General features: G+C 42.8%; 1 protein-coding gene and 1 pseudogene across 3 annotated transcripts; one reads left to right on the top strand and one right to left on the bottom strand.

The window, feature by feature from the left end:
* Positions 1–54337: 54337 nt before the first annotated feature.
* KANK1 (KN motif and ankyrin repeat domains 1) lies at positions 54338–105208 on the top strand. 3 transcript variants are annotated; one of them, XM_068973749.1, is made up of 11 exons: positions 54338–54356; positions 75563–78235; positions 89583–89774; positions 90428–90536; positions 91710–91952; positions 93335–93422; positions 97745–97964; positions 100542–100684; positions 101301–101501; positions 103538–103636; positions 104204–105208. In XM_068973749.1, the coding sequence occupies exons 2-11, from the start codon at positions 76000–76002 to the stop codon at positions 104264–104266; spliced, it is 3594 nt and encodes a 1197-aa protein (XP_068829850.1). In that variant the 5' UTR covers positions 54338–54356; positions 75563–75999; the 3' UTR covers positions 104267–105208. The 3 variants fall into 3 exon arrangements, with proteins under 3 accessions (XP_068829850.1, XP_068829851.1, XP_068829852.1); XM_068973750.1 differs by lacking the exon at positions 54338–54356 and adding an exon at positions 73520–73535; XM_068973751.1 differs by lacking the exons at positions 54338–54356; positions 91710–91952 and having other exon boundaries at positions 75867–78235; positions 89583–89720.
* Positions 105209–109430: 4222 nt separating this feature from the next.
* Positions 109431–109809, bottom strand: LOC138080715 (small ubiquitin-related modifier 2 pseudogene; annotated as a pseudogene).
* Positions 109810–144179: the final 34370 nt, after the last annotated feature.

The following is a 144179-nucleotide window of genomic DNA, read 5'->3' as shown; positions in this document are numbered from 1 at the left end:
TGTCAAAAAGAAAACATATTTATGGAATGGAATATCTCATGGAAAGAGGGTGTGGGCAGAGTGGAGGAAGGAATGAATCCTGGGTGTTGTCAGTCAACAGTATTTATGGAACCACCCTCCGGACACCACACTTACGGTGGGCAGTTACCAAAGAATACATATGGCCCATCTGCCCCCGTTATCTACCCTGCACACTAGACTTCCTCCTGAAGATTATTTCTGCTAATACTACTGTGGTTAGCTTACTTTGGATAAAGAACAGTATTTCCAAGAATAAATTAGACAGTTCTGGATCTAGATTCCGTGTGGTGTAGCACTGAGGCATTCACTGAGAAAAGGTTGAGTATTCTCACTTCCAGATCACTTTTTTTCTTTTTGGCCATGCCACACAGCTTGCAGCATTTTAGTTCTCCCAACCAGGGTTATAACCCTGGCCAAAGGCAGTGAAAGCTCCGTGTCCTAACTACTGGACTGCCAGGGAATTCCAACAGGTCCACATTTTTAATGCAGGAAAATGATATTGTCTCCTTGTCAAAATATTTATCAGGACATGATTTCTTTATAAGCAAAGACTTCAGTTTTAAAGAAAACATGTTCACTTTTAGATACCTAATTCACTTCTTCACGTCCATAAAATAATTTTTTGAATGATTATGAATAAGGAAGCTTGCTCAATGGAAAAAAGAAGTCTTCAACCACAAGACTCAAATTTGTCATCTGGGAAGAGAAGCTTTGATTCAGTAGGAAAGCCTTGTACACACTGGGTGGGGAGACTGCCTTTTCTCTTCTGGCTCCTACCGTCTCATGTCTGTCCTGAGGCAGAACTGGCTCCACCCTATTATTCCAAGTACAATCTCCTCCTTCTAGTAGTTTGAACAAACTTACCTGCAGCCTTAAAGTAGAGAATAAAGTTGTTGGAGGAAAGAAGCAGGGAATTAATGTTGTTTATTTGGGTAACTTGTAAATTAAGAAAATGTTTTTAAATGTGGACTTAACATTTTCTGAACTTACATTTACTATCTATTGGTGAGAATCCATAGCACCCTTAGGAGAAAAAAACTATAAGCCATAACTAAGTGCAAGCCACTCTTTTTAAAGAAGCACATGCTCAGGTCATTTGAAAGTCCCCTGTAGGGCCAAATCTTCAGTTCTTTCTTCGTAGTCCATACTTGTCTTAAAGGAGTAGGGGAGGTTGAGAGGCTTGGGATAGGATTCATCTCATGCCTCAGAAATTGTTTATATAAATGTAATTTTTCAAGCCATACAGTACTTAGAGGCATCTCAATGTTTAGTCTTTTTTATCTGGTTGAGTGGAAGATAGGACAGGAGAAAACAGGTAAAATAAAACTAAATCAGTAGTGAGCTGTTATCCTAACAACTTTTAACTCAGGACAGATGCTAGGCATAATTTACCCTTTGCATAGCATCAGATTTGGGTGGGCCCAGTTAGGGCTTCCCTGGTGGCTCAGACAATAAAAAATCCGCCTGCAATGCTGGAGACCCAGGTTCAATCCCTGGGTCAGGAAGATCTACCACTCAAGTATCCTCGCCTGGAGAATTCCATGGACAGAGGAGCGTGATGGGCTATAGTCCATGGGGTCACAAAGAGTTGGACTCAACCCAGCAATTGAACATACAAGTTGCCTTAAACTTTGAAAAACTGTATTTACAAAAAGAAGAGCTGGCATTAAGTCAGAATAGCTAAATATGCCATTCTTTTATAATCAGATGAACTGCTATGTAATCATAATAGCTTTCCAGCATTCAGCTAGGGACAGAATGGATAAAGATATTTAATGATCCACAAGGAATCTTGCCTTCAAATTGTTAGGTACATACAGTTTACAAAACATAGATTTTCTCAAGTTAGCATTACTGTAGTTTTCAGAGGGTTTATATATAATATATTCCCATATTAAAAGTTTTTAATTGAAATTTTAGTTCTTTGCTATAATTTAAAAATACTTTAAAATCTAGATTTTCCTCAGGTGGGAGTATTTCTCCAGGTATATTTAGCTGGCTTAAATTCTTCTGTTAACATTCTCAGTTGCCTGGTTCAGGTCTGGGCAAGCCACAAGACTTTGTTCAGCCGCTGGTATCTTCTGAAATGCTCTTACTCTGTGTTACTCAGTGTCATTAACCACATTCCATTCTTTTTCCACCCTTTCTTGGAATAGGACACTAACTCTTTAACAGTCCATCATCTAAAACCAGATTTTGTGGGTCACCTTAAGCAATAGGTAATAATGTGCAAGAAAAAGAAAAGTTGGGATAGAGTAGAATCAGCAATAAAAAGTAGCATTTCTTTATTTTCAGTGACTACAGTCCTGTTAACAGTTTTTATCTTGACCTAAATATAAGGCACCAGTTTGCTAACTGAATTGATCATATTCTAGATTGAAAAGTAGTAATCATTTATGAGTTGACTCTTGGGTCAAAATCTCTAATTTGATCTTCTCCTATCTGGCTTATCTAAACTTTTATTTAAGGGCTAAACTGCTGAAATAATTTCAGAATACTCAATACCAGAAATCTAAGATGTTTAATTGTCTCTGGTTTTCAAGCTCCTTGGTTGAAATCCATTTTCACCCTTTGAGGAAAGTCATGTATTATAGCTAAGAATTGTACTTTTAGATTTCATCTGATAAAAAGAGTAACTGAACAGTTGATGGGTATCAGATAAAATTAGCAGGGTAAATGGTTAATAAGTGCTATCAAGGATAAGTTAATTTTGAACTCTTTGTATTAGCTCTGCCAGAATTTGATCATTATACATGAGCTTTATGAAGCATTACTGACCTTATTGAACATGTGTATGGAAAGCCCCCACATGCACTCAAGTCAGGTTTGAGTTTCATACTGACTTAGCAGTATGGAGATTCTCAAGGCATCATGTCAAAAAAGGAGTCTGAATCCACACAGGGTTTTATAACATCCCGTGGCCCTAAGGAGGGAAAAAAAGTAGACTTAGAGGCCTTAGACATGAATCATCTAGCACTGGTGAATCTACTCTGTTTCTAAATCTTCAAGGAGCACAGATTCTGGCAATTAGAGTTGAAGAGTCTGAAACTTCATGATCACCCACTTCCTCCTTTCCCATGACTAATAGACATTCATTCTTTCCAGCTTCTGTTGACATTTTCTTTCTGTTTCTCTCATGAAGATCATGAGCTGCCCTCTCCTCTAAGCAGAGCAAGCACAGCTCAGAACCTGCTTGCCAGCCCTGCCTCCTCTCTCATTTGCTCTCACTGTTCCGCATGCACATAACTCATGTGGCATCTTACATTGACTCTCATGTGTGGACTATGCCCTTACCAGTGAAGGGGATACAGTTTGGACACTCTGCCAGAGGCTTTGGCTTGTCTTGAGGACCTCTGGTGTTGCTTAAGCCCCTTGGAAAAAGAGATATTGAAAGAGAGAATGAGAATATAAGAACAAATCCCCAAAACTGCCTTAGGAAGCCCATGACAAGAATAAATGAAAGGCTATCTTGGATGAAACAGGCAGATTATAGCTATAAACTTACCTGTTGGATTCATTGACTTTTTGATCATTCCAAAGCTCCTAAAGCTAATATTGGAGCTGCTTAACCATTTGAAGAGAAAGCCTACAAGAGAAGTTCAGAAAGATTTTTGGAAGAGGTTTTCTAGGTGTACTTGTCTTTTGTCAGTCATGAGTAGGTTTTCTGAATCCTCTCAGCATGCAACAGGAATTTGCACAATTCTGTACCCAGTAAAAATTAGTCTTACTATTGATTGTTCCCTCTCACCAGAATAGAAAGATGATTTGTTAATATCTTACCTCTTTAGTTCTGAGGAAGACGGAGATTACCATATTGGGTTAGGTTAGTGGGTCTAAACCCTGGCTATACACCATCAAAATCCTCAGTGAGTTGGATTTTTTAAATACACTCGCCCAGGCCTCACCCCCAACCCATGAAATCACCTGTGGAGTCTAGAAGCTCACACACATCCTGGTGGAAGATGCACGAGGGTGGACATCCAATTACCACATGGTGTTATAAATACTCTAGGAGGCCCAGGCTCTGCTTCTGTGCAAGCCACTTTCATTCGCTGAACATCCCCTGGGTACTTGGTGCTGTATATATGATTTCACATTTTTTTAATTTTAATTTTAATTTTTACTTTATTTTACTTTACAATACTGTATTGGTTTTGCCATACATTGACATGAATCCACCACGGGTGTACATGAGTTCCCAAACATGAACCCCCCTCCTACCTCCCACATCATTGTACACAATGTGCTTTTTTCAAAAAATTGATCCTATTCCAGATTGAAAAGTAGTAGTCATTTGATTTATCAGAGTTGACTCTTAGGTCAAATTCTTTAATTTATTTTCTTCCATCTGGCTTATCTAAACTTTAAGGGCTAAAGTGCTGAAATAATTTCAGAATACTTCTAAAATATGTTTTTGTTTTTACTTTCAAGTTGCTTTTGTGTTTATCTTATTTGATTTTCAAAATAATTCCAGGAAGTAGAAAGACAACCACATTGCCACCAACACTTAAGGACAAGATATAGAGGGAAGGTGCTTGTTCCAGTAAAGTGAAGCCAAATCAGATATTCTGACCAGGCTTTCTGGTGCCTAAACTGACTGGAGCTGTTGTCACCACCAGGCAGCTTTGCATCTTTCTGGCACATTCACTTACCTGCCTACCACCCTAGAGGCACTAATTGAAACCCATACCTTAACTGCCCAGATTAAACTGCTTTACTGTGTTATTGTCACTCCTGTGTGTATGGTGGGGTGGGGTGTGTGTGTGTGTGTGTTTGTGTGTGTGTCCTTCTTGCAGATAAGGAAACCATAGTGAGGTTAAACTATCTGACAAGGTCCCACGCCAACTAGTGGCAGAGTTGACACTTAAAACTCAGGACTCCCAGCCTCAAAGCTTGCATCCATTTGACAGTTTATCAGTCCCCCTAGAGTTCTGCATGGTTACTGAGGCTCTGTCTCTCACACATTTGAGCAAACCTAGCATGAATCCATGTACCCGTGGATCCTGCCAGCACTTTTTTTTTAACTGTCATGAGATTCTTAATTTGTCTAAAATCCATTTCCTCCATTTTTACTATTCAAAAATCTGTATTTAAAAAAATAAAACTGTTGGCTTGGTAAAAAACAATACATGTTCATTTCTAACAAATGTCATCAATATAGAAAAACAGAGAAAGATAAAAATAATTCTAGAATTCCACTGAATTGTTGAATGGTTATTTTTGGACAATAAGAGCAGTAAAAATCTCTTCTACCACTCATTCTCATGGTACAAATATACAAGGCTGTATAAAATTTTACACTTTGAAGTGTTGTGTAGATTGAAGTACTAATTTTCTCAACAGTCCCTCAAGGTTTAAAAGAAAAAGAGTGTTTCTTTATAAGAGGTAAGTGGTTTGCCCAAGTGCAGATGTTTAGTTACTCATAGATTCTTATTGACGGAGTTCAGACTATATAATGAGGGTTTTGGACTTAATTATGCACTGCTCTGCATCCTTGGTAGCCTGTACATAAGCTGTTTATTAAGAAAGGAAGAGAGAATGCAAACTTTGCATGATATTCAGAGAAATATTGAATCAGGATTTTCAAAAGTGAAATTTACTCAGTTTTTTTCTTTTAATATGAAGTTTATTTTTCACTAAAATTGTTTTCAACCCTTCGTTAAGCTTATTCCGCACAGTTTGCTGTGACCACTTTTGTTGCTGTGCTGTGTCTTGGCACTTTACAAGGGAGGGAAAGAAGGGGATAAAGGTGTAGTCTGACTTGAACCAGTAGAGCAGTTCCTGGAACCTGATAAAATTTATTTGGAATTGATGACTTGTGTTTTCAACCTCTGTAAAAGACTTCCCTTGGAGCAAAAAGAAGACTGTCATCTGTGAACCTCTTCACTCATGGTCCCTAAGGCTGTGATGGGGCACTGCTCTAGGTGTGGTGAAAGATGGCTGTGAGGGTGAATAAGGCATGGGTCTTGTCCTGGAAGAAGCTTAAAATCCAATGGGAGCAAGTGATAAATGTGTAAATGATTACTTAAATTTCAAATGAATTTAGTATGCACCTGGAGAGCTGCAGAGAAGCATCCTAAAATTTGCGCTAAACAAAAGCATTTTTATCTCCTTTAAAATGCAACTTAAAACTTCCTCAATAAACCACCAAAAAGACTCTGCCTCTAAGTACAAGAGGCATACATCCAGTCTTTAATTTAAAATTGAAATCTTGACATGGACTTGCTTATGCCCTTGAGCAGCCTAATGTAAATGTCAGAAAAATCCGCATTTATAAGATGCTCTGGGGTCTGAAAGGTGCTGCCAAGGTTATACAGCAGTTAAGGTTGTTAATGTCCAGAGAAGACCCCACAAGCCCACAGGGCCCTTCTTCAGTAGCAGATTCCTACAGATTAGCAAGAAGAACCAGATTTCCTCAAAGAGGAAAGAGACTGCTCCTATCGTGTGAAAGATTTGTTAAGACATATTTTTAGTACATTTTCCTAAGTTCTTATCAAGTAGGGCCCCCAGATAAGAACTGTTCAGTATTTAGCTGTAAGCCAAAGGTTGAGAATAGGAAACATTTAAAACTTTAAGAACTTGAGTCCAACAAAAATGTTGGCTAGCAGTCTGACCTAGGTAAAATAAAGCTTATATCCAGGTTTCCCAGAAAAATTGTTTATTTCTGGGAAAGTTCCAGGCCTCCATGTTTTTGTCTTTTCTCTTTTTATCCACAGGAAACGTGTGCTGAATCTTCTGATAATTATCCATTGTCAAAAGGTCTATATTTCTATACCCTTGCTTCTGTACAGAAAGTCTAGAAAAGACCAGAACTCAAAATTGTTTAATCACTTTTTAAAAATTTTGAATAGGTCTTTGCCTTTCCCTGCTTTGTTAACTGAATAACCACCAAAGAAATATCCTGAGAGATACTCAGACAACTGTTCAGAATAAAATCAATGAAAAGTTTCAAGCCTTTTTTGCCAAACATGGACTCATACTTTAAAATGATCAGTCTCCTGAGTGGGTTGGCCTGGGGAACATACTGTATACTTGAAGACTTTGAGAACTTGGCGCTCTTTCTAGACTGCTCCTCTCTCTGATCACTCAGGTCGTTTCCCAGTTTCAGCCCACTCTCCATTGTTCCAAATTATAATTTTCATCCTGAACCCACCCTTAAATTACTTCAAAAATTTCCCTGCATTCTATTCAACTTTTGGAACCTTCCCTTTAATTTCTTGTATTCTCTGTGTGTACACCAGTGTTTCCCAGTATCTTTTCTTCCCAGCTTACCCTTTCTACTATTCTCTCTAGCCACCAATTTTGTCTTTGTTCATTCCTGTTTATTTGGTTTGTTCTCTCCTTAGCACTCTTCCTTTACTCCTGGCCAAAGAGTAGAGTGAGCAAGAGATTTCTTAATTAACAACATCTGAAATCACGAAGTGTGAGAGACAGATTGTGCCATAGAGCACCCTGTCTTACTCCTCATTTGATGGCCAAGCTCAGAGGCATGTGATAGATGAGGACAGAGCCTGGATAAACCCAAGTCTCCCTTCCCTCCTGTTCTCCCTTACCACAGCATCTGCTTAGAATACCCACGTCCACTCAGGTTGGAAATGGAGGCCCTCATCTTTCACCTCAAGTTTCTTATCCAGCCTAGTACTTTCTTTCCCCTCCCATTTCAAGCATGTGCCTTGGCAAGGACCTCCTTTCCCTATTGATCTCTGTTAAGAAGCTTGACTGGCAAGTGCCACAAGACATTGGTCTCTTCTGTCAAAGATACTCTTTAGTGATGCTGAGGGTCTTTTTGCCAGTAATGGAACAACCCCCACCCCCACCCCCTTACTGAAGCTGCCTATCTTCTATCCATCTGAGTCCATTGTAATGTTGCCTCCTGGAATCTGCCTTCAGTCTGTTGGTCTTATCCCTGCACTTCATCCCTGCTAATATTTTGATTTTGTTGTGATGTAACTTTCAGGGAGACCAAGGGTGGATGTGTAGGATCTGTGTACTTATTTAAGCATAAATACATCGTGTTCTAGATTGAGGCAGGGGTCAGGTGTTTTGTCTTTTCTCCCCTTTCTGTTTTCAGCAGTGGTGGTACCTCAGAAATTTAGGGCAGAGTAAGGTTTGGGCCAAAATTAGTAGTATTTATTTGTTTAGTTAATAAGGATTTATTAAGTGCCTGACCTATACATAGCCGTCTGCTAAATGAAGATTATATTAATAAAGTAGAAATCACAAGGTCTGACTAAACGAGCATTCAAAATATTTATATCAAGAATCATAAGCATAATTTTTATTGTCACAGTGTTTTTTAATAGTACGTGAAATACTTATAAAATGCAGTTGCTTGTTCCATTTCCTCAGTAATTTTATAGAAAGTATTTTCTGCATTTTATTGCTAAGGAAGTAAAGCTGGGAGAGATTCTGTCCCAGCTCTGAAAACCAGAGAAACAAGTGGATAGAGGCTTAGCCCCATGCCCAGCCCACTTGTCCAGACCTATTTCTGGCTTCAGAAATCTGGGTGTCCTGCCTGTCTCCTGTTGCTTTCATTCTCTGCACTAGGCTATCTATTGGATAACTGGCTTTTTGGTTTCTGTCTTGCCCTCTTCCTGGGTTTCATTATTCTCCACTCCAGACTCCAAATAATGCCTGGGATGGGCCTCACAGTAGGTGAGCATTTCTGTATTTCTGTTCCTTGGTGTACCTAGTTTTATGCATTAATATATGAGATTGGGATGCATCTTATAATTGCCAATGAAATTCATGTCTTTCTGAGAGTTTGCGTCTGCCAGTCACTGGGCACTGCCAAACAGACCAGGCATGAGAGTCTCTGCCTGAGGGTGTTCAGACCAAACTGGTGGTGGGAATTCAGGATGTAAGCCTATCCACATATGGGCTTGTGGTTCAAATCCTTGGGAAGGTCCCCCTTCCCTCTATGCAGTTCCAGGTTCTTATTGCCATCTCTTTCTGTGTGGCAGGCTTACTTCTCTGTGGCTTTTTGGTGCTCCAGCTTTATGCAGGACTCCTGTGTCTGTTCAATTCCCCACTTAAGTGCTTTTGATTTCTCAGTGGTACATAAAATACTGTCCATTTTGTGATGGTGGCATCTCAGATTTAATGAAATATAGCCTTATGCGGTGAGAGCAACTCTGGGTGACTGTTGGTGTTGCCTTGCTTAGCATCTTTTTTACTTCAGAGGAATTAGTGGGTGTTCCTTGCTTCTCATCCCCCAGGTAAGGCTTGCTCACCTGCTCAGACAAAACCCTGAATGTATGACCATTCACTCTCCCTTCCCCCAGCCTTCCTGGCAGCTGCCTAACTTGGTTGCACACATGCAACAGAAATACAATGTTAATAAATATTTCTACATGTAATAGAGAAACAAGCTGTAAAAATAGTCCTTTGCCATCTGCTCAGATGAGTTGCTAGGAAAAGCAATGACATTTTATGATTCAGTAACTTAACTATCCTTGTGGTTCCTGTAAGGCACATCATAGACAAACATGTCATAAATATCCAGACACATGTCTTCAGAGAAAATGCATTGGTCTATGAAGCAAATATAAATAACAAATACTGAATCTTCTTTCTCTCAGTGAAGGTCCAGAACAACACTACTGAATTCTCACTAGGGAAACAGTGTTTCAGAGTTGCAGTTTATAGTCCAAATGTGAGAGAACTGGGCTCAGGGACTCCCAAGGCTTATACTGGGGGAGATAAAAGTGCAGTAAACAGCAGAAAATAATAGTAGTTTATTTACTTCATACCCTTTATATGTCAGGCCCTGTACTAGGCACTTTGCATATATTAGCTCATCTCTTGTGGAACACGAGTGCTCATTTTAAGAATAAAGGGGATAATGATAGGAATAAAGGTAATTAATCGAAAGCAGAGATGAGTTTACTGTGGAATGTCAACAAAGGGAAATGAGAGAGGCTACAGAAAACTTAGTCAAGACCTGATTGTTGTCTTAACAAAAAGGCAGGGTCACACTCCCCGCTAAGTCACTTCAGTTGTGTCCAACTCTGTGCGACGCCATAGATGGCAGCCCACCAGGCTTCGCCATCCCTGCGGTTCTCCAGGCAAGAACACTGGAGCGGATTGCCATTTCCTTCTCCAATGCATGAAAGTGAAAAGTGAAAGTGAAGTCGCTCAGTTGTGTCTGACTCTTCGCGACTGCATGGACTGCAGCCTACCAGGCTCCTCCATCCGTGGGATTTTCCAGGCAAGAGTACTGGAGTGGGGTGCCATTGCACACCCCCTAGAGCAATGGAAATAAAAGCAAAAATAAACAAATGGGACCTAACGAAACTTAAAAGCTTTTGCACAAGAAGGAAACTATAAGCAAGGTGAAAAGATAGCCTTCAGAATGGGAGAAAATAATAGCAAACGAAGCAACTGACAAGGAATTAATCTCAAAAATATACAAGCAGCTCATGCAGCTCTATACCAAAAAAATAAACGACCCAATCAAAAAATGGGCCAAAGAACTAAACAGACATTTCTCCAAAGAAGACATACAGATGGCTAACAAACACATGAAAAGATGCTCAATATCACTCATTATCAGAGAAATGCAAATCAAAACCATGATGAGGTACCATCTCACACCGGTCAGAATGACTGCTATCCAAAAGTCTACAAGCAATAAGTGCTGGAGAGGGTGTGGAGAAAAGGGAACCCTCTTACACTGTTGGTAGGAATGCAAACTAGTACAGCCACTGTGGAGAGCAGTGTGGAGATTCCTTAAAAAACTGGAAATAGAACTGCCATACAACCCAGCAATCCCACTGCTGGGCATACACACCGAGGAAACCAGAATAGAAAGAGACATGTGCACCCCAGTGTTCATTGCAGCACTGTTTACAATAACTAGAACATGGAAGCAACCTAGATGTCCATCAGCAGACAAATGGATAAGAAAGCTGTGGTACATATACACAATGGAATACCACTCAGCTATTAAAAAGAACACATTTAAATCAGTTCTAATGAGGTGGATGAAACTGGAGCCTATTATACAGAGCGAAGTAAGTCAGAAAGAAAAACACCAATACAGTATACTAACACATATATATGGAATTTAGAAAGATTGTAACGATGACCCTAGATGCAAGACAGCAAAAGAGACACAAATACAAAGAACAGACTTTTGGACTCTGTGGGAGAAGGTGAGGGTGGAATGATTTCAGAGAATAGCATTAAAACATGTATATTACCATATGTGAAATAGATCACCAGTCCAGGTTTGATGCATGAGACAGGATGCTCAGGGCCAGTGCACTTTGATGACCCTGAGGGATGGGATAGGGAGGGAGGTGGGAGGGGGGTTCAGGATGGGGAACACATGTACACCCATGGCTGATTCATGTCAATGAATGGCAAAAACCACTACAATATTGTAAAGAAATTAGCCTCCAATTAAAATAAATAAATAAATTTTGAGGAAAAAAAAAGGCAGGGTCAGCATATGACTGGTTGATGGGAACAGCTGCATTGGTACAAGCAGTTCTAGGAGGATCTGTATCTGCTGTTGCTGTTTCTGTTCAGTGTTGGCATGCTTGTATCCCACCCACCCACAGATATTTTCTTACTCCTTTGCTTTTGAGACAGAAGACTTGAATTCACAAGTTGAGTTAAAAACTGGTTAAATATACAGGACAATTTGTGCCGGGCAAAAAGAATTACCTGTGAAAGTTATGCTGTTCATACTTCAGGATGGAACAACTACTAAGACTCTGTCTCCTTGCTCTCATGTTCCTCCTCCACTCACCAGGTGATTTTCCTCATGTCAGCCAGAGTAGCAGTTCCTGAAACCAACCCAAACCTGTGGCTTTGGAGCTCACATGACTTTCAGTGACTCCCACTGCTTTCAAAATAAAATCCAAACTCCTTAGCTTGGCATCAGTTCAGTTGCTCAGTCATGTCTGACTCTTTTCGACCCCATGGACTGCAGCACACCAGACCTCCCTGTCCATCACAAACTCCCAGAGTTTACCCAAACTCATGTCCATTGAGTCGGTGATGCCATCCAACGATCTCATCCTCTGTTGTTCCATTCTCCTCCTGTCTACAATCTTTCCCAGCATCAGGGTCTTTTCAAATGAGTCAGCTCTTTGCATCAGGTGGCCAAAGTATTGGAGTTTCTGCTTCAATATCAGTCCTTCCATTGAACACCCAGGACTGATATCCTTTAGGATGGACTGGTTGGGCCTCCTTGCAGTCCAAGGGACTTTCAAGGGTCTTCTCCAACACCATAGTTCAAAAGCATCAGTTCTTTGGCGCTCAGCTTTCTTTATCGTCCAACTCTCACATCCATACATGACTACTGGAAAAACCATAGCCTTGATGAGAGGGACCTTTGTTGGCAAAGTAACGTCTCTGCTTTTGAATATGCTATCTAGGTTGATCATAACGTTCCCTCCAAGGAGTAAGTGTCTTTTAATTTTATGGCTGCAATTACCATCTGTAGTGATTTTGGACCCCAAAAAGATAAAGTTAGCCACTGTTTCTACTGTTTCTCCACCTATTTGCCACGAAGTGATGGGACCAGATGCCATGATCTTTGTTTTCTGAATGTTGAGCTTTAAGCCAACTTTTTCGACCTCCTCTTTCACTTTCATCACGAGGCCCTTTAGTTCCTCTTCACTTTCTGCCATAAGGGTGGTGTCATCTGCATATCTGAGGTTATTGATATTTCTCCCAGCAGTCTTGATTCCAGCTTGTGCTTCATCCAGCCCAGAGTTTCTCATGATGTACTCTGCATATAAGTTAAATAAGCAGGCTGACAATATACAGCCTTGACGTACTCCTTTTCCTATTTGAAACCAGTCTGTTGTTCCATGTCCAGTTCTAACTGTTGCTTCCTGACCTGCATATAGGTTTCTCAAGAGGCAGGTCAGGTGGTCTGGTATTCCCATCTCTTTCAGAATTTTCCATAGTTTATTGTGATTCTTACAGCTTAGCATACAAAGCCCTTAGTCATTTCCGGCTCTCGCATATTTCTTTGTGACCCCTTGAACTATACAGTCCTTAGAATTCTCCAGGGAAGAATACTGGAGTGGGTAGCCTTTCCCTTCTCCAGAGGATCTTCCCAACCCAGGGATCAAACCCAGGTCTCTCGCATTACAGGCCGATTCCTAACCAGCTGAGCCAGATTGGAAGCCCTGCATATTTACTTTCCCACAACTCCCTCATACACACCCCTTTGGAATCTTCCTGTCTTTGCATCTGCTGTATGTCGTCTTTGAAGACTACACATCCTCCCCTTCAGGGCCAACAACTTACTTATCTTTAAAATTCCTTTCAAGAGTAATGTCCTCTGATAACCCTTCCCCACATTACAGTTTGGGTAATCTGCCATTCCTTTGTGTTTCTGTACATCTCAGCTCATGTTAATAGGATCAGTATTTAACATACAGTTAAATTACAGTATGTTGTAATAACTTCCTTCCGTTACTCTGTGTTCTGTGAATTCAAGGGCAGTATCATTTATCCCTGCCTCCCTAGGACCAGCACCTTCAGTTCAGTTCAGTCGCTCAGTCGTGTCCGACTCTTTGCGACCCCATGAATCGCAGCACGCCAGGCCTCCCTGTCCATCACCAACTCCTGGAGTTTACTCAAACTCACGTCCATCGAGTTGATGATAACATCCAGCCATCTCATCCTCTGTTGTCCCCTTCTCCTCCTGCCCCTAATCTCTCCCAGCGTCAGGCTCTTTTCTAATGAGTCAGTTCTTCGAATGAGGTGGCCAAAGTATTGGAGTTTCAGCTTTAGCATCAGTCCTTCCAATGAACACCCAGGACTGATATCCTTTAGAATGGACTGGTTGAACCTCCTTGCAGTCCAAGGGACTCTCAAGAGTCTTCTCAAACACCACAGTTCAAACGCATCAATTCTTCGGCGCTCAGCTTTCTTCACAGTCCAACTCTCACATCCATACGTGACCACTGGAGAAAACATAGCCTTGACTAGATGGACCTTAGTCAGCAAAGTAATGTCTCTGCTTTTTAATATGCTGTCTAGGTTGATCATAACTTTCCTTCCAAGGAGTAAGGGTCTTTTAATTTCATGGCTGCAATCACCATCTGCAGTGATTTTGGAGCCAAAAAAAATAAAGTCTGACACTGTTTCCACTGTTTCCCCATCTATCTGCCATGAAGTGATGGGACCAGGTGCCATGATCTTCGTTTTCTGAATGTTGAGCTTTAAGCCAACTTTTTCACTCTCCTCTTTCACTTTCATTAAAAGGCTTTTTAGTTCCTCTTCACTTTCTGCCATAAGGGTGGTATCATCTGCATATCTGAGGTTATTGATATTTCTCCCGGCAGTCTTGATTCCAGCTTGTGCTTCATCTAGCCCAGTGTTTCTCATGATGTACTCTGCATAGAAGTTAAATAAGCAAGGTGACAATATACAGCCTTGACATACTCCTTTTCCTATTTGGAACCAGTCTGTTGTTTCATGTCCAGTTCTAACTGTTGCTTCCTGACCTGCATATAGGTTTCTCAAGAGGCAGGTCAGGTGGTCTGGTATTCCCATCTCTTTCAGAATTTTCCCGTTTATTGTGATCCACACATTCAAAGGCTTTGGCATAGTCAATAAAGCAGAAATAGATGTTTTTCTGGAACTCTCTTGCTTTAGAGAAGATAATTACTAGGAGAAGATAATTACTTATTATATGTACTGTAACTGTGCAGATGGAGGTTTCATGCAAAATAAATCAGTTTTATCATTTTTGTTTTTTAATAACTTCTACTTTCAAATGCAAGTGTAGCAACCTTCAGGGCACAAAGCACAGCCTTCCTTTCAAATGGGACTTTTCATAATTCTGTATCTACACATTGACTGTCTGTGTGAAGAGACTGGGGGACATTTCCTTTCTTATAAGCTACATCAAGGGTTTAACTTAGAATTGATTACCACAGGGAAGTTTTCTCAGTGCCTCACTAAAAAATATAATGAAAGTAAGTATTTTAGCAAAGCAAATATGACGAGAGAAAACAGACTTTTCTCTCCACATATTATGAGTTTCTGTACCATTTTGTAACCAATCTTGACCTTTTTTACACACTCACTTTTTCTGTCCCATAAGAAAAGAAATGAAAGATTTATGGGTATTAATAAAATAATAATACTTGTTATACTTTTTCCTGCCATTCAGATTAGTACCAACAGTGCCACTCCTAATTAATAAATTCTCTTTGCCTATCTTGCAAAATCCATATTGCTGAACCTGGTCTGGGGACCCCCAGATGTTCATTCTAGCTCATTTTTCTAGTGCTCATGTTGGAAGATGTTTTAGGTGTGAGTAACAACCCAAGAAAACCCCAAATCAGATTGGCTTATACAATAAGAAAATTTTATCTTTTTCATGACTTAAGTCCAGAGAGCAGCTTCTGAGGTTGATTTAGTAGCCCAGTGATATCAGAAGCCCAGGCTGTTAATGTCATTTCACTCTGTTATTCACCGTCTGCTGGTTTATCCTCTGCTTGGTGGCAGAATGGCTGCAGAAGTGCTGAGCACCACATCCAGACCAGCACTGTGTATATCCTTTAGGATTGAGGAAACTTTTCTCAGAAGTTTCCTACAGAATGTCTCCTTAAATCCCTCTGACCAGAATTGAGTCACATGTCCTTTCCCAAACCAGTCACTGCCAAGGGGAATGATGCTGCTGTGGTAACCAACCTAGGGAGAACAGATGGGGAGAACAGTCATCAGGACTACAGGCCTCTCTTTCTATCCATCCCCTAGGCATCCCCTTCTCCCGGGTCCTCTGCTCCATGGAACTTTCCTTGACTACTCTCTGTTCTGATCATTTGGCACCTTTGTGAAGAAGGTCACATCTCTGACGAGATTCTGAGGTCCTTGGACATGTCTGCTCTTCTCTTTGTTCCCTAGTGTACTTTTCAGAGAACCAGAGATCCTGAATGTATTTGTGCAAACCCTTTCCCCAAAATATGAAGACCAGTATAACCCACAGAAGGAAATGTTGTTACATCTTATTCGTAATAAGCCCCTTTGAGACCCGTGTTAGTTCATTCAATCGTGCCCAACTCTTTGCGACCACATGAACAGCAGCCCACCAGGCTCCTCTGTCCATGGGATTCTCCAGGCAAGGATACTGGCGTGGTTTGCCATTTCCTTTTCCAGGGGATCTTCCCCCCCCCCCAGGGATTGAACCTGGGTTTCCTGCACTACAGGCAGGTTCTTTACTGACTGAGCTACCAGGGAAGCCCTGGGAGAATACTCATTCCTTCTATTATTAGAAAGTAAGAATTCCATGTTAGTCAAACAATAAAAAGTAAAAATAGCATTCACAATTTATTAATATTCTCTGTTCATCCATTCATTCACATTCCTTTTTAGCCCTTTTGTAAGGAATCATAAATTCAGTTTCTGCATGGTGTGTGCTCACTCACTCAGTCACGTTTGACTGTTTGCGACCCCATGGACTGTAGCCTCCTAGGCTCCTCTGTCCATGGGATTTCCCAGGCAAGAATACTGAAGTAGGTTACCATTTCCTTCTCCAGGATATCTTCCTGACCCAGGAATCAAACTTGTGTCTTCTGCGTCTCCTGCATTGGCAGCCAGATTCTTTACCACTCAACCACCTATGCATGGTACATAGAGGCTTAGTTATTAGTTTGACCGTTTTTTTAATGCTCTCAGACAGTGATTCTGTCTTCACTGTCTTGGGTTGGCCAAAAAGTTAATTGTGGTTTTCCATACCATCTTATGGAAAAACCCAAATGAACATTTTGGCCAACCCAATACATCAGAATTATTGGAGGAGCTTTTTTAGAATATGCATATTCAAGTGTCATATTTAAGTGTCAGTTGGTCTGGAATAGAGCCCAGTCTGTTTTCATCAAATGAGATTTAGGAGTTTCCCAGGAGATAGTGAGGAATTGCTCTTAGATAGCCATACACCAAATCGTTGGTGATTATTATCAGAATAATTTCAGACTTCTCAGTGTTCTTGTACCAGATAGTTGCCTTGTCTTGTTTCTCATTATTTGCACATCTAACCATGCAAGCTAGGTGCTTATTTCTGTTTGTTTAGTATCCACCTTCCCTCTTCCCTTTCCTCACCTGGATCATAAGCATCTCATTTCCCTTCTGTTCCACATCATTCTGGGCAATAATGAAGAAGTGGAGCTCAGTTGTTTTCTATCAAGAGAGTAGTTTTTCTCAGATCCTGAGCATTGCTTGTCAGCTTCATATTCTGTAAGCCCTTATGGAATGTCCACTGTTTTATATCTTAGCTTATATAGCAGCAGTCACTGTTGGGGAAACTGAAATTGAAGATCCAGGGGTTGTTATCAAAAATAATTATTAAGATATGAGTAGAGCAGCCATTGAGGGGCAAATTAACTTAGCTACATGGTCTCCATCATTAGTGGTGGACTAAGACATTGCTCATCCAAGAAGTGTACTGTTGTCGTTCTTTTTCACTGACACTGTAATTATCTGAGGCTTTTCATCAACTTCTAAAACATCTAAATACTTTCGTGCTGTATCATAGACTCTTGCAGTTCCAGGGATTCTTTTGGCAGACCAGTGCCATGAAGAAAGATAGGTCTCATCTCACTGCCTGGAACCCTGACCTGTCCAACATGACACGAAATGTAGACAAACAACACCTGTGGCTGATTGCGAACAGGATTTGACTGAATGAATGGGAAAGGAGGGGCAGTGAGTTCACGCATATAGGCTCCCTGCTCCTGCTGTTTTTCTTACCTGTGGAGTTATAAAGCTTTCTTGGCTGAAATCACTTGTTCCATGTTAACCACCTCTGTTCACTCTTCAACTTCCCTGGTGGTTTAGCCGGTAAAGCCTCTGCCTACAATGTGGGAGACCCAGGTTCGATCCTTGGGTTAGGAAGATCCTCTGGAGAAGGAAATGGCAACCCACTCCAGTACTCTTGCCTGGAAAATCCCATAGACAGAGCAGCTTTCTTCTCCTATACCTTCCTAAGGTTTTGCCTTCTGGGCCACCATCTCACATTTCCAGAAGGGAACTATAGCTTGTCAGGGATGTAACTATAGCTGCTGTGTCAGGGATGCTCTGATTTTGCTCAGGATAAGCATAGTGATAGAATCTCAGATAAATGGTTCCTCACCATTGGTGCTCAAATTCCTTTGTTGGCACCAGCTCTGTGAAGTGTCCCAATGTGTATTGTCAACGTGAGGCAGAGTATTTGGCAAAGAATGTTTTGGTTCTCTGCTCCCAAATTCTGGGCAAACAAAAGTTGTCCATCCTTTCAGGAGAGCCTAGCTTTGTTGCTTTAAACTTGGTGAGTTTGATTTCTGCCATTGAAGCACTTGGTTCCCTACAGTTTTCTTCCATAGATTCCTTTGATCCTTGAATCATTTGAGTGTTGAAATTTCCTTCTGATTCCTCCACAGGATGGTTCTTCTTCCTGCCAGTCAATTTGACTGTGCCACTGCTGGGGCCAGAGAGCAAAGAGACATAACAAGGTCAAGAACTTAGGACCTGTTTACTCTTTGTAACCTACGGCAGTACAAATGGATTTAACTACATTTATTTTTGTGTACTTGAATACATTCACCTAAACAAGGTTGATGACTTAAAAGCATCATAAAACGCATAGTACATAAAAAACCATATCTCCGTGTAAGTCCTACATTCCTAAAGGAGTCCCATGTGTGTGCTCAGTTGCTAAGTCGTGTCCTACTCTTTGTGACCCCATGGACTGTAGTCCACCAGGCTCAGCCATAAAAACACTCTAAAAGATGTACTTTTCCCGCAGAGATCTGGTGCTAAACAGGTTGTTTCACCAGGCTTCATCAGGTGTTTCCAAGCTGTCCTTTTACTTTGTCTAGGATTATATTCCACTATATTTTACTTGAATATGTGTCTCCATTTTCATTTTCTCTCATTCTTGTCATTTGCAGTAAGTTTCTAAGAGCCCGTCTTCTTTCCATCTGCTGATCTTGGATGATATTTCCAAGCAGTGCCATTCCCTGCTGCCTTCCTGTGTGTGTGTATGTATGAGCGCACACACGCCTGCCTGCCTGTCTCAGGCTCTAGGTAAAGTCTTCATTGTACATAGGTTTATTTTAGAATAATTCCACACCTGAGTTAGGGAACCCCAAATCTCACATCCCAAATCGTATGCTTTGTAAAGTATTAGACTCTTGACTATTCAGCTTTGTCCTAACTGCTCAGGCAGATGAAATCTGTTTGAATGGAAAACCTTTTTAGAACACACATCAACATTTTTAAATGTCTGCCTAGGTTTCAGTGAAATTTTGAAAGAGAGTGCTCCATTTTATTGTCAGTTTTTAAATAGAGGTAGGCAAGAGCCATGTTGTTAGCCCAAATCAAATTTTCATTTACCATCAGTGGTACTCCAAACCTGAAAAACATTTTCCCTATGTGGGGGAAAGATCTGCAATGGTGAGAAATTCATCTGTAAGAAATGTGATTTCCCTATGAAAGTGATAATTAATGCAGTTAGATGTGTGCAGTATGGTTAGAGGTAGTCTGGGCTTGTGTATATTTACTCTATCTTTATCAGATAAACAAGTGAAAGTCCTTTACCTAACTGTTGTTTCCTGCACTAAAATCCACCTTATCACATGTTTGCTTTGGTTATTGGATGTAAAGAAGAGCATCCATCTTGATAATCCTCTCTTTTTGTTAGTATTCTTTCTGCCTTTTCCAAACAGGGATTGTTCTGTGAAACAGCTAATAAGATCATCACCACCACTATCATAAACACATAAACAAAGCAATGGACAGGGTGTTCTGAGCATTGGAATTCCAAAGAATTTTAAAGCAAATGGCTTTGCACCTAAGGAACTTGGAAGGAGACATCCTCATGCCACTCTATTTGTGCTTTCCAAAAGTAGTGGGAGAGAACAGCCTACTCTGAGGGTAACATGTGAAGACTCATTACTTTATCCTCTCAAACCTTAAAAGACAAACATTATTTTTACAGTAACACTTCTGAATTGACTTAAATTTCAGCAAACTGAAAATTGGAGAGTGGAATTTAGTGGCAGGTCTGGTTTTTGAACAGGTGTTTGATTTTTGCTAATCTTGGCAGTGCTTTTGTAAATTTCCTACCCCAAATTCCTGTCTCATGGGCACACTCAGCCACAAGAACTGAGGGATGGTTTGTGGCTCCGTGAGTGACTACCTGATAGAATTCGCCATCTTTGAGAGGGAGAAAAATTCAAGCTAGACAAGAATTTATGTGACAGATAATTCTCGTTTGAAATGTAATTGAATTTATAAAGGCAAATTAATTCCTTTCTGTGTCATTCACAGTAAATAGGTACTTGTCACCTTTTTTTCCCTCTTCCATCTATTTAGCTTCTACTATCGATGGAAGAAATTAGTACTTCCTTGTAGCATTTTGAGTTTTATTTCTGTGCCTTTCCTTGCAGCCTTTGCCTCTCCTAACCCAGTGCTGGAGTGATGATGAGGGTAAGTATCCCTAGTGTTGTAGAAGATTTTTTAATGCAGGTTTGTGTGTGCTGTGCTCAGTAGCTGACTTGTGTCCAACTCTTTGCAACCCCATGGACCAAAGCCCACCAGACTCCTCTGTCCATGGGATTTCCCAGGCAAGAATACTGGAGTGGGTTTCCATTTCATCCTCCAGGGAATCTTCCAAACCCAAGGATCGAACTCATGTCTCCTGCATCTCCTGCATTGGCAGGCAGGTTCTTTACGTATTACTGAGCCGCCTGGGAGAACCTAATGTATATTTCCAACTGAGTAAATTTATCATTTTTTTCTTCTACTTTATAGCTCCATGTTTAATATGTTATGAACCTTTTCATAAACAAAATGAAAAGAGAGCAAAACCTATTTGGAAACATAGAAAAAGAGCAAAGTAATGGTCATTTTAAAGTGTCTGGTAAGATCACAATTTGGAAAGATCATATACTTTAAACGGCTTCCCTTGTGGCTCAGCTGGTAAAGAAACTGCCTGCAATGCGGGAGACCTGAGTTCGATCCCTGGGTTGGGAAGATCCCCTGGAGAAGGGAAAGGCTGCCCACTTCAGTATTCTGGCCTGGAGAATTCCATGGACTGTATAGTCCATGGGGTCGCAAAGAGTTTGACATGACTGAGCGACTTCCACTGTCACTATACTTTAAAACAAAAGTTTTGAACTTTGGACCTGTTGAGGGTAGGGAGACAGCCCTCCGTCTCCTTTTGAAATCTCATTTAGATGGGTGTGTCTCTGTGTGTACGTATGTGCATCTTCTGGTTAAAAAGTCCATAACTTTCACAGCCTTTTCAAAACTACTACCTTAAAATAGCTATTACCTTGTTTTAAGATCTGCTCTTCATCATTTTAAAAACAACTCTCAACATTAGTTAACTCTTTAAATGCTTCTTTTGCAGCATAAGATCCTTTCTGCAATACATTTTTTTGTTTATTGTTCATGCAAAATTCTGTTTCAGATTCTAGGAGGTTTCTCCCATAAGAATCTGGTTTAATAGCAAAGGATTCTTAACATAAATGAACTAGGTTTAGCTTTGATTTGTCTTGTATTTGGGAAAATGTGTGTTTTAGTGCAGTCGTCGATGTGTTATTACATAAAAAACGCGTCATTCTTTACCAGGATCGGTTCTTCTCCACTCAGTGTCTGTGGTAAGGCTGGTCTTTTTAACCTCTGTAACAGAAGGAGCGTGAATCCTGACCTAACAGACTGAGTTATGTATTGTCTTCTGGGAAAGCAGTTAAACAAAGCACAGATTTTTGAATTGATGTGTACTCACTGTGCTTTCAAGTTAAGATGGTACGTACCCGTTTTTTTTATGTATGTACTGCTGTTTTCAGAGAAGTATTACCATTGACCTGGGTAAAAAGGACTGCTCTGAAATTTTTAGGAGTTTAAGAATTAGGCCTAAAGTTAATAATCAGTGAAATAAGAGAGGTCACATTTTTAAGAAATGAAATCTCTAATGTTTAAAAACTAATAATATATACATTGGTTTATGCAACTTAAACAAGAGCAAGCATTATTTTGTGATTTGATCACAAATTAATTTTTGGCCTTAATGATCTGGCTTGGCCACAAAATTAAACATTTTCTTCCAACAAGCATTTGTTATTGTTTACTGTGTGCTTAGTACTAGTCTAGACTACATGCAGGATAACAAGAGAACCAAAAGCATGATGGTAGACTCCTGGAGCTAACTGTTCAGAGCAGAACAGCATCTAATACTGTCATTGCTTGTCTTTCTAAGTTTGTTTCGGGTACCTAACTAGACAGTTATACACACCTTTGGAAAATACAAGTATCCCCAGGCATTATTTTAAAAATATTTCAGTAAAAATATAGGTTGTGCTTCTTCACCAGAGAATATTCTATTCTGGAGAACTGAGCATTCCCAGTGGCTCAGAATTTGTCCCTCAAATTATATCTTCTCTGTCCCTCTCTCACTTGAACCATTTTGGTTTAAAAATTTTATGAAATTGATTATATCCTTATAGACATGTTTAAAAATAATGCACAATTCTGTTCATATGACATTCTGGAAAAGCCGAAACTATAGGAACTGGAAAGCAGATCAGTTGTTGCCAGAGGACAGGGGTGAAGAAGGGATTAACTACAGAGGGGCATAGAGGAATTAGTCCGGGTCATAGAACTAACCTGTATCTTGATTGCGATGGGGATTAAGCGACCACATGTTTGTCCAAACTTGCAAAGCTGTATACTGAAACTTTAGAGTGAATTTTACTGAATGTGAATTATATCTTTAATTTTTTTAAAGAGAAAAACATAGCCAAAGAACTTAGAGCATTTCTTACAGAGTTACAGAACAAAATTTAAGGTTCTTACAGAAAGTTAGGTCTATGCTTATAAGATTATTGTCCCCAGGAAACATACAGCTTATAGGGATGTTTGTGCCAACATTTCAACTTTTTAAACATTATTTTAAAATCTCTTCTCTTGCTGTAGGAATTTGCCTTTGAGTTACTACGGCTTTCTCAAGCAATCCCCATGACTTTATAATCTGACCAGGGTTACTAGGGAATTGGTCAGTTGCTAAGTCGTGTCTGACTCTCTATTATGCCATAGACTGCAGCACACCAGGCTCCTCTGTCCTCCACTGTTTTCCACAGTTTGCTCAAATTCATGTCCATTGAGTCGGTGATGCTATCTGTCCATCTCATCCTCTGTTGCCCTCTTTTCCTTTTGCCTTCCATCTTTCCTAGCATCAGGGTCTTTTCCAGTGAGTTGGCTCTTCACATCAGGTAGCCAAAATATTGGAGCTTCAGCTTCAGCAACAATCCTTCTATGAATATTCAGGGTTAATTTCCAATAGGATTGACTGGTTTGATCTCCTTGCAGTCCAAGAGACACTCAAGAGTCTTCTCTAGCACCACAATTCGAGAGCGTCAGTTCTTCGGCACTCCACCTTCTTCATAGTCCAACTCTCACATCCATACATGAATACTGGAAAAACAATAGCTTTGACTGTACAGACCTTCTACTGGGGATATGGTACCCAAAAAACCAAATTTAATATTTAGAACATATGAAAGAAGAGTAAATTGGCCATGGGTTTGGGATTTCTGTATAAGCTAAGTTCATAGATATTATTTTACTTATAGTTTATTTATTTGGTTATTTTCTGTTCTCATTAGTTTTCCAGTTTTCTAGAGTGGCTAGACAGGTAAGCTCTGAGTAGATATCTCATTACATACTGATATTTTATGATATTTCTTGGTATTATAAGTATGCTATATTGTACTTTTATTATATTATTGAAATATGATAAACAGTTAAAGAAGCTGAAATTTAAGAACTATCACTTCATACCTTTTTCTTCTCTGCCTTTCCATGAAACTTACTCTATTATAATTATCTACCTTTAGCACTGACCAGATCTCAAACTAATGAAAGTTACAGAAAAAAAAGTGTAGTGTTTTAGTTTCTATAATCTTTCTCCATTAAATGTGTATTTAATCCTCACTCTTTTTTTAAGGTTTCCCAAGTGGCTCAGGGGCTTCCCAGGAAGGTCAGACGGTCAAGAATCTGCCTGCCACTGCAGGAGACCCAGGTTCAGTCCCTGGGTGGGGAAGATCCCCTGGAGGAGGGAATGACAACCCAGTCCAGTATTCTTGCCTGGAGAATTCCATGGACAGAGAAACCTGGAAGGCTACAGTCCCTGGGGTCACATAGAGTCAGACACGACTTTCAGGTGGCTCAGTGGTAATGAACCCTCCTGCCAGTGTAGGAGATGCAGGTTTGATCTCTGGGTCAGAAGATTCCCTGGAGAAGGAAATGGTAACCCACTCCAGTAGTCTTGCCTGGAAAATCAGAGGAACCTGGAGGTCTTACAGTCCGTGGAGTAGCAAAGAGTTGGACGTGACTGAGCGTACACACATGCATGCACTTAAAAAAAAAATTCCAATTTGTTTTAAGGGAGTGGATTTGAGGAAAAAACTCAATATAGTTGTGTGCACCCATGGTATCAAATGAGGAAAAACACTGAAAGTAAAGTGTTAGAAGGAAAAGTTCTTGCCAGGGTCTCGTTTGTTCCAAGTTACTTTTTCCTTGTTGACTTAAAAGAACAAATAGTGAAGGCGCTGAAGGACCTCACTTCTTTTGGCCCATACTTACATACAGCAGAGACATGAACCAGCTCCAATCCAAGACCTGCAGTGGGTAGTTCGGGGAAAGTGTTGTCCATAGAGCTGATATTGAAGTCCAAGGAAATCAGGTGGAGAACTAAAGGATCTAGTTGCTCTAGTACATTTCAGCCTTCTGGATTTAAAGAATCTGCCTGCAGTGCAGGGGACCCTAGTTCAATTCCTGGGTCAGGAAGATCCACTAAAGAAGGGATATTCTACCCACTCCAGTATTCTTGGGCTTTCCTGGTGGCTCAGCTGGTAAGGAATCCACCTGCAATGTGGGACACCTGTCAGTCCCTGGGTTGGGAAGATCCTCTGGAGAAGGGAAAGGCTACCCACTTCAGTATTCTGGCCTGGAGAATTCCATGGACTGTATAGTCCATGGGGTCACAAAGAGTTGGACACAACTGAACAACTTTTGCTTTCACCAAGCTCGTCTACTACCTGTTAGAGATCACCATTTCTACATATTCGTTCTCCTTTAAGATGTATTAGCTACTTAGTAAATTCTTTGTTCCTTTCATCTTTATTTACATCCCCATATTCTTTAAAAAATTCTGTATATGTACTAGATTTGCCTTCTCTGGGTCATAAAGTGAGATCATAGATGCAGGAATAAATATGGACCAATTCCTTTTCTTATGGAATGTATTCATTCATTCAAAAAAGGAGTTTCAATTAATTAAAAATAGTTTTGAATACCAGCTGTCCTAGGCTTTGAATGCCAGATACTCAGAAAACGAGGGTAACATAATCATTGCACTTGCACAGTAAGTCATGCATGCAGCTCACTTCTCAGAGCTTTAGTTTTCTTATCTGTTACAGGAGAAGGTATCTCACAAAGCTATTTGAAAGCTTAGCTAAGATATCGCATGTGAAAGCATTGTAAAATTGTCAAGTGTGGACGTGTTTATTGTCATGTTTGGTTTAAAAATAGAAGCTGGGAGAATTTTAATACTGAAACCGATTAGATAACCCACTTATGAGACTCTGGGTAAAGTGAGAGAAACAATGCATGTCAAATGTGATTCATTCCCAGGACAGTGTCTTGAGATTGTATTGTTAGGAGCCTTGCAGTCTAGAAATGATTTCATTGGCATTTATGCGAAGTGTTATTGGAAATACCATAGCTTCTTTTGACACCACACATTACTATCAGCCTTTGTTAGCACTCATAGTGCATTTTTACTATATCTTACTAATAAGGATGTGTTGAATGAACCCCATCGCAGTGAGAAATATATAAGATGCCATTTTGTAGTCAGTTTCTAGAGTGTCTTTATAGCAGTCTCCCAGCTATTTATTGTTTTTCCCTTCCCTCCCCCTTTTTGTTTCTGTTAGTTCTTTACAGGTAGGAATATTATATGTTCCAGTTTTACAGAGACAGCCCTAGGTTATGCCTGTTGTCCTAGCATCCCATCTCTTTATCATTTTAGCATTCTTAAAAATGTTCCAATCTAGACCATATGTTATATGGCCACCTTGGCTCAAGGCATAAGAGAAAATGAGGAAGGCACCAGAAATTAGTGGAATTGTAAAGATCTGTGGCAACTGATCTCAGAGTGTCGACTTGGTCCAGTAATATCATGAAATGTAATTTAGAGATTTAAGTCACTGTATTGTGTCTGATTATCAGTTCATATCACAGCAGGGTTCTAGTGAGCTGTTAAGACTAGAGCGTGTGTTTGTTCACCCAGACTCAGAACAGCAGCTTTGGCACTAGAAAGGTTCTCACTCAGGTATGGCTTGTTGGAGCTTGAAGGCTGACATTCCTTCTAAAGGCCCCTCAAGGTTTTTACTTCAGTGTGAACATATGCATTAAGATGGTATTGATCCAGTTTTTGACCATTATTCACCCACGGCAGCCAACCAGTGGGGTTGTAAAACATGTCTATCGTCCCTTCCCCACCTGTATGGCTCTCGTGTTGTGATTAAAGATTCAGCTTAGAGGGATGGGCCCATGTTGCAGCCTCTCTGCCACAGCCTCCTCCCCTTTTAGAGTGAGAAAGTTGGAATGAAAGGTCCAACATAGAGAACTCTACAAAGAGAAAGGTGCCACTTTGTGTGTCTATTTGCAATCCCTATTATAATGGAATGATACTCCTTGTCTCTTCCTGCCAGCATTAATACGAATTTTTGAATAAAGGTCAAAGGAAGGGCTTCTTTGGTAGTGGTAAAGAATCCACCTGCCAATGCAAGAGACACAGGTTCAATCCCTGATCCGGGAAGAACCCGTATGCCACAGAGCAACGAAACCCATGTGCTACAACTATTGAGCTTGTGCTCTAGAGTCTGGGAGCCATAACTACTGAGCCACACGCCGCAACTGCTGAAGTCCATGTGCCCTCGAGCCCGTGCTCCGCAACAAGAGAAACCACCACAGTGAGAAGCCCACACACCACAACTAGAGAGTAGCCCCCGCTTGCCCTAACTAGAAAAAAAGCCTGTGCAGCAACAAAGATCCAGCACAGCCAAAAATAAAGAAAGAAACACTTTTTTTTTTAAAGTCAAGAGGAGATAGACAGCAGGACCTACTCTGTGTGTGTGTGTGTGTGTGTGTGTGTGTGTGTGTGTATATATAGCACAGGGAACTATATTCAATATCTTGTGCTAACTTGTAATGGAAAAGAATCTGAAAAAGTACACCTAAAGCTAACACAACCTTGTAAATCAACTATACTTCAATTAAAAAAAAATAGATCAAGAGGATACTTTACTGTTTTAGTATATGCAATCCCAGGATCATCAAAAGCATGGCAGTTTGATCAAGTTCACTGCAAATTTGCTAGTTTAAAAGCAAATGCAAAGCAAATAAAAAATACAAATAGTAAACACCTTTGAAACTTTAAAAAAATAGTAACTACCTTTGAAACCTTAAAAAATAGTAACTACCTTTGAAACCTTAAAAAAACAAAAAAGGCACAACTCTGCCATTCTCTGTTGACAGCAGTATTGGACTTTGGGGTTGGGCTCTGTGTTCATGAGGCCTGAAGAAATGTGTATGATTTAAGACTTTTAAAGTGAACGTGGAAATTCAAAAAATAAAGAAAAATCAATGGAATGGATCCTTTTACCACTACATCATTTCCCTTTGTAGAGAGGCAAAAGTGGTACAAAGATCTCCCTTGAAACAGTGCTTCTGGCTTTAATGTGGGACTCTTGTTGAAATGCAGATTCTGGGCAGTAGGTCTGGGCCGAGGGCCTGAGATTCTGCGTTGTGGTGTTGGTGCTGCAGGACCCTGGGCCACTGCTTGTCTAGTGAATTGTTGGGAAATGAGTGCTCAGATGGGTTCTGACTCTGGAGGTCACTCTTGCACCACAGTGACGCGGAGCCGCTCCACTGTCAGGAGGTGCGGTGTTTTAGTGGGAGGTTAGAGCAACAGCACCCCACTCCCGTACTCTTGCCTGGAAAATCCCATGGATGGAGGAGCCTGTTGGGCTGCATTCCGTGGGGTCGCTATGAGTCGGACACGACTGAGCGACTTCACTTTGACTTTTCACTTTCATGCACTGGAGAAGGAAATGGCAACCCACTCCAGTGTTCTTGCCTGGAGAATCCCAGGGACGGGGGAGCCTGGTGGGCTGCCGTCTCTGGGGTTGCACAGAGTCGGACACGACTGAGGCGACTTAGCAGTAGCAGTAAAGCAAGAGGAGCTGTTTGGACACTTAGGGCTTAAATACTGTTCCCTCTCTCCTTAAAAAAAAACCTTAAGGTATCCCCTACAGAGGCCCAATGTTCCTGCTAATGAGAAGAATAAAGAAATATATATTCCATGGGCTTGGAATTGCAGGAACTGGCTCCTGTTAAGGGTTATGAGGAAAGGAGTGAGGAGCAAAAGATTAAGAAAATAAATAGAAAATTAGAGGAAATTCAGAAAAGGAAAGTTCCATCCCCTCCTGCCTCTTTCATAGGTAAAAGCTGTGATGTGCCTTCCTCTCCTCACTTCTCTAAATAAAGACACAGACCTCTACTGCCTAGTTTGTTTGACTATATTCTGGCTGTTTAACTTCTGTTATTTTACAAAATGTCCTTCATTTACAAAAGAAGGATTTAGGTGGGTTTTTCAGAGCCCTTTCAGTTGTAAAGCATAGCAACTAAGAGTTTTACAATCATACAACACTATATATAATATATACATGTGTCTTTAACACTGTGGTTTTTAAGTTCACCCCCAAAATAAATGTTGTTAGTACATATAAGTTTTGTATTTCCCCCCATATTCCTCATTATCTTTCTTCTAAAAAGTCTACTTTTGTTTCATAACTTCAGAAGTTTTTTTATGTTAACCTATAATTGGTTGTATAAATTTCTGCTCCATAATGGTAATTTAAGGAATCTGGTCTCACTGTTCCAGCAATAGCTAGAACTTCCGTTGCTTTACCAGCATTCTGTCTTAATCATCTGCCTGTTCTGGGGATGTGTGTGCATTAGATACCTCTTCTGAGGGGGTGAAGGAGTAGTTATTCCAGAAGGTACTTTGAGTCTAGCCGTAACTGTGTTCTCTCAACATCATGACCCCTTCAGTCTTAGGACAGAAGTCTGGAATTTATTCTCATCTCTGTTCTGACTGATTGGTTACATACCAAGCCCCATATCATGTAGTAGTCAGGCATTTCTCATCCTCAGACTTCTGAATGAAGGAATTCATTTTTTCTATAAATTTACCCTCAGAGACAGTGTTGAGTTTTATAAAATATAAATCACTCTGAGCCAAGGATGAAGAATGAATGTAGAATTCCATATTGAGCAACTAAAATTGCTGTATTAAATACAAACTTAGTGAAAACACATTAATTGTGTACAGAGAGATTTTAAATACATTGACTTGAGGGTGTGTTGCTGTACTGAAAACAATAAACTTAGGTCAGCATGGAGTCTAGTTTCATTGACCCTCCCACAAAGTTTTGGTGAGAGTTTTAATTGGCGCCTTTCTGCGGGGCAGCCTGACATTATCCATCAGAATGTGCAGGCTCATTCTTTTGTTCTCAACAAATCCGCTTCTTGGAATTGATTCACAGCAAATTATTGAATAAGTACACAAAGCTGTATGTAAAAATATGTTCCTTAAAGAGTTTATAATATGAAAAAATTAGGATCTGAATACTCAAAAATAAATGTCAAATAAAATATAGCATAAATATGAAAGAGGATGCTATGCAGGTATCAAAAGAAGAGATATATTAATAGGTGTGTGTGTGTGTATGTAAGTTACTCAGTCATGTTTGACACTGCGACCCTATACAGTCCATGAAATTCTCTGGGCCAAAATACTGGAGTGGGTAGCTGTTCCCTTCTCCAGGATATTAATCCTGGAGCCAGACATTCTGGAAGGTGAAATCAAGTGGGCCTTAGGAAGCATCACTACAAACAAAGCTAGTGGAGGTGATGAATTCCAGTTGAGCTATTTCAAATCCTGAAAGATAATGCTGTGAAAGTGCTGCATTCAATATGCCAGCAAATTTGGAAAACTCAGCAGTGGCCACAGGATTGGAAAAGGTCAGTTTCATTCCAATCCCAAAGAAAGGCAGTGCCAAAGAATGCTCAAACTATTGCACAATTGCACTCATCTCACACACTAGAAAAGTAATGCTCAAAATTCTCCAAGCCAGGCTTCAGCAACACGTGAACCGTGAACTTCCAGATGTTCATGCTGGATTTCGAAAAGGCAGAGGAACCAGAGATCAAATTGCAAACGTCCGCTGGATCGTTGAAAAAACAAGGGAGTTCCAGAAAAACATCTATTTCTGCTTTATTGACTGTGCCAATGCCTTTGATTGTGTGGATCACAATAAACTGTGGAAAATTCTTCAAGAGATGGAAATACCAGACCACCTGACCTCCCTCTTGAGAAACCTGTATGCAGGTCAGGAAGCAACAGTTAGAACTGGACATGGAACAACAGACTGGTTCCCAATAGGAAAAGGAATATGTCAAGGCTGTATATTGTCACCCTGCTTATTTAACTTCTATGCAGAGTACATCATGAGAAGTGCTGGGCTGGAGGAAGCACAAGCTGGAATCAAGACTGCTGGGAGAAATATCAATAACCTCAGATACACAGATGACACCACCCTTATGGCAGAAAGTGAAGAAGAACTAAAGAGCTTCTTGATGAAAGTGAAGAGGAAAGTGAAAAAGTTGCGTAAAGCTCAACATTCAGAAAATGAAGATCATGGCGTCTGGTCCCATTACTTCATGGCAAATAGATGGGGAAACAGTGTCAGACTTTATTTTTTTTGGCTCCAAAATCACTGCAGATGGTGACTGCAGCCATGAAATTAAAAGACCCTTACTCCTTGGGAGAAAAGTTATGATCAACCTAGACAGCATTTTAAAAAGCAGAGACATTACTTTGCCAACAAAGGTCCATCTAGTCAAAGCTATGGTTTTCCCAGTAGTCATGTATGGATGTGAGAGTTGGACTATAAAGAAAGCTGAGCGCTGAAGAATTGATGTTTTTAAACTGTGATGTTGGAGAAGACTCTTGAGAGTCCCTTGGACTGCAAGGAGATCCAACCAGTCAATCCTTAAGGAAATTTGTCCTGAATATTCATTTGAAGGACTGATGTTGAAGCTGAAACTCCAATACTTTGACCACCTGATGCAAAGAGCTGACTCATTGGAAAAGACCCCAATGCTGGGAAAGATTGAAGACGGGAGGAGAAGGGGACAACAGAGGCTGAGATGGTTGGATGGCATCACTGACTCAATGGACATGAGTTTGAGTAAACTCCGGGAGTTGGTTATGAACAAGGAGGCCTGGAGTGCTGCAGTCCATGGGATTGCAAAGAGTTGGACACGACTGAGTGACTGAACTGAACCTGTAAAAGATGGCAATAATGTTAAAAGAAATGAAATAACATATTTGGAGAAAAATACCTAAGTACACCCATGTGTATGTGAGCACAGAGAAGAACTGGGAAGCTATATAGCAAAATGTTGATAGTAATGAAATTACAGCTGATTTTCCCCTTTTTCTCTTAAACTTTTATTGTTGGAAATTTAGTACTATTACATTGAGGAGGGGAAAGATAACTTAATTTGAAAGTTGCAGAAAAAAGCAACCACTCTGGGACTGAATTGGAGGAGAAATGAGAGCCCTGCTGTTGCAGCAACCCTTTGATGTTGATTGGCAGGAGTTCTTTGGCCATTACTGTGCCAGGAGGAACTTGGCAGGCCATGGGGGCCTGTGAGACAAGATCCCTGTCCTGCTGACCTATGCACAAGGTCCCCTACAGCCTTACCCTGTCTGGCAATATCAGGCCTGGGGAGCCTCACGCGCCCCCTTGGGGCCAGGATTTAGAAGAACAGAATTACTGAAAGTCTGTCAGGTCTGGAAGTGTCTGTAGGGCTGTCCAAGTCCAGCTATGAAGAACTGGAGGTCTAGAGTGTATAAGTAACTGTCTCATAGCCCGGAGGTATTTCCAGGCCAAGTCGAGATGAAGACACAGTTCCCAGGCTGTCTTGGGCTGCTATTTTGCTTACACCCAAATTCTGCTGTTGTGGATGAGTCCCCAGTTCTCACAAGCAGCTTTAAAGGCCAGAGGAAAAGAGGTTTCCAGGTAAGGGGATCAGTTTTCTCTTGTAACTTAGGACATTAACTTGTTTGACCTTTTGTCCAGATCTGTGTCCTGTGAAATATATGGAAATTCAGGGCTTCCTGACTTTCCTTGGGTCCCAGCCTCTTTGGAATGCCTCATAAAGCCTCAGAACCTCTCTCCTGAGCAATGTAGGTTTGCTGGAAACCACAAAACTTTGCATTTGGTTTACGGGTTTCAGAAGCCCTCTGAGACTTGTCGCTTTGTTGTCAATGTTATCTTGTGTTCCCTACGTTTTCAAGTAAGCTCTCTTTCATTTGAACACAGTAAGACTATGAACTGGTTTTCATACCTTTGTGTTAAACATGTTTCTTTTTAAAAAAAAATTATTTATTTATTTTAATTGGAGACTAATTACTTTACAGTATTGTGGTGGTTTTTGCCGCACATTGACATGAATCAGCCATGGGTGTACATCCTGAACCGCCCTCCCCCCTCCCTCCCCATCCCATCCGTCTGGGTTGTTCAGTGCACCAGCTTTGAGTGCCCTGTTTCATGTATCAAACTTGGACTGATGATCTGTTTCACATATGGTAATATACATGTTTCACACTCTTCTCTCAAATCATCCCACCCTCGCCTTCTCCCACAGTGTCCAAAAGTCTGTTCCTTATATCTGTGTCTGTTTTGCTGTCTCGCATATCAGGTCATCGTTACGATCTGTCTAAATTCCATATATATGCGTTAAACATGGTTCTTGATAGAACAACAGTCTGGAAAGAGAGAAAGAAAGGACAGGAACTGGGAAGATCTGGCCACCTCACCACATTAGCCACTTGTTTTGTTTCCATTACTGTTGGATTGTCTTTCCAATAAAAGTGAAATTTTATGATATGTTTAAAATCTCCTACCACACTAGCATAACTGCTTTCATTCTGGCGGTGCACTCTGCTCTGTTCCTCACTAGGTGAATAATTTATGATGACAACCAAAGACTGTCTTCAGTGCGTTCTTTCATGCTATTCTTTGGAAGAGGACAGTCCCTTCCATGAGAAAGACACAGGCAGGGCCCAAAATGAGGCTAGAACTTCTCACCAAAACCTACATGTCTGAAAAAGAGCAGGCAGCTTCCACTTACAATTCTTAATAGAGTTTCGAAAATAGCCTGGTGCCATGATTTTCACATCAGCTGGAGGAGTTGTGAACATGCTGACCACTGGACCCACCTGAAGACTTTCTGACTTGGTGGTCTGGCGTGGGCCCAAGGATATGCATTTCTTGTTCCCAGGTGATGCTGGCATGGCTGGTCTAGGGTCACACTTTGAGAAACAGTGACCTAGGGAGTAGGAGTCTATAAGGCAGTGTGTTTTCCAATCTTTTCTGATAACAAGAATCACTTGGATGTGTGTGAAGGATATACATTTCAACTCCATTCCAAACTCACTGAAGCAGAACTCTGGGGAGTGTTGGGATGCTGCATTTTCAGACTTGGGGAACTACTATTGCTATCAGGTAAACACCCTGCAGATCACTAGGGGACAGTAGAATTTACCTACCATTCAGCCACGGTTCCCCCGTCCATTGCATGTTTGACCCTATGATCCTCTCAGCCCCTAGACATGTATCTGTCTGTCTTCATTCTCATTTTAAAGTGATTTTTATGCCATCTTTATAAAACATTTTTATTTCAGGTGCTCAATAAATTGTATAAAAGAGACACTAGAACAGCTGCCTTCTGAGAACTCTGAGGTTTTATTGAGTTCTCTTTCTGTAAAGACAGTTACAGTCTTGGTACATGCACGTGTATGTGTGACTGTGAGTAAAGCAGGGGGCTGGAAGGAGGGTAGGAACAAAGAAATGTGCATTTCTGTGAAGTTCCCTGGTAATACAGCTGGTCTAGGGCCACACTTTGAGAACCACTGAAATAGACCAGTGACTCAAACATAGCACGTTGGCATCGCCTAAGGGAGCCTTAAAAAATACTTCTGCCTGGGCCCCAACTGCACAGAGTACTTCATGAATAATTATTACCATATAATGTAATACCATATCACCACATAATTACCAGTCATGTACTTGGACCTCGATAGTAATTCCAGTGACCAGCCAAGGCTGTAAACCACCCGGGGGGTCCCTTGGAATACAAGGTAACCTGTTCAGAAGCATGAGGCCTGATGGGGAAAATAGGGCTAAGCTAGTGCGTCTCCCACCGCAGTGTGTGTACGAATCACCTGTGCTGCATCTTAGGATGCCAGTTCTGATTCAGTGTGTCTTCAGTGGGATCCAAGGTTCTACTCTTTTTAAGAAGTCACACAGATATTGCTGCTCTTGACCTGGGTACCACACTTTGAGGAGCAAGAGGCTTAGAAAATATTGACCAACACATGTAAATGTCCATCAACACACACGTCGTTTTTTTAAAATAGTGTAGAACAAATAAAAACACAGTTGCCAGACATTTTAAATTAAAAATAAAGCTATTGTGTCATTAATGAACTTTTCTCTTCCCTTGACAACTAGAAATTTTTGTTTTTGTTTCTAATACTAATGTTTGTGAATTAACTTTGCTTTAGTGTGATAGACATATACTATCGGGTCTTTTATCCCCCCAAGTCTGGATCTCACCATTCCCTGTCTTTCTGAATTTGGGATCTCGCTTACTACCTCATTGTCTCAGACTCTGCCCAATTGGTGTTATCACCCAGAAGCCTAAGTGTTCAGTAATGCCCCAAGGCCCTCATTTCAGAAGCTCATGGCATTTGGCTCCAAAGTGCTGCCAAATTGCACACTTCATGAGCCAGACTTCTTGGTACATGGCTTCAGTTTATGTTTCTGGCTTGAGCCCAACCTTTCTGCCCTAGGTGAGGGGTGAAGCCTTTTCTCTGGCAGGTTCCATGCTCTGGTACTTTTCCCAGTGTGGTGGAGTTGAGATATTGCTATCAGAGTCTTTTAGAAGGGGGACTGGAGATGCTTAAGAAGGAAGAGGCAGGACCTTAGGTGAGGAGAAAGGGTTTTAAGTCTTTGTCGTGGAGTCGGCTTCCCTTGGCCTGTTGCATTTCCCAGCTGAATGTGGCAGAAGTGTTAGGCGATTGATGGCATCTGAATTGGCACTAAAAGGAGCATCTAGGGCTTCTCCCCACTTGAAATTGGTGGGAATAACCCCAGGAGTCCACAGTTCCCATGCTGACAAGAGGACAAAGATCTTCCTCCTGGGTGTGACCTGAGACCGGTCAGGCTGTCACCACACTGCTGTTACCCAGAGCATCTCTCAGTAGAATGGGACACCAGCAGGAAACAGGGGTTCTCAGCCATTTCCCAGTTTTAAATGAAATCTCCATGGCAGATGCCATCACCCCCACCCTGCATAAACTAGAATTTGCCCTCAAGCATGGGTAGATGAACATCAGCTAGATTTTTGCACAGTCATGAAAGCAGTCTGCTTGTCCCAGCTGGAAAGCCTGAGACAATAAAATAGCAGAGAATGTTCTGAATCTATATTAAAAAGATAAAAGCATAAATGAGCTTTATTTCAGCTGAAGGAAAGCAGTATTCCAGCCTTACTGGAATAGCTTGAATGGCCTGTTTAGAGACTTGAACTTGACTGTGAATGAGGTACAGTAGATGCTACTGCTGTCTTTTTACATCTCTGGATTCAGTTTCTGGTTCCAGCTTTTCCCATAACCATTTTCAGTTGAAGTGCATATGCTGTATTGAGAACACAGTTTAACTTTTGGGGAACTTTTGTCAGGCAGCAAATTATAAAGTACCTTCTGATCTAGGCACTTGACCTCTTTTAAGTTTCCCTTAAATAAGCTTGTTATCTTCTGGGGAAAATACAAGACTATCTGGGAAGTGTCTGTGTAGCATGGCTGAACCTTTCTGCTCTAAAGATTAGAAAATAAAATTTTTTTTGAAAATTAAAATCAAAGGACTGGTCTGAATAAACTGTTCCTGGAAGGTCCAGATCCAGTGTCCTTTCCCCATAATATTATAACTGAAGGAGCCCTGACCTACCTGTCATTAAAGATAATAAAATGCCCAAGCGAACTACTTAAAAATAAGATCATTTATATTATGTTACTAATTGGCTTTAAAGTCCTCATTGACTTAAGGTCCACCCTGGAGCTGATGATTCAGGAGGTCTGGAGTGGCCTGAGACTTTGCATTTCTAAGTAGGTCCCAGAAGGTCATGCTTTGCTGCTGGTCTGGGAACCACACTTGGAGACCTACTCTTTGGAAGATAAGAATCTTAAGAATGCATTGTGATCCCCTTTTATTTAGTCCAGGTACCCTTGAACTTGTTATTAACAATATTGATCAATTTAAAAGTAATTACAGAGACTATCACATAAGAATCCAGAAGGAATTAAAGGGAAAATGTCCACTACAGCAATAAATAAAGAGCTGCACATTTTAAATAATTTAAATAGGAAATGAAGGAAAAGCCTTTCAAACTTTACCAAACTAATTCTCATATCTGTAACTGGTTTGATTCTTTAATATCTGAATAAGCAAAAGCACTGATACTTTAACTCATAATCTACCACCAGGAGAGATGCTTCCTAAGTAAGAGCAAGGCTTCACTAATATAGACTATTTATAACATCAAGGTTTAGGATTCTGCTATGGTCTGTTTTCCCTAAACCCATTAGAGGTGAACCAATGCAGTCAATAAATACCATTTCACATGCCTGTCCTGAGTCATAACATTACTTCCCTCTAAAGTAAAAAATGTGAAGGTGGTAAACTTTTAACAAACTTTAATAATTCTAATTTTCATTTGTCTACTCTTCTCCAGACTGTCTTTTACTCTTTTTTTTTTTTTTCTTTGCAGAGAAGTACCTGGTTTCAGCCTAGGTTATGAGCTGATAAACTTCCATCACAGAAAATTTCCTGGAAAAAAAATTTGCCAGTATTACTTCTAAGTGTGTGATTCCCAGCAACCCAGCTGGAGCAGAGCCATGCAGGGCTCTGAGGCATCTGCAGGCTCCAAGATGGTTTTAACTCCTTCATTGGAGGCATTTCCTTATGCTTACCCTTGGAAAGATGCTGATGTACTTTCGTCATGTAGAATGGATGTGGATGGAAAAGAGTCTGTGAGAGAGCTGAATATATCCACTTTTGTACCTAAAGAGGCAAATCTTAGCATGTTCAGTTCAGTTCAGTTCAGTTCAGTCGCTCAGTCGTATCCGACTCTTTGCAGCCCTATGAACCATAGCACACCAGGCCTCCCTGTCCATCACCAACTCCCGGAGTCCACCCAAACTCATGTCCATTGAGTCAGTGATGCCCTCCAACCATCTCATCCTCTGTTGTCCCCTTCTCCTCCTACCCTCAATCTTTCCCAGCATCAGGGTCTTTTCAAACAAGTCAGCTTTCGCATCAGGTGGCCAAAATAGTGGAGTTTCAGCTTCAACATCAGTCCTTCCAATGAACACCCAGGACCGATTTCCCTTAGGATGGACTGGTTTGATCTCCTTGCAGTCCAAGGGACTCTCAAGAGTTCTCCAATACCACAGTTCAAAAGCATCAATTCTTTGGCGCTCAGCCCTCTTTATAGTCCAACTCTCATATTGATACATGACTACTGGAAAAACCATAGCCTTGACTAGACAGACCTTTGTTGATAAAGTAATGTCCCTGCTTTTTAATATCCTGTCTAGGTTGGTCATAACTTTTCCTCCAAGGAGTAAGTGTCTTTTAATTTCATGGCTGCAATCACCACCTGCAGAGATTTGGAAGCCCAAAAAGATAAAGTCGGACACTGTTTCCACTGTTTCCCCATCTATTTGCCACGAAGTGACAGGACCAGATGCCATGATTAGTTTTCTGAATGTTGAGCTTTAAGCCAACTTTTTCACCCTCCTCTTTCACTCTCATCAAGAGGCTCTTTAGTTCTTCTTCACTTTCTGCCATAAGGGTGGTGTCATCTGCATGTCTGAGGTTATTGATATTTCTCCCAGCAGTCTTGATTCCAGCTTGTGCTTCTTCCAGCCCAGCATTTCTCATGATGTACTCTGCATATAAGTTAAGTAAGCAGGGTGACAATATACAGCCTTGACATATTCCTTTTCCTATTGGGAACCAGTCTGTTGTTCCATGTCCAGTTCTAACTGTTGCTTCCTGACCTGCATACAAGTTTCTCAAGAGGGAGGTCAGATGGTCTGGTATTCCCATCTCTTTCCGAATTTTCCACAGTTTATTGTGATCCCCACAGTCAAAGGCTTTGGCATAGTCAATAAAGCAGAAATAGATGTTTTTCTGGAACTCTCTTGCTTTTTCAATGATCCAGCGGATGTTGGCAATTTGATCTCTGGTTCCTCTGCCTTTTCGAAACCTAGCTTGAACATCTGGAAGTTCACAGTTCACATGTTGCTGAAGCCTGGCTTGGAGAATTTTGAGCATTACTTTTCTAGTGTGTGAGATGAGTACAATTGTGCGGCAGTTTGAGCATTCTTTGGCATTGCCTTTCTTTGGGATTGAAATGAAAACTGACCTTTTTCAGTCCTGTGGCCACTGCTGAGTTTACCAAATTTGCTGGCATATTGAGTGCAGCACTTCCACAGCGTCCTCTTTTAAGATTTGAAATAGCTCAGCTGGAATTCCATCGCCTTCACTAGCTTTGTTCATAGTGATGCTTTCTAAGGCCTGCTTGACTTCACATTCCAGGATATCTGTCTCTAGGTGAGTGATCACACCATCGTGATTATCTGGGTCGTGAAGATCTTTTTTGTATAGTTCTTCTGTGTATTCTTGCCACCTCTTCTTAATATCTTCTGCTTCTGTTAGGTCCATACCATTTCTGTCCTTTATTGAGTCCATCTCCGCATGATATAGTCCTTTGGTATCTCTAATTTTCTTGAAGATATCTCTAGTCTTTCCCATTCTATTGTTTTCCTCTATTTCTTTGCATTGATCGCTGAAGAAGGCTTTCTTATCTCTTCTTGCTATTCTTTGGAACTCTGCATTTCTCCTTTGTTTTCACTTCTCCTCTTTTCATAGCTATTTGTAAGGCCTCCTCTAACAGCCATTTTGCTTTTTTCCAATCCTTATTCTTGGGGATGGTCTTGATTCCTATCTCCTGCACAATGTCATGAACCTTCATCCATAGTTCATCAGGCACTCTATCAGATCTTGTCCCTTAAATCTATTTCTCACTTCCACTGTATAGTCAGAAGGCATTTGATTTAAGTCATACCTGAATGATCTAGTAGTTTTCCCCACTTTCTTCAGTTTCAGTCTGAATTTGGCAATGAGGAGTTCATGATCTGAGCCACAGTCAGCTCCTGGTCTTGTTTTTGCTGACTGTATAGAATTTCTCCATCTTTGGTTGCAAAGAATATAATCAATCTGATTTCGGTGTTGACCATCTGGTGAGTCTTCTCTTGTGTTGTTGGAAGAGGGTGTTTGCTATGACCAGTGCATTTTCTTGGCAAAACTCTACTAGCCTTTGCCCTGCTTCATTCTGTACCCCATGGCCAATTTTGCCTGTTACTCCAGGTGTTTCTTGAGTTCTTACTTTTGCATTCCAGTCCCCAATAATGAAAAGGACATTTTTGGGGAGTGTTAGTTCTAAAAGATCTTGTAGGTCTTCATAGAATCGTTCAACTTCAGCTTCTTCAGCATTATTGATCGGGGCATAGACTTGGATTACCGTGGTATTGAATGGTTTGCCTTGGAAACAAACACAGATCATTCTGTCGTTTTTGGGATTGTAGCCAAGTACTGCATGTCGGACTCTTTTGTTGACTATAATGGCTACTCCCTTTCTTCTGAGGGATTTCTGCCCACAGTAGTAGATAAAATGGTTTTCTGAGTTAAGTTCCTTCATTCCAGTCCATCTTAGTTCGTTGATTCCTAGAATGTCGACGTTCACTCTTGCCATCTCTTGTTTGACCACTTCCAATTTGCCTTGATTCATGAACCTAACATTCCAGGTTCCTATGCAATATTGCTCTTTACAGCATCAGACCCTGCTTCCATCACCAGTCACATCCACAACTGGGTGTTGTTTTTGCTTTGGCTCCGTTCGTTCATTCTTTCTGAAGTTATTTCTCCACTGATCTCCAGTAACATATTGGGCACCTACTGACCTGGGGAGTTCATCTTTCAGTGTCCTGTCTTTTTGCCTTTTCATACTGTTCATGGGGTTCTCAAGGCAAGAATACTGAAGTGGTTTGCCATTCTCTTCTCCAGTGGACCACATTCTGTCAGGCCTTTCCACCATGACCCATCCTCTTGGGTGGCCCCACATGACATGGCTTAATTTCATTGAGTTAGACAAGGCTGTGGTCCGTGTAATCAGATTGGCTAGTTGTCTGTGATTGTGGTTTCAGTCTGTCTGCCCTCTGATGCCCTCTCTCAGCGCTTACCATCTTACTTGGGTTTCTCTTACATTGGACGTGGGGTATCTCTTCATGGCTGCTCCAGCAAAGCGCAGCTGCTGCTCCTTACCTTGGACATGTGGTATCTCCTCATGGCCGCCATCCCTGACCTTGGACGTGGGGTAGCTCCTGTCCCGTGCAGCCGCCGTTCCTGTGCCGCACAGCCACCAACATAAGATAGTTTATCTTATGTGTCTGAAATGAAAACAAAATAGTGACTGGTTCAGATTCTAGGATGGTGTAGGTCTTTAAAAGCATGTTGAGGTAATTAAAATATGCATATAGTCAATATATTGAAGAGTCTCAGGTGGTAACAATGACAACATTAGGATTGTCAGATAGTAAATTGTCATTTTTTGGCATGTTTTGTCTTTTCCAAATTTTAAGTCAAATTCTTTATATTGCTTTGTAACTTTATAAATTATAAAAATTATGTTATAAAAGACATTCTAGAACTTGCACATCAAAATGGTTATTTCCCATTTCATAATTGTCATTTTGAGCAGCAAGTTTCTTATTCCAGTTATACTTCCCTTATCCTATCCATTTTTTGAAAACTCCTACAGTTCCATTGAGAATCTCCCACCTGTTTTCAGTGGTGGAAAATTTCTTAAGCACTGAATTTTTTGAAAGAGTCAAATGGCATTTACGGCAAAGTCTGATGAATCAGTATTAATAATCAAGATTGGTATCTTGTGGAGTCTGGAAGAGATTATGACCAATAAGTGCTAAAATATACCCTGTGTGTCATGGTATATTGAGTATACCATGGTATATTGAGGAGGTACCTTCTCAAGCTCTTCAACATTTAATCTGAAAGAATGAAGTTTGAAATGTAATTGCTTTAAAACCAATATTACATAAAATTCTGAAACACAACTTTCTACCTAAAAGGGATTAAAACAAAGCATGCTTGCAGTAAGCATATACATCCCTTAGGTAACTCCTTGAAAGGGACTTTACTCTATGCATGTGAGTTCTTACGGCAGTCATGCTCTTACTCTAAAGTCACTAATCACAAAGCACGGCATATGAGCTGTAGGTGAGTTCCTTAGCTCTGAAATGTAGCTCTTTCATTTACCAGCTATGTGACCTCAACAAATTCTAAACCTCAGGTTCCTATCTGTAAAATGTAGAGAGAGGATGTTGGTACTTCATAGGATTGTTGTAAGGTTTAATTAATGTAATAACTGTTAAGTTCTTTAAAAGTGCTTTAAAGATAACATTATTTCACCAATTTCAAGATGTACATTTTAACACTTCTCAAATGAGGATATATCTTACCATTGATGTAATTTTTCGGAGCATTTTATTAGCATTTAATTAGCACCTTTTTTTTTTAACCAATGGCAATTAATGGTACACTTAAGAGTAGATGACATTTTAGATTTCAGTACCTGATGTAAGCACTTGATCAGCGCTGGTGGTCATCAGCATTGTCATCAGTGTTGTCACCATCACCACCATAATCTTGGTTGTAACCAGGGCATTGGCATTTGATTGGTTGGCAGTACTGGCTTAGAGTGCACATCAAGTTTCAATTTTGCTTATTTTGTTTTCATTGATGTTGTTATAAAACATCAAGTGAGCTCTTTTTCATATCTGTTTCATATTAAACTAATGTATCTATGAGGTTGATTCATGCGTCTACATTATTTTCGGCACCATACTTGGGAAGCTGATATTCAAAGCAAATCAGTCTCTTTAAATAAACAGGCAAGAAGGCAAATTATTTTCTTTGTGGATGTATTTTTCTAAATCCCTTCAAAGAAGTGCTTTTTCTTAGCCAGCAAAACCAAGCCACTGTTGTACTAGTTAAGATTTACTGGTTTGCAGTCTTCTCTGACAGAGAAAAGAAGCAGTTTATTGATCTGTAACAGAGAGTGGATCACAGCCAAACCTTTCATGGTTTATACAATGCACTGACATAGGAATCTGCATATCATTAAGAAGACCGAGTCCTCACAATTTGAAGCCACCTGTCAGGCATGAACAATAACTGGGAAAGATCAATAACACAATATAAAACTTGTTTCTGCACAGACACTGCCAGGATCCACACCCAGTGACAGGAATGTCTTGTTATTTTACCAGTGATATGCCTGTGGTTCCTAATTTGAGGCTTCTTCCTCATTTTGATTTTATTGTTCAGTTTGGGGGAGGGTGGGAGAGACCAATTTGGATCTGAGATAAAGATCTTCTGCCAGGTGAAAGATGTTCAAGAACATGAGAGGACCTTGGACCAAAGTTCATGAAGCTTGACTCAGAAGATTCTGGGCACATATCCATCCAAATACCTTGACACATACTTCATTCACCCATAACAAAGCAGCATGTTTCTTCTTGCCTTCAGCTTTCCCTCAAGAGTTTAAATGGTGGTATTTATAAGCCATTATGAAGGAAGAATACACACACGCACACACACACACAATACACACACACACACAGTACACACACACACGGCTCGACTGAGACCAGTAAACAGTTTTTGCTATTGGTTTTTAAAAGTATAATATACTTGAATAATTCCAGAAGCTGGGCTTCTTCCTTTTGCCCCCTCATCACCCCACTCCTCCTTCAGTTCTCCCAGTCCCCACCTTATTTTATTAACAAAGCTACATTTGTCAGACATAATGCTCACTCTTCTCCCTAAAGCCTGCCTTTTGATTTGCCTAGCTCCAACTCTCCATGTTCAGTGCCACGGACCTGAACCAGGACCTGTTTTCAACAGAATGTCAGGTGATGACCACATAGTCAGAGAGATTAGAGCTGTCCTGTCCTCTTGATGAGCTGCCAGGTAGAAACTGGGGACCAGCAGGGAGCTAGGAGGCCGCCCAGTGGAAGAGTGAGAATTGAGTCTCTGCAGGCAAGCTGAGCAGTATTCAACTGTAGCTGGAAAAGCCACACAAGGGAGCATGCCTGTCAGAAGCAGCCTGTAGAAGGTCCCTCAGAGTGCACTGAGCTGCTTTCACAGTAGTCAGCTTTGAACCATAGTGCAGACCCATTCAGACAGTGAAGAAAAGCTAAGCAGTAAGGAATTCTCACCCTATGTGATCAAAGGGGTTAGCCAAGTCCCCTTTCCTTCTTTTTGTTTACTTATATTTCTGACCTCTTATAATCTCCATGACCGTGGCTTGATAGTTTCCTTTTGCATAGCATTTTAAAATGCTTTTTTCTTTCTCCAGTTCATTTTAAAACAAAGAAAACCAAGTTGACAGGAAGTATCTAATATTTCTTTTATAAATAATTACTATTACAAAAGTAATGAAGGAGCTGAAATCATGGATAATTGCATCACTGAAGGGCAACCACAATGAATGTTTTGGTGTATTTATTTCTAATTGTTTCAAATAGATGTATAAATATGTACATATGTATTTTTGCAAAATAGGTTATGACAGAATAGTTTTTTTAATCAACATATTTTGAGTATTATTAAAAGCTCTTCAGTTCAGTTCAGTTCAGTCGCTCAGTCATGTCCGACTCTTTGCGACCCCATGAATCACAGCATGCCAGGCCTCCCTGTCCATCACCATCTCCCAGAGTTCACTCAGACTCACATCCATCGAGTCCATGATGCCAACCAGCCGTCTCATCCTCTGTCATCCCCTTCTCCTCCTGCCCCCAATCCCTCCCAGCATCAGAGTCTTTTCCAATGAGTCAACTCTTCGCATGAGGTGGCCAAAGTACTGGAACTTCAGCTTTAGCATCATTCCTTCCAAAGAAATCCCAGGATTGATCTCCTTCAGAATGGACTGGTTGGATCTCCTTGCAGTCCAAGAGACTCTCAAGAGTCTTCTCCAACACCGCAATTCTAACGCATCAATTCTTCGGCGCTCAGCCTTCTTCACAGTCCAACTCTCATGTCCATACATGACCACAGGAAAAACCATAGCCTTGACTAGACGGAGCTTTGTTGGCAAAGTAATGTCTCTGCTTTTGAATATACTATCTAGGTTGGTCATGACTTTTCTTCCAAGGAGTAAGCGTCTTTTAATTTCATGGCTGCAGTCACCATCTGTAGTGATTTTGGAGCCCCAAAAAATAAAGTCTGACACTGTTTCCACTGTTTCCCCATCTATTTCCCATGGAGTGATGGGACCGGATGCCATGATCTTCGTTTTCTGAATGTTGAGCTTTAAGCCAACTTTTTCACTCTCCTCTTTCACTTTCATCAAGAGGCTTTTTAGCTCCTTTTCACTTTCTGCCAAAGCTCTTAAATGACATCAATAGCTGCATTAGGATACAGGATATATGGATATGTTATTATTTTAGAATTCTCCTGTTTGGGAGAGCTTATGTAGGTTTCTCAGTTTTCACTTTATCTCTAAGCTTGGAATTTGTTAAGCTCAATTTCTTCAGATTTTGTTGGTCTAGAGTGAGAATTTGGGCACAATGGAAGAAATGGAATATTCTTGTCTGTACCTTCGTTGCTTTCCTTACCAATATTTTTCAAAAGGCATTTTGCAGAAGCAAAGGTTGGAGCAATGGGCTTTTTTTGTTTTAAAATTTGTGATTGTAATGTCTTGTAGTAATCTCAGTTAACTTTAAAGTAGAAAATCAATATAAAATAAGAAATATGTTGCCTAACATAAGCCCTGATGTTTCAAAACTGCATGTCATGCTAGGTCATCTGAAGTTTATCCAACAGGACAGAGCAGTTTTGTTTTTTTTTTTTAAGACGAAGACTGCCTGGATCAGATTCATGTTTTAAAAGACTGGATCAGTGAAAAATGAGATCTTACAAGAGAATTCACATGAAATTAACCTTTTTTAAAAATGTAAACATTTGGTGCAACAACTGCTTTGAAATTGCAATTGAGAAAATGAAACTATTGAACTAATATTTGGAAAGGAAGATTAGTTTAAAAACCATTTGTGAAAAGATACGTATATATATTTGAAGGATACCTTCCTCGAAAAGTCACATTTCTGGAGAACGTATTTTATCTCCCATAGAAGTATTGTGTTTAGAGACCTGCTTTCAGTCCCTGTCCATGGGTGTATCTGTGGGTGCGTCACTCTAAATATCCAGTGGCCAGATACAGGGCAGTCACCACCTTGCTCCACAGGCTGTCTCTCCCGCTTTTCTGATTTGCTCTGTCCATTAGCAGTCATCTTTGTAAACAGAAGGCTAAGATTTAGTGTTTATACATATTTTTAAATGACCCATTTTGATGGGGCTCTCCTTATTGTTTCAGGTTGAATGCATTTGGGAACTTGATGCATAAAATTTGCATGAGTCCTCACTCCTTTCTGGATCTGTCACTGGATTCAAGCCAGCATGGCTCACACCACAAAGGTGAACGGCTGTGCCTCAGGTAACTTCATGTTCTGGAGTGTGTGTGTATACGTGTCTGTGCATTAGTGTGTGTCTTTGCTCAGACTAAGTTGCTTCTTTTTAAATAATGGATAAATCATAAGTTGCCTAGATAACTAGAATTTCAAAGCAGTTTCTGTCCATTAAAGTTTTTGATGTTGTCTAATCTCTTGCAGAATCTGCTTTTATCTTTAGAGTTTTTATGTACAAAAATCAGATAAATTATTATCTAAGGCAACTTTATTGGAGTGTTGAAAGATAAATGTAAAATCCTGAATGCTCAGGCAAGAATAATGTATACTTCTCTTGCACTTCTTTATGAGGGATCAAACAATGAGAGAGGAGCTGAGTCTGAATGCTTAAAACCAATCCTTAGTATCCACTCCCAGAGAAGGCAATGGCAACCCACTCCAGTACTTTTGCCTGGAAAATCCCATGGATGGAGGAGCCTGGTAGGCTGCAATCTACGGGGTCGCTAAGAGTCAGACATGACTGAGCAACTTCCCTTTCACTTTTCACTTTCATGCATTGGAGAAGGAAATGGCAACCCACTCCAGTGTTCTTGCCTGGAGAATCCCAAGGATGGCAGAGCCTGGTAGGCTGCTGTCTATGGGGTCGCACAGAGTCAGACACGACTGAAGTGACTTAGCAGCAGCAGCAGTATCCGTTCCCAAGCAGCTTTTGTTTGATTTTGCCCAACAGTGAGGGAGTGGGATAAGAGAAGGGTATATTCATTCTTTAACTTATCCGGAAAGAAATATACAGTAAGCTACAGATAATATGAATTGTAAAGATTTGTATTCTGATTCTTACTTGATTATATTAGAAGCCTATATATTTTGCATATCCACAATTTGTATTGTTTATATAAGATTTTGGAGAAATTTGTAGGACAAACACTGAGAAAAGTATATGAGACTGTATATGGCAGGAGACGACAACCTCGCCAAAGTGGTACTCAAGTGCTCATTCTTCTTTTAAGTTGTCTGCCAAATAGCGGAACGTTGAGAGCAGTAATTGTATATGTGGGAATTCTTGTGGAGCACTTGAGTCCAAGGTCCTCGCACTGCTGTCTCTGTGCACTGGTAATGGAGAGAATGTAGGGTTGGAGTCAGGAGACCCACCTCCTACATTAACCATGAATTATGGGGCAGGACTATTTCTCCATGTGTAAAACATCAGTAAGTATGTCAGCCTGCAGGGTTAGAACCAATGAGAGCATCAGAAACATGCCTCCAAGTGTTGTGTAAGCTGTAAAACATCAGGAGGAGAAGGAAGAGTCCTCTGAAATGGGCCACTCACCCGCTATGAGACTTTCTGTGTCAGCAATCCCAGCTACAAGCATCCCCTCTAACAAGATGCTACAGCTTGCCCCAGATCAAACCCAATTACTTGTTAATTATGGAACAACTGATCTTAATCCATTCATTCTTCTTCCTGTCCTTTCTGCTGCCCGACTTCTCAGGACTTTTATAGATTCTGCTCAGGATTGCTGTCAATAATGTGAATGACAGTACCTAACATTTAATGAACTCTTAGTGTTACCATGGTACCCAAGATGCTTTGCCTACATTATTTTGCTTAATCATCACTGCAGTCCTGTGAGAGTATGTGTTGTCATCACTGCCACCACCACCACTGCTACCCCTGTATCCTGGCACAGAGAAGCTCAGTAACTTACCTAAGTGAAGAAAGAAAAGTCAGGATTATTCTTTTTTCTCTAGTCAAATATTTGATAAGGGCAGAAATTGAAACACTGTGAAGTTTCTTGAGAGTTTTGAGTGGGTTTCAATACCCCCCTGATGCTATCATCTCCTTTCCCTCTCCTGCCCCTAATTCTTTTCACACAATCAGAGGAAGGGGGCTTGAAGTTGTTCTTCAAAACCCTCTGGTATCTCTGGCAGAATTCTGTATTCAGGGGTTTAGTTACTTACCCCAAGTGACCCTAATTCCGTTTCCAACTTGATTTGTCTTGGAGTATCACTTTTCCTTTGTTCTTAAAGTTGGATGATACAGTTATAACCTTCCTTCCTCACTTGGTAGCCTGCCTAACAGGTCTAAGGACTGAGTGTGAAAGCAAAGAAAAAATCTGATTTGTGACTTCTGGGGTGTCAGGGTATGACTTGTTATTGCAGACAGGTGCCTGGAACAGAAGGCTGGTGACTGATCTTTCCCATGAGAAAAAACTACATTATTTGGATAGTTTAGTAGAAGTGTTAAGTGTGAAGTAAATATATGTTTTATTCATTTTCAAAAATAAAGTATAATATTAAATATGCTTTCTTAAACTATACTTCCCCTAGATGTGTTATGCCCCAAGAGGTCTCCCTTCCTACCCCCTCCCCCTGAAAAATCACTGCTTTGGGCTCCTCAGAACATGAGCAGAAATCCCATGTGACGATGGAGTCAGAACACTGGCAAAAGAAACACTTTCCATGGTCTGAGGAATATAGCAGATGCAAAAGAAGACAACTGAGAAAAGCACAACCTGGTTACACTGTGCCCGGGTGCAAGACACACCTGAAGACTGATCATCCCATGTTCACGTCCCTGTCTAGAGTTTAAATTGGATAAGGGACCATTCACAAGTCATTTTACACTCTCATTCCCCACTGAGTCCTTCAGTTAGATTGGGTAAAAAGTATTGATTTTTTTAAAATTAAAGTAGGCTTCCCTAGTGACTCAGATGGCAAAGAATCTGCCTGCACTGCAGGAGACCCAGGTTTGATTCCTGGGTTGAGAAGATCCCCTGGAGAAGGGAGTGGCAACCCACTCCAGTATTCTTGCCTGGGAAATCCCACGGACAGAGGAGCCTGGTGGGCTAAGGTCCATGGGGTTGCACAGAGTCAGACATGACCGAGCAACTAACACATAGTTTATTTACAATGTTAATTTCTGGTACAGCAAAGTGATTCAGTTATACCTATATGTATGTTCTTTTTTTATATTCTTTTCCATTATGATTTATCATAGGATGTTAACTATAATTCCCTGTGCTATACAGCAGGACCTTGTCTATCTAGTCTATATATAATAGTTTGCATCTACTTGTGCCAAACTCCTACTCCGTCCCCCAACCCCCTCCCCCTTATAAGAGTGGTTAATTAATACTATAACTTGTAAAATATATTACTGTAAATTTCACACACAAAAAAATATGTAAAGGTTATATAACAGGCACTCATGTGCATACCATCTAAGCCTAAGAAATAAACTTTACCAGTACATGGCATGTATTGAGCACTTAAAATGTGCCAGACATTGTTCTGGGCCCTGGGGATAGAGCAGGGAACAAAATATGCAGAAACCCCTGCCTTTAGGAATCTTACATTCTAGTGGAAGTTGAAGTCTCCTTGCGAATAGGGTATCCAGATAAAAGAGAGTCATTCTTACACTATTAAAGAACCCTTTGTTTATCTGAAATTCGGATTTAACTGGGTGTCCTCTTATATGCTAAACCTGGCAAACTTACTTGTAAAACCCTTCCAGATTTCATCTTCCTTCTTACTGCCCACCCCCTCATTATCAATTGTTTGTCATAATTTTATGTCATTTTCACCACATCCTGCATCCTACTTCTATTGATTGATCCAGTTTGGTTTTCATTAATTTAGAGTATTTTATTATGGTATTACTAAGAGTACACTAATGTCATTTGTTAATGTAATGAGGTATGAACATCATAAATTGCTCATGACTTCCTGTTCTCTTTCTTTATAGCCAAGTAAGAAGTAAATGGGAGTCATTGATTAGAAAAATTGGTGTATTCTGCAGAATTTAGGGATAGGGACAGTCTGCTTTTTACCAAGTTTTCCCATCGTGTTGTAAACAGTGTACTGATTGATGCCTCTCTAAACACTAATTAATGTTGTGAAACTTTAATTAGAGTTTAGAGTCTCTTTAGAAGCCAAATAACAAGTGGCTTATTTGTCAGATAAAGATAATAATACTTGTCCTACCTTCTTTACAGGATTGTTATGAAGGAAAAATAAAACAATAACCGTCAAAACACTTTTTAAGATGTAAAGTGCTGGTCAGAAGTCAGGATCAATCACCATCCTCCTTGTCCTGCTATCTCTGTCATGATCTAATAAACACCTGCTCAGGTGCCGTGTGCCAGGCTCTGTCAGATGCTGGGATGTTGGGGAAAGCACTGAATTATTGTCTTGTGTCTGACAGTTAAATGAAATAGGTATATGAGCCTTAGTGAATGCTTGCCATCACCATTTGTATTTTTTCTAATACTTGCCTTTGCTAGTCTATTACAGTTTCTCTCCTCTTGCTATTCTCTTTCACAGCCTAAACATATGTATATTTTCCCAGGCAGATACATATTTACTCATTCAATATACTTACTGAACTGCATTAACCATTTGGTTGTCATTTTAAATTAAATAACTTTCATAAAAATATTTAATTTAAAATGTTTAAATAACTTTCATAAAATCTTGTTACCTCGTCAGTTATTTGGCTCCAAGTTTTGTTTCCATGCTGATGTTAAATGAGGTACAAAGGCCACAGATAAGAGCTGGTCAATCAGAGAGAGTCTAAGTCTCGTGGCAGAGAAGGTAGACGGCTGTGGTGCAGTGCAGCCTACTCTCCGTTGTGTAAATATTTTTTCTGGGCAGGAGCATTTCTCAAACAGAACTCTGAGCCCACTGCGATGAACCTGACAGCAGGGATATGAATGCTGTTTGTCAAGAACAAGACTGATTTGCACTGACTGGTCTGGCTGGAGGGGCCCTGGTGTTTTCTGAGACCGTCTGTAAAGAATTTCGCAGAGCATGGCAGAGGTGGTGTGTTTGTGGTGGTGAGTCAGACCTGACCTCTGTGTTTTTATTATACCAAAGACAGAGGGTAAGCTGAAGAGAAACTGGGGCTGCTTTAATTTGTGGGTACCCTTCTTGACCTTCCTGGGTCTCCTGATGCAATCTGCAAGAGGATTAAATGCATTTTCCCTTAAGTGATATGTTCAGTGGTTATCAGAAGAGCTGAAAGGGTAACAGAATTGCCCAACATAAAAACATATGTAAGAGCTAGCCAGGATTTTGATCTCTTCTGTTGAATCTCCCTTTTATGTTCAGATGGCAAAACATGACTTGCCCCCATGGCTAACCCAGAAATTGAAAGTGGAGAGTCATTTTTCTTTGTTTGAGGTATTCTGTTGACATTAAAAATCAGAAGTGTAGTATCTATGAAGATCTAATTGAACAGATCAATGGGAAAGTATATATTTCAGAAAACAACATAAAACCCAAAAGTAGAATGATTATAAATAACATGTCTCTCCTGACAGGGGTCATTTTTTTTCCTTAGTGTGATTGTTCTTTAGAGCCAAATGAACAAGCGTATCCTAATACTATATCTATATAAATTTTATTTGTATATTTAGTACCTCATGCAGTTTCACCCTTTATTTGATGTGTTTAATAACTTGATTTAATTAGATTATCATTTCCACTTCAAATGAAACTGTTAGTTGTTAGTTAACTGAAGGCTAATTCCACACTGAATTTCTAAGTGAAATAATTTATTTTCTTATAGTGATGACGTTTGGGAAGATAGTTATTTTTTTTAAGTAAGAAGTATTTACATTTGAAGTGTTAAAATCCCAAGACCACCTACAAACAGGGACCCTGGGCTTTAGAGTCTTGCTTGTCTGGTTAATCAGAACCCCAGAATTCATCCAGCCCCAAAGAGGCTCTGAAGAGTCCCTCCCTTGTCAGGGCTTGCCTGTTTTATAAACTTTCAAGGCTTTGGTCTTAAGCTATAGCCAGCTTTACCTTATAAGATTTTTGCTTCAAACCGTGAGCGAGTCATAATGGGTTAAGCATCAGATTTCAGACAGGCAATTAGCTCTCCAGTTAAGCCAAGGAAGGATGACTTATCTCGCAGCAAGTACCAGCCTACTTGGGTGTAAGAAGAATAGAATTCAGACTCCTGCTAGTCGTAGGTCTTGAGGAAAGGTACCCTTCTGTTGTTGATTTCTGCCCAGGTGCTCCGTGGGTGCCAGCAAGAAAGAAAGAAACACAAAATCCCAACAGGGAGTTTTCGCTATGTTAAGCACTTGAGCTCTTGCTATCTTTTGGAGATTGCATAGGGAGGCACAGGATTACAACAGCCCTTCTACGGGGATTTGAATATTCTGTGCCCTGCTCATCTGCCAGCTTCCTATCGTGAGTATCGGCATTCGTTTCTGATTATACACTTCCCCTCTTTCTGGAAGAACTTTGGGTGGGCTAGTTGAGCCCATCAGCTTCCTTCTTCCTGTGTCCGGGATAATTCTTGTTCATCTCCTTTGTGTAATTTCTGAGAAAGGTTTGAATGCACTTGGAGGAAAATGAGTGACTAAAGCTCACTTTCTGCTTTGGGGACGTTTTCTATAAAAGGCTGTTTAATTTTATCTGGCATGAAAAATAATTAGTGGTGTTCTCACATTCCCAGAAATAATGCATTCTTGCTCTTTTCTGGCAGTGTATTTTAAAATGGCATTGAGTGGTCTTCTCTAATAAAAACCTCAAAGAAGACCCAACCGGGAAATGAGCCTTGATAAGATTCATTCAAACAGTTGTACAAATTCTAAGTCCAAAAAAAGTGATGATTCTGTTTTTCCTCTCTTGGCTGCCCTGTTAGATATTTTTGGAGTGTGCTATAACTGATTTACTCATTTCCATATGCTTTAGGAAAAGTATGTTCATGTTTTAGAGGATAAGCCTGGTTCTGCTTTTGGGTTGCAGTTCTTTATTAAGGTTGAAAACAAGAGCAGTGTTTGAAATATGCAGCCCATTTGTATATATAGCATCAGTGATCTCATCTGGCCATTCTATATGGACGTGTGATCTCACAGCTTAAAAATAAGTATGTAGCTGTTTTGAGGATCTTTTAAAATAGAGACCAGATTTCTAATCTAGTAGTTCTTGGAGCAAGCCATGGCTGAAAATGAAGATTAAATAATATTCTATAATATTAGAAGGCTTTTCTAACCAACAGAATGAAAAGCAGAACTATAGACATGAGGAAGAACTGGGCCAAGAAATAAATTGTTAGATTCATGAGATTTGTTCTTATTCGGAATGTTAAATCTTTGTACTCTTACACTGTCTTGTTTGTGACAAGCCAGATTTGAGTAGTTCGTGACATTTCTATCAGCTGGATAAGAGGTTGTGGACATGACTACATTTCATCATATAAACCTTTATTTAGAGGAGCTGATGCTAGAGTAATGTTTTATGAAAGCAGTTTTATTATTTATAGCTCTTTTTATTAGTCACGAGTCCTAAATTTATTTTAGTTCCTTTTTTGTGGTTTTATCTGATTGGAACAGTTCTCTCTCCAAGGGATCCAGTGCATTTTGGACATGATCTCTGTTAGATAGACTCAAGTGCTAGTCATGGGATTTTCTGAATTTGGTCTCACAATATTTGGTTTAGTTGATAAGTTCCATCAACTTTGCAAATAACTTTGTGAAAACATTGATTCAGCTTGTACTGCCAAAATTTCTGAGTACCCTTTTTCTTGCATCAACATGTTAGCTAAAGGCATTTCAAGTGTTCTATACAGCAGGCACATTTAAGAGTCTTCTGAAAGAAAAGGGGAGAATATTCCTAGATTAGAAATATAAGTGAGTGACAGAGGGGATATTTCTAATAATTCATAAGCCCGGCTGCTTAATATCTTTAAAGCCTTAGTCACACACAGCAGTTCTTACATTCTTCTAACTAAAACATAAAAAAGTTCACTCTCCCTCTGCTCTCTGCCCTCCTCATCAGTGTCTTCCTTATCACCAAGAAACTTTCCTTTTCCCTAGCATTTCAGACTAATTGACCAGGATGCTTCATTCAAATCAGGACCACCCCCTGGAAATGTTTTTTGAGGCGGCCCATTTGGTATGTTCCCTCCCACTGTGAAACAAAGACTGATTTGTCTTCCCATGACCCGGAGGAGCAGGTTGAAGTACCTACTGGCTTCATGCAGCGTGTCCCCTAGCCAGTACTCCGCCTCTTCAGGTGGTGAGTCAGCTGGATGATACACTGATTTTTATAGCATGGCAGGGTGGAGACCTGGAAGTCCATAGGCCAGTCAGGGAGGAGGGAATGGTTCGCATGTCAAACCATTCCAACAGTGCAACTTACAGGAAAAGATTGCAAAATTCTGAAGCCCTGTGCCACCAGATTTTTCCATTAGCACCACACTTTACACAGCTTTCAGCTCTGTCGCAGAGACAGCTGTTTGGCAGTGTGAGGGGAAACGGTCGTATTCCATCATTAGCTCTGTGGTCGGTTACCTGTCTTCCTGTCCTGTAAGGAATCCCAGTAGTTGTGAGTATCGCCTTCTACATGCTGATGTAACGAGCTGCGGATTCTCTGAAGGTGGTGCTCAGACATTATTTGGGCACTAGAAAACAGCCTCTGGAACTTACACCACCCCAGGATACTGATTTTAAATTAAGAAATCCAAGACAGAAAAGTTTCCAGAAAGGTAAAGGGGGCTTAGATCTGGGGGCTTTTCCTCTAGGGTATTATCCTTTGGTTTTCTGTCCTCTATACACTTTGATGATGAAAAGGGAGGCTTTCCAAATTATGGTCAATTGAAATGAACATGGTATGGTTTGGGAATTACCGGAAAGAATGATACAAAGCTCAGTAGAAATAATTCAGTTCAGTCAGTTCATTCATTCAATAGCTCACTTTTATATGACTATACAGAAGTATACTTGGCAGAGGGTAGCTGTTTCCCTTCTTTGTGTAAGGACCAACACTGAGGTTCTGTGAAAGTTGGTCTGTCTTTTGCCTTATTCTCACTGCTTTGTGATTTTGTTTTATTAAGGATAGCTGGCAAGATTAAGGATCTTTGAGCTTTCTGATACTTTTGTTATTTTTTCTGTCTCTCCAAACATTTTAGCTTTCAGTAACTTTAATCTCTGTTTTCTGCTCTGCACTCAGAGCCTTTGTGTTTGGCCTTATTTTGACAAATCATAGTCTGTTTCTGTTTCTTCAGTTATGATGCCTACAGAAATCACAGTTGGCCTTCCCAGGCCTCCCTGACTCCAGGTAGTAAGAGAATAGCTCCGTCCAGAGTCATGTGAAACAAGCAGAGGCTTCTCCACCATTCCAGCTGCTACCTACCCTGTTCCCCTCTTAGTGGCGTTGCCCAAAGCACTATTCTCTTGACCTGGCTGTCTTTCTCATATTTGTTCATATGAACCCTTCTTATGCTTTAAGTCTGCTTTCTGTCTCACCTCTTCCAACAAGTGTCCTCAGATATTAATGTGAATTCACCCCTTCCTCTTCTTTATTTCTGGAGAGCTTTGTATGCTGTTAGATAGTCACCATCACTCTCTTTTATGTAAGAGTTGTGGTTTTGTCTCACTAATCTGTACCTTTGAGGTCTTAAGAGGCAGGATTCACTTCATCTTCATCTTGGTATGATAGTATGCCCATCATGGCTTGCATTATACCCAAAATAGCCAGTGTTCAACCAACAAAGGTTTATAGCCCACCTCCTTGGTGCTGCCTTAACACTGGGCAGCTAATAGAGTAAGATACAGGCACAGTACCTGCATAGGAATCTGTGAGGTGAAGTTGAGCCCTGCCAATTGCCATTCTTAAATTGTCATATGGTGGGCAGTCTTCTCCCAGCCTGTTCACCTGGGTAGTTCCCTGTCATGAACAGGTGGCTTTCACTCTGTCACACATATTCACTTGCATTCTTCCTCCCCATACCTCACATCTAAGTGGAAGTTAATAGTATCTTCATTTTCTTCATCATGTCCCCCACTGCTGCTGCTGCTGCTAAGTCGCTTCAGTCATGTCTGACTCTGTACAACCCCATAGACAACAGCCCACCAGGCTCCGCCGTCCCTGGGATTCTCCAGGCAAGAACACTGGAGTGGGTTGCCATTTCCTTCTCCAATGCATGAAAGTGAAAACTGAAAGTGAAGTCACTGAGTCGTGTCCGATTCTCAGCAACCCCATGGACTGCAGCCCACTAGGCTCCTCCGTCCATGGGATTTTCCAGGCAAGAGTACTGGAGTGGGGTCCCATTGCCTTCTCCTAAGGTAGGCTTAACATGGTATTGTCTGTTAAATGCCTTGGGTTCAGGTACGATGTGGTCATCCAGAGAGGAATATTGTCAGAGGCTGTTTGGGAAGCTTTTTCTAGCTCCCTTGACCTCTCTGTTTCTTTCTCTGTTACCAATCCAACCAGAGTGAGGAGGGGCTCCAGTCAATTCCTTTTGCTTATTAGCTACTCCGGTTTGGTGGATTGGTTGAAGTTGGATGAGAACCTGAGCTGGTAACCTCTAAGGTGGGAGTATGCCCATTGGTCTACCTTCCTTCTCACCCGCGGTTTTTTGAAAAAGTCTCTACAGATCTATCACCTCTTTTAGATGGAAGGAAATAAACTGTCCTTGCTGCTTCATCATTTTACAGCCTTTATAGTCTCTGTGGTAATTTCATTTAAAGTTTTAAATCTTTCAGTTTCAAGCCCCAGTTCATTTTGTCATTTGGCTTTTTTAAATGTTGATTTCAAACCTTGGAAGAAAATATATTGTGAGAAAGTCTCTAGTTTAAATTTGATGAAATTAATAATCATGAGGCAACCCAGACCATAAAGAAAGCCTAACGTGTAGAAATTCAGTGTGACTCCAGATTTAAGCCTTAAATGTGTTTGGAGAAATGCACTTTGTTAGGTCAAGTTTAACAAAGACAAGATCCTTTTTTGGTCTTTTAGATTAGGCCCATCATACATAGCGTCCTCTTCCTAATTTACTTTCCCAATTGGAATCACACACCTCCACTGGGGCACACCCTTTTCATGTTGATTGTGGCCTCTCCTTGGAAAATCTCCCTGATAATAAGTTTTAAATGCAGATCCTTCTAATCCAGGCAGCTAAAGGAGGAGTCCTCTTCCAACACCCAACGCTGTCCACACCTATGATGAGAAAGAGCTGTAAGTCCTTGCTAGACCTGTCTTAGCCTTGTAATCCCCTTCAGGTCCTGTCAGCCCCCTGAGGCTAAGATGGAGGTGGGTGGAGAAGGAGCCTTGGTGATGAGGAAAGGAACTGCATACACTTTCTCAGTCATGGCAGTTCTCTTAGACACCCTGGTTTCAGTGTCGCATCCCTTCACCAGTCTGGCAGGAAAGGATTACACAGTATAATAAGGTATTTGAGTTCTTTAGGGGCTGAGGGGAAGTCTCAAATATAGCATAAATAATGCAGGCCCTCCATGAGCGTGATAGCAGAGCACCTTGCTATCAACCTGTCTCTTTTTAGGATGAAGACTTATAGGTCTTTTTGCACAATAAGATTACCTGTGAGAGAAATGGCAGTAGAGATCCTAGGCTCTTGTTTTGGTTGTTGTCTTTGTATTCAGTTTGTTTCAACAAGGACTCTAGCAATTTTAAATAAGAGGGGGAAAACAGTTGGCCAGCTGAAAAATGGTAAAAGGAAAGGGACAGAAACAGGGTGAGATTGGATCCCAAATGGATATGGTGAAGTCCTTGCTGGGTGTTAAACTGAAGCTTGGGAGTACGTTCTATTTGACCAACCCGAGGTCTTGTTTTAATCTGAATTAATGGCCAAGATTTTTCCATTAAATAATTTCATATAAAAATGCCAGTTTCTTCAACTCTTGAAACGTCTTTCTGGATCACGAGTGTATACTTCCACAGGGCCATAGTCAACTGGAGAGGACATGTGCCTTCTAGTCTCTCCCGTGGAGAAGACAATGGCACCCCACTCCAGTACTCTTGCCTGGAAAATCCCATGGACGGAGGAGCCTGGTAGGCTGCAGTCCATGGGGTCGCTAGGAGTCAGACATGACTGAGCGACTTCCCTTTCACTTTTCACTTTCATGCATTGGAGAAGGAAATGGCAACCCACTCCAGTGTTCTTGCCTGGAGAATCCCAGGGATGGGGGAGCCTGGTGGGCTGCCATCTATGGGGTCGCACAGAGTCGGACACGACTGAAGTGACTTAGCAGCAGTCTCTCCCAAACCCCTCCAAACTCCTTCCTTTCCATTGTTAACCTGGACACTAAAGGTATTTGAACTTGTAATCTGACCCTTGAGGCTACTCGAATTACTTAAGGGGCTGCCCCCATTTTGGCTGTCAGCTTCCTTTAAGCCAAGATGAAGAACACACTTAAGAGCTGCAAAGTTCACAGCTGAGGTTCTCATCCCTGGCCCTGGCATAGACTCCTCTGTGAAGCTTCTAAACTGCTAATGCCCCTGGCTGGCCCCACCCTGGGGATTCTCATTCATCGGGGTGGAGATGGGGGACAACTCAGCATTTTTGGAAACAGCCCCAGGTGTTTTGACTGTGCAGCAGCGTGGGGAACTTGAGGCATGGGCGGGGGGGGGGTGTCCGCTCTGATAGCTTCCAGCCTTGGCACTCCCCCTTGATTGGCAGAGCTGTGAAATGAGGGCATGGGCTCAGAGTCCTTGACATTATCATACAGTTCTTTAAAAGGAAACAAACACTTCAAGTGTGGCTCCTCTGGAAGGAATCACATTGAGCAAATGGGCCCTGGGCACCTGCAGTGCCAGGGCCACAACACTGGTTGAATGAAGAAGACAGGGGCTCCCATAATTTTGTAGGGATGTCAGATGTGTGCACGAATCATATAGAGGAGAAAGCGCACTTCACTGAAAGCCTGGATGGAAGAGGTGACCCCACATTAGGATAAGGGTCAGCTTCCAACAGAACTGATACTTTATTTAGCTGGTCTTTGCAAACTGGGAGAATTTTTGTCTGCAGAAATTGAGAGGGGGGTGGTAACACACCAGAAAAGGAAGGAACAAGCAGAAGTGTAGAAGTAGCATGTTCTTTCTCTTCCCCACCCCTTGGAAATGCCAGCTCCCTCCCCGCCACACACTATTCTTTGCCCTCTCAGGGCCATAGGGAAGAGTGCATCACTGTCCAGTACTGTGTCATATTAATGTATCAGTGGAGCAGCAGCATGGATAACATAAGCTTCATCACAGGGTTGTCTTGAAGATGAGATGAGTTCATACATGTACCAAGCCCTTGGAACAGTGTTGTCCAAAATAATTGTGCACAGTGGACAGTGAGGAAGGATGGGTGTAAGGAGGGCTTTATGAAACTGATGATTCACGCGCATTTGTGCTTTGTCTTTGAGGCTGGAAGGGTATTAAGAAGTTGGTAACAAGGAGAAAAGGAACACACTAGGGGAGGAAGATGAATTCAGGCTGTGTCAGGAAATACGCACCTTAAGTTGTCCAAAATGTAATCCACTGTTACTTAGTAGTTCATCTAGCTTTGGTTTTATCTCTAGACTAGGGGTCAGGCTCTCTGGGGAGAAGAGTCTTGATGCAGTTAGCCTATTACATAAGCATCAGAAGTACTATGGGTACAGATATGCTTGGCTACTACCCTGCACCACCATCCGGGGAGAAGGACCATTGGGACACTGCCCGCCAGCATGGTGTCACAGAAACCTTTGTCTGCAGCCCGTTTCCCTTCTCCCAGGGAGTCCCTTTTGCTGGCTACTGCCCACCTATCAGAGGAAAAGCCCTGAGTACCTCTTCATCCTTCCAGATCACATTCGGTGGCTTCTTTTGTATATAAATTAAGGGAGAGTAGAGACAGACAGGTGTGTCTTTCTCCCGACAGTGGGAACCTTTGTGACTGACACTTTTCAGGCAGAAGGAGCTCCTATTTTTAGTTCTCCCATCCCAACCTGTGTCATCCTTGATAAAATGAAAGTGAAGTTGCTCAGTCATCTCTGACTCTTGCGACTCCATGGACTATATAGCCCACCAGGCTCCTCCATCCATGGAATTTTCTAGGCAAGAGTACTGGACTAGGTTGCCATTTCCTTCTCCAGGGGACCTTCCCGACCCAGGGGTCGAACCCGGGTCTGCCACATTGTGGGCAGATGCTTTACCATCTAAGCCACCACCCAAATTGTCCTTGATAAAGGACTAGACATTGAAGCACACAGACAAAATAATTATATTCAACTGCTTTCTAGAATAAGCTCTGTTCTTACCAGAACACAATATTTATAAAACAAAAATTTAGCCGAATTTTTTCCTTCCAGGAAAGGAATACTGCATTCAGATGCTTTTGTCTTCCTCAGTTTAATTCTTAAGAACAAGTCTTTTGATATAAATACTTAGTTTGGAATATAATAATGTAACTAAATAATAACAAAATTTTCTTAGAAGCACAGAGGAGAAAATTTCTCTTCTAAATGACAAAACAAGCCTAAGGAAATTTTAGGATGATGAATGTTTTCTAAAACTGAATTGTGGGGATGGGTAAATAACTGTATACATTTACTAAAACTCATCAAAAACTGTACCCTTAAAATGGGTGAATTTTATGGTATGTTAATACCTCAATAAATTATAAAGTCCAGAAACAAGGGGGAAATTAACTAAATGTAGGTGTTGTTGGATAAAATAATTTGGAATTTTTTTGATCCTTTATTTCAAAGTATCTGGCACTTGAAACTTTGTTCTTTATCAGTTTGTTATTTCTCTTTGAATCAGTTTATTTGGTATAAGACAAGCCCAGATGAGTCCCACATCATCTTAAAAAGTTTGATCTTTGTAGTTTCACATAGGAAAATGTCTGCTTTAAAAAGTGTCACTTTTAAAGCACTCAGTACCAGGTAGGGCAGAGGCTGGAGTAAGGCATTAAGTGGAGTGCTGTAAGATGTGTGCCAGCACTAAGGTGAACCAGTTAGACATTGCAGATCCAGGGGATTCTTATAAAACTGCCTCTCTCCTCATAGCTGTCCTCTATTTTGAATTTTTTAAAATGGGCCCTTTAGAGTCATCCTTAATCTTTGTTAATCTCCATTTTACTGTTTAGAACTGGCTTTGCTTGTTTGCCCTGTAGATAGAGTTCAGTCAATCTTATTCCACTAGGATCAGTCACATTTACCCAGTGTACTTAGGCACACAGGTGAAGAACAGATTTAAAAGGACTTTTTCCCTCTCTTTTTTTAGGTGATGAATTTAAACCATTAGAGGGACAGATGATTCTTACTAGATTTTTAAAACAGAAACAAAACATCACTTAAAAACATTATCCCCCTAAAACAGAATGCACTTGTTTGGGAACTAATTCTGTGTCTTTGAAAGTCATATGATCCAGTTGGGATAAAATTTTTAAGGAACTATGAAGAAAAAAAAAAAAAAGGTTTGGGTCTGTGGTTTACAAATGGGAGTGTTTTTAGCCTTCAAATTGCATGTTGCATTAAATAAGAATGAACCAAGAAAAGGAATCACTCGCCTCCAGCTGATCCTGGGTTCGGCATAGCACTGAATCATTTCCTTCAAAGACCAGCCCTGCGCCCTGGCTCAGGTTATGACTGGGAGCTTTTCTCAGCCCTGGACGGTTTAGAGAAGGAGGGACCAAGTCAGCAGGAAGAATGAGGAAACATTCGCTGCCTTTCTCTCTGTGGTCTTCAAGAGTTAGCAGATATTACAGCTGCATTTCTGGGGCAGCATTTCATGTGTCTGAGGAACACGAGCATAGTTTGTTTGAAAAACTGGAAGGAGCCTGGGAGAGACCTGTCTTCACCTCTGTGTTGCTGAGATCCTTGTAGCGGTTCTGTTCGTCAGTAGTTTTTGCTGTCTCACTGACGCCGAGAGTCCTGGAATTGAACCCCATGGCCAGCAGGCTGTTAGTTAGTCAGGAAATTCCAAATGGGTATAAATAAATGCTCTGCAGCAGCTCCTGGGCTCTTTGCCTGCTAACGTGTGCAGGCCCTATAACGCTGAGGGAAGTGGGCCCGAGACTTGGCTTCCTGCTGGCTGAAAATCACAGTTATTTTGTTTCTGGGTGGGTAAGTAAGAAAACCCCAAAAAAAGAAAAACAGAGGAGAGTGTGACGTGTGGGTGGGGGTTGGTGAAATATAAACTCAAGCTCTGTATGTTATGAAAAATATTTGCTTTTCTTACAGACTGGAAAGAATAACTCAGTCCTGGATTTTTGGTTCAGTGACAGTTTCAGCTTTAGCCATGGCTCTAACATAAAGATGTCATTGTCATGGGAATGAGGGGTTGCATGTATATATATGCTAAGGTTTGAGTTCTTGGCTTGCTTAACTCCCAGAGTTTCCTTTCTTGTTGGTAACTCCATTTTTGGTCATTTGTTTTCAGCTGTTTTTCTAATGAGCTGCTCAGTGTGCCTTGAAGTTGGTTTCTTTTTCTTATGTAAACATGGTAAAACAAAATAAGGGCTGGGATTCATACAATTACTTTAGCCTCTCCCACGTCGCCAAAAGGCATAATGTTTTGTTAGAAGAGCCTTTCTGTCCCAAAGTTCCCTAGCTTTGGGAACCTAGTGCTGGTTCTCTGCTTTTCACAGAATTACCCTCTGAACTGGCACATTTCCTATGTACGCTTAGAGCAGTGTGTTATTTTTGAAGAAAGTTTGGAAAACAGCATTTAGTCCCCAAGCTAGTTCCCTTCTGTGCATGCACGATAAATTTAGGCTCCAGTTCAGCAGTTAAGTCTTCAAATCAGACGGTAGACATTAGAAGACAGCACTGCTGAGGCTGTGAAAACAAGCCCTGAAGAGCCCAGGCCTCTCAACTATCAGGAGACAGATTTGGGGTAGAGTTGCTGCATCTTCTGGTTGGCACTGAGCACTGGAGAAGAGGGCCATTCTGTGACCCTCACAGCCTCTGTGATGTCACACACCTCCTTGCTACAGTGTGTCCTCCATTCTCAGGAACTGTGACCCTTTCCATTTTCTTTCCTCTCACTGCTCAGCAAAAGGAAGCTGCCTTTGGGGATTGTTAGGTTGTGTTAGCTGTTACCATGCAGCTGGAAAGTGCGGCAAGTGGAGGGGGCAGAGAGCAAGGCCCCTGGCTCCGTCTGCCTGAGTTCATCTGGCCTGACAGCTGCTTCAATTAATTCCTTTCTTCACTTGATCACTTAGCAGGTGACGTTATGGAACTTTGTGTGAAGTATAGTGAGAGGGTCGTGGTCTGGAAGCAACCTTTGGAAATCACTGAGTTCCACCAGCATTCTCATTTTATACATACAGACCTTGTTGCTGCGTGTGTGATTCCAGACCCTTGCTGCCCATTGCTGGTCTGTGAATTCAGAAGTATTTATAGCTCCTGTACTTGTTTTATGAAAAAATTACACCATCCCCCCAATCTGGACAACTGCACGGAAGTGCACTCAGTGGTTCTGCAGTGCACATCTGTGCATAGTGTGTTAAAAAATGTTCTGCTCTTACAACCTAATTAGAGATAGAATAGGGTAGTTCATAAAGATCAGTGCTTACCTTTGTCCTTTTATTGTGTTGTTGTTGTTGTTCAGTTGTGTCCAGCTCTTTGCCACCCCATGGACTGCAGCACGCTAGGCTTCCCTGTCCTTCACCATCTCCCTGAGCTTGCTCCAACCCGTGTTCATTGAGTCAGCGATGCCATCCAACCATCTTGTCTTCTGCTGTCCCCTTCTCCTCCTGCTTTCATTCTTTCCCAGCACTAGGGTCTTTTCCAGTGAGTCGGCTCTTCTCATCAGGTGGCCAAAGTATTGGAGCTTCAGCATCAGTCCTTCCAATGAATATTCAGGATTGATTTTCTTTAGGGTTAACTGGTTTGATATTGTAAGAAGAAAATATTTCCTCTTGGTTATAATATATTTCTAAAGGTTGGAGAAGTCTGTCTGCTTTTGCTTTTGTTTTATATTACCTCCTCCCTATGTATAATTGATACTGGAGTAGGGCTGTCTCTATACCTAACCAGCATCCACACTCCACTCACCCTGAGCCCTAGTGTGCACACACAGACACATACACCTCCACTGCAGGGCCCAGCCAGCATCTCCTTCAGCCAGAAGAAACCAGGTAGACCTCAAGATTTTCACAGACTCATTTATTTGATTTTGAAAAATATCACAGACACCTCAAACCCTAGCTCCATGGGCAGGGAGAAAAAAAGCAGGGTGGAAGAAGAGTTCTGGACTAGTATGCCAGGAGTGTATGCTTCACCAAACAATGGAAGGTGATCCAATAATAGTAAATAATAATAGCAGACCACAGACCTAGCTCTGAGTGCTCCACAATAACACTGTGAAGCAGGTCTATTATTTTCCCAGTTATACAGTTGGAGTAGAATCTAACTTGCCAACAGAAAGTAGCAGCGCCATGATTCAAACCCAGGCACTCTGATCCCAGAGTATCTGATTTTAATCACTACAGCTCTTCCTCTCAGACTTAACTAAATGGTACCTGCCTAGGCATGAGGCTTTTCATTTCAACAAATACTGAGCATGCTATGTGCCAAGCACTGTGCTAGGCCTTGAGGGATAGAAAAATAAGTATTAATTGGTTTCTGTCCCCCAGCACACCTGCAATCTGGTGGGGTAAGACAGGCACGCGCCTGGTCCTCATAGCACAGGTCAGTGTGTTAACAAAGTGTTCCAGGAGGATGGAGGGGAGAAGGTGACCATTTCTTCCCAGGACAGAGCAATTAGGAATAAGAGAAGACTCTACAAATGATGGGAAATTTGGGGTTGGGCCCCAGTTGTGATCAGTGGAAGAGGCTGGGGAAGGGCATGCTCGGAAGAGGGAACAGAGTGGACGAAGGCAGAGAGGCTTGAAAGTGCCTTGGTATGTTGAGGTTCTGGGAGGAAGAGGGGTTGGGGACTGGGAAGTGCTAGATTGGGCCAAATTGTTGAAGACTTTTAATGCGACAGAAATGAACTTCAAAACTTTATTTTCTGTAATGGGGCTCCTGGCAACCAATCTGCAAGATTAATATTTGAGCAGTCTCTGCAAGTTTCCAGGGATACCTCAAACAAATGTAAAATTCCTCAAAGAATATGTAATATAGGAGCGTGGAGACATTAGTCTTGATAAAAAGCAGACTGCTCTATTTGCATATGAGCAGCAGAAGAGTGTTGGCTGTGCTCCCCGGTGACTGGCTGACTGCTCTCGCGTGCCCCAGCGACACTGGAGGCACAAGTAGAGGAAGTTATCATCCCCTACATTTATGTCATTTATTTTCAAATAATTTCAACTCAGAAAATTCACTAAAGAACTCTCTTGCCTCCTTCACCTACATTCAGATTCTCCAGTGGTTACTATCTTGCCACATTTGCTTCGTCTCTTTCTGTGTGTATACATGTACTTGTGTGTGTGGGTATATATATAAAAACACGCTCTTGTCACATCTCTTTAATCTCCTTCAATCTGAAATAGCTCTTAGCCTTTCTTTGATGACCTTGACAGTTTTAAAAGGAGAGACCTGGGAATTGCCCGGCAGTTCAGTGGTTAGGACTACGTGCTTCCACTACCAGAGTCCTGATTTCAGTCCCCAGTTGGGGAACTAAGATCCTGCAAGCTGTGTGGCATGGCCTAAAGAAGGATAGAGAGAGACCTGTCCTTTTGTGGGATGTCTTTCAGGTAAATCAGTTGACATGTCCAGATTTAGGCCATACCTTCCAAGCAGAAACCCAGGAGGACTGATCTGTGCTTTCTCAGAGCAGGGCCTCAGGGACTTGTGATTGTAGCCTTTATCACCTAGTCCACGTGGTTCTTGATCAGCTTTCTACTGCACAGTATCACCATTTTCTCCCTAGTGACTGAAAGCTGTTTTGTGTGAGGCATCCTGAGGCCAAAATTCCTGTTCTTCAGTAAGAAGTCTCTACACACTAGATTCAGCATCCGTTGATGATTCCTGCTTGAGTCACCTACTGTTACAATGGTTGCTAAATGGTGATTTACTGTTTTTATAAGTCTTTATTTATTGAACTATAAGTTGGAACTCTGTTATATCTTTCTTATAGCATTATGGACTCATAGATACCTGAATTATTCAGTGGACTGTCATCTGCTACTATCACTAATCCTGTTATTTTGATGCCCAAACTATCCCAGGTTTGGACAGTGGAACCCAAAAGTGAGTTTGGGAGCTAACTAGACCCCTGACACTCTTTTTAAATAGCTAATCTGATGTGTGCTAACAACTGAGATAAATAAGGGGTAGGTAGAACCTGCTGTCTGAGTTCAAACAATAGGGGTCCCCTGCAGCAAGATCCTTGTCAGGCAGGCAGAGAGACCACTCAAGTGGTTTGAGGCCAGCTGATCTGAAATGAATTCAGCTTGTCAGAGACCTTGTGGTGGGTAGAAGTCTTGAATTTTCAGGATGTATTGCTTACGTTCTCCCAGACCGCATTCTCGGTCTTTAGCCTTCCCTTGGGTAACTCAGCCCCTGATCAGCGTGGGCAGAGAATCAGGGGCTGAAGCTGGAAGCACTGCAGGTCAGCACTAGCGTGCCGCCCATCTGTCCCTCTCTCCTCTACTTGGACACTTGCGGACCCAGGACACTTGCTGGCTGCCAGGGTCAGCCAGCTTTGCTTCACAGACATCTTTGGCCCCTGCTGTGCCCATTCTAGTTTCAAATATGGAGCAAGTTTGTGCTCTGCATCTCAACAAGCTCAATCAGGGCCTGCCTTCCCTAAAATGTCCTCTCTTCCTTCTTCCTGCCCTCACTCATGGCACCCCTGTCCCTCCCAGATTAGACTTATTGTACTTAAATCACCTTCTGAAAAGGAAATCCCATCATTTTCCTCTACAGTGAGTCATCCATTGGTTTAAAGAAAATATTTTCTTTCTTATTAGCAGAATGAGGTCAAGGATAGAGCCCCAGAGGATGAACACAAAAACCCAATCCCTGTCTGCAGCTCTGCCCAGAGGAGCTGAGATACGTCAGGCCTTCTCAGTTTCCTCCTGAATAGCTTAGGGGGAAGATGTGGGCCACAGACTGCCCCCAAATGCAGACAAGCTTTTAAGTTCTCGTTGTTTTAACACTAAGGCTAACACTTATTACCTAGTTCAGTAACTAAAACTCACACAATGCAAAGGAATTTGTGATACCACAAGAAAAATTCATAGGGACTTGAACAGTCTGTGGAAACTTAATAAAGATTGCTGAAGAGAATTTTAATACATACTCCAGCATCTAGCCAGAGCAGTCTTGCTAAGATACAAATCTCACCGCTTCGCTCCTGTGTTCAGTAGCTCCCTGACGCACTTGAGAACTACAAACCTGACTCGCAGGGGCCTGGGTGACGGGGGCTTGGTCCCCTCTCTGCCTCACTTCATGTTTTCCTTATCATGCAAAGCTCTTCTCAGTTCCTAAAAATGGCAGGTTTCATATACGCTGTTTTCTCCTCCTAGAATTTCTCCCATCTTGGTCTCCCTGCCAAATATCCTCCAACCCCCACAAACACACACACACTTAGCCCAGTGGACCCCTCAAATACAGCACCCTGGCAGAATGCTCTCTATTCCCAGCCCAGGTGGGGGTTCCTGCTCTGTCCTCACATACCTCCTGGATTTTAGTCTCACAGCACTTATCACAGTTGTTAGTTTTTTATGCATCCTTTGTTTCCTAGAGTTCACAAGTTCTATCCAGGTAGGCTCTCTGTCCCTGTTGATTTACTCCTAGCAGTGTTTGCTGCATGGTAGGTTCTTAATAAATACTTACTGAGTGAAAGAATAAACCCATCTTTCAGCCTGACAGTTGCAGCCTCCCTAGGTCAACATTCCGTCTCTGGGGTGTGGGGACAGGTAGACCTGGAATGTGGGACGAGGATGAAAAGGAGCGGTGACGGGAGACAGTGGAATGTGTGTGGGGACAGGTTACCAACGCAGAGATAAGAACAGCTGTGAGAGGAGATCTGAAGATTTAGGGGAAGAAGCCACAAGCAGTAATGAAGAGTTCCAGATATAAGAAACAACAGCACATTATAACTTAGTCATATAAACAAACCAAGCCTGTAAAACTGAGTTATGTTGAGCTGTTATTTCCCATGAACTTCTGGCAGCCACTTTTGCTTTCCTTCATGTTGTCATTTTATTTGAATAAAGCATATTTGGGTAGCCGTTTAAAGCAGCTGCAACCCAAAAAGAAGTCTAGGTGAAATCAAGTAGGTAATATAAACTTCACAGAACAGGAATTCAGGCTTTATAGAACCAGCCCTGACTTCTAATAGGTGCTTATCATTTGAATGAATGATTGGATGGATAAGGGAAAAAAGCAGATAGAAAAACAATTCTTTGGTAATTGGAAGAGCAAAAGAAAAATCTCATTTGCCATACACTCTTGGAAAGAAACAGAAGGAACCCTTACATTGTTATGCTTTTCATTGTGTATTCTCTAACAGATAGGGTTTCCGGTAGATTTTGGTGTGAGAAGCTCCTTGGGTCTCAGTCTTAATTCGAACAGTGTCATCAGAACTTTCCTGTTAAACCTGTCTAGAAGGACCTGTTCCACATCACTGTCTTCTCCGTCCCCTGCTCCGTGCCAGGGAGAGTTGATTTGCTAACTCAATTACTTTCATACTCTGAGTAATTAACTCCATGAGAACTTCTCTCTCATCAAGTTCATCTCAGAGTTGATCCTACTGCTTTTCTTCCCTGCCTCTCAGCCTCAGCTGATGTTGAATCTTTTTGACTGCTTTAAACAGCAGGATGCTTGCACTCTGCTGCTTTTAAGTATGGGAATCTGTGTTTAATTATGTGCTTCTTGGGGACTGACTCAGCTCTTTAAGCAAAAATCTTCACGCTTCATGTGAGAGGGGACAATACAGTAATAGGAATTAGCAGAGTTCCTCAGTTTCAATAGTCAGGTAGAGTATCTGCCGAAGAAAACCATAAAAGAGTGTTGGCACATGGGTGCAGTTATTTCTCATGGCACCACTAGTCAGTAATTGGGCCTGGAGTATGCAGTGGTGAAACCAGGACAAAGAAGTCTTTGTATCCTAATTAATAGATAGAGTAATAATATCAAAGTTTTGCCCATTTAAAAGTCCACCAGGACATATTATTTCGTAAACCTCCAGTGCTTTTTACTCAGAGTGAAGAATGGCTCACTGTGGTAGGGTGTATAGAAAAGTATTTACTGGTTTCTGGCTCAAAATTGGCATTTTTATTACCCTGTCACTTAAGCATGATGCTGTGGTCCTGCTGAAAAATGGAAGACTTGAAGAACACAGCTTATATAGTCAGATTTTCAGTTGCTATATGTGAATGTTTTGCTCACTGTCTTTAGTACAGGCACTGTCAGCCTCAACACCACAGTCTGCCCTCAGTATCCTCAGGAGATTGATTCCAGGACCCTCAGCAACAGCAAAACCACTGGTGCTCCAGTCCCTTATATAAAATGACATAGCACAGTCGACAGTCTCTATCTATAGGTTTCGTATCCACAAATTCAGAGGGCTGTACTGACCTTTTGGACCAGATAATTCTTTGTAGAGGAAGGTAGGACTGTCCTGAGCGTCGTAGGATGTTAGCAGCATCCTGGCCTCTACCCACTAGATGCCAGCAGCACCCCTTCTTCTAGTTGTGACAACCAAAATTGTCTCTAGAGTTTGCCAAATATCTCCGGCGGGGGGGCGGGGGCAAAATCACCCCCGGTTAAGAAACACCACTAGCAGGTTAGTACTCCCAGACTAGTTTCTGACCTTCTAGTCTTCTACCTCCCTGGCCACTGCGTTACTTTTTATGTCTTCCCAAACCAAATATTATTTGGACATTAAGTTTAGCTTCTTTGAAAAGTTGAAACCATATAACACTTCATGAATCTAAACGATGACTTTTGAAATAGCCATATCTCCATTTCACTTTGTTAATGCAGAAAAATTGCAAGGAACATTTCGAATTGTTCTTGAGTCTGTGCACTAGCTCTGTCACAGAGCACTAGTTTTATAGCTGGTGAATATATAAATAAAGAGTAGAATTACCATCAGTTTGTTGTTCTCAGCTTTTCTCTGAATACTTGGGGATCTGGTCTGGACTTAGGAAGCTGTCTCCAGTTGGCGCTGTCACATTTGGTGTTCGATTTCCCCAGTTTGCAAACTGTACAAACTGGGTTCGGAGATAGAAGATGGAAGAGGGACTCTGACTTTTGGTGTCTAGGAGGAGGTCAACCCTGAAAAGCCACATAGAGGACTATTATAAGCCCATCCACTTAGGCTGACACACAAATGTACATTTTGGTGGTTCTGCCTCTTCACTTTGCTTCTGCCTTGCCTTTTATTTCTTTTTCCACACACTCCCCTGAGCACCCTCCCCCTGGCCCCCACACTGGACTGTGAGCATTGTGAGAACGGGGGCCCTGTCTCCTTTGTTCACTCTGTGTCCCCCAGCTCCTACAACAGTACTTAGAAGATAGTAATAAGAGGAAAGGGCAGGAAAGGGGGAGGGAGAGAGAGAGGTGTTACTAAAATTGTCTTTTGAGAATCAGAGAAGGAAATGCCAACCCACTCCAGTGTTCTTGCCTGGAGAATCCCAGGGACGGGGGAGCCTGGTGGGCTGCTGTCTATGGTCGCACAGAGTCGGACACGACTGAAGCGACTTAGCAGCAGCAGCAGCATTAACTATACATATAAGGTAAACATATATGTGTCATTTTTTTTATTTGGTCCTCACATCACATTTGGGTGCTATCACATTTTAACTGGTCCCCTGGAATTTAATCTCTTTCCCTACCTCGGTCTAATCCACACACAGCTGTGAAGACACTCCTTGTTGATCGTTTCAGTCCCTAGCACATGGCCTGGTGTGCGATCTCTCAGTGATGAGATTCCCCTGCTCCAGGACCCAGTGCAGTATCCCCTTCTGTACTAGGTCACCCCCCTTCTAGCCTCCTCTTTCCTTGTACTATTAGGCTCTTCCCTGGCTCATCAGCCCCGCTTTCTATTTTACTCTGTCATCACTTACCTTGTCTTCAGAACTCATCTCCTGGTTAACTCCAGTATTGATCATTTTTTTGTATATCATCAGATTGTTCTTATTGATAATATACTTTTGTAACTGACCTAACTTAGTGTTATGTTTCAGGTGTTTGGCATTTATCTCACATCTAGACTGTACCTCCTTTTATTTCTTATAAATCCTTCCTCCTACTCTTTCCACTGAATAGGACCATTTTCTGCACCTAATTAAGCTTTCAATAAATGCTGTATAATGAAGGTAGAGGTGGTGCCAGGAACAGTCTCTACCTCTGGATTTCCAGACATTCAGAAAATTCTTGTAAACACCAGGGACACCCCTCTGATTCCAGACTGTTTAACTGGAAGCTGTTACTTTCCGGATTCCAGTTGCAGATAACAGCCAGTGGTTTCTGGCTTCATATAAGCTCTGTTAGTCCAAAAGGGCTTTTTAGGCAGTTAGCAGTCTCCTTAATAACCCATTTAGAGACTTTTTTTTCACATTGTTTTTACACTTCCTTAATTATTCTTGAATTTATCAATTTTTTTTGTGATGAAAATGTTTTAATGTAAGATCTTGCCAGTTTATTATTAAACATTTTTCTTTTCAAGATCTGGTCCTAATTTTCTTTCTTATTTTTTTTTTTCTTTTTGTGAGGGGGAGAAGACAACACTGGTCAAAGAGTACTATATCCATTAGAGTTCAATTTAGCTCTCAGTAACAGGAACTCCAAGCAAACAATAGCTAAACAAAATTAAATATAAATTCACATAAATGTGTAGAGGGAGGTAAGTTTTCCAGGAGTAGTATAGTGCTCTGATCCACAAAACTCTTATAGACACAGGTTCCTTCAAGCACCTTGTTCCTCCATCCCTCAGTGTGATCTCAAGTCCAGAATAGCAGCTACTGTTCCAGTCATTACATCTGCATTCCAGACAGCAGGACAGAAGAAGAAACAAAGAGAAATACATCTTCCTTTTTAGATGTCAAAGAAATAGTCCTGTGTCTCGTAAGGAAGGCGTCTGGGGATTGTAGCATGACGTATCTGCTTATGGACATACTAACAGCGAAAGAAGCTGGGGAAATACTGTGTTTATATTTCCCCAATTAAACAGGGGGAGTCCAGTTCATGTGGAAGGGTGAGGTAGCACATACTGAGGAACATTTAGTTATCTTTGCTATGACTGCCCCATACATTCCTCTGCCATATGAGCTATCTTGGAGTTTATTTCAAGACATTCCAATGTATTATTTCAATATTCAAAACAGTGACTTGTAATCATATTTTTAAAAGATGAATACCTATATACTGCAAAAAAATTTTTTAAACCATGAAAAAAACATTAAAATCATCCATGATTCCAGAACCTAAAGATAAATACTGAAACAGCATCATATAAGAAATGTCCTTAACACTAATATAGAACAAGCAACTTCAGACTACAGAGTATTTAAATGTTTTTCAGAGATCTTAGTTATACTGTATATTCAGTTATTACTTCAATAAACATTATAAAACATCTTTATTCATAGCATCTTGTTAATTCATGTGTGGTTGGAAGGGAGAGAAAGGAAGGAGCTTTTAAAAATTAAATTTGTTGCTCTCAGTCCAGTACAGAGAGACAAGACAAACACATGAAAAAGTTGGGAAATCAGGGCACTGTAAGTGACCTGTTTGTGTCAATGTATGTAAAGGTAGATTGGAAAGCAGAAAGTAAAAGAATCATGACACTAGGTATCTTTACTTAAGAGTAGAATAATTTGTACTGTGAAGAATTGTTTGGAAAAATGACACCTTGAGAAATACATCTTCCTTTTTAGTTGCTAGAGAATGAAATTTGGATTACAAGTCCTCAGGAGAATCTGAATCGAACACTATTAGGAAATAATCAAGCTCAACACGGTTAAATTCTAACCTCCCTTGGTTCCTAGATTTAGAAGTCCAAAGTTCATCTGGGGATAATTCAGCGTGACCTGTACCTTTCCTGAACTTCAGAAATAATTAAAGATAAGTCGGTTGAATTTCTCTGGAAAGTGTGACATGTTTTGTTTTCTAAACCTTGACGTTAATGCATTTTAAAAGTTTTGAAGAGTAATAAACTAAAATTAACCTTTCCTAAGGAAAACACTCAAGTGGGAAAATTAGCTATGTTAAGACACACAGAAAAACAAGAGCTATACCAAAATACTAAAAATTGCCACTAGGTGGTGAGATATGAGTGACTTTTTCTTTAAATGGTTTGTGGATAACATTTTTTAAAATTCCTTTTCCTGTTTTTTAAAATTGAAGTATTGTTGCTTTACAATATTATACTAGTTACTGTACTTATATATGTGTGTACAGCATAGTTTTGTTTTTTTTTTTTAAGCGAGGTGGTTTTTTAAAAGTGTTTTCAAAAGAAACGTTCAGTCGTGGCAAAGGCTCAGTGGAGATCACTGTTGAAGGATAACTCTGGTGTGCAGAGCCCGGCGCTGGGAACCCGTGCGTGCGGGGGCGGTGCTGAGACCCCGCCGTGAACAGTGGGGCCCTTTGTGCCCCGACTTGTTCAGGTGGCCCAGAGCCGAGGCCGCTAGTTGCTACAGCAGAACACACACTCTTTCACGAGGAAGGGACCGGTGCGACAGAGACAGAGTCTCTCTGTGGAGACGTTTAAACTGCCGGCTTTATTTTGACTCTTGGCAGAACTGGCAAGAGGAACACAGGTTCTCGAAAGCTCCGGGCTTCCTGCTTGCATTGCGAACGCGGGACAGAGCCGCTTAGTGTGCGGGGGTGGGGTCGCCGGGCCGCCGAGAGCTCATTGGTGCGGCCCCGGCCTATGGCCTGTGAGCCCGGCCCGCCGCCGAGTCTCCCGGTGTCCACCCTCCTTCTCTGAAGGGTGGAGGGCCTGGGCCCGCGAGCTGGAGAGCGGCAGGCCAGTCGGCGAGCGCAGCGGGCGCCCGGTAGGTGTGCGAGCGGCGGGCGGGGGCGCGGCAGGGGCTCCCCACGGGGCTCAGCCCCCGGCCGCGGCTGGGCGGCAGCAGGGAGCGCTGGCCTCAAGGGTCTGGGCCAGCCCAGTTTAGAATCTACCTGTCCCAAGCCTGCAGTTTTTCTTTGCTTATGGAGTTTCAGACAGCACTGGAAACAGGTCTGGCTGCATACTTTGAGTGAGCATGTTGTCCTTGTAGAGTTAAAAAGGAAAGAAAGAAGACACGTTCTATAAGCTGGAGCACAAATTTTCCGGTGCCTCGCTCCTTGTCAGCGTACCCTTCCTTAGGTCAGAAAATGTTTGCTGCTGAGCACCTCTTTCCAACAGAATTCTTATCCACGTGCCTTAGAATTGAAATCTTATTCAGAAATTTTAACAGCTAGAATAAGTTAATGGCATTTTAAATGACGATACAAAGGGTACTTTTTATTCCTGTCTCTGGCAGTTTTCTTTTTTGTACTTTTCTTTCCAACATTTTAGAGGGAAGCGGGCAGATGTAGGCAAAAGGTTTGTTCAGAGCATTCACACTGTGGGGTATCACATTCGGCACTGCTGAGTGTGGAAAGCACCTACCAGCAATCCGAATTGCTGCAAGTACCTGGGCCTTGACAGCAGGTAGGTGGGCTTTTATGCCCAGGATAGGAGTAGCCATAGGGCTTCCCTCCTGGCTCAGAAGGTAAAGAAGCTGCCTGTGATGCAGGGGATCAGGCTTGGATCCCTGGGTCAGGAAGATCCCCTGGAGAAGGGAGTAGCTACCCACTCCAGTATTCTGGCCTAGAGAATTCCATGGACAAAGGAGCTTGGTGGGCTACAGTCCATGGGGTCACAAACAGTCGGACAGCACTGAGCAGCTGACACTAGAGGTAGGGGTACTGATGGCTTGCATTTTAAGTCACTACTTTGGGATTCTTCCCATAACACTCAGATGCAGATCTTGTTATCATGACTCTAGGAAAACACATTGCTTAATCCTACAATGTAAACAAAAACAACTTTGGTTTTCAGTTTGAAATGCATAACTCAGGTCAGCAGCAAGATCTATGCCTTGAAAATTTCATATTTCCTTTTCTAACCATTTGGTTTAGCCAGAAGTGGCGTTTATCGAATGCCATATGATCCAGTGTTTGGAGTATAAGTTTGTCCTTATTTCATTCTCCCTTTGCATCTATTTGGATCCATCACAAATACAAAACAAGGTATTCTTGAAATAGTGGATGTTTTGTCCAGAAGAAGTCAAAGAGGGAAAAAAAACAAAAAACAAAAAACTTCTCCTCCTCTGTTGGGATAGAGTTTGTTTTGTTTCTAAATAGGAAACCACAAAATAGAGTTGAAGTCTATCCACAAACTGTTCTTGCCCCCTTGCTGCTGGAGTTAGTCACTCAGTGTCCCATGTGCCCCAGCGTTCTCTGCAAGGAAGGTGTCTAGGCAAATTGTGATCTTGTAGGGGTGGTCAGGCACTGTGGTACCTCAGCCACTGTTTAGAAAGACTGTAGTTTCCAAAAGAGCAGTAGGTGGGTAAATTCATGTCCAGGCTTCCTGGCTCTCCACTGATGTGTTCTGTTATTTTAAGACTTCTCACTTTCTCTTCCTCAGAGTACACTTTATAAAATAGCCGTCTTAGTGACTGCTATACTTCAAGGGACTGTAGACAGAAAATGAAATTATCTACTTGAAAATGCTTTCAAGTCTTCAGTGATTCTTTAAAAAACTCAAGTACTTGGTAAGGACTTACTATGTGCCTGGCTCTTAAAAATCATTTTCTCATTACATTCTTTTAACAGCCTTATGATTTAAATACTTGTATTTCCATTTTTACTCAGGTGAACTGAAGTTCTGAGAGGTTTGTTAACACCCATTTGTTAAGCTGTAGATTCAGGATTAGAACATAGATTTGTAAACTCTTAAATCATATTTGATTACCATGCTACAACATACACAAATACTAGTTTTTATCACTGTGTGTTAATGACATTATAATAATCTCCCCTCTCTTTCTCTTAGGAAAAGCAGATGATATTCTGAATGGAGAACAAGACAGGGAACAAAAAGATCCTTATTTTGTGGAGACCCCCTATGGTTACCAACTAGACTTAGATTTCCTCAAATACGTGGATGACATACAGAAAGGAAACACCATCAAGAAAGTGAACATCCAGAAGAAGAGGAAGCCATCTGGGCCATGCCCAGACTCCAGGGCTGCACCTGGCCAGCACGGCGTGTGGACTTCCACTGAATCCCTCTCATCCTCCAACAGTGATGACAACAGGCAGTGCCCCAGATTCCTCCTAGCCCGAAGCCAAGTTACATCAACCCCAATCTCAAAGCCACCTGCCCCTCTGGAGACCTCTCCCACTTTTCTTACCATCCCAGAAAGCCAACAGCTGCCACCACCATCACCACAACTCCCAAAGCACAGCCTTCATGTCACCAAGACACTGATGGAGACCCGGAGAAGACTCGAGCAGGAGAGAGTCACCATGCAGGTGGCACCTGGTGAGTTCCGAAGGCCCAGGCTGGCCAGTTTTGGAGGCATGGGCTCCACCAGCTCCCTTTCCTCCTTTCTGGGTTCTGGAAACCACAATCCCACCATGCCCCAACTTCAGAATGGATACCAAGGCAATGGGGATTATGGTGGCTATGCCCCACCTGCTGCCACCACCTCCTCCATGGGGAGCTCCATCCGTCACAGCCCCCTGAGCTCAGGGATCTCTACTCCAGTGACCAACGTGAGCCCCATGCACTTGCAGCACATCCGTGAGCAGATGGCCATTGCCCTGAAGCGCCTGAAGGAGCTAGAAGAGCAGGTGCGAACCATCCCTGTGCTCCAGGTAAAGATCTCTGTCCTGCAAGAGGAGAAAAGACAGCTGGCTTCACAGCTGAAAAACCAAAGAGCGGCATCCCAGAACGATGTCTGTGGTGTGAGAAAGCGGTCCTACAGTGCTGGGAATGCATCCCAGCTGGAACAGCTGTCCAGGACCCGGAGGAGTGGTGGGGAATTATACATTGACTATGAGGAGGAAGAAATGGAGAGCGTGGAGCAGAGCACCCAGAGGATAAAGGAATTCCGGCAGCTCACAGCAGACATGCAGGCCCTGGAGCAGAAGATCCAGGACAGCAGCTATGAGGCCTCCTCAGAGCTCAGGGAGAATGGGGAGTGTCAGCCTCAAGAGTTCCGGTCTGTGGCTGTGGGTGCCGATGAGGACATGAACGACATTGTCGTGTACCGCAGGGGCGCCAGGCCCTGTAAGGATGCTGCTGTAGGCGTGGTCACTGAGACGAGGAATTCTGGGGTCAGTGTGACAGAAGCCATGCTTGGAGTGACTACTGAAGCTGACAAAGAAATTGAGCTGCAGCAGCAGACCATAGAAGCCTTGAAGGATAAGATCTATCGCCTGGAAGTACAGCTTAAAGAAACCACCCATGACCGGGAGATGACTAAACTCAAGCAAGAGCTGCAAGCTGCTGGCTCGAGGAAGAAAGTTGATAAAGCCGTGATGGCCCAGCCGCTTGTTTTCAGCAAGATGGTGGAGGTGGTGGTACCCACCAGAGACCAAATGGCTGGCAGTCACGTGGATGTGGTTGACACATGTGTGGGGACATGCGTGCAGACAAGTAGTGTAGGCATCTCCTGCCAGCCCGATCATGAGAATAAAGAGGTGGGGCCTGAGCTGCCCATGAATTGGTGGATTGTTAAGGAAAGGGTGGAAATGCATGACAGATGTATTGGCCGGTCGGTGGAAATGTGTGACAAGAGCGTAGGTATGGACATCAGTGTCTGTGAAACGGGCAGCAACACGGAGGAGTCCGTGAGTGACCTGGCACTCCTCAGGACCAACTTGAATCTCAAAGAGGTGCGCTCCATCGGCTGTGGAGATTGCTCTGTTGATGTGACCGTCTGCTCTCCAAAGGAGTGCACCTCCCGAAGCGTGAACACAGAGGCTGTCAGCCAGGTGGAAGCTGCCATCATGGCAGTGCCTCGGACTGTGAGCCAGCACACCAGCACAGTTCTAGAACAGGTGAGCCAGTTCACCAACACTGAGGTGGCCGCTCTCACAGAATCCTGTACCAACACTTCCCTTAGCACTGTGGACAAGCAGACCAGCACCCGCACTGTGGAGATGCGGACAGTAGCCGTGGGAGAAGGCCGGGTCAAGGATGTCAGCTCCACCAAGATGCGGTCCATCGGAGTGGGGACGGTGCTCTCTGGCAACGCTGGGTTTGACAGGCCATCAGCTGTGAAGACCAAAGAGTCAGGCGTGGGGCAGATCAGTATTAACGACAACTATCTGGTTGGCCTCAAAATGAGGACCATAGCATGTGGTCCTCCCCAGCTGACGGTGGGGCCGACAGGCAGCCGGAGGAGTGTAGGTGTTGGGGACGAGCCTGTAGGAGAGTTCGTGGAGAGCCCCCAGCCCCAGGCACCGTCTGGAATGGAGACAGGCTTGGATCACTACATTGAGCGTGTCCAGAAGCTGCTGGCGGAACAGCAGGCGCTGCTGGCTGAGAACTACAGTGAACTGGCAGAAGCTTTTGGGGAACCTCACTCACAGATTGGCTCCCTCAACTCCCAGCTCATCAGCACCTTGTCATCAATCAACTCTGTCATGAAGTCTGCAAGCCTTGAAGAGCTCAGGCACCCTGACTTCCTGAAAACCAGCTTGGGTAAGGTCACAGGTAGGTGGCACTTCTGAAGGACGTAGGAGTGAGGGAGGGTGGGGACAGTGGAAATCAAGGAGGGATTTTTTTTTTTTAACTGCTGGAGCCAATTTTTTGAACCATGGAGAAAACTTTAAAGTGGTAATAGGTAGAATGAAAATCAAGAATCTAAACCCATAAACAGCTCTGCTGATTCTCATTATCTGGTAGTTTCATTCCCCTGGCTGAGGACTAAGACTAGAAGAAGAATAGCAAAGTAGTATTGCCTGGCTTAGGGGCTGTCTTCTGAGGCTGCCAGTTTGATAGATGTCTTTTAGTTATTTACTTGCTGATTTTACACAGGGCAGCCTGAAAAAAAAGTCTTGCTCTGTTTTCAACCGCAATTACCTGTATACGATCAATAAAAAAAATACTGGTATGAAGTGTTTTTAACTAAAACTTCTGGGGGAGAGAGACTCTATCAATTCATGCAAATTCATTAATTCAGCAAATAATGATTAAATTCCTGCTCTAAGTGTAGATGTGGGGTCCTGTTCTCTTAGTGCTTACATTATTCCAGTTGGGACACAGGCAATAAAAATATACTTAAATATGTTGGGAAGTGATACATGTTATGAAGGAAATAACTCCACTTAGAGAAACAGTGAGCGATGGTGGAGAGGTAGGGACTGCTGGAGATAGAATGGTCCAGGAAGGCCTCTCTGACAGGGAGCCAGAACTCTGAGAGAAGGGAGGCCTTTCCAACACTGTTTCTTTTGTTAGAGGATTACATTTTTTGTCTTTCTCATATTTTCCCTTGTTCATTGGGATTCCTGTTCACCCTTGCTTTTCTTTAAATTGAAGTTTATAATGAAGAAATTACCCTGGAAGATTCAGTGATGTATGCTGTGTCCCTGTGAGCCGCACTAAAATGAACTGTCTTGTCACTTGCATATGGGTCTCATTGTGCATGTTATCATCCTACCACTGAGTTCCATTCCTGGCTCTTCACCTCTCCTGAACCAATGTGACTTAGGGAAGGAAAGTCATCCTTCTTTATACTTCATTGTGAAATGGTCATTCGAAGGGCATCCATCCCATAAGATTGTCAGTGTGTTCATCACTGGCTTACAGCGAGCACAGGGACCTTTGTTGTCCTTGGGGTGGTGCTGCTAGCGTGCCAGTCTGGTTTCTTTTGTTGACATGCTAAACAGTAGTGTGAGGTTTGCAGAGTTACTAAAACACACTCTCTGCTCTAGCCAAGTGCTACACACAAAATGAATTAAAATGCTTTAAATGATTGGTATGGTGTGCATTAAATTTAATTTTATGTGAAAACATGCAGCAGAGACTTAAATATAAGTTAACAAAAATTTCAAATTCTTTGTTTCCTTCTAGAACCAAAAAGGCAATGGTTAACATAGACTGAAATAGATTATTTTTTTTCACGGTTTTTTCAAAATAGATTATTTTTGTATCTTCTGAGGTTTCACCCGAAAACCTGAATTAATGTTCGTTTTTTAGTAACCGTGCTGTGAAACAGATAGCTTATTGTGGAAGGAAAAATGAACATGACAGTGACAGCTGATGTATAGCGGATTTTTGCCTTTTGGAGTCGAGTCTAATGAATATATAGGGAGTCATTTTAGCTAGAGTAAAGGGATTAAAATGATGTGTGAACTAAAGCAAGGTCTTAAGTAACTAATAATATGTCTGTTTCCACTACTTTTTAAAAATCATGATGTCAGATGTTGAAGTCAAAAATGAGACTCTTAAACCTCCAGACACAGATGGCACAGTGCATCATCCATTCTGAGAGCGTTTTCCTGCCAGGCTTCCTCCCTCCTCCCCAAACCAGGGTTTCTATTTCACATTCTTGCCAGAAATATTCAGCTGTATTGTTGGTGTAATCCGCCCAATACCCGGAGCATCAAGACTCGGGTGGAGGTTTTGTCTGGCTGTGTTGCAGTGTTTTTTGGTCTATTTCCAGTCACCCTGACATTCCAGACATCACTGTTTAGATCTGACCCTGCACATGAACACCTACTTAATCAGCTAAAATGCAGGAAACCTACAACATTCATGACCAAAACATAAATATTTTTTATAGCACTTATTTGATCATAGTGGCAGCTCCCTCTTGGAGCATGCAAGAACAACTTTAAAGTATTCCTGTAATTCCCATCACATTTGTATTTTGCTTTAAAGTTCTAATGAAGGAATTTGGTTGGGAACTTAACCTAGAGAAGTAAAATTTTATTATCTAGTGTGTGTTGTATGGGGTGACAATGAAAGCGGCTTGATGTAGTAGAGATCTCAACATCTACAGGCTGTGAAGAGTGAAAGTGTGTCAAATATACTCCAGCTTATTGTGCACCCTGAACACTAGAGAATATTGCTCATGTGCAATCTAGAATACATTTCTGTATATAAATGATCACTTATGGAAACCTAGTATTTTAGTTTAAAGAATTTACATTTGGGCTCCAAAGCCAGGTGTTCTGGGTTCGAATTCCTTCTCAGCACTAGGACAGGTTGTCTTTCTTCCCTCACAGGGTTGAAATGAATCTTTAGTGAATCAGTATGAATGAAGCGTTTGGAATAGTCTGCAGCACAAAGTATAAATGCTGGCTGTCCTTGCTGTTAACTGTTTTCCATACTTACAAAAATGGAAAGGTAGGTCTAGAACAAACTGCCAAACAAACATGCTATGAATAGTCTTTTGTGTTTAATGCAGATTTTTGTCTTCATAATTTTGCCTAGCTATTGCCTTCCCCTGCCCCCCATTATTACACCTCTCCAGGTAACACTTTTATCAAGATTACTACAACAATGAGAAAACACAAAAAGAGTAGAATAAATTTTCAAGTCAGATTCTTCTGTAATCTGTGTCAAAGCTTAAAATGAAGCCCCAAATTAAACCAGGCGTATATTAGTACCAAGCCCAGAGAATCTTCTTCAGTTTTCCAAGGGTTGAAGATTGGAAGGTATCACTTTTTAATATGCAAAATAGCATTATTTTAACAGCATGATGATAATGCCTCACATTCCTGTTCAGTTTCTTGAAGTTGTAACTGGAGTATGTGCTTATAACAAGTTAACAGTTCAGAAGAACACAAAATACTGAGAGCCTCCCTCATGCTGTCATGGGGTAACCGCTTGTGTTTGGTATGTTCAGGGGTGCAATTCTGTATTTCAGAGACATCATTTTTTTATATTTGAATCATATATGGGCTATGTATTTTTCACATGAAACATCACAGACATTTTTTCAGAATTTGAGAGATAATGTCACAGTTTTGATGCATCTGAATTTGATGGTAATCAAAGATCTATAAAGTACTTTTAATGTATTTAATATTTTCTTTCATGGAATTAAAAGGTTAAGAGGAAATAATTTCTAAGAAACCTCAGGAAAAACATGGTTATTCTTTCTGTGAATTAACTGGATTGTTTTGGTTTGAGAAGTGGATTACTTTTTTTCTTTTTTTTTTTAACCTCCGGAGAGAATATTCTAGACAAATGACTTGCAGTTACAAATATTCTAAAAATATGTGACTGTCTCTGAGCAAATAACAAACAGAACTATCTATAACTGTGGAACGTAACTGCCTGCCACATGATTTATAGAAAATTCATCTCTCATACTCAAATAAAAGAACTGCTTTTTAAATCAGCTTCCATATTTGCACTCTTAGTTATCTTGGGTTTGCTAAAGAAAAAAATTTATGAACTTGAAGTCATTCCCATAACTGTGAAAGCAATTTTGTAGACAGAGATCTGAGCCAAAGCAAAAACAGGGAAAATAAGGTCATTACAAAATATCATTTCTAGTTAGTTTCCTTAATTCAAATCATACACCATTTACACAGTTTGCTTTTAGTAATACCATAAGAGCATTGAATAATCCAAACCAAATGTTTCTGGAACATTGTGTGTGAGAGCATGATGTAAAAGTCTTCTGACCCAGAGGTCAGAGAGCTGATGTCTGGTACTGGTTGCCCAAGAACTTGCAGTCACGCCTGGGCTGAGCGGTATTGGGCTGCCGTGTCCTCCTATGTCATGAGAGGGTAGGTTTAGATTTTTCTTGCATGGGGCCCTTTCAGCAGGATTATTGTATAAAATTAGCTCTTCACGAGGCTGCCCATCAGATTCATCTGAGGAACATTTTTTCCCCAAATTCGTGATTTTCTGCTGCCACCCACTGCTACCACTCAATAAGGCACACTCAGGTCCTATTTCTGGGAAATATTGTGGAATAAACAGCCTTAAAGTGAGTGCTATTTATCTGGGCTCCATGGCTTCATGAAATGGTTTTGTGTTTGGAATTTTTGTAAAGAAAGTGCATAATTTTTATCAGACTCTGAAAAGGGATAGCTGACCGTCCCCACCCCGACCCCCCCAACGCCCAGACTGAAATTACAGATCTAGGACGTCTGTTACTGACCTTGGGAAAAACACTTAGGCCTTGAGAAAAATCTTTTATAAAGATTTAAAATCTGTCCACCCTCTTTGTGAGCCCTTCAGTTGACTCTTGTTTGAAGATAGTTTCTTAAAAGAGAAACTGATGCTTTATCATTTTAGATGAGTATTAGTGAAATAAGTATATGCACTCTGGGAAAAGATACAAGTTTACTTTGACACTTCTACTCTGAATGAATCTGTGAAGTATGTAGTTCATTTCTGGCTAAAGCATAGAGATAGATGGTTTTTAAGAACAGAAGTGGCATTAAGTTCCTGGATGTCCATTCATAAATGATGAAGGGAATTGTTGGTAATGGTTGATGGTTACAATCACTGGTTCTTCCTTCAATCAGCAAGTCATTTGTATCTCAGTAAACATATTTAAAGTTTGCTCTGTCCTCATCTCTGTTCAGATCAGTTGATAGCTATGAATTCATTGTCAACTGTATGCAAAGTGTAGTACTGAAACAGAGAGACAAAGTGGTGTAAGCCTTGAACTTGTAATCCAGTTGAGAAGCAAAAACACGTATACCAGAAATATGAATGGTAACCTGTGGAGGTGTATGTTAGCTACCGAATAATGTGAAAATAAAAGTGCTCGAATAATTCAGCTTCAGTTAAGTTCTCTGGGCTTTAGGGAGAAGATGAGCTTAGGGTAGAGAAGACGTTAGCTGTATCTGGAAGAACACAAGAGCACATGGCTTAACCCAATTTTTAGTTAATGCAGCCTGTCAGTGTGGGTTTTCCGGGTCAAGTCTTAGATTGGTGTATAATTAAATGTGGGTGGGGTTGTGGTGAGGGAGCGTCTGATTCTTGATACACTCTAGCATTTTAATTTCCAAATACCCGCTTTTAGATACATTCATGACAGCTGTGTGGTACCTCTCAGGAAAATACTAAAATGGCCCTAGAAATTATTACACTGCAGTTCTCACCAGTTAGTGACTTCATGTCGGTGGCCACAAGCATGGGTGTTCAAGAAGAGCTCTGAGAGATGAGCCTACAGACAGGAAGGGATTGTCCTGTCTCCTCCATCAAAGCTACATACTTTCCACTCAAAAGCAGTGTGTACCAGTGAAGGCGATCCTTTATGAATAATCTCTACTGCCTGTTCCCCAAACTAACATGTAGAGTGAAAAGGGTACATTTGTGCTCAAGCCCTTTTCCTTATGGAAAAAATAGAAGTGTTATTTTAGACCCATTTGAATTCTTAGTTACACTTTGAGAAAATGCCTAAATGAATGGCTTCCATTATGACTCAGAAATTTCAGTCCTACTTCTTTTTGACAAGTAAGCTAGATGTTCTTTAAAAATAAAATCAAATGTTTAACTGAAAGTCTGGGACAATAACATAATTAAATAGTTGGCCACACTGTTCATAGTTGTGTTTTCAGAAAGCACTTGGCATTATAAATAAAAATATGAGATAGCATGCCAGAAGAGCTACAGTATGTGAACAAAGCAACTTTTAAAATCCATTTTATTTATAAAAGTCAATTTTCTAACAAATTTAGAAATATATTTGCTATATGCCAACAACTAATACCCATTCTAGACAGATAAATATCATAGACTGTAGGATGTGATTTCTTTAAAAGCTTCTCTGTCTCTGTTTTTCATTGGTTTTTTAAAATATATAAAAGTGGCTCTAATGATAAAGAACCTGCCTGCCAGTGCAGGAGACATAAGAGACTCGGGTTCAATCCCTGGTTGGGAGGATCCCCTGGAGGAGGACATGGCAGCCCACTCCAGTATTCTTGCCTGGAGAATCCCTTGGACAGAGGAGCCTGACGGGCCCCAGTCCATGGGGTCATGGAGAGTTGGACACGACTGAAGCGACTTAGCATGCACATAGCTTTAACATTTCTAAAGTCAAAAACATAAAAAAAGTTTTCCTTTTTATTTTTCATTACAGTTTGCCTTAGCTTGTAGTAAAATTACCCATATATTAAATGCTAAATGTACTTTAGAATTAGATTAATGCTTTGAGGATGCTCTTATTTTCTGGAACACTGAGATTTTTGTCACTTGCTGTGTCTTAGTTATCACTAATCTGGTCAAGTTGTAAAACGGAGCTCATGCTTTACTGGCATTTATGGCCATTATAAGTTTGAGTTAATGACCGAAGATTGCAGTTGCCCCCTCCCCTGTTCACTGACTCCCCAGTGGTACCTGCACAACTATTGCCCGCTGTGGGAATTTTGAGCAGCTTGGGCAGTGTACCAGAATTCTGAAGGTGTTTGGTGACTATTCCTGCTGTTTAACCCTTACTGTTTGCATGGCATTTACTGTTAGTCGTGGACTTCTACCATTAGTGGTCCAGGACTGCTAACTAAACCACCAGTAATTCCTGATAATTCACATGGTCCAAGTTGATAGAGTGAAATCAGTTTTTGTTGTTCAGTTGCTAAGTTGTATCTGACTCTTTGTGACCCCATAAACTGCAGCACACCAGGCTCCCCTGTCCCACTATCTCCCAGAGTTTGCTTAAAATCATGTCCATTGAGTTGGTGATGCTAGCTAACCATCTCATCCTCTGCCACCCCCTTCTCCTTTTGCCTTCAGTCTTTCCTAGGATCAGAGTCTTTTCCAATGAGTTGGCTCTTCTTAAAGGAAAGTCTAAACTCTTGTTTACCGCAGTCAAATTTTACATTGTTTTCAGCAAATTTTTGATTGGTTAATTAAATTCACTGGTTCTTAATCCTAGCTGCACATTAGAATCACTTGCAAAACTTGTAAAAATTTCACTTACTTATTCATTTATTTTTGGCTGTGCTGGGTCTTTGTTGCTGAGTGGGCTTTTCTCTAGCTGTGGCAAGTAAGGGCCGCTCCCCAGCTGCAGCGCACAGGCTTCTGGTTGTGGTAGCATCTCTTGCTGTGGAGCGTGGACTCTAGGGCTCGCGGGCTTCAGTAGTTATGGACCACCCCTATCGCCCACCCCATCCCACCCCGCCCCAGAGCACAGCCCTGGTAGTTGTGGCACACAGACTTAGGTGCTCCGCGGCAAACGGGACTCCCCCAGACCAGGGATCAAACCTGTGTCTACTGCACTGGCAGGCGATTCCTCACCACTGAGGGAAGTCTCACTTGGAGAACTTTAAAAACCACTAATACTGGATCCATCTGCAGATAGTTCATTGTATCTTACACCCAACTCAGGCATTCTAAGGGCAACCAGGTCGAGACCATTGACTTTTGTTGGCCACTTTAATTCTGACTTTTTTGGCTGCACTTTTCATGTGTTTTACTTGAACACAGCAGTCATTTGTCAGTCTTAATGCTGGTGTGTGTGTCATCTTATCTATGCCCACTAAACACAATGGGTCTTTATCAAGATCAGGCAATGGTTTCTGGGTCACCCAAGAGCAGCCAGAGTTTCAACACACTCTGAAACCATTTTCTGACCATAAAGGTGACAGATTTCCTCTGACCCAGCTAATGAGAGCTAGTTTAACATTTATTGTTGCTCTTTGCCTTGCTCATTAGACTTAACAGAATCCCTGTGACTTTCTGTTGAATTACACAGGCACTTACTGAAGTCTTTCAGTTGTCCAGCACTGTTCAGAGCACTGCAGAGGACACAGATAATGTAGCATGGAGGGACATCAGGGAGCTTACATTCTCACAGAAGGGATGTATAAGACCAAGGAAACAGAGGGCAGGATGTATTCTGGTCTGGACAGTAAGCCCTGCAGAACAGTGAGGGGTAAAGATCTTTGTATAATGGTATTATAGGAAAAAGGCTACAGGAAATAGAAATGACACCAACCCTTGAAAAGAATGAGTGGAATTCTGCTGGTAAAGGAAGCTGAAATTCCAGGCCTGTTAAGACAGCCTAGTAAGGAAGGACAGAGAGGTGGGAGTAACTCAGTCACCAGACCACTCTGAGTAAGTAGAGGGTAGGAGTTGTTGAGCAGTTCAACTACCCCAGGCAAGAAGAAGCTGTCCTTGTTCACCGTGAAGGATCCTCAGGCACCTGCTTGAGAAGGTGGACCTTGACTGGAGGAGCTTTTAAAAGCCCTAGTTTACAAAGCTAAGTTCTGGAGAAGAGGAGTGGTTGCCTCCAGTGGGAAGATTATCTAGGAAAGGGCAGCAGGTGGGAAGTGTGCATTTACTGGGTTGCCAGAAATGTTCTGTGGCTAAATTAAGGAGGTGCTCACACACACATGTATATTTACCAAAATTCATCAAACTCTACACTGAAATTCTGTTCATTTTATTTTATATAAATTATACGTCAACTTAAAAAATATTTTTAAAGCTGTGTTTAGAAGGAAAGAGAACTATGGATTAAAAGACTTAAAAACCATAGTAACCAATGGAAATATAGGACTGAGGTTCTGATTCAAACACTATTAAAAAACATTAAGAGATCACTGCAGAAATTTGAATACTGACCAGATACATAATAATTTCAAATTATCTTTTTTTAGATTTGATGGTTTTAGCTTTATGCTTATTTTTTTAAGAATGTTTTAGGAATATATACTGAAATATTTATGAATGAAAGTGATAGGATCTTCACCTTTTGCTTCAGAAGAATCATTGTGAATGGCTGGAGGCAGTATAGATGAAACCAGATAGCTGATCATTATTGAAGCTAGTGATGGAAACAGAGGGATTTATTATACCGTTCTCTACTTTTGTGACTGTTTAAGGTTTCACAACAATAAAACTGTTAATGTATTTGCATTTTAAAAATCATTGCTGGTTCTTGAATGGGGAAGTGCCTAGTGAAGATGTTTCTCTAGGGAGTGTTTTGGCACTTGAGGATTAACTGTTGAGACTCTTTGGAGGTTACTGTAGTAATTTCGAAGTAATGATGAATGAAGTTGGAAAAGGAGGAATGAAGATAAATGCCCTGCTTTGTTTACTTAAGCAAAGGCACTGGTTGCTGCTGCTGTTTGGTTGACAAGTCATGTCTGACTCTTGGTGACCACATGGACTGCAGCACACCAGGCTTCCCTGTCCTTCACTGTCTCCCTGGGTTTGCTTAAACTCATGTCCATTGAGTCGGTGATGTTATCTCACCATCTCATTCTCTGTCACCCTCTTCTCCTTTTGCTTAAATCTTTCCCAGCATCAGGGTCTTTTCCAATGACTCGGCTCTTTGCTTTGGCTAGCCAAAGTATTGGAGCTTCAGCTTCAGCATCATTTCTTCCAATGAATATTCAGGGCTGGTTTCCTTTAAGATTGATTAGTTGCTGTCCAAGAGACTCTCAAGAGTCTTCTCCAGCGCCACAGTTCAAAAGTATCAGTTCTTCAGCCCTCAGCCTTCTTTATAGCCCTACTCTTATATCTTATACATGACTACTGGAAAAATCATAGCTTTGACTGGACAGACCTTTGTCAGTGACGTGATGTCTCTGCTTTTTAATATGCTATCTAGGTTTGTCAGAGCTTTCTTTCCAAGGAGCAAGCGTCTTTTAATTTCATGGCTGCAGTCACCATCCACAGTGATTTTGGAGCCTGAAAAGGCACTGGAGACATTTCTTATTCTCTGTCAGGGGTCACATCAGGTCGTGGGGCAGTTGAACATTATTTGAAGGGCTGCATTCAGTACTCTGTGTCCATGCTGAGTTGGGAGGTGGATTTGTGCAGAAAGCACCAGAGAGGTCCCAGTGCCTACGGAACTAAAGGAGGAAGAACTGTGCTGCTGTTGAACAGAATTAAGAAGCGTCAGCCACATTGAAAATTCTATGTGCGTGTGTGCGCTTAGTCACCTCAGTCATGTCGGACCCTTTGCGACCCTGTGGACTGTAACCCACGAGGCTCTTCTGTCCATGGGATTCTCTAGGCAAGAATACTGGAGTGGGGAGCCATTTCCTCCACCAGGGGATCTTCCCAACCCAGGGATCAAACCTGTGTTTCTTATGTCTCCTGCATTGGCAGGCGGGTTCTCTACCACTACCACCAGCTGGGAAGCCCACAAATTCTGTGCTATACCTACATATATATATATAAATTACATAATACAGTTTTTCTGCTTCATCAGTGAACAGATATTAAGTACCTAACATAAGTAAAAGCAACCTAGAAGATGCAGTGAGAGAAGCAAAGCTGATTAGATCGGTTTTGTAGGCCTTTAAAACATTTACAGACAAGAAGGGAGTCTAAGGAACCAGCTAGTACCTTGTATTATAGATCTTATAGGAGAGTCTTAAAGACGGGCCTTGAGAGTTCAGAGAAAGGAGAGTTAGTGTCCAGTGGGGAGATGAGGGAAGGCTCGGAAGAGGAAGTAATGGGAGGGTTGTCCGTGTGAGGGAGGATAGGGAAGGAGCAGCAACAGGCAGAAGAGAGTAAACTGAGGCAGGTGTGCTTGGAAGAAAAGAGGAGACCCCACTTTCTACACTGGGAGGAGTTCCACCTGCTGGGATGCACCCCAAAAAGACCACAGGTATAGTAGGAAATAACCTTGGAGAGGTAAGCTAGTGCCAAGTGGCAGATGTTAGAATATCTGGCTAAGTATTGATAGCATGAACTATGTTTTCTGAGTGGTAGAGAGAATTTTAGATTTTTCACGTTGTGTTTGAGCTGGAATAAGGATGGGATTTGAGCTGAGTGGGAATTCTCCTCTGCAGCAGTATGGGAGAGGGGTAAATGTGAAGGAGGAGGGGCAGTCGGGATGCTACACTGGTGGTCCAGGGTAGGGTAAGGCGGCAGCGCCAGAACAGACAGAAGAGAGGCACTGCGGAGCTAGAAGGACCGGCCCGGCTGTGGTCAAAGGGAAGAGGTCAGAGTCAAGAAGGCCTTGGGGGTTTGATTTTTAGATGGCTTGGATAGTAGTGCTAATTATGCAGAAAGAAAACACCAGAAAAGTGCTTGAGAAAATGATGAATTGCAAGAATTTTTTTAAAAACCATTTAGCATATTTATCTGGTCCTAGCATCACACATTTGTACATCCTTCTCCTTCCTCACAGGCAGTAATTTGGAATACACCTGTAAGTGTGGAGGCCTTCAGTCAGGAGGGCCATTAAACTCACAGACATCCCTGCAGGAGGTGGGGACCACGGAAGGGAAGCCCATCGGCAGCCAGGATACCTTCCCCACCCAGGAGAGCATGCTGTCTCCAGTGAACCTGACGGACGACCAGATAGCCGCTGGCCTCTATGGTAACTCTCTTCACTCACAACCCTTCTCAGCATCAGCATAGGACCAGAGTTGTCAGCATTCCAGTCTAATGCCCATGTTTCTTATAAATTGACCAGGAAAAATGATTACACAGTTGTTAGCAAGTAGGCCTAGAATATCTCTTAAGATTATCAAAGAAAGTCCCCTTAAGAAATGAGGTTCCCTTAAGAAAACTCATCTGATGTTGCAAATTACAAAGTGTTTTAAACAGCATTTCACTGTTTCACAGTCTGGCAGGTATAAATTTTTCTAGGTTTATCTCAACTAAAAAAAAAAAACATAATAATCCCTATCTTAGTGCCTGGATGGTTTTTGAGGATCAAGTGAGATATGACATCACTTTATAAACAGTAAAGCCTGATATAGATGCTAGTTGTCACTGCTTTTGTTATGTCTGGAAGGACTAATGGATTTTTTTTTTTACATTTAAAGAATGTTATTAATGGAACTTTGAATTATTTTCTTTGCATGCACACAATTTTCCAATGGATTTTGGACAAGTTTCTCATATATACATGCCACGATCTCTAGTTACATAAATAAAAAGTGAATGTACATAAAGAATACCTATTCACTTACTTATATGGGTATGAATTATATTTAATTTTGATCACCATGATTCACTTCTCCACAGTATGTACAAATAATGAAAGTACGCTGAAGTCCATCATGAAGAAGAAAGATGCCAACAAAGATTCAAATGGAGCAAAAAAGAATCTTCAGTTTGTTGGCATTAATGGAGGGTAAGGAAAGATGGAGGTACTAGTGTTGATACGTGGTCTGTTTCCTTTGCCTCCTGTCTACCCAAGTCCTATTTAAAGGTGCTAGTCTAGGATGCTGCCGCATAGGGTGACAGAAGATTCGCTCCTCATAAAGGTGCATTTGGGCCTCTCTTCTCTCTTCTTGCTCTCTGTAAGGATATTTCGCTCTTGAAAGGAAACCTGATGAAGCTGAGTAATTTACATCCTCTCGCCTTTGATATGAAACAAACGGTCTTCGAGGAAAGCAGCAGGCAGCAGGTTGCCTGCATTGTTGGACAGCTTGTAACTTACTTGTGGCAGGACTGAGCAGCAAAGGCCGAGAGCGTTGCTCCATGAGCCAGGGATAGTCATCCAGTCCTTCAGAACGGTTGCTGTGCTTGGCTCTGCAGGCTTACAAACAAAATAGTAGGGCCTCTCGCCCGAAGAGTAACCTCGCCATGCCATCAGTTCTTCATTTTCTAAATGGAATGTGTTTTAGTTGTTTTATTCCTTCTCTTGTAAGTGGCCCAGGTAAATAAATAGTCAAGCCTGTTTGTCCTCCTGCAGTTGAATCAAAGCAGTTAATCCTGTTAATCCATACATGGGCTCAACAGGAAACAATAATGCAGAGTTAGTTGAGATAATATTTATAGTAAAGCGTGCCACAAAGGTCTAACTTAGTGGTGTCTGCTTTCCAAGTCATTAACGTTTTATTGGGTAATGTGTCCCACAGTTTGGAGAGAGTGTACCAGAGGAACTGTTGGTCACTTACATAATCTGTTCACCTTGGACAATAGGAGAATTAAAGGTACAAAATAGGAAGAATGAAAAGGGGAAAGAAGAGTAACAGGAAAGATGAACAACCGCAGAACTGGTTTCCATAAAATAAGTTTCCTTTGATTTACACTAAGCTAGGGGTGCTATATATATACATATTATTTTCTACAAGTGGTTATCTGATACTGCTCAGCAACCTTGGTTATCCCTTTTAAGTGATAACCCATTCAAAACCACCAGATTTCTAAGTAGACTTTACTCCAAACTTCTAAGTGCAGAGTCTGAAAACCACTGGTGAAATTTCTGGAGTCATTTAGCAGCTTTCCCTTCATAAACATTTCTGTCACTGGGTCTTCATGGGCACACCTCGCATCTCCTGAACTCCCAATTGCCACCTAGGTATGAAACCACTTCCAGTGATGATTCCAGCTCAGATGAAAGCTCTTCTTCCGAGTCAGATGACGAGTGTGATGTCCCTGAGTATCCTCCTGAGGAAGAGGAGGAGGAAGAGGAGGATGAAGACACTCGGGGAATAGCAGAAGGCCACCACGCAGTTAATGTGGAAGGTTTCACGTCCACCAGGGTGGAAGATGAAATCCAGGTTCCAGAATGCGAACCTGAGAAGGTGGAAATCAGAGAGAGGTGTGGTACATCCTCCCCCTCCCTTCACCCTTCCCACGTGTGGTGTACTTTGGCAGTAGAATTGTCTGGTTGTGCAGATTGTGCAGTTGAATCTTAATAGATCAATCTTTCCAGTCTCCAACAAAGGGCTAAACTTTACCTGGTGTCCTTAGCGGTGTGTACTTCTTGTCCAGATGCTAGTAGATACAAGTGCAGAAGTAATAATCTGCTAGATCTCTCATGGTAGCAAAGAGAAGGGCTTGGTATCTGTTCACCTTTGTTTCTTTAACTGTTTAATATCTAACTTTGTATGTGGAGGCACCATCCATGTAACTTTTAAGCGCCACTAAAGCTTCCATTGTTTTAACAACCCCATTTATATTTAAAGGCATATTAGAATTTTTTGTAACCAACATATTTCACATTTTAAAGTTTCAGATTTTACCATTACCCATTTATCCTTATACAGGTGTCCTTACTGATATTATGGGTCCGTACTGATTATATGAGAGGAACAATTTTTGGCCTCAACCAAAGGTCACATTTACTGTAGAGATGATGTGATCAGTCACATGCCCATAGTTTGTTGCTCATTGAGTGATTGAGATCACCACAAGAATGGCTTTGGGACTGCCATAAACAGCAGATGAAATATGAAACACTCCGGTTGGCTAAAACATGTACTAAAAGTGTAGCCAATTTTAAAGACTTAGCAAACATGGAATTGATGCTTATAGAACAGGAGAGAGCAGAACAGATGGAAATTTCAGTATGTTTTTTCACCATGTGAAGTATAACTAGAACATTTCAGAAAACTAATTTGGCAAATGAATATTTAACTGCATTAACACAAGGTAAGTGTCTTTGTACTTCAAGTATTTTCAAATGGCTCAGTATTTTGATATCTGTTGTTTGTTTTAAAAGTTTATTGAGGTATACTTTATATACCATATGTCATCTGACTTTTAAGTTCATGTTTTCATGTGGGTTAAATAAACCCTTTCTGAGTCACCAAATGTGATTTCAGATGTGTGGTTTACTGGTCAGCATAATGGGTGTGTGGTAATTCAGATGTCCTCAACCCCTCAAGAATAAAACTATGTTTAAGAACTTAGAACCAAAGAAGTGGAAAATCTCCATAAGGCCACACAAGCCAAGTGGTGAAACTGAAAGCTACCCTCATGAAATAAGGCCGGAGCTCTGGCTGGAGGCCTTGGCTCTGCGTGTAGCATCTGACCTCGGGCATCTGGGCTCTCCCAGGCAGGCACCTAGCACCACCACAACCTGCTGAGGTTGACCTGGGGCTCCTGGTCTTGTAAAGGGTTATGGAGTTTGAGGTAAAGTTGCCTTTCCTTCTGTAGTCAGTCTTGAGCTCTCTTTCTTCTATTTTTTCCCCTTTCTAGATATGAATTAAGTGAAAAGATGTTGTCTGCATGCAACTTACTGAAAAATAATATAAATGACCCCAAAGCTTTGACCAGCAAGGATATGGTGAGTCTGACCTACAGACCCTGTCTCTAGGCTGCCCCTGGGCTGTTGTTGCCTGCACTCTTTCCCCACCAGACTGTTCCTAGTGCGTGGGCAGAGTGACCATCCTGCTGCCCTGTGCGCCGGGCGACCAGTGAATGTCTCCCTCAGGCCTGACTGCAGATCTCCTTTCTCCAGCCTGAACTTTTCTTGGGGGCTGAGCATCTGCGAGGCAAATACTTGCATATGGAAAGGAGGGCTAATTGCGGCCATTCCTCGTCTTTCAGCAAGTTCCGCTGCTTACAGAACCTTGTGATCCAGGGAGTAGAGCCCTGGAATTTTTTAAGTTAGCCTGTGTTTTTAAGAGAAACCTATCTGAGCCGAGGTCAGCATTCCTTCCAATTATGAAACTGCGTATTATGCTCTGATGTGGAATGCAGGCAGTCACTATTTTTAAACCTAAAAATAACTGCACTTGTTGGCCTCTCACTGCTTGAGAGATTTAGAAGCCTGCGGCAAAGAGGTAGACGGTTTTGCCTTAAAGAGCATGAATAGCATAACATCAGTTCAGTTCAGTCGCTCAGTCATGTCTGACCCTTTGCGACCCCATGAATCACAGCACACCAGGCCTCCCTGTCCATCACCAACTTCCGGAGTTCACTCAGACTCACGTCCATCGAGTCCGTGATGCCATCCAGCCATCTCATCCTCTGTCATCCCCTTCTTCTCCTGCCCCGAATCCCTCCCAGCATCAGAGTCTTTTCCAATGAGTCAACTCTTCACATGAGATGGCCAAAGTACTGGAGTTTCAGCTTTAGCATCATTCCTTCCAAAGAAATCCCAGGGTTGATCTCCTTCAGAATGGACTGGTTGGATCTCCTTGCAGTCCAAGGGACTCTCAAGAGTCTTCTCCAACACCACACTTCAAAAGCATCAATTCTTCGACGCTCAGCTTTCTTCTCAGTCCAACTCTCACATCCATACATGACCACAGGAAAAACCATAGCCTTGACTAGATGGACCTTTGTTGGCAAAGTAATGTGTCTGCTTTTGAATATGCTGTTTAGGTTGGTCATAACTTTTCTTCCAAGGAATAAGCGTCTTAATTTCATGGCTGCAGTCACCATCTGCAGTGATTTTGGAGCCCCAGAAATAAAGTCTGACACTGTTTCCTTTGTTTCCTCATCTATTTCCCATGAAGTGATGGGACCAGATGCCATGGTCTTCGTTTTCTGAATGTTGAGCTTTAAGCCAACTTTTTCACTCTCCTCTTTCACTTTCATCAAGAGGCTCTTTAGTTCCTCTTCACTTTCTGCCATAAGGGTGGTGTCATCTGCATATCTGAGGTTATTGATATTTCTCCCAGCAATCTTGATTCCAGCTTCTGCTTCTTCCAGCCCAGTGTTGCTCATGATGTACTCTTCAGAGAAGTTAAATAAGCAGAGTGACAATATACAGCCTTGACGTACTCCTTTTCCTATTTGGAACCAGTCTGTTGTTCCACGTCCTGTTCTAACTGTTGCTTCCTGACCTGCATACAGGTTTCTCAAGAGGCAGGTCAGGTGGTCTGGTATTCCCATCTCTTGAAGAGTTTTCTACAGTTCATTGTGATCCCCACAGTCAAAGGCTTTGGCATAGTCAATAAAGCAGAAGTAGATGTTTTTCTGGAACTGTCTTGCTTTTTCCATGATCCAGCGGATGTTGGCAATTTGATCTCTGGTTCCTCTGCCTTTTCTAAAACCAGCTTGAACATCAGGGAGTTCATGGTTCACGTGTTGCTGAAGCCTGGCTTGGAGAATTTTGAGCATTACTTTACTAGCGTGTGAGATGCTCACAAACTACTGCGTTCTTTGGCATTGCCTTTCTTTGGGATTGGAATGAAAGCTGACCTTTTCCAGTCCTATGGCCACTGCTGGGTTGCAGCTTCTTTCATAGGTTGGGCTTCCCTGGTGGCTCAGAGGGTAAAGCGTCTGCCTACAATGTGGGAGACCTGGGTTCAATCCCTGGGTTGAGAAGATCCCCTGGAGAAGAAAATGGCAACCCACTCCAGTACTCTTACCTGGAAAATCCCATGGACTGAGAAGCCTGGTAGGCTATAGTGCATGGGGTCACAAAGAGTCGGACATGACTGAGCAACTTCACTTCTTCACTTCACTTCATAGGTTAGACCAGGCTTCTGGTAGACACTTGAATTCAGTGCATTGAGAAGATATGGCATTTCATGTTATTCTAGATAGTAATGTTCATTGGAATCTTTGCATATTAGTAGAAGATTTAATGTGAAGTTTTATGCTAAATAATCAAAGTCTGCAGCTGATGAGAAAGTTGATTCAAAGGTCTCACAAAGTTGTGGAGTTATGAAACCAAAATGTTAAGATGGATGTTAATGCTGGAAAGGCAAATAGTTATCCTCATATAACAAACACAATCTGAAGAAAAATTCATGATGGCTAGCACAGGAGAAGGACGTACGTGTGCCCACCAGGACATTCTATTCTGGTCTATGCTGCTTTAACTGAGGCCCTAAAGATTATAAGTAGCTGCTGGTTAGTGCTTGGAATGGATGATACCTGTCTTCAGTTCTCATCCCATGGGTTTTTTTTATCCCAACTAAATCATATTACCTTGTTATATGGCGTCACTTTTTTAAATTATGCTGTATTTTCACATCTGTTTATATTGCTTTAGAAACTTAAATTTATCAGAGCCAGCTGAATCTTGACCTTCAAATATTGTACTGAGAAAGGAGCATAGCAGTGATGTTTACAGAAGAAAATACTAAATGGAGTCCCTGGCCTAGGGGGACATCTATGTACATGTTGAACTCTTATCAGGGTAGACTAAGTGCCTGTCTGTGCCTTGGTCACAAATAATAAGACCAGGAAAGGTCACTGCAGTGTTAATATTTCCCACTAGGTTTAACCTGAGCTTAAAACTGATGCTTTCAGACCCCAGATTTTATAGCTGTTATATACTGTTACTTTTACCTTACCCATTGTTATTGCTGTTTAGTCACTAAGTCTTGTCAGACTCTTGTGACCCCATGGACTATAGCCCCCCCAGGCTCCTCTGTTGATGGGATTTCCCAGGAGTGGGTTGCCATTTCCTTCTCCAGGGAATCTTCCTGACTCAGGGATTGAAGCTGTGTCTCCTACATTGGCAAGTGGAATCTTTACCACTGAGCCACCAGGGACTCTACCCATAATACTAGGCTATATGAACCTCGGGGAGGACTTAACATTTCTGGGGCCCCAGTTGTCAAGCATATTCTTAGCACACACTCCAGGATTGGTCCATTTTTTGTTAATTGAATATTCATTCAGTAAATACATGTTTAAAGTACTGAGCTATGAAAAGTCCCAAATGTGAATGATTGCAACACCAGGGCCATGGAACCATATCAGGACACTGAATATGTAGCTATAACAGAGTTTGACACCCAGATGACATATTTCCCTTCCTTCTGTGTGAGGTATCCAGAAAATTGAAATCTGAATATGTGAGTGAACAGAAGAAAAGAAAAATTAGATGAATTCTTTCCTGGTCAGGAACATTTTCATTCAAGTGACCAAACTATGAAATGCCAGTTTCATGTGTCCACAGCCTAAGGGAAGGCAAGTGGGGCTGATGACCAGATGCAGACGATCCTGATGGGAAAAAGTAATTTGTTTCAGCAAAAAGTAATTTGCTTTTTATTCTCTTTCTGTGGCTGAACATTTTTATTTGGGATGTAGTAAGAATCAGGTTGCCTGCATGGTTATGGTCTCTAGCCTAGTGCTGTGGAGATGGATGTTGAAGGAGTTGAAGTCGGACAGGACAGGAAGGAGGCAACCTAATTGTGTCAAATGATTTCTCCTGTCCTGGTTACTATGAAAATCATTTTCAAGGCCAACCTCCCTACATAATATTAATAGTTCAGTAATAAATGGACCCTGGCCTAAGTGACTTAACATGTATTACCTCATTTGTCATCACAAACATGGTGAAGGAAAGGCATTTTTATTACCCCCATTTTGCAGATGAGGAAACTGAGGTACAGAGTAAGTATCTTCCCCAGCTTTGAACAGCTCATTGCTAGCAGAGTCAGAATTTTAGGATCCTGGTATAATTCTTCCACGATGGTGTAGAAGTTAGAACATGTGCATGTGTGCAAATCAGAAGGTATACTTCAGTTTGGAATTTGAGGCTTCTCTGAGGGCTCTGGGTTTTATTAGTTGTTCTTTGAGACCAGATTCTATCTGCATGTACTTTGACTATAAAAGGCTTGATTTCCTGGACTTTCAGCTAGGTCCCAGAAAGGTCTATAAATAGAACTACTAATGGCCAACCGCTTGGTGTCTTGGCAGAGGTTCTGTCTGAACACCCTCCAGCACGAGTGGTTCCGTGTGTCCAGCCAGAAGTCGGCCATCCCGGCCATGGTGGGGGACTACATAGCCGCCTTTGAGGCCATCTCCCCGGAAGTCCTGCGTCACGTCATCAACCTGGCAGATGGCAACGGCAACACCGCCCTGCATTACAGCGTGTCGCACTCCAACTTCGAGATCGTGAAGATGCTCTTGGACGCAGGTACGCTAGCAGTCCCTTTCTCTCCTCCAGCAGACTCAGGTTGTAACTCATCTCGAAGGAGCTAGCTGACCCACTTCTCAGTTTTGTGACCCTTCTAAAAGCCTTTCCATTGCTTTTCCCCATGAGACGGTAAGAATCTCATTCTTGAGTCATTCATGGGAGGCTTGAAGCAGATTCCAGATCTGTTTTGGAAGGTGCCATTGAGGATATTCGTGCTGCAGTTCAGCAAGATGTACCTTTGGTAACACACATGACTCACATTCCCAGCCTGAGCTGACTCAGGTAGGCTTGCTGGGTTCATTCTCAAGAGGCAGAACGCTGCTCCTGGGGCCAGAGGCACAGCTTTCATGTCTGTGGCGTGTTCTCTCTGTGCTTGGGCCAGGACCCCTCTCCAGCCACTTTGCAGAGCTATGCAGTTAGTCACAGTGGGGACCGGGCACAGCTGCTGCAACAGATTGTGGTAGAATCATCACTGTTCCCACCAAAATGCACCCCTATTCCTGGGGAATCAGCTTTGAAAAAAGAAAGGGTTATTTTTTTATCTGAACCATAGTAATAAGAACAGTGAAAATGTTTGTTAGTAATTAGAACTCAGCATTCGAGAATATAGCCAATGGATGTATTAAACATGGAGTGAGGGGGTGTTACATAGAAGGGTCCCCTTGAGAAATAGGGAGCTTTCAACTTTTTGTTCAAATGTAACAGCCCTATTATCGATACCTTGAGTCTACAAGTCATTTTATTTCTTTTTGAAATACATATTTTTACTTCTAATTTGATGGATATAGAATCCAGGGTACCTCAGTCTGATGAGCGAGAATGCAGTGCGAACATCTGATTTAGAATATGCAATGCAATTGTCCAGTTTTCCCATTCTGCTTCTTGACCCAACTGTCCCAGTTTTTTTCTGCTTTGTCTTGAAAACATTAGATTAATGCAGAGAAGAGACCAAACAAATCTATCTATTTTCCTAAGTTTGATTGTTCCCAGTTTAGGGGCCATGTTAGGATAAAACTGTTTCCAGTTTAAAGGAAGGAATTCCAAGCCTCCTTCCCTTCAGACTTTCCAGACTATAAACAGAGCTGAAGATACTCTCAGCACAGGTTACTGTTTAAACAGAGAAGTGGATAATATCCGGGAAAGCTAAGAACAGGATTTCAGGATTGCTCCTGAAAGTAACAGTTTAAGTTGCCCTTGGAAATTTTGCATGGGCAGAATATTTTGGTAAACTAAATTATTTTAGTTCCATTGTTGGATGGCTTTGGTTAATCACTTTTCTGGGTTTACTTCACTTTTTATAATGCTCACCTTTATAGACTGAGATTGTGGCTCCATTTACAAGAAAGTTTGTAAATCTAGGATACTAGCAACATCAGCAAAGAGCCGAATGCCAGAGATAGTAAGGCGCCTCGAAGAGCATGTCTGTTTACCCACTTCTCCATCAGACAGCTTTTTTCTTTTCTTTTTCCTTTTCTCTGTTAAAAAATGAACACTATTAAAAATACCATTATGCCCCTAGTAGGCAGTTGTTTAGAACTTAAGAACATTTTCACCATACAGTCTCTTCTCAGTCTCAATGACAGAAACACCCTAAGCACTTAAATTGTATCTGGTCTCACATAAAAAGTTTCTTGCCTGCACTCTCCATTCCTTTCATTTTATTAGAAAGTGCTGAAGGAACTTAAGGATGCCTGGAGGATAATTTAGGCCCTGTGTGTGTGTATGCTTAGTCATGTCTGACTTCTTTGCAACCCTGTGAACTGTAGCCTGCCAGGGTCCTCTGTCCATGGACGTTTCCAGGCAAGAATACTGGAGTGGTTTGCCATTTCTTCCTCCAGGGGATCTTCCTGACCCAGAGATCAAACTCTAGCTCCTGCGTCTCCTGCATTGACAGATGGATTCTTTACCACTGAGCCACCTGGGAAGCCTAATTTAGGCCCTGAAGGCTCCTTAAGAATTACAGGACTAGAAAAGCTCTGGTTTATTGAGTCTAGGAGTCCCTGACAGTTTGTAAGGGACTTAACTAAATTTGCTGTCAGACCACAATTCTTAGAGCTGGGTGTCATATGATTGGATTCTAATTCGAAGGGTCCCACATGACAGCATCAAGCTCAGGGTCTCAGAGTGAGCAGTGGTTTGTGACTGGGGAACACCATATTCAGTGTTCCTGCATAAGCCTCTACAAATCCTTTCCCTTGTAGCTCTGATCACCTTCTTCACTCCAAAATGGTGATTTTCTAGACAGAGATTAATGTCTAGATCCCACATTATATTGTATTCTTCAAAGCAACCATTACTTGGAACAGCCTTCCAGACTTCCAGGCTGTTGTAGTTCAACCGCTATTTGCAAACAAGAGGGGCTGTGAAAGCTTGCTGTCATTTCTCATGAACTAGAAAAAAACTTTTTCTTTGGTTTGGTATGAAACATCTCTCACATTTCCTTCTGACTCACTCTGGGACTTTGACTGCTGGAGGCCATTTCACTGGGCTCTCCCATACTCCACACCTTCAGTTTAGGAGGACAACTGATGCTGTTAGAAGACTGGCTCTTGCCTCAGGAGACTCATGTTTTTGCAGACGTGTGTAATGTGGATCATCAGAATAAGGCAGGGTACACCCCCATCATGCTGGCAGCCCTCGCTGCCGTGGAAGCAGAGAAGGACATGCAAGTTGTGGAAGAGCTCTTCGCCTGTGGGGATGTGAACGCCAAAGCCAGCCAGGTGAGTGTACTTACTTGCAGATTCTGTGCTAGCTGGCATAGCTGTGACCTGCACAAGTGCCCCCGCCACGCTCCTAACCACTGAGCACACTCTGTGTGGCTGCCCAGTGGTCCTTGATGACCAAATACACCCATGAAACGCCAGCTTAACCACACAATGGAAACTTCTCCCTTCTCTGCCTTGCATTGCGTTTGTTTGAAGCCATGTGCACACATGAATCGTGGGTCAGCCTGCCTGTGAGTGACTGGGAGTGGCCACTGCTCCCTGACTGTCTCCAGATCACAGTGTCTTCCTACCTGCACAGGGCCCCTCACCCAGATGTGATCACAGTTGACCTGTGACCATCTTCTGAACTTTCCAGCTCCTTGCTATCATGAGACGGATCCTCCAAGCCAAAGGGAAAACTGAATTATGACTTAGGGTCTTACTTATGATCTCATGGCTCACAAGAAGTGAGTTTCTCCATGACTGCCACCACCCGCCCCAAGTAATTCCCTGTTGATGCTTTCCCATTATCACTCTCCCTGCTTCCCTTCCCCCAGCACAGCCCCACTGTGGGTCACACCCTGCCAGCCTACCACGTGCTTCTCAAGTCCGCTTTCGTTTCTCCTCACAGGCAGGACAGACGGCCCTCATGCTGGCGGTCAGTCATGGGCGGATTGACATGGTGAAGGGCCTGCTGGCCTGCGGGGCTGATGTCAACATTCAGGACGACGAGGGCTCCACCGCCCTGATGTGCGCCAGTGAGCACGGGCATGTGGAGATCGTCAAGCTGCTGCTGGCCCAGCCAGGCTGCAACGGCCACCTGGAGGACAATGTAAGCTGTCTCCGCTGGTGGGGCCTCCAGGCCAGCGACACACAGGGACTTGGGGGAGAGGCAGTGCTGCTTGACCAGGGGAGAGAGCAAATCCTCCTTTATCCTCCTCAGGGATTTGTGTTGTCATCCGGGCCACTTCACTTCACAGCCCAGCTTGGCAGCATCTTCTGTGTACAAACTAATATTCCCATTAACTGAAGCCAAGGGCAGAAAGAGAAATAGGCCTCACTCCAAAATTTATACAAGGAAGAAGACGATGGGCATGTACAAGAACCAGTGTACTGAAGGGAGATAAACAGATTCACGATACAGAAACGAATTCGGTGTGGGTGACTACCAGGTGCTCTAAGAGAAGAGGACCAGCCCCGCCCCCTGCCCTTGGTCCATCCGAGTGAATAATTGGTGACCTTTCATCAGCTAGGGGATCCGGACTATCTTGGCTTGTTTTCAGCACATTTTCCCACTCCTTCTCGGGCTGTTCCCATCATTGTCACTCTCATCTCCTTCCTCTCCCAGTTCCCAAACTTTCCCATTCCCAGATAACCCCTTGACTGGAAAACTGGAAAAAATTCTGAGGAAAGCTGCTGATCTGGGTGTCTCCAGGCCAAAGAGGAGGAGAACCAGTAGGTCATGGCACAGGAACTAACATGGGTGGTGACAAGATTCAGAGGGTCAAAGGTCCCAGACGACTGGCTGGGTTGGTTCTGTTTTTGAAAGTTTATCTCTCTGGAGCACAGGTTGAAACCAGGGCTTCCATTGGGCCCAAACACTAAAAGATTAGAGGGAAAACATTCTCCTTTGCGCTACACTTGAGATCCTGGTAGGCCCACACCAGCAGGAAGAGCCAGTCAGTACAGGCATTCACTGGCAGGAAGGACTGCCTGGCGTCTGCAGTTGCAGTGACCTCCCCAGGAGCACGTGAGCTGCGGTTGCACCAGATCCCCTTCACTCTGCTGCAGAGGAGGGCCAGCTTCCAGCTTCTCTTTCCTTAAGAGCAGTCTGCGTTTCATGTGCCTTGATTCTGTTTGCTTTTACTTCTACTCTCCACAGAGAACAGTTTGTAGATCTCGTAGTAAGAGGCCATCGAGCCGCAGTGACTTCCAGAAATCCTGGTCCCCTGTTTACTCCTTATCCTTTAAGGAGCAGGAGGGTATCCAGCTGGCCTCTGGAAGAAAAGTAACTCCCAGAATTCAGAGTGGGAGGGAGGACCCTAAGGCTCAAACCACACACAGATTGTTCCCTGCTGCTGGTGACCAAAAGGGAATCCTTATCCCAGGACTAGAAAGAAAATAAGTTGTGCCATATTTTGTCTTTTTATTATTGTTAATTACTTTTGGTTAAAGTATAGTTGATGTCCAGTATACTGTTTTTGTCTTGATACATCTTTATATCCATCTAAATTCCTGCATTTTAGTAGAATCCTAACTGAAAATTTTCTTTACCATATTTAGTGTTTCCCCTCATATATCCATAAGATATATTCCTGCAAGGCAACAGGATTCAGTGCTTAAATGTTGGTGTGACTTGGACCATTCTAGAAGGGTGGTTAGGGCTGTAGGACCCACTTCTTCCCTAAGAGGAAAGTTAAGAGATTCTTGGCAAATTGCAGGGCATCAGAACAGACACCATGCTGCTTGATGGCTCATTTGTAATTATAAAAAGAAAAAAAAGTTACATTTCTATCCCTGCCTTTGCCTACTGCCCCCTGCCAGTGGGCTAGGTGGGTGAATTAGAGCCCTTCCTGGGCAGCCTGTTTTTGTTGAGACTCCCCTGTATGCAGACATACACACTGACCACCGTGAGGTGATAACACTGGCAACAGGCTGATCCTTGTCTGAGGCCAGGGTAGGAGTTGTGCCTCTGTTATCCTGACATCCTTCAGGCTTGGCACCTAAGAGGTCCAGAAGGTTTCCTAAAGAACTGAACAAACTGCTAGACTGGGGAGCCTTACCAGTTGAGAGGGACTGGTGCTGTTAGCTTTTGGCTACCTGAAAGTTTGAAAAGCCCGACTTGATTTATTTTCATCTCATCTCCAGGATGGCAGCACTGCACTCTCGATAGCCCTGGAAGCCGGACACAAGGACATTGCCGTCCTGCTGTACGCCCACGTCAACTTCGCCAAAGCCCAGTCTCCGGTCAGTGTTGTGCACTTGGCGTTCGTACACAGGCTGCAAGCCACCAGACTGGTTGGCCCCCTTCCTCGGGGAACTGACAGGACATGCAGGTTTCATGACGATTCTGAAAACCAAAGTTTGAGTCTGGAGTGTAAGAATCCATCATTTTTGCCCCACCCAGAGGGCCAGGAGTGCTAATGGTTAGCACTGCTGAGGCTGGATGCCTGCTTGTCCTCACACCCTCACAGGAAGCGTTTATTCTGGATAGAGTTATCCAAATGGCGCGTCTTGAGCCCATGAATACACATCGCCTTCCTGGCATCTTTGTTAAAGTTGACAGTGAGCAGCAGCCCGTGGTCTCAGGGTTCCCTCTCAGCAGGAAGCTGACTTCCCAGGACAGCTGGAGGTGGCTCTGCCAAGCCCGCTGGCCTGAAAGCGGCTCCCCCTGGAGGACCGTGTATGGGGTTCCAGCCCTCCTCGCTCTGGTTCATGCGTGGTGCTCACAGAGTTCCTGTGTCACAGAGGACGCATCTACCTGAGATCACTGACTAACCCCCGGTTGTTTTTTTTCCCTTTCCTGGTCTCTAGGGCACCCCTAGACTTGGAAGGAAGACATCTCCTGGTCCCACCCACCGAGGGTCATTTGACTGACTGTGTGCAAATAGCCGTCCATTTACATGCCGCCACTAAGCTGCTAATTGTTCCTGTTGGGCTGACAGATACTGAATGTACATTGTGCCTGAGCTCACCAGCAAACAGAACACAGAAAACCGGGGGCTGAAGGCTGGAGCTGCCAGTGGGAGCTGAGCCAGCGAGAGATTTCTGGCTGGGCACACACGCCCCCCTTCTGGCCGTCTCCCTCTGTGTAGGGCACACTTGCTGTTGAGTCTCTGCTCCGTTATGTACAGTTGTAGGAAATTGTAACCTGACCTGAGTGGGCAATTTCTGTTACGTCTGTTCCTGCTCTCCACACCCCCACCACTGCTGAAAAGTATCAAGTTCTCACTGGCATGGTGTTTTTAAAACTTTTCCACAAGTATTTGTATTTACTAAATGTGGACCCATTGGAAAGCTCTTTGAAAGCTCCGTTCCAGGATGGTTTTGTTGATTTTCCTTTTGTCTTTATTATTTTAAAATAAGGAAGTTGAGATGACTTTGATCATGAATGAATCAGGCCTGGGCTGGTAGGTTTCTGGTTTTAAAAATAAAAGATGGAATTCTCAAAAACTATAAAACTTATCAAAAGGAAGTCTATTCAGTTGGTTTTATCTAGGTGGCTGTATTATATGACATTTTATACAAAGGGTATCTATATAAAATTGACACAGTATTTTGAACTTTTATATTCCATAGTAACTGAAGACATGAAGAACAACATGTAATGTTGCCGTATTTTTATTAATAATTGCACAGTTCTGTGTCTAATGATGAAAGTTGAATTGTGTTAGAGAAATTGGCTATCCATTGGCCTCTAGAGAAACAGTGTAGTTCTCCATGTATTTATGGATTCCTTTATCCCCTGTCACATTTACTTTGGTCTTACATGTATTTAAATGTTTGAAGTGCCTTAGACTCTTGCCATATTTTCAAAATAAAATTTCATTAAGCTCTTTTACTTGTCCCTGCTTCATTTCTGACAGCTGTCTGCCCTGATCCTTTTGACTTACAGCAGTGGCAGCAAAAGCTGATGGGCAGAGGGTGAGTGCCCCGTCCACTCGTCTTAGACTCCAGCAAAAGGAGACGCCTCCAAGCTCATGACTCCATCTCCAGCTCTGCTCATTACTCAGGTTGCACAGCAGGAGTCTCAGACTTAAGACCTAATTAGGCAGACAATTCATCAGACAGGTAACCTCACAATTAACTGCTAAGCTAACTCTTCTCCAGTGCGGAAGCACTGGTCCTTGACTCTGGTTTGGGGGGCAGCTGCTGGGTGACTGGTTGAAACCTGCAGGGATGAGAAAGGAAAGATGAAACTATACACACATTATTCCAGCGTGCTGTTGGCTTAGCAGCACCTGTTTTCAGGTACTTTGTAAAAGCTGAAGGGAATGATTCTCACATGAAATGAGAAGCTTGGCAGCCAAAACGCAGCTGTGTTTTGGCACAGTTGCTGGTGGTGAACTTCAACCGGTGCCATTTGTGAGAGCCCGGGTGTATTGGAGACGCATCACTGAACCAGGAAAGTGATGGCACAGCTACTTGGAGTCGTGAGCACCCTCCTTTGCCTCCCGTGATGGATCTGCTTGCTCTGGGATCTGTGCTGAATTTCATTTCAGATAGTTATTCAAACCCAAATTCCTTCAGACCTGAAATAGGACAATAAAGTGGAAGAGTTAGTGTGTGAGGAGAAGTGGGGCTGTGAGTTTTCTGCCCCTTAGCAGCATGACACGCCTTTTGAGCAAGGAAGTATCTCAGGTGGTTTGCAGTCCTCAGAATTTTCTTTGTTTCATTTGAGAACAGAATGCACTCATACCTTCCATGCATAAGAAAATGAATTCTTACATCTGCATGCTGCATTTCAGATTTCTTGTGCTGAGTTTTGCAGAAGAAAATCAGTGCTTGTTGTATCTGGAAGGAGATACTTATGCAGCTAACTTCTGGGTAACATATGCTGGCTCATGCCTTGTTTGCTCTGCTAGCTCTGGGCACTTAGAATGCTTTTTATCTTGGGATCTTGGCACACTATAAAACCAGCCTGACTTCCCCCACTGGGACAGCTGCAATTTATGGAGGCACCGTTCCATAAAGGGATTTGTGGCAGGAGACTTGGGCACAGTCCCCAAGTGAGGACAACAGAGGGCTGGAGACTCCCCAGTGCATTGTCCAGCTTAAGTGAAGAGAAGGCTTAACCTTTAAGTGACAGAGAGCCAATTCCCCAGACATCCTTGCTCTGGAAATGTGGAGGCTAACCTGGAATCCTCCCCAGGACAAAAGGTAGAAAGCAGCAGGAAACTTGAGACCGTAGTGTTGAAAAAAAAAAAAAAGCAAAACTGACCCCTTGTCCTCCACCATCATGACTAAATAGACTAAATCCTGTACTTACTATGGGGAAGGAGGCCTTGCTCTTGGCAGTAGTCCCCAAAATACATGAAGTACTGAACCCTTCCCATAAGTTACCAGTACGCTAATGAGAAGAATTTTATCCCGGACTTTTGTATTAATAATAATGAAATACTGCAGATATATAACAGCTTTTGCAGATAGAATCAGGTAAGAAAACTGCTATTTTTTTTTTTCCCCTCAAAGGAAATAACATTTCTTTAAATCCTAATGATTTAAATTCTTTTGGGGTCCAGGGAGCCTGCTGCAACTAGAGACAGTTTTTATTTTTGTTGAGGCTTTTGTGTAATCGGTTCACAGCATGCATAAGAATTTCCTGAAGGAGCTGATGAAAATGCAAATTCTGGCCCCACCCTGAGGATTCCAATTCTTAAGGTCTGAGAATCTGCACTGTTACCAAAGCATCCCAGGTGTTTCCCAGTGTGGCCATTGGTCCATACCGAGAATGTTATCATTCCTGAATTATGAGATGCTATTCATATGTTCTTTTCCAAACAAGTTAGGTGGGATGGGGAGAGCTATAGCCAAACAAGAAACCTAACATTGAATCATTTATCTTTGGTGAGTAGTCTTCGTGTGGCATTTTTCCACGTTCAGTGACGTTTCTGTATCTCCTGGAATAGTCATTACCAGACGGCAAGGGATCAGGGCTGCCCAGGATCTGTTTTCTGTGTTTATGGTATAGGAGTAGGAGGTGGCTCTGTACATAAGTGAGTGATGGAAGTTAAGCAGGCAAACGGCTCTTGGAGCATTTTCCTAACGTCATCTTTTCTTTCCTTTCCCGCTTCCTCGTGAAGCAAGACGATTACCATAAAGGAAAGAGAAGGTCATGGCCTGTTGCTTTGACTTTGGAATAAAGGCCATTTTCTATATTCTTTTTTACTGAAAGAACAGTTCTTGTTGAGCCCTGGGCCTTAGCCAGAGACTGTTCGGTGCTTTCTGCCATACGGAAATTACTAATCATATGTTTACTCTCTTCTTATTCAGCATGGCTGTAATTTAGACCCCAGCTGATCATAAAAATATATTTAAAGTACATTTTGTTGAAGGGATGTGGCTGAACCACTGGTCACAGTGTTCCAGAGCTGCACAGGCTTGCCCTCCCTCCCCACCAAAGGCCTGGCTACTTCCTATGGGGAGGAGTTGGGAAGTCACATCAGCTCTTTAAGGGTGAAAGATGGAGTGAGTCAGCACTCGTCATGGTGTCCCTGAGATAACCTGGCCTGAATTCTGGCAAGGATTTTGTAGAGAAGCTGGAAGGCAAAGTACCGTGTAGCCTGATTTTGAGGACATGTGGGGAAGGGCTTGCATTTTAGGGAACCGGCTGCCCTCTGCCTCTCCATTAAGACTATTGATTTCATAGGCAAGGGAATGGGCACCATATCCCTAACTTTCAGATAATAGAAGCTGCATAAAAAATATTCCTAAGACCAAATGGCATTCTTATATCTGGGGGAAAACGTATGTTTTACATTTGTTCCCCATTCCCCAACTCAGAAAGATCCAGTTAACCCAGCCCTAGAACCACTATGAAGGGGAGGAAGAGAAAACCCCTGAGCTGCAGGTGGGCAAGAGCTGCTTTGCCCAGGGGTTCCAGGGGCAGCTCAATGCTAGCTGTCAGGGACCTCGTGCCAGCAGGGCGGGCCACTTACTTCTCATGTGTCAGGCAGCAAAGAGATTCTGGCTCTGACTGTATCTGCTCTGTTATGAAATGCTGAATGTGCTTAAATAAACAGGTAATAAAGGCAACACTCATCAATAAGGGGTTTAGAGAGTTCTCCCCCCAACACACGCCACCAAACCCTGTCTGAAATATGTCCCTCCCCAGATAAGCCAGCCCTCTGACAGGAAGCTTCATAAGATCAGCTTTCCTGCTTGGGTTTGTAACACCTGCCAGGACTGGAGTTCCGGTCCCTGGCTGATAAATCCGAGTTGAATGAATGAGTTGGAAGTCTGAGGGGTGTTCCCATTAGGAGGGGGAAGGAGAGGCCTGAAAGGGGCTGGGCACCCCCGACAGCAAGCTTGCTCTTAGCCTTATGTAGCTGACCTCTTAGGGTTACTCTGTGATCATTCGTCAGGCTGTATACTCATGATTTATGCACTTTCCTTTGGGTGTATTAACTTTAATATTTTTTATTAAAAATAAAAACATTTTATCAATTAAGATATTCTTGGGGAAAAAAAAAGATTGATTTTTTTGAAGGTCAGCAGGAACAAAGAGATAGTGAATGTAAGACTGAGAACTCTGCCCTGCCAGTTCCTTTTTTTTTTTTTTTTGTAAATGAGTTTATTTAAACAATGGGAAAGCTATCTAGGATTCATTTCTTTTAGAGTAATTTATCCCTGCTTAAAGACAGATTGCCCTACATGTATCAGCTACATACAAAAAAGTTATAAAATTGTCCTTGGTTTTACAATGATAAATGAAAAACATTAAAATTCTCCAATCGAACAAGGTATGCAAGAATTTTTATGTTGTTCTTTTTTTTGTTGTTGTTAAACAGTGAGAGCAAAATAACTTACTGGAATATAAAGATAAGAGCTGATGAGCATGCCACTAATGGAGAAAAGGGGGTATTTTCACAGAATCAGTGTTTTTCCCTATCCCGTCTCCATTTTATGTCGATCAAAACATACCATTGGCCAGTTGGTTAAAAAATAAAATATACTTGTACACATACACCAGTTACTTTATGTACAATAAAGGAATGAGGAAGGGGAAAATGAAAGAATAGAGAAGCTCTTACTGTAATAGTCAGGATGTGGTGGGACCAAATTGCAGTTTTCTAATTGAGAATGTCTTCTTGGTCTGGGAGAACAGAATTCTGGAGTAAAGTAGCAGGTTCCCTTTGTAGTAGACACCTCCTGTCTGCTACTGGAATACGTCCATTGCATCTTCATCTTCCATCTCCAGCTGTGCAGTTGTGTCTGTTTCACTGATTGACTGCCTGTCAAATTGGAATCTGATCTGCCTCATTGACAAGCCCTGTCGTTCACAGTAGGTTTTCATTAGTTTACTAAGTGGTGTATGCCTCTTAAACTCTCACCCCAGAACCATCCTTCCCTACCACCTTCAAATTAATGTGATCATTGTCCTCAGTCTTGACTCCTTCCTTGGGCTTTTCGCCCACCATGGTGAGCGCTGGGGTCTCCTAGCGGCCGCTTCACAAAAGAGATACCACATCCGCCCAGAACGAGCACACAGGCGGCACCGGGAGCGGCAGAAGAAGGCAGCCCCTGCCGGTTCTTTTCTGTCGGTATGCAACTTTGAGCACAGTGAGTATTCTGACCCAAGCATGTAACCTGCAACAGGAGTCATTGATTGTTTTCAGTTCCTCCAGTTGTTTTTCTGGGTACTGCCCTCCCGCTTTTGATGGTAGGCATGACCATGTGACCTGCCTTGCCCATGAAACATCAGTGGAAACGACATGACGTGTCCATTCCAGATGGGAGCTTTCAAAGCCAGTGTGCAGCTCCTCAGGTTCTTTTTCCCCATCATGGTAATCATGGAATCAAGTGTGCAGATGGAAATCAGCCTGGCTTCCCCAGGGACTGCAGGGAGTAGCAGTCCAGTGCTGACCTGTGTTAACAGGTGTATTATGGACAGTACAATAAATCTTGATGGCATTAAGTTTGGGACATTAGGCTGCAATTTGTTACCACAGCATAACTTAGGTTTTCTTTATTAATACTGAAATTGGTGCCAGGAAGTAGGTGCTGCTGTAGCCAAAGGGCTTAGCAGCTGACGTGTGGACACAGGGACAGTGTCATTTGGGGCTGAATCACAGAACACAGGAGACTATATGAATGGCTCTTTCTTAGTTTTCCAAGGATGCTCAGTACAGGACCATCCTTGATGCAAAGGAGAGAAGGTAACCCACTATTGAGATGTTTTTGGGTACTAAGGACTAAATCTCTTTGGGAAGGAAAACCCTTTCCTGTCTGTCTTGTGAAACTGACTGTGTCTTACAAACTTGCATTTCTCAAACTTGATCACACATCAGAATCCCCAGGAGGGATCGTAACAACACAGACTGTTGGGCCCTATCCAGAGTTTCTGATTCAGTAGGTCTTGGAAGAGGCCCAGGAACTGGCATTTCCAACAAATTCCCAGGTGATACTGATGCTGCTGGTCTGGAAACCACAATTTGAGAACCACTGCTCAAGGGAAGAAGTGTTATAAGTGGATTTCCCCTTATCTCAGCCACAGGTGCCTGCTGGATGGAACACCTAAGTGTCTGCACTCTCTAATCTTTGTGGGATTTCCTTTGTTTGTTTGCATTTTCCTGTGATTTAAATCTTAAAGTTAGCTTGTTCCATGTGTGGAACTTTAGCTCCCCAATTTAAAAAGGAATTTTGCAAAGCTATGCCACTATTATCTAGTGGCAACTCTTTCTTTCTACAGCTTGTATAATAATATTGAGTGTTTATAAAGCCTGTGTTCATCCAGAATTGGGTTTTAAAATTTGGTCAGAAGACTTTACTTGAATCACAGCAGTCTTGTAGGAAAAAAATAACCCACACATAACGCTGAGAAAGAAACCTTTATTTATGCTAATCCCACTGAGTATCTCTTTGTGTTGGCTTGTTCCCTCATGAATGCTCATTGAGAAGTCACGGTCTCCTCCTGAAACCCCAGTGAGGCAGGGAGGAGCGGGTGTGCAACGTTGCCGTCTCTCAGCTGCCACCTCTGAATTCCATCTCTGTGTTCTTACTCTACCATCAGGCAGAGGTATACAATGGTTTCCCTTTACAGAGCCAGGACAGTGGTCATCTAGACACTTACGCCAAGGTCGGAGAGACAGAGGCATCTGTGAGTGACGGCCTCTGGCGCCCTTGGGACCGGCAACCAACTTGAGGGATTTCCCTGTCTAAAGGCATGACGTGCGTGTCCATACCCCCGGGGTCAGAGACTAAATCGAGATGAGTAAGAGGGAGGAGAAGTCAGTGTTTCATTGGGAAAGGGGGAAACTTGTTTATATGCTCCCCCACCTATAAATTAATCTCTCAGAGACAAGACTCACTTTCAGAAAGAACACTTGCTGACATTGATTGACGACAGGCCTTGAATGACCAAAGAATATTAATGAAGTTCCTCTATGTGCCTCACTCAGTCATTGTCAGAATATATGACCATATGTATAACCAAATAGCCAGAAGCTTGGTGTCTATCTTAAAAACCCTGCTCTGTGTTCTAGTCTATGTAATATTTGAAAAGGTAGGAGAGAGTACTTCTATTTATCTTCATGTGTCAGAGTTTGGGACCCCAGCTCAGGAGGCCAATAATCCTACAATCTCTAGAGCATAGTGAACTTGGGACTGTGAATTTGCTTTGCCAGGTTTGTATCTGTGCTTTTGATCTACACTGAAATTACAGAAGCCAAGCACTGCCACTACCCACCAATAAGTCTTACAAAGATTCCTTTTCAACAATCTGTATATGTACTGACCTCTACATGTATGTGCCAACATGAGAAATACTAACTGCTACAAACATCCACTGCCTTTGGGTAGGGAAGTCACATATCCAAAGTCTACAAAAATATAGCTAGGTGTCACTTGTCTCCCCTTTGCTTCTCCACCTCTGTTCATGTGATGCCTAATAATGAAGAATGACTTTTCACTTGTGCCCATTTGCTGGCTTCTACCCAGATACTCACTTACTTACCCAGATATTAAATCCATCTAGAACTGAAGACCAGAGAAAGATATTTACTTTGGGGTAATCAATGCAAGTGAAGGAACAATCTACAGGAACCCATCTTATTTGAAGGTGAAAGTTGCTTCTAATAATTCTTCCAGGAGTGCATCCCACTCTTGATTTCTAACTGGGTGTGTCAGTTACCTATGGCCACGATAATGCTGTGTAACACACAGCTCTCAGCGCCTCCGTGGCATACAACAATAAGCAAGTACGGCTCACATGTCCCGGTGGTCACTGGGGTGGTTCTCCCAGTTCTGGCCAGTCTCACTCACTTCTGTCAGCTGATTGAGGCTGGCTTTGGCCAGGCAGCTGAGGCAATTCAGTTCTGTTCCACATGCCTCCTGCCACACGGATAGCCCAAACGTGTTCTCATGGCTGCAACAAAGACACAAGAAGGACAAGTGGACAAGGCTCCTCGAGGCTTAGGCTCAGAACTGGCATGTCATCGTTTCTGTGGCATTCTATCAGCCTCAGAAAGTCACAAGACCAGTTCACATTCAAGGAGATGAGGAAGCAAGTTCTGCCTCTTGTGAGAAGAACTGAAAAGCCACGTCAGAGTGTTTGGCTGTAGACAAAAAGTAAAGGATTTGGAACCATAAAATGCAGTAAATCTTTCACAGTGAGATCCTCCCCCAATTATAGTTCTGGCCAGGATTTGGTGGTTGCTTAAGAGATATACTGTCATTACCCTCCTTCAATACCTGCAGTAAAATGTGGAGGTAGTCAATCACATCTTCTCTTGAGGCTGGTGTTTCAGAACATTTTTACAGAGGCCTTACGTAAGTCCTCGGCATACCTTTATCACGACCATGATTGTCGCCACAGGGGCGCTCCTAACTAGAGTTATCTGCCACAGAGCATCCAGTGACTGTGAACCTCAGCAGTGGACAGAAAATGGTAGCTTGTTGAAAATCCTGGTGAGGTGGGAAAGGGGCCCAAAAGCAGCTGGAAGAGAAGAGTGTTGTCATAAAAGAGTCTTGGGAGCTTGTGTAAGGTGTGAAAGTGTTAATTGCTCCACCATATCCGACTCTTTGCGACCTCATGGACTGTAGCCCACCAGGCTCCTCTGTCCATGCCATTCTCCAGGCCAGAATACTGGAGTGGGCTGCCATTTTCCTCTCCAGGGCATCTTCCTGACCCAGGGATCGAATCCAGGTCTGCTGCATTGCAGGCAGATTCTTTACCGTCTGAGCCACCAAGGAGCTTGCAGTAAATATTTTCCTTAGCGTTGATTTACTTGGCTACACTGAGTCTTAGCTGTGGCAGGCAAGATCTTCACTGCCTCATGCAGGACCTTTCTCTGTGGCACGCAGACTCTAGCTGTGTCTCTCGAGCTTCGGAGCACATGGGCTCAGTGTTTGTGGCGCACGAGCTCAGCTGCTTCATGACAGGTGGGATCCCAGATCCCCAACCAAGGACTGAACCCATGTCCCCCACACCGCAAAGCAGACTCCCAACCGCTGGACCACTGGGAAGTCCCCATAGTCAATAACGTTTGAGAAGGATCAAGTGAGGTACAATTGAGGGAGGAACTAGATGGCTCCAGTCTGTTCTTCCTGGAGAGCTTCCACCAGAAAGCAGGGGAGGAGTTTGATCTCCACAGCCTCTGGCTTCCTTCTGGCAGAATCAGAGATGACTGGCGTGAATCATGTTGGAGTCCCCTTAAGCACTTAGCTGGCAGATTTGATTTTCACCCCAGGCTGTGACTACTTCCTGTGGCCAACAGAGAAAAGCCCCATAACCATTTCTGAATTCTTGTCCATGGAGTTGCTCTGAGGCAGTCTTACCACATAAGTCCAGCTCAGTCTCTGGGCACTCGCTAAAAGGTGTCAGCCATTGATTGGGCTTCCCTGATAGCTCAGCTGGTAAAGAATCTGCCTGCAATGCAGGAGACCCCAGTTCGATTCCTGGGTCGTGAAGATCCACTGGAGGAGGGATAGGCTATCCACTCCAGTATTCTGGCCTGGGGAATTCCACGGACTGTATAGACCATGGGGTCGCAAAGAGTTGACTTTCCGAGCGACTTAAAAAAAAAAAAATACCCTTTGACAGCTGGCCCCACCCTAACATATAACACAGAGTGTGGACGTTGGTTGTACCATGCTCGGGGTGTAAACGTCAAGGTTGGGGATGGGGCAGTTGGCAGAGAGGAGAGCTCTACCGCTTGCTAATGAGATGAAAGGAATCCCTTAATGGTATTGCAATCCTTCTGGCTTACTCTCGATATAAGCTGTCTACTCACTACTGAATCTACTGAAATACTGAAGCATGCATTCCTGGTCCCACTGGAGCACACAGCAGTCATCACCTTAACGCTGCTTCTCACACCTGACCTCAGAAGAACAAGGGTAGGAACTATGTTAACTATCGAGCACGGTGAGAGCCACTGAAGATGATGTGGTTAACCAGCTGAGGCTTGAAGCTCCTGGTGCTCCGGGAGGAAGTCTGAAATGCCTGTTGGCCCATGGCTTCAGGCAGACTTGGAAGCTGTGCAGGAGCTGAGATGGATGTCTGCTCACATCCGTGTCAGGGAGGGAGGGTGCACAGGCCAGGCCAGGCGTCCTCACCTCACCGCAGCCGATGTGCTTGGAGATTGTTCTCTGTGAATGGGCTCCGGGATCACCAGCGCCAGGCTCTGCTACTTCTGCAGCTCCTTTCTAGAGACCTCACTTTCCCCACAATCAAAACAGCACGCACAACCTGCCTCATGTGCTGAGGCTGAGGAGGGTGCCTGGTACAGACTACAGTACTGCGGTTTAGCACCTGCTCAGTGGGACAGATTCTACATGGCGTTCATGCAAGGCATTCAGTGACACATCTGAAGGGCATTGTGCAACAAGGGAAGAGAGGGGCTTTCCTGGTGGCTCAGTGGTAAAGAGTCCACCTGCCAATGCAGGAGATATGGGTTCGATCCTTGATCCAGGGAGATCCCACATACTGTGGAGTAGCCAAGCCCCTATGACGCAACTATTTGAGCCTGCGCTCTAGAAACCAAGACCCACAACTCCTGAAGCCCACGTGCCCTGGTGCCCATACTCCGCAAGAAAAGCCACCGCAATGAGAAGGTTGCACACAGCAACTAGAGTAGCCCGCACTCTCTACAAGTAGAGAAAAGCCCGTGCAGCAAGAAAGACCTGGCACAGCCAAAAATAAGACTATTTTAAAAAAAGGGAAGAGAGGAGCTCTGTGTTGCCCCAGCAGGAAGGGGTCTGAGTCCTAAGCCAAAAATCCAACAACCAGCACACAACACATGTTTTTTTAAAGATATTTTGATGTGGACCACTTTTAAAGTCTTTATTGAATTTGTTACAACACAGCTTGTTTTATGTTTTGGTTTTTTAGCAATGAGGCATGTGGGATCTTAGATCCCCACCCAGGGATCAAACCCACACCGCCTGCATTGGAAGCGCAGTCTTAACCACTGGACCACCAGGGATGTTCTCCCACTCAACACATTTAAATGGCACCCCGCATGAGACAGGGACCAGGAACTAAGTTCATTCAGCTAAGCCAACAAAACAGATGTTTGTTCAACTAAATGAAGCCTGAATGAGCACTGCTGGTCCCTCTGTGAGGGTGCTTGTTAGGGATGTGTAGGCATCCTGAGGTCCCCGCCAAGGCTGAGTCGGCTGTCTCCACTTCCTCTGAGCCCTCTGGCTCACTTCATTCATCTGTGCAACCTGGCGTGTCAGCTCCCCCTAGTGGCCAGTGGTGAACACACCCTCGCATGAGCCAGTCAGGAGTTACAAAATTGGAAGGAATGATGCTAAAGCTGAAGCTCCAGTACTTTGGCCACCTCACGCGAAGAGTTGACTCAGCGGAAAAGACTCTGATGCTGGGAGCGATTGGGGGCAGGAGAAGAAGGGGACGACCGAGAATGAGATGGCTAGATGGCATCACGGACTCGATGGACGTGAGTCTGAGTGAACTCCAGGAGATGGTGATGGACAGGGAGGCCTGGCATGCTGCGATTCATGGGGTCGCAAAGAGTCGGACACAACTGAGTGACTGAACTGATAAGCACTTTTCACACATCAAATCAATCAGAAATCTCAAGGTTGAACCAGGCATAATAAATGGTAAAGTTCATGAACTTTACATATATATTTGTGTGTGTGCACATGCATGCACTCCAGGCCACAAAGTAAGGTGTATTTGTTACAGGTTAGTGCCGAAGTTTAAAAGCCTGTAAAACCTAGGTCACACATGATGGAACCAGGCCCTCCCCAGTTGTGGTTCCTCGTGGCAAGGAGGAAGCATCCTCAGGCACCCCTTTTGTTGATTCATTCTTAGGGATTTGGGGGTGGGCCGGGGGTGGGTAACACAAAAGCTGGAGAAGGCACAATCCTTCTTTATTGAGGAGAGAACAACACAGATGGTAGACAGCCACAAACCCGTGAAAGAAGTAAAAGCAAGTTACAGCGCAGCAGGCCCCTGGGAAGGGTGCAGCTGCTGCTGCTGCTAAGTCGCTTCAGTCGTGTCCGACTCTGTGCGACCCCGTAGACAGCAGCCCACCAGGCTCCCCTGTCCCTGGGATTCTCCAGGCAAGAACACTGGAGTGGGTTGCCATTTCCTTCTCCAATGCATGAAAGTGAAAAGTGAAAGGGAAGTCGCTCAGTCGTGTCCAACTCTTCGTGACCCCATGGACCGCAGCCTACCAGGCTCCTCTGTCCATGGGATTTTCCAGGCAAGAGTACTGGAGTGGGGTGCCATCGCCTTCTCTGAAGGACGCAGCAGGCAGAGCCAAGAGGAGGCGGGAGGCCTGGGAAGACTGGCCCAGAGCCGCATCCTGAAGGAAACCAAGGGCACGGAAGTGCGAGAAGAAAGGGATTTTACCTCACAGCAGGCTGTAGCTGGAAAGGACTTGGGGGGCTGACGCCATCAGCACCTCATTTTTTTCCCTGGTAACCCATATTTATATCCTCATGGACTATTAAAAAAGTTTCAAAGTTTGTATAGCACATGTCTGTCTCCTTCAAAGTCAGCTTATTTCTCCCTCTCTGTGTTTGACTTCTCCTTACTATGCTTGATTGTTGTGTTTTTTTTTTTGTGGTAAAGTATATATAACATGAAGCTTGCTGTTGTAACTGTTTTTAAGTGTATGATTCAGAGGCATCGAGTACATTCACAGTGTTGAATCATCAACCCTATCACCCATTTCTGAAACGTTTTCATCACCCGAAACTGTAACCGTTGAGCAATAACTACTCACTTCCTATTCAGCTTTGACCCTGGCCATGTTAGTTCTACTTTCTATCTCTGGATTGGCCTTTCCAGATATTTAGTGAAATCGTGTAATACTTGTCTTTTTGTGTCTGGTGTATTTCACTTAACATAATGTCTTCAAGTTTCATCCATGTTGTAGCCTGTGTCAGAACTTCATCACTGCTTCTGGCTGAATAGCAGTCCATCATATGTGTATGTGACTTTCTATTTGTCCGTCTGTGGGTGGACACTTGGGTTATCTCACCTCATTTTCAGTGAAGGGACTGAAGTTCTGAGTGGTTCAGGTGACCCCATTACTCCGTGGGAAGCCGGATCAGAGAGACCGGGTCTCCCGCTTCCCAGGCCAAGACACTGCTCCAGGCTACCGAACCTGACACCCTTTTATTTCAGGTTCTCCTCTGATTTCAAAGTGAAAATAACAACAACAGCGAAATCTCATAGCACTTAACTACATCCCAGGCACTGTTCTGAGTGCTTCGTGCACGTTAACTCATTTCCGCGTTACTCTAAGACCTGTGAGGTGGTTGTACAGCATTACTTTCCCCTCTTAACAGATGAGGAAATAAGCACAGAAAGGTTCAGGAACTTGCCCACTGCCACACAGCTATTAAGTGACAAAGCCAGGCCAGGAACCCAGCTCCAAATTCCCTACGCTTAATGACTCTACCCCACTGCCCCCAGCCTTATAGAGAGAAAAGCTTTCTTCACTAAAGCCGCACATCCCAGTTTCTAGTGTTAGAGACTCGATTCCAGGGAAGAAGCCAGTCAAGGTGCTCTTTCTCTGAGATTAACTCAGGAAGAAAGTTTACCCCAGAAAAAAGACTGCAAGTTGAATCTCACCTGCCTTTTACACAAACGTCCATGGTTCTAAAGTCTGCATGGGGTCTCATGGGACAGAGTCTCCTCCCCTGACCTGGATTATCTGGAAACTTCAGAGCAAAGGAACATCCTCCAGGCCTGGAACTGGTTCCCTGAAACATTCTAGACTCCACTCAGCTAAAGGCACAGCAGTCTGACCCTCAGGGTGCCCTGACTGCTGAGAGTCAGTTGGCTTTCCACATGCCTCTGAGTGTCACTCTCCAGATTTCCACAGCCACTGGAGTTAGGGTGAAGCCAGTTACCTGCAGAACCCTGAAGAGTCACACAAGTCCCTGACAGCCCTGCCCCAGGTATACTTACATCATGTGACTTGTTGACTAGGAAGATGGAAGCTTCCAGAAAGAAAACCAAAGAGAATCCATAGCTGCTTTCTCCAAGCTTCTTATACTTGGAAAAGCAAGTGCTGAAGAAATCACTCCCATCCTAAGGAGGAGGAAAATTGGAGGGAGTCCCGCTGTCTCCAGTAAAACAAACAAGGACACCTAATTTCCAGGCACTGCCGAGAAGATGTATCATTAGAAAGTCTGAGTTCCAAGAGACTCTGTGTCCTTGCGGTGTGGCTGTCTGAGTTCTCTAGGTTGTGGTTTCAGCCAGGAAGTCGAAGAACTTCAGCTGATGGGTCAACAAGAACAGAACTTAACCTGCCACAGCACATGGACCTGTAGCTTTGGTAAGACTGTTAAAGTGTCCTCCTGAAGCAACCAGTTGCTGGCTTCTGACATTTCCTTTGGGGAAGCTACAAATTGCTAAATCTTCCCAGCTGGCGCTAGTGGTAAAAAAAAAAAAGAAAGCCTGCCTGCAGTGCAGAAGACACAAGGAACATCAGTTTGGTTCCCAAATCGGGAAGATCCCTTGCAGAAGGAAATGGCAACCCACTCCAGTGTTCTTGCCTGGAGAATCCCATAGACAGAGGAGCCTGATGGGCTACAGTCCCTAGGGTCTCAAAGAGTCTGGCCATTTTGAAAACTTCCTCTTCAATCTTACCCATCCACCCACCTGTATTAAGCAAGCTCTCCTGTATCAGAATTCAGATAATACAGAAATCAGGTGATGCAGTCAAGGACGGGGGAACTGTTTTTCCTGCGCCAGATTGGAGACTGCAGCTCCAGAACTGTTCTCTGGAACTCAACATAACGCCTCCCAACCCCGGCTCTGCACATATGGCCCGTGATCCCCTCTTGCTCAGAAGTCTTCACAGATGGGCACCCTTGAGTTTTAAGGAAGCCAAAGACCCTGTCCAGAGGTGAGGTAAGAAGGAATCCACGGTAGCAGGAAATCAGCAAAACCTGTAGGCTCAGCCCCCCGCCAGAAATGCGCAGGCCCCAGAGGAGTCACACAAGCACCCACCTCTCCTGCCCTAGTTACAGCCAGGACCCATTGACCAGGAAGAGAGAAGGTTTAAGAAGAAAAGCCAAAGACAGCAGATTCCCTGGTGGCTCAGTGGTAAAGAATCCACCTGCCAATGCAGAAGACAGGGTTCAATCCCTGATCCAGGACGATCCCACATGCTGTGCAGCAACAAAGCCCATGCGCCGCAAGTACGGAGCCTGTCTCTAGAGCCCAGGAACCTCAGCTACAGAGCCCTGTGCCCTAGAGCCCAGGCTCCCCGAAAAGAGAAGCCACCGCAGCGAGAAGCCCTCACACTGCAACAACCTTGCCACAACTAGAGGAAAGCTGTGCAGCAACGAAGACCCAGCACAGCCAAAAATAAATGAGTAAAATTATTTTTTCAAAAAACCACAGCTGCCTTGTCCAAGCCTCTTCTGCTTGTAGCAGCAAGTGATTAGGAAATCACATGAGATCACGCTTGTGAAAGCATTTTGCAGACTTGCACAGGTGTTCTAGAAACGTTAGCTATTTTGCTAAGCATAAGGGAATTTTTTTCTTTGAGGGAAGATGGTCTTTCATCTTCCTAAGTTTTGCTCCTAGAGCAGACAGGCACTCACACAGAAACAGCATCTTTCGAGTTACCCCAGGAGTGTGGACAGCACAGGCTGGTGGGAATGGACCAAGTTGTGGACCTCCTTGTTCAGGTTGGATTGTCCACTGCAGCACTGAACCTAGGCACGCTGCTCTGATGGGGAAGAGCAAGGAGGCTTTCCTGAGAAACCTGCCGCCTGTCTTTGTTGGGTGTGGGGACGAAGGAATTCGGATCTGCTGTGAGGCAGTGCCAGGGCTCCATTCACTCTGGTGTTTCTCTCAGTGTTGGGCTGACTCCATCACTCCTCCCGGCTGCCCTGTAGAATGTTCAGGGCTCACTCCCATGTATTTCACAACCCCCTCCTCTGTTACAGCTCCCTCAACCGTGCTCCCATGCAGTAGCCGCTGACGTCTATCCATTCCTGCCTGTTCTCCTGATTCTATGCTAAGCGCTTCACATACGTCCCCTCATCCAGTCCCACTAGCTGGGTGATCACCAAGCCCACCCGCCCCACCTCCGTTGCAGCTCTGTGTCCCTCCCCTTTGCCCACTGCTCATCCCTTAGTCCAGCACACCCCCACTCCTGGTTTGGCAGGCGGGTGGATTGGTCTCCCCACCACCAGCCTTGTCCCCATTCAGCACAGATGTATAATCCCGTTTAAAGCCACCAGATGGCTCCCTCACTTTCCTCCTCAGTCTGGCTTCATGAAATTGAGTTCAGCCTCATCACATTTCCCCTGCATTTTCCAACCGAGCCAAACTGCCACAGGGGTTCCTAAGCTTAAGCTCTCTTGCCATCCACTTTGTTACTCAGAGCTTCTCCCCTCTGTGTTCAACAGAGAGCTCAGGCTCCTTGAGTTCTCTCACTTCGGAATATCAAACACTGGTCTCTTTGCCAAGGAAATGTGTCTGCATGATCCAGAGAAGCATGGCCCCAACCAGGGTTATAGTATGTGTGTGGTTTTGTCCATATCAGTACGACACACCCCTAATATATCCTTCCGTCTGGTGGGAAGGAAGGTGGTCATTGTGGACACTGGAGCCAGCTTAGTCAGGGATTCAGCACAGGCCAACACCAGCCTCCTGTACTGGTTCTGAGTTACGGGGCAGGACAGTGTTGCACCGTCCCAGCCCCTCTTCTCTCCACCCTCTGCCTGACAGCATCAGAGCCTCCACCCTCACTAGACCAGAAGCTTGCCTCCTGCTCTGCAGAGTGTTTCTTTTCATGCATGAAACTTAAATGGCCAGTAATGTTGGCATATAAAGTAGAGTGCTTCAGACTTCATGGTGGTTCAAGCGGGGGATTCTTCATTTTGAAAGCACGATAAAGGCAGAACTGTATTGTCCTGTAGGTTATTAGACATGCCGTACATCATACCAAGTAAGATGAGGGCCCGTAGAGGGCTCCCTGGACCAGCTCAACTAGATCTGGCTCTTGCCCTAACTTCACTCGCTTTCAGGGCAACCTCAAGAGATGAGCCTTTTTTTGCCTGTGTTAGAACCACAAGAGTCTGTCTTTGTACTAACATTCTAAAATATTATGAGATTAGAATAAAACATCATCAAAGTAAACTTCTTTCCTATTAAATGAGATTACACACTCTTCCTGTTCTACAATTAGATTTTTTCAGGCTTCCCTGGTGGTTCAGTAAGAATCCGCTTGCCAGTGCAGGAGACCCTAGAACCGATGCTACACAACAAGAGAAGCCACCACAATCAGAAGCCCACACGCCCCAACCAGAGAGAAGCCGCCGCTCTCCAGGAAAACCTCCCAGAAATTAAGAACCTCCTGCTTGGACCACCCTGAAGTCTGGAAACCCTGCACAACCAAAAAGAAATACAATTATAAAGAATGAAAGATATTTTTCACTCCAGTAAAGACAAGGAAAAAAGAATTTAAAGAGGTCTACTTTCTTTAAAAAACTAAGTGCAAATTAAAATACTGTTGAATGATAAACTCTTGCAATGTTTCATCTCAATGACAATGCCTTTTTTAAAAAAAAGCCAACTTAATAGAATCTCGGTCTCCTACAGTGTCGACACTTGTCGGTACTCTCATTTTTTTCTCTCCACATTCATTTTTTATTCTTCAGTCCTCCTTCTGTTTCCTGTAATGAATTATGAAATATTTCATTAGTTTGGGTATGTATTTAATAGTTGAACATATTCTTTTCCTAATGTAAAGGAATGCAGGGTTTATGGCCGTACATATCCTAAGAGAATGCAGGAAGCAAGAAGCAAGACCCATCCTCTCTGCCCAGGCCGGGGGAGCTGTGTGTCCTGCGGCTCTCTGCCCCCTTGTGTCTGCACTGGGTTACTGCACTGCCCTCCCTGGGCTCGGGGCAGCTTCTGATGAGACATGGGGCAGATTCCCCGGGAAGAGACAGTAGGAGGGACCAGTGACTGGCGGGATAAACACGAACTGGGACAGGCACTGGGACTGATGAGGGGGGCCCACCACTCCATCTGGTTGAAGGCACAGGCCCTGTGCATCTTTCTTGTCTTTTCTTGCTTAACATTTGAGAGAATCCAGTACTTCCAAGTGGCTGATACTCCTTGGAGTTAGTTGGACCTTATAGCAACCCTGGTGGCTTCCCTGGTGCCTCAGTTGGTAAAGCATCTGCCTGCAATGCGGGAGACCCAGGTTCTATTCCTGGGTCAGGAAGATCCCCTGGAGAAGGAAATGGCAATCCACTCTAGCACTCTTGCCTGGAAAATCCCATGGATGGAGGAGCCTGATAGAACCCCCCTGCGATCCATGGGGTCGCAAAGAGTCGGACACGACTGAGCGACTTCACTTTCACTTTTCAGAACTGCATCATCTGAGATGGATCAAGGGCTCCCTCCCATTATACATTTGTTTCCCAGGCCACACCCAATTCTGTGAGATGGGAGAACACGTGCTCCCAAGATCCAGCAGTAAAATGAAGGAACTCTTCAATCAGACATCTTTTAGACTCGTGCTTTCCCCCTTCACAGCTGAGACTGTGGGCAAGTTCCTTTACCTTTTTAAGCATTCGTTTCTACATCTACAGAATGTAGGTGATAATAAACACCTGCCTCCTGACTTGTGGCTACTGAACTTCTAGCAAGCCAAATGGATGTAATGTTATTGTCAAGATTAAATGAAAAGTCATTACTGTTGTTGTTGTTCAGCCACTAAGTCATGTTCAACTCTTTGTGACACCATGGACTGCAGCACACCAAGCCTCCCTGTGCCTCACTATCTCCCAGAGTTTGCCCAAGTTCATGTTCATTGAATCGGTCATGCCATCCAACCATCTAATCCTCTGTTGCCCTCTTCTTCTGCCTTCAATCTTTCCCAGCATCACAGTCTTTTCCAATGAGTCGGCTCTTCACATCAGGTGGCCAAAGTATTGGAGCTTCAGCTTCAGTATCAGTCCTTTCAGTGAGTATTCAGGGTTGATTTCCTTTGGGATTCAGTGATTTGATCTCCTTGCAGTCCAAGGGACTTCAAGAGTCTTTTCTAGCACCACAGTTCAAAAGCATCAATTCTTTGATTCTCTGCCTTCTTGTTGATCCAACTCTCACATCCATACGTGACTACTGGAAAGACCATAGCTTTGACTATACAGACCTTTGTTGGCAAACTAGTGTCTGCTTTCAATACACTGTCTAGGTTTGTCATAGCTTTCCTTCTGAAAATTCGTTACGTGCCAAGAAGTCATAGACCAGTGAATACTTCCAGAACAAATGAAAGAATGAGTCAAAAGCTGGGAGGAGGCTTGAGGCCATCAGTCCAGCTTCCTTCCCAAAGTCAAGTCCTCTCTTCTGAGGACCCCAGTGAGATCGGGAATAAGAGCGACAGTTGCCAAGGGTAAGGACGTCTTTCTGACAGCAGCTCTCGCAGCCAATTCCAGATTCCTAAAGATGAGATCACTGAAAAAGCAAGAGAGTTCCAGAAAAACATCTATTCTGCTTTATTGACTATGCCAAAGCCTTTGACTGTGTGGATCACAATAAACTGTGAAAAATTCTGAAAGAGGTGGGAATACCAGGCCACCTGACCTGCCTTCTGAGAAATCTGTATGCAGGTCAGGAAGCAACAGTTACAACTGGACATGGAACAACAGGCTGGTTCCTAATAGGAAAAGGAGCACATCAAGGCTGTATTTTGTCACCCTACTTATTTAACTTATATGCAGAGTACATCATGAGAAACGCTGGGCTGGAGGAAGCACAAGCTGGAATCAAGATTGCTGGGAGAAATATCAATAACCTCAGATATGCAGATGACACCACCCTTATGACAGAGAGTGAAGAACTAAAGAGCCTCTTGATGAAAGAGGAGAGTGAAAAAGTTGGCTTAAAGCTCAACATTCAGAAAACTAAGTTCATGGCATGTGGTCCCATCACTTCATGGCAAATAGATGGGGGAACAGTGGAAACAGTGACAGACTTTATTTTTCTGGGCTCCAAAATCACTTCAGATGGTGATTGCAGCCACAAAATTAAAAGACGCTTACTCCTTAGAAAGAAAGTTATGACCAACCTTGATAGCATATTAAAATGCAGAGACATTACTTTGCCAACAAAGGTCTGTCACGCCAGTGTATGTTCCTCAGTTCTTTGTCTCGTCACAACAAAGATTTGGAGTGATGGACATTACAGCCCCTTGGCGTGTCACAGCTCTCAGGTCTTGGATAGACCGTGTTATAGCTCTCAGGTCTTGAATGCACCATGTTATAGCTCTTAGACAAATCAGTGTTACAGCTCTATTTTATTTAGCAGATAGCAGGAAAATTCATCTTTGAGGCGTGAGGGCACCTTGATCTAAAGACACGAGGGAAAGAGCGCCCCAGCGCGCGCGGGAGACAGAGAGAGAGCTGGCTTTGGCTCCTCTATTTATATGTTTATCTCTCCCTGGGCCGGTCCTATGTAAATTGGGCCAGCCAGGAGTGTTGTTTGTTTTACCTGAGGTCCTCACTCCGGTCCTCTGACCTTCTTTTGTTTCATTTTCGTGGGCTTTTCCCTTCCTTGTCTTATAGCCACCACCATTTTGGACTCTTTTTCCCTGTTCTACCTACCTAACAGGTCCATCTAGTCAAGGCTATGGTTTTTCCAGTGATCATGTATGGATGTGAGAGTTGGACTATAAAGAAAGCTGAGCACAGAAGAATTCATGCTTTTGAACTGTGGTGTTGGAGAAGACTCTTGAGAGTCACTTGGACTGAAAGGAGAGCCAACCAGTCCATCCTAAAAGAGATCAGTCCTGGGTGTTCATTGGAAGGACTGATGTTGAAGCTGAAACTCCAATACTTTGGCACCTGATGTGAAGAGCTGACTCATTTGAAAAGACCCTGATGCTGGGAAAGATTGAGGGCAGGAGGAGAAGGGGACAACAGAGGATGAGATGGTTGGATGGCATCACCAACTGGATGGACATGGGTTTTGGTGGACTCTGGGAGTTGGTGATGGACAGGGAGGCCTGGCATGCTGCGGTTCATGGGGTCACAAAGATTCGGACACGACTGAGCGACTGAACTGAACTGAATTGAAAGATGAGAAACTGACTGGCCTAGTTGGGTTGGGGGCCTGCTGCTGGGCCAGGCCAGGGGTGTACTAGGTTAATTAAGAGAGACAAAGAAGGAGTGGGTCCTTGTGAGCTGGACTGACATTCTGGGGTGGGGGGGGGGGGTGTTTACTAAACCATGTGAGAGCCTGAATCAAATAGCAGAGGCAGCCTGACATCTGTGGGGAAAAACCCTCCTGAGATGCAGAGTTAGGTCATAGTGAATCAGTCTGAGTTAGGTCTTGTTAAGGTCATTATGAAGGTTGAGAAAACACATGTGGCTAGACTCTATACAGTGAACTTCTATAAAGCCAGGTTGTTGCAGATTGATTCATCTCATCCATCTGCTTCTAAAGAATCAACTGATGCAACTGTTATTTTTATACCTGCTTCAAATATATAAAAATCAAAGACCCAGAAAGGTTAGATCTCTTGCTTGATGTTACAGAAACAGTTTGTTCGAAGCTAGAATCCAAGTTCTCCACATGCTGGCCAAGGTCTCCTACTGCAGCACAGTAGTCCCCAGGCAAGGGACAGGCCCCAGAGGAAACCATTGGTTTTTCTGAGAAGGGCAACTTCAGGAGGACTTGACAGGCTGGACAGGAGGCATCACTTTCTAGACATGGCCCTCAGAGACAATGAGTATGTATTTCTATGCTCTTTAATCCTTGATGACCCCTCGCCTATTTGAGGTAAAGGGTCTTTTGAAGGAAAAAATTATCTTTCCTGTTAGCTATACCGAACATATTTCAACATTAGGAAACAATCAGAACAGAGACTAACTTAAGAAATTCTTTTTACAAAGAAATAAATGCCTTTTAGTCTTTATAACTAATCTGTTTCTAAGTTTCAAAAATCAGTACAATATTTTTAGGTAGTACATTGTCACAGAGGTTCCCTGGTGGCTCAGAGGGTAAAGAATCTGCCTGCAATGCAGGAGACTCAAGTTCAGTCCCCGGGTTGGGAAGATCCCCTGGTGAAGAGAATGGCAACCCACTCCAGTATTCTGGCCTGGAGAATTCCATGGACAAAGGAGCCTGGCGAGCTACAGTCCATGGGGTCACAAAAAGTCGGACACGTCTGAGTGACTGACACTTTTACTTTTGTAAAAGAAGCTCTCTGTGCACTGTAAATTATTACCACAAAGTTAGTGATCATCACTTGGCCCCATCATCTTGTCCTCCTGAGGTCCATGCCTTTGTGATGTCTCTTCTGTTACAAGTGGGTGGCACCTCTGACTTGCTTCCACCCATACAATTCAGCAAAGGCGATAAGATGTCACTTCTGTGATGATGTTACATAGGATTGTAATGTCTGTCTTGCAAAGAGACTCACTTCCTTGGAGGCTTTGAGGAAGCCAAGTGATCATGTTGGGAGGACCCATGGGGCGAGGAGCTGGGGGTGGTCTCTGGTTGACAGCCCCTAAGAAAGTGAGGCCTTCAGAATGAAACCTACCAGGAACTGAATATGCCCAACAACCATGTGAGTAAGGAGGTGGTTACTTCACCATTCATGCCCCAGATGATACCCCTGATCCAGTTGCCATCTTGACTGCAACCTTGCAGCAGACATAGCTGAGCTGTGCCTGGACTCCTGGCCAACAGAAACTGTGAGATAATGGATGTGGATTGTTTTAAGTAATATCGTTATATAGCAACTGATAACTAATACAACCTGATAATACAAATATGGAACAATTATATTCTTATTATCCAGAAATTACAGTTGTATTAACAGCTATGTTATATCCTTCTGGGTAAAATTAATACATCTTCATTGAAAATTACAATGAAGCAGAAGCAAATATATCAAAAAAGGAAAATCCCTCCTCTCCTACACCTTGTTCTTCTTCCCAACGTCTGTAGGAAAACCATAGTTAATAATTTTGTGTGTTTTTCTCTCCCTCCATCCTTCAATCCATAGATTTATGTATTATATAATATGTAATAAAACTGCACGTATGTAGCAGGCATATAAATAATACATCTTGCAGAAGTATATTTTACATATTTTAAAATAGAAATGCACAATTAAACAAAAACACTGGGATTATTTTTATGTTATTCTGTACCAGTTGCTCAAGTTAAAAAACTAAGACTCACCTTTGTTTTTCTTTTTCCCTTACTCCCCACATCCAAGTCACTACTAAATTCCATTGTTTCCATCTCTGAATATAACCCAAGTCTACCTAATTACTTGTCACTCTCACCACTATTTCTGTAGGCCAAGCTATCATCTTATCTGGCCCTTTTCCTGTCCTAAGTGACCCCTGCTACAGTCTTGGCCTCGACCCTCCTCTTCACACCACGGCCAGAGTGACTGCTAAAACCAGAGTCAGATCATGTCACCCCTCTGCTCAGAACCCACCAGAAGAACCAAAGTTCAGAATGAATGGGGAAAATTGGAGGTATGTGCTAAGTCTCTTCAGTCGTGTCTGACTCTTTGTGACCCCATGGACTGTAGCCTGCCAAGTTCCTCTGTCTATGGATTCTCCAGGCCAGAATACTGGAGTAGGTTGCCATTTCCTACTCCAGGGGATCTTCCTGACCCAGGGATTGAACCCGGGTCTCCTGCATTACAGGCAGATTCTTTACCATCTGAGCTACCTGGGAAGCCCTAGGAGGATATGAAGGAGGAAAAAAATGTGAAACCTTTATTTTAAAATAGTTTCAAACATGTCAAGCCTACTCTTTCTCTTTCAGTTTCTTGTACCCCAAGCAAATATCAGTATTGTATTATAGTTGGACCTGGACATATATGCTCTTTATTAATACTTGAGATTCTGACTACAGCTGCATACAAAGGGGCAAATTGCTGAAAGATCCATCTTCCACCAGAATATCTGACCACCCTTGCCTCACCTACACTAGCCTCTATGTGTCATTACCATCCGTAAGGATCTTTTTGAACCCTTTAAGAACACTTTATTCAAACCCACAAAGAATTTCTTTATCAAGAGGGTTATGCCTACAGTGAGAATACTCCCTCTGTCTGAGGGTGGAATGTCCTTGGTTAGACTACAGTTGGTTGCCTAGATTAGAGCCCTTCCCTTCTCTCGTGTCCACAGCCTGGAAAATGAAGTCCGGTCTCCTGATCTCGCACACATGGCCTGCCCTCTTCCGACCGCACCCACCTCTCCAGCCTCATCCTTCTTTCCCGCACACTCGTCACCCCCCGCCCCATTCCCCCTCAGAGCCTTTGCGCATGTGGCCATTCTGTCTCATTTTTGCATGTCTAAATCCTACTTATCTCCCTACTCCCAGCAAACCATTCACATCTTAAGCAAAATATTCATCAATCTATCAACAGCCAATGATGAGCCTCAATAATAAAGTAACCATGTGTCCCAGAGCACTTTCTCGTCCATCTGTGATCACTTTGAGTTATTCTTGCAACACACCTATCCCTTTTTGCCATTAGACACAGCACTGTGTGGACTGAATATGCACTCTGAAGTATTTTCCTTAATTAGATCCATCCCAGTACCCTCCTCCATATTGCATGGGCCACAGACCCTTCCCTGCCAGTGAGTAACTGTGTTGTAAATGCTCTCAGCTAAGACGACTCACACTGCGTGGTGAGATGAGAATGCTTTGCAGTGTTTGTTACTCTGCTGAAGCCTCACTTTCTGCCAGTTACTTTCAGTTTGCACCTATCATGACTGAGAAGCTGTTCATAAGTATAGCACTAGACCTACCACAAAGAAACAAGAAGAAAAGCAGCAGAAGATGTTAAAGTGTAAATCTGACAGTAACTCTAGGTAACTATGGGAACGGTTGAGAAAGAAAGGAAAAAGATCAACAGGGAATTACAGATTAGCGGAATGACTTTAACATTTTTAAGAACATTAATACAGCTCGCTGCAGCCCAGGGACACTAACCAAGAACTAGAGGGATGGCAGATGACAGCAGTCATAACCAGGAGCATATCAATTGTTCATGGACAAAGCTCCACCATATGTGCACAGCTGACTTTGCATCTCCTTAGGGATGAGGCCATGTGGACCACTTAGAGGCTGATTTAAGTAGCGCTTCTTCATCCAGGAATGCATCCTTCACCCAAAACAGCAGTGCACATATAATACTTTCATTTCTATTATTTTGTTTTATTTTCCTTTATCAAATTGTGTCTTAAAATCTAAATGTATTCTAGACTGAATACTGCTTTGAACATGTTAGTCACTGAGAAAGAGTCCTTTCAACAACTGAATGTGAAAATACACAGGTAGGGCACCTTGCTCTGGATACAGAAAGTGTGAAAGTGAAAGTGTTTGTCACTTAGTCATGTCCAACACTTTGTGACCCCATGGACTATAACCTACCAGGTTACAGCCACCAGGCTCCCCTGTTCAAGGAATTCTCCAGGGAAGAATACTGGAGTGGGCTGCCATTTCCTTCTTCAGGGGATCTTCCCGACCCAGGGATTGAACCCGGGTCTCCTGCTTTGCAGGTGGATTCTTTACCATTTGAGGCACCAGGGAAGCCCAATCTGGATACAGAAGGTGCTTTGCAAAACAGTTTTCTTTAAAAGTTTACTCTTACTCACCCACCATAGCTCCCACAGCTTCTTGTATTGTCACTCTTGTCACAATATAGTGTACATATTGTCGGTCTTTTCCACGGGCCTGATAAGGCAAAGTTGTGGACCAGTCTCAACAGGAAACATGCCACATCCAAACTGGGAAACTCAGAAAGAGGGACAATTTACCAAGCTACCTTCCCTAGTGGCTCAGATGGCAAAGCATCCGCCTGCAATGCGGGAGACCCGGGTTCAATCCCTGGGTCGGGAAGATCCCCTGGAGAAGGAAATGGAACCCACTCCAGTACTCTTGCCTGGAAAATTTCAAGGATGGAGGTGCCTGGTAGGCAACAGTCCATGGGGTCACAAAGAGCTGGACACGACTGAGCGACTTCACTTTCCTTTCCTTTTACCAAGCTAAAGTCTGGGTACTGGGAAGCCACAGAGGATGCTAGGGCACCTAGAGCTGATAAAGCCAGGAGGAGTCATGTGCCAGGGCCTCCTTCATCTGAGGGACACAGACAGGATGACGCAACCACGCAGGGACAGAGCAGGGGAGTCAACACCCCATCTCAGTCCACTCCCCCTATCTGGTCTCGGCCAGGGCTCCCTGTTGGCTGAGGGCCAACGCCAGAGGGCAGGGAGCCCAGGGATGCGCTCCACAGAACTGCCCTTCTGTGCAGAGACCAGGGTGAAGAGGGTGAGGAGTGGGTCAGGCTGGGCAAATGCGAGGTATCAAGAGAGTGTGCGTCCTATATAATATTTATGTCCTTCGGGCCTAGAACAACCCTCATTTAAGATTTACATCTCTAGTGCCCAGGAAAATCCTTGATACTAAGGGGAAATTATAGTTATATTTCAACCATATTGTCAAGCACTAGAGATATAAACATGAATGTTAATAACTATCTGGCTGGAAGGAGAGCACAAAGGATAAATTAGAGATGAAGGAACAAAACTTTTCTGAGACAGGCATGCGTGATGAATGGAAGGGTACATGTTTGCAGAGCTTTAAACCTCCTCTCTGGGGATTGAGTCAGCTGCCCCAAAGGTGAGCGTTAGTTCAGGTAACTTGAGAAAAAAGAAAACTAAGAGTATAAGTGCAGTCCATCTTCAACTATCCATGAGTGTCACGGTAAAATGAGTTTTCTCAGATCCTGCACACTTAGCTAGTTAATAGCAGTATCTGTCAGGATGGAATCAGTTATGCTATACAAACAACATAAAAATTTCAGAGGCTTCATCTGGGTATATGCTCAAAAGAATTGAAAGCAGAATCTCACAGAGATATGGGTATATTCAAGTTCGTAGCAGTTACTCACAACTGCCAAAAATAAGAGGCAACCCAAGTGTCCATCAGTGAATAAACGGATAAACAAAATGTGACATATAGATACAGTGGCGTATTATTCAGTTTTAAAAAGGAAGAAAATCCTATCACGTGCTACAACATGGATGAAACTGGAGGATATTATACTAAGTCAAATAAACAATTTACAAAATGACAAATTTTGTGTGACTCCACTTTTATGAGGTACCTAGTGTAGTCAAATGTATAGGTGCATAAAGTCAAATGGTGGTTGTGAGGCGCAGCGGGGAGGGGAGGTCAACACATTGCTGTTTCATGAGAACAAGTTTCCATTTTACCGGATAAAGAGAATCCTGGAGATTGTTTGCACAACATTAAAATATACTTAAGACCTCTGAACCGTACACTTAAAAATGGTTAAGATGGTAAATGTTACATATATTTTACCACAGTTTTAAAATGTTTTTAATTTAAAAAGTTAAGCGCCTTAAACCACAACGATTTATTTCTCACATCACTATACTTTCATCAGGGGTGAGTTAAGGGCTCCACTCCATGTTCATATTGTTCTCCCTCTGGACCAGCTAATGGAGCAGCTACCTTCGGGAACACAGCTGGCTTCCATGGCTATGGGAAGAGACCAAGGGTGAGTCTTCCCCATCCAAACCTAGCGAACTCAAGGTATCCACAGATGCATGAGGTCAGAGACATGGGGGCCACACAGCCAAGAACTAATGCAAATCAAGAAGTGTGTGTGGATAAGGACATGGGCAGGGCTCCTGGCATAAGAGTCTGAGTAGACACAGACTCGGATAAGAAGTCAACCGTGTTTGTTTTTTTTTTTTTAATTAATCAATTTATTATGTAGGTGGCTGCATCAGGTCTTAGTGGCAGCAGGCAGGATCTTTGTTGGGTCATGTGGGGTCTCTCTTTGTGGCGCAGACTCTCTAGTTGTGCCACATGAGATTAGTTGTTCTGCGGCATGTGGGATCTTAGTTCCCTGACCAGGGATCAAACTCATATCCCCTACACTGCAAGGCAAATGGACCTTAACCACCCGACCAGGAGGGAACTCTCTGACCACGTTTCTAAAAGAACCGCTAGTCTGACCTAAAAATGCCTGTGACTTCCTGCAGCTATAAATGACCCTTGGTTTCCTCAGCCACGTTTGGGGCAGCAAACAGACTGAGAAAGCTGTTCATCCCCAAGGAGGTCATTGACTAATGTCCTATTCAGATCATATTTACCAAGGAAAGTGATGAAAAAGCAAAGTAGAGCCAACGGCCATGGAAAACACAGAATAGGGCCTGGATCAGGGCCAAGTCCTCCCTGCCGGCTGGAGGGGTCAGGGCCTCTCAGAGTGTCTGCCCAACTTCAGTCTGTTTCTGAATCATTGTGGACCCATGACCGCTGTGTATCTTCTCTTTCTCTCTTCCCCAGCTGGAGTGTTTAGCCACTGCATATCGGGGCAGCGGAAGGGGACATAAATAGCTCACTTGCTGGTTCATTGTTTCCAGATCACAAGGAGACATACTCCAGGTAGATGAAACTGCACTCATTCATTAAAGCAGGAACTGTCCTGAGAGCCTCAACTTGGAACTCAGTACTGAAACTGAATGGAAATTCGGGGCACTAAGGATACTTGAGAGAGGCATGAGCACGCTGTTTGTAAAGGAGGGTGAACTGAGGGGGTTACCATGTGGGTGGATTATAGTCTTTAGTGATGTTCCTCAAGGGTTCTGGTTCTCTCCTACTCTGGGCACATAGTAAGGTGGCACTTCCTGCCCACCTTTAGTTAGAAAAGACTGAGAGAGACTAATTCAGTTCTTTGCCTTTTGCTTTCTTTTTTTCCAGTTCAGTTCAGTCCCTCAGTCATGCCCGACTCTTTGCGACCCCATGGAATGCAGCACACCAGGCCTCCTGGACTCCACCCAAACCCATGTCCATCTAGTTGATGATGCCATCCAACCATCTCATCCTCTGTCATCCCCTTCTCCTCCTGCCCTCAATCTTTCCCAGCATCAGGGTCTTTTCCAATGAGTCAGCTCTTCGCATGAGGTGGCCAAAGTATTGGAGTTTCAGCTTCACCATCAGTCCTTCCAATGAACACACAGGACTGATCTCCTTTAGAATGGACTGGTTGGATCTCCCTGCAGTCCAAGGGACTCAAGAGTCTTCTCCACCACCACAATTCAAGAGCATCAATTTTTCGGCTCTCAGCTTTCTTTATAGTCCAACTCTCACTTCCATACATGACTACTGGAAAAACGATAGCTTTGACTAGGCGGACCTTTGTTGACAAAGCAAAGTCTCTGCTTTTTAATATTCTGTCTACATTGGTCATAACTTTTCTTCCAAGGAGCAAGCATCTTTTAATTTCATGGCTGCAATCACCATCTGCAGTGATTTTGGAGTCCAAAAAAATGGTCTGTCACTGTTTCCACTGTTTCCCCATCTATTTGTTGTGAAGTGATAGGACCAGATGACATGATCTTAGTTGTCTGAATGTTGAGCTTTAAGACAACTTTTTCACTCTCCTCTTTCACTTTGATCAAGAGGCTCTTTAGTTCTTCTTCACTTTCTGCCATAAGGGTGGTATCATCTGCATATCTGAGATTACGGATGTTTCTCTCAGCAATCTTGATTCCAGCTTGTGCTTCATCCAGCCCAGCATTTCTCATGATGTACTCTGCATATGTTAAATAAGCAGGGTAACAATATACAGTGTTGATGTACTCCTTTCCCGATTTAGAACCATTCTGTTGTTCCCTGTCTAGTTCTAACTGTTGCTTCTTGACCTGCATACAGATTTCTCAGGAGACAGGTCAGGTCTGGTATTCCCATGTCTTAAATAATTTTCCACTGTTTGTTGTGATCCACACAGTCTAAGATTTTGGCATAGTCAATAAAGCAAAGTAGATATTTTTCTTTTTTAAAAAATATTTATTTATTTATCTGGCTGCACTGGGTCCTAGTTGCAGCACAAGGGATCTTCAGTCTTCACTGCAGCACATGGGATCTTTAGTGGGGCCTTTTGAGATCCAGTTCCCTGACCAGGGATCAAACCCTGGCCCCTTGCTTCGGGAGCACGGAGTCTCAGCCACTGGACCATCAGGGAGTCTCAGCCACTGGACAGCCCTGCCTTTTGTTTTCATTGACACACACGGACACCAAGAAAGTTGTCTGTGGATCAGCATTTTAGCAACTACAAATACAGTTTTCAATTAAATGCTCAAATAAAGAGGAAGAGGCAAACAGAAAGAGATTATTAATATAGGTTTGTAATAGACAAAAGAAGATATTAAGAGAACAGGGGTTAGAATTGGCACCAAATAAAAGCAGGGCCAATTTGGCCCCCATGGTTGGTGACAGACTGAAGGCTGGTGGCTGAGATGCTTTGGTCAATTTATCTGCTCAGTAGTGCTGACTCCAGCCCATCACTGACTCTCCTGCAACTTATAGAGCAAATTATAGAGCAATCACCACAACACAGCTAATGTGTTCTTGGGCATGACATTAAGGCTAAGACTTTCTGTTTTCCATAACACATGTCTGAGGCCATTAACTTGCTCATTCCCACCTAGCAAGGAATCCCACACCTGGTAGCCTTTTCTGGAGGAAAAGTTCTGTTAGAAAAGTCCATTGACTAGCACTCAGATTTCATAGATTATTTCAGTCCAAACCTGTGACAAAATCCTTTTATAGGACTTTGTAGGAAGTCATTTTAAAGCCATTCTCATGGGATGGGGAAGGAGGAAGAGGGAATTATGATAACTTTAGGCAGTGGTGGTGCTCCACAGTCACCAGGGACCCCAAGGGAATTAAACGAGGGAGATGAATCAGCCAAGCCACTGCTTTGACCTAGAAAGATGACAACACTCTCTTCAAGGCCACCCTGCCCCCCTCCCTTGGGCAGGTGCCCTGGTTTCTGCCATGGAATTCGGAGAGAAAAGGTCTTTGTAATCAGAGGCAAAGACCTTAGCAGAGCCCAGAACGAGGCAGCTGACCTTCTGGATAGACCCACTTCTTCCTTTCCAGTTAAATGCTTCAGCTCAGACGGTAAGCCTGACGTGATTCTTGAGAAACAAGAAGTGCCTGGCTTTTCATCTCTTAGTTTCTCCAGTCGCACTCTAATGAGTCTGCCTCCTCTTCACCTCTGAGTCTCTCTGTCTGCACAACACCTGCCTCTCAGTCGGCCACTCCTGTGTACTTTCAGAAGCCAATCTCATTCCACATGCGATGTCGCCCCTGAGCAGTACTCAGTAGCTGTGTGGCAGCAAACAAATGAATGCAAGACACCTCAAGGTGCTGGGGACCCAGCTGCCGTGGTAGCAGCGCTAACTCTGTGGCCCACGCATATACCCTGCAGGCGAGGGTTCAGGGCCTGATGTGGAGCAGCAGATGTGGCTGGCCCCTCGGTGCCACACTGGGGGGTGCTGGCTTTTCATGGAGCTTCTGTTGATGAGCATTTTGTGCAGTATAAAGCTTCATGGCGCAGCACTACTCTGACACCTGCGAGTCGCAGGAAAAGCAGCTGCTGAAAGAGATTTCTGAGTCCAAGAAAGACTGATGCATTTTCTATTGTCCTTCATCTGCTCTCATGCCTAGTAGCCTGATAAGGTATCACTTACAGACAGTTTCTCAAAACAGAAGTCTTCCTCTGATAATCTCACTTACACTAGAATGTCCAAGGAAGCAGGAGGATTTCACTGAAGGTGGGGAATAAGCTCTGCCCACTGCAGTGTGATCGCTGCAGAGTGACTTTATTACTGTGCTAGGGCTGCCTTGACAGATGACCGCTAACTGGATGGCTGAAAACAAAAGAAATTTATCCTCTCACTGTTCTGGAGGCTGAAAGTCCCAAATCAAGGTGCTGGTGAGGTCATACTCGGTCTTGGAAGTCTCTGGGGGAGCATCCTTCCCCTGTTTCTTCTAGCTTCTGTTGGTTGCCAGCAACCCCCGGATTTCCCTGGCTTGCAGACATGACAGTCTCTGCCTCTGTCTCCACAACACATCTTCCCTCTGCATCCGTGTCATCACAAAGCATTCTCCCTGTGTGTCCGTGTCCACGTTGCCCTCTTCTTATGAGGACACCAGTTATTGAATTAGAGCCCATCCAAATCCACTATGACCTCACTGTGGCTTAATTGATTACATCTACAAAGACCCTTTTTCCAAATAAGGTCACATTCCCAGGTTCTGGGTGAACGTGAATTTGGGGGTGCTACTTAGTCAACCCAGGACGTCGACTTAACACAAGAATGGAAATCGTTCTGTCTGGGAGTTAGGGGTAACGTCCCAGGGTGGCCGGTTAGTCCCCTCTCTCAAGCATACCTGTATCTTAGCTTCTGATCTGCATCTAGGTAGTAATAATAGTTGAGCATCTACTCTGGGCCAGGCCTTATATACTTTTATATGCTGCTTACATGACTGCAAAAATCCCAAGAGCTCACACTCTCATCATCTTCATTTGACTGAGAAGGACGCTAAAGGCACTGAGAAGTTACGTGGATTGCAGGTGGGCCCCCACAGCTGCACTGGACCATCTCTGCCAGCATCTGTAATTGGGACACTCTAGGCTCTCAGGGCTAGAACAGATGAATCAGAACACTTAGGTCTGGACAGGGTTTGCTCTTGTCTGTTTATTATGCTTTTTGTAGTTCTAGGAAATACACAACTATCATGCATCGAGAAATCAACATCCATATAGAAATACTATATCAACACTGTACCAGCACCCAAGAATCATCTTGGTTAATTCACTTTTCAAGTATTTTCTTAAATAAAATATTTTTATTTTATTTAAATAAAAATAAATGAATAAATAATTTTATTAAAAAAATAATAAAAATATTTGAAAAGTGAATTAACCAAGATGGTTCAAACAACCATCTAGCAATGAGAAAACAAAAACTACTTATGAAAAATAGTACAAATCTCTTTAAATTAGTCACAGCTAATTTAAACCAAGTCCCAGGGTTAGATACCTTAGGGCTGTCTACGCCCTAAGGGAGGTGGATTCTCCCCACTAGTGATGGGCACCATGTCAATAAGGCAGTAAATGGCCTTTCACTTGATTGTGAGCATAGCCCATTTCCACGTTCAGGAGCACCCCCTGGGGCCCAGATCACAACCTTCCTAACTGAGCATTTGAGATACCTCTTCCATGGGCTGTCTCCCTCCCAGCTGAGCCCTGGGTATGCGCTCGGGCTGTCTCTGGAGAGGCTGACCTACCTGACACTGTAGAGGAACCGCATTCCCCACCATGACTTCTCTCACTACCAGGTTAGCTATAGCTTCCACCATACCCTAGTGTCTGTTCTCAGCACAGTGGCCCTGGGGCTGCCCAAACCACTTAGTCATTTGTTCCACAATATTTAGTGAGGGCCTGCTAGGTAGGGGAGGCATGAAGTTGCCATGGTGACAAGATGGACAAGTTACTCTCCGTGTAGCTTATGTTTCAGCAGAGAGACAGACATTAAGCAAACCAATGAGCTCATTTCAGAGAGTGAGGAGGACTGAGAAGATAATGAGGCAGGGTGATGTGATGGGCAGTGGCTTCTGGGTGAGCTTCAGGAGTCTGGGGTAACTCAAGGGAAGCCTCTTTAGGGAGATGGTGTTTGAACTGAGAGCTACATCAAGAGAAAAGTAAGGTTCGTCAGGCTGAGGTAGGCTGAAGAAACAGGAGATTGAATCCACCCATCCTCCCAGCCAAATTAGACCCTGGCGTCTGGCAGATCCCACTGAGAAAGTCCACTTCTGCTACTGGTATTCACTATCCTGATATAGTTTTCAGTCAGTGCTGTTGCAGCAGTGTTGTTTAATAGGACTAATGTAGATTCAATATAACAATTTATTTACAAGTATCTCGCTTTGATTGTAAACAGATTTGTGCAAATAATTGGATGTAATTTTGTTAACTATTTAGTGTTGGGAGGCAATGCACTCCATCAAGGCAGTGGAATTATTCCCCTGAGGAAAACCTTCTACTTCAGTTAAGTAATGGGAAATAGGAAGGAAATTATTTTCTTTAAATCAAAGACCAATTTTGTCACTGTTACAGTGAACCCAGATTACACCCGAATTAAGGCTCCCTGAATCCAGGAAAAGTCTGGATTCCAGGCAGTGACTGGGGTAGAATTCCCAGAGCTGGGGTTCCTGTGGGGTGTTGTTTATCCCATATCAGGGTACGGTGATGAGCCGCAACAGTTCTCCTTTTCTGCCCCCTCTGCTATAAAAGGCTGGCTAATGTGTAGTCTTTGAGCATCCATATGGGGACATCAGGTTGATGGCAGATACAAAGGTTGGCTCTCCCAACATCCCTGCCAATCACTTCTAGGTTACTCCTGTGCTATACAGAGTCTAGAAAGCTAAATTACATTTCTTGGTGTCCTTTGCAGTGAGGGTGCTGGAACATAATGTGGTTCTGGTTCTATCTAGAGGGTCACTTGGAGGAGCCCCTGAGTTGGAAGTGAGCTACGTGAGGCAGCAGCAAGGGGAGCGATTTGGCAAGCACACTGGCAGATGAACCTGGTTCTTCTGGGGCTGCTCTTGCAGTTTCAGGCATCCAGTTCCCAATTTCACCAGTGCCAAAGAATGGGAAGCAGTGACCATGTGTCTTTTTTAGAACCATACTAAGACAGTGGTTTTCAAACTTCACTGTACATCAGAACCACCTAGAAAACTTGTTAAAAGATTGACTGTTGGCCCTCGTTCCCAGAGTTTCTTCCGTGGGTCTTGGAGGAGGTCTGAGAATTTTCATTTCTACCAAATGTCCAGGTGATGTTGATGCCACTGGTCTGGGACCATACTTTGAGAAGCATTCTTTTAAGAGCTGACTCCTCATTTCTCCTGGATATATTGGGCCTGTGTACAATTTCCAGGCCTGTGTGGCCTTCCAGGAGATTCGGTGAATCATTAACACCCTTTGGTAAACCCCTTTCTGCACAATCCAGCTTCAGTAGACTCTGTTGCCTGTAACTAAGAACCCGGATCTATATAAGGTCCTTTGTCTTACCAACCAATGTTCTAAACATGCTTATCATTTTCTGAAGATCTTTCCCTCTCCTCAGTTGGGATCTCCATGTCAATTCTCTATCCCTGGCTCTGTTTCTTATAGAAGTCACATGACTCACGCTGACACAAACCCAGTCCTACCAGATGTCCTTCTGTTTCACAATCATGTCTAAATAACTCCCCCTTGTTCTACAGTGTCCCCCATCTTCCACCTTCTCCAAAACTAATCAAACCAAGAAAGTTCAATCAAGAACAGGGTTAGGGTCTATTGCCTAAAGGCAAAAATGTCTTGAATTTAGCACTGAAGTAGCCCCAGAGAAGAAAAGTAGTATTATAAGGACGTCTTTTTATGTGCCAGAAGGAAAAAAAGCCAGATGCCAGCTGTCTACCTCATACTAATCTTTTTTTACTATTTGAACTTCTATTTTTCATAAAGCATCTTAATATGAAATTTAAAATAAAAAAAAAAAAAAGCTAAAAGAGCCCTCTCTGAAGAGTATAAGAGTGGATATGATTGATAAAATGGCATCTTGCTAGACACATCTATTTAAAAATTGGTTAAAAGATATTATTTACCCAATGAACCATAAGGGCTCAGGGGGAAAAAAATCCAAACACAATAATAGTCCCTCAGGTAAATGCCCCTTCAGACAGTTTTTAAAATGTGTATCATTTATTTGATAAAGCATAGCAGCCTATCCAGAGAGGAGTTATGGTCTGCTGCATAAATAGGCATTTGGACAGCTTTAAAAATGCATACTCTTTACACCCAAATGCCGAGCAAAAATCCCAAAGGAAAGTGGTTATTATGAGCAAAGAGCAACCGCTTTTCAAAACCAAGAGGTGATCCAGCCAAATGGTATATTTTACACATTCCTTCTCTAAGAGCTACATAAATATCTACTGATTTACTTACTTAAATGACCACTAGTCACTTCTGAGCCTGGATGGAGAGACTTCCCAGTAGGAGTGAACGGACCCTCCCAGAGCTTAGACTGGCTCAGTGTGATTACATTGTGTGCTCACCAGAATCACCCGGGAGCCTGTCCAGGCTCCATCCTAGAGAGGGTGATTCTAAACACTCCCCAGGTGAAGGGTTAGAGGGAGAGATAACTAGGGAGTGTGGGATGGACATGTACACGCTTCTATATCTAAAATGAATAACCAACAAAGACCTACTGTATAGCACAGGGAACTCCGCTCAATGTTATGTAACAACCTACATGGGAAAAAAGTTTTAAAAAGGATAAAAATATATGTATAAATAATTTTCTAATGACAAAAAGAAGTAAACACTCCACAGGTGATCCTGATGTGCATTAGGGTTGAGAACCTCTGGGCTGGATAAAGAATCTGAAGCCCAGAGAGGCCAAGTGACTTGCCCAAGATTACACAGTAAGCCTAGGGGAGAACCCAGGCAGCTGGATTCTAGGTTTCATTCTTATCACTACTCCACATTTTCTCTTTTCCTTTCAGTTGCCTTTTTCATTCAATACGGTTTCATGCTTTATTCCATTATATTTACTTTTAAAGTATATAAATAGTATGACGTAGTCATACAATTATGTTAGTAAACATTTGGAAAACACAATGGGGAAAAATATATTTCCATTCCCCAAATATCAGTTCAATTAGTACTTGTTTACTAATTCTACTAGATTCCCTTAGATCCTGTTTTCTTTCCTCTATAGATTTTTCCTGTTTATAAATATGAGTTTATATATTTAAAAAATTTGCACTGTAAATAGTCTATGATAAAGTCTCTGTTGGTTTTATACTAATTTTAAAAGTAATAGATGTTCAGAGGAGCCTGACTGTGCTGCAGTCCATGGAGTTGAGAGTCCGAGGTGATTTAGTGACTGAACAACTAGATCCACACTGAAGATTTCAAAGAATAGAAATGTGCAAAGGATAGAAAATGGAAGGCCCTACACCCTCCCCGTCTCAGTTTCTAGGGGAAATCTTTTTTCCTTCTATACATATTCTGAAATGGAATTGTGTGATGGTTGCAGTTCTGTAATTTGTTCTTTTTCTTTTTTTTCTTAGCAGAATGCTTTGGGCATCTTTCCATGTTAGTACATGGAAAGTACAGTTCGTATCTGGTTCATACAACTCCACTGAATAGATATTCCATAACTCAGTTAATCAATGTTATGGAACATTTAAAAGCCTACTATATATATATATATATAATGTCTGGCTTCCTTGCCCAGGCTGCCCCTCCAGGGGCACCTCCCAATGCCAGCGTCCCAGTACACACGCTGTTCTCAGGAGATACAGGGCTGGGGAGGCATCCTGTCATTGACTCCCAACCCGTGGTAAAAACAGCAACCCACAGGAGTGCTACTGATAATCCGCTTCATATCCAAGGCAACTCGGGGAACAGGGAGGCCAGGCCCAGGATGCGCCTGATCTAAATGTGCTTTCACAAATCTCAGAGGTGCAGTTATTCAAGGACTTTAGGGCGCCTGCGCAGACTAACCTTTCTTTCTCCCATCCCTCCGCCTGCTAGCAGTTTGGCCGCAGGAGGCAAAATGTAAATAGAATCATTCAGGTAGTCACACAGGTGTTTGGGGTTTTGTTCTTAAACATCAAGGAAGGAAAGAAAATAAAAATTCGTTGCCGAATGAGTCATTTTTACAGAAAGCAATACGCCTAGGCAACCTATCTTAATATTAATAAAATGATCAGATTTGTTGTTGGTTAGTCGCTAAGTCGCTTCTGACTCTTTTGCGACCCCGCAAATCAGATTTCTAGAGAAATACTGACAGTCCAGACCCTGGAGGCAAAACACTGGGGTTGGAGTCCTGCATCTATGCTTACTACCTCTCAGTGGCTGCTCTGCCATCTTTTACACGCAAGTAAAGCCTGTACCTCCTTAGTGGGCTCTTGTGAAGAGGAAGTGAATGTGTTGGTTTAATTTAGAAGAGGACCCAGAACATTTTATGAATGCTGGCTATTTTCGTTTCTAACAGCAAAGATTGGTGGGAAACTGGTTAAATAAATGGAATACTGTGTAGCCATGAAAAATCCACCAGGAGAAAATGTACACAACATAATGTTAATGGAAAAAGAGAGAATAAAGAACAATTTTATATAAAGTATGATATTGACTATATAAAAGTACAAAAAAGATTAGGTATGTCAGGACTGTAGGATTATGAGTGTTTTAATATTTTCACATTAATGCTTTATGATCAGGAATAGCTTTTAATATGAAGCATCTTGGAATATATATATATATATAGAATTTATTAGTATGATTTGAAATATATATTAGTATATTATGTATTAGTATAAATAGTATTATAATAGTATTAGCATTATATTATATTAGTATAAATTAGTTTTATATATTAGTATATATTATATTATATATTATAATGTATAAAAGTGCATTAAATATGTAGCTATTTCAAACCATACTAGTCAAGCGGGAAGGCTAAGGGTTGTCTGCTCTCTGGGTCTGTTCAGTGTGGCCCCTCCCCAACCAGTGCTGGGCTTAGACTCCCCAGTTCACTCCTCTCTGCCTTACATGGCTTCCTCTCAAGATAGGATTCTACGGATGTATTTAAGCTCAACTCAACTCTAAAGAACTGCTACTGCCTAAAGTGTTAAACTTCCCACAAGAATATATGTTTTACTAGGGAACAAAGACAAGGGATAAGATCCCTAACAGTGGCATTTTAGGCCACATCAAGACAATGGAGGAAGCTATTGAATTAACAGGAAGGAAACGGTTTCCTGATGCCCCTGAAATCAAATCCCATTGATTTATTAGGCTGGCTCAGCTCAAAACCATAGACAGTTCAAAGGGAAAAATCCTTATCTTCTGAGAGGTGCAGACCTTGGTGAAATGAGCAGAAACAGATAAACCAGGTTGGAGGCAGTGTAAAAGAGGGCTGTAGAAAGGGCTAATTCACCCTGGGGAGAATTTTACCATTTAAAATACAATACAGGTCTTTAGTGAGACTTCAGGATGGCCGGAAGGAGTCTCAGGGGATTGTTCCTTTGTAAGAGCAGGAAAAACACCGGTGACCTCCAAGGATGAGACATGCCTGACTTTCTGCCCACTAAGGGTAGAAGGAGGGAAAAATGAATGCCCTTCGCAAGTTCAAAGGGCACTATACTGGGGAAACGAAATGATTAGAATTTACATTGTCTGCACCCAGGTTTGTAACAAAGAAATTGCTTCATAATTTAAAAATTATTCATTCCCGCCTATGCTGTGGCCTCATCCCAGGAAGTAGCAAGTCAACTGTATCCAATGAGGGATTAAAGATAATAAATAAAAGAGTAGCAATTAATTGTGCATCCTGATTTAAGAGACTGGGCTGCCTGGGTCATGCTTGAGTGGCTTATCAAATTTAGCTCTATTATGACTGTCTTGTATTTCAA

This window comes from Capricornis sumatraensis, chromosome 6 (genome assembly GCF_032405125.1).
Source record: "Capricornis sumatraensis isolate serow.1 chromosome 6, serow.2, whole genome shotgun sequence".
In the NCBI taxonomy this organism is placed as follows: Eukaryota; Metazoa; Chordata; class Mammalia; order Artiodactyla; family Bovidae; genus Capricornis; species Capricornis sumatraensis.
The sequence above is the reverse complement of the archived record's forward strand: the minus strand, read 5'-3'. Positions and strand labels throughout refer to the sequence as shown.

Coding starts and splice junctions, on each gene's coding strand:
- KANK1 (XM_068973749.1), top strand. CDS start 76,000: ATGGAGACCCGGAGAAGACTCGAGCAGGAGAGAGTCACCATGCAGGTG. Junction 91,953..93,334: donor AAGGTGGAAATCAGAGAGAG/GTGTGGTACATC, acceptor TCCCCTTTCTAG/ATATGAATTAAGTGAAAAGA. Junction 103,637..104,203: donor TCGCCAAAGCCCAGTCTCCG/GTCAGTGTTGTG, acceptor CCTGGTCTCTAG/GGCACCCCTAGACTTGGAAG.